Source organism: Pinus tabuliformis, chromosome 5_1 (genome assembly GCF_031772625.1).
Source record: "Pinus tabuliformis cultivar Carrire ecotype Pingquan chromosome 5_1, CPIR1, whole genome shotgun sequence".
Lineage (NCBI taxonomy): Eukaryota > Viridiplantae > Streptophyta > Pinopsida > Pinales > Pinaceae > Pinus > Pinus tabuliformis.
In genome coordinates, this window is record NC_142305.1 from 625,271,339 (window position 1) to 625,415,517 (window position 144,179).

General features: G+C 39.0%; 1 protein-coding gene, 1 long non-coding RNA gene and 1 pseudogene across 3 annotated transcripts; all 3 read left to right on the top strand.

Annotated features, from left to right (window-relative positions):
• Positions 1 to 14: 14 nt before the first annotated feature.
• Positions 15 to 929, top strand: LOC149166491 (allyl alcohol dehydrogenase-like protein). 2 transcript variants are annotated; one of them, XM_089431352.1, is made up of 2 exons: positions 15 to 165; positions 316 to 929. In XM_089431352.1, exon 2 carries the CDS (start codon positions 339 to 341, stop codon positions 642 to 644), a length of 306 nt encoding a protein of 101 aa, XP_089287478.1. In that variant the 5' UTR covers positions 15 to 165; positions 316 to 338; the 3' UTR covers positions 645 to 929. The 2 variants fall into 2 exon arrangements, with proteins under 2 accessions (XP_089287478.1, XP_089287480.1); XM_089431354.1 differs by having other exon boundaries at positions 36 to 179.
• Positions 930 to 18,078: 17,149 nt separating this feature from the next.
• Positions 18,079 to 103,982, top strand: LOC149166492 (uncharacterized). Its single transcript, XR_016260875.1, has 3 exons — positions 18,079 to 26,921; positions 27,138 to 27,262; positions 103,454 to 103,982. It is a non-coding gene; the product is annotated as an uncharacterized LOC149166492 (long non-coding RNA).
• Positions 103,983 to 114,733: 10,751 nt separating this feature from the next.
• Positions 114,734 to 119,965, top strand: LOC149166493 (ubiquitin C-terminal hydrolase 12 pseudogene; annotated as a pseudogene).
• Positions 119,966 to 144,179: the final 24,214 nt, after the last annotated feature.

Below are 144,179 nucleotides of genomic sequence, written 5' to 3' on the forward strand. Positions count from 1 at the left end.
CACTAATAATTACATTGTAAATATATTTTCATAACGGCACCAACGCGTCCACACACCCAATCGACCCAATTTTGACCTCGAACAAGGCATTACCCACTCGATCTAATTTTGATCCTTTAATACAGATGTGAAGGAGATTCCACCAAGACACCCACCTAATCTAGGGTAATTTGAACAAGGTCTCCTTTTTTGCGATCTTCCATAATTTTCAGATCTTTACTGCTTTTTGGTTCTGCTAAAAAATACTAGATATTATGCCATCTAAACTTATTTGTCCTTAAGTTAATCGCCGTCTCATTTGGGCCCTGCATCCAGATTCCTGAGCTCAGAAGAACAATATGGGTTTGCTATTCTGGAGGAGCAGCAAGAAGGCAGCTGAAGAAAAACCCAAAGAGTCTCCTTCGCTGTCAACTGCTTCAACCACACCATCTGCCGAACAGTCCACTGATTCGTACAATGGCGCTGTCATGGAGGTCCCAAGGCCCACAGAAACATCTGTCTTTGAATTTGGGTTAGCTGCCAAGTCAGAGGATGGAATCACATTAGCTGGTTATTGTCCAGTTTCCAATGATATTGAGCCCTGTCGATGGGAAATCCTCCCAACAGGGGATCCCGAGGCTCCCCAGTTTCGAGTAGTTTTCTGATACAGAGTGGATCTCCTTTGGTCTCTCGCTCGTTGGGTAATTGTATTTGTGTAGGGATATGCCAGCTAAGTTATGTTAAGCATACAAGACTAGGTTATGAATTATTATTCATCTCAATACTGTATCTGTTTCACTGTTTTCTGTCAAATTGGACAACCCATACGATAGTATACGTTGGACTGAATATTTATCTTATCTAGTTGGCTGAACAATTTGAATTATCCCAATGTTATAAAGGCATTTTTGACTGGTGCAATTATGATATATTTATTGGGGCTTTGATCATCTAAGAATTGTACCTGTGCCTGTCTCAGTGAAACAAATATAGTATAATATAGTATAACGTGATAGTTTGCAACAATAAACTACTGGGTTTTCTGTCTTTGGCTACTGTGGGGAATAATTCAATATTGTAAGTGGGGTTCCCTCTGTAAATGGATCCGTGTATTGAAGTATATAGCTGAATATGGTACTGTGAATGCGTGTGTGGAGTAGTAATCTGTCCCAATGCCAAGTTAAAATGCGCACTATTACATGTGAGTAGGACATGCCCTCTCTGCAGGGTACACAACTATGGACTAATGGGCCGCCCTTTTTTTTGTTGGTTCGAAGAATAAAAATGCTTTTATACTACAGTCGAAATATTACATGATAGAGCAAAAATTATTTTTATTGGTTGAGTTTTTTTCAGATGAATGCTGATTGAACATATTGCGAAGAAAGGTTATAGAATTAAGTTTTGATCGGGTGAAGAATGAACCGTTATATTAAATATGTAAATTGAGTATTAAGTCATGAATGCTGAGTGTATTTTATCATGAATCTGATGGATTAACACCTACAGTGAGTTTATGGTTTTGTAGATTATAAATAGGTGTCTGTGAAGGTGTAGCTTATAATCATGACTTTTTCTGTTCGAAACTCTAGCAGACGATGTTCTGGCTTCTAGGACAAGATCGTATCGATGGGTATTGGTTGACTGTGCACCTTATATGAATGATAATAGATTAAAATCACCTGAAGAACAATGCAGTAGTGTATGAGACCGTAGACTGTATCTTGCAGGGTGGATTAACGAGATAAATGTAACGTTAATATTTTATGGATATATTGGTTTGCAATTCCAAAGACATAATTTCTGTTTTGCATTATTTTTGATTTATAGAAATGTAACAAAAATGACAAATCCTTCTATTTTTTGCATTTTTCTTCCAAATGCTTGAAACCATCTTCTGCATACTAGGACACCATAGGGGTATTGTATTTACACTGACACATTTTTCTAACATACACAGTTTCTAAGATTGCAGTGCTCACATCTTTTGCTATCTATTTGAGGTTAAATTTAATATACTTCATTCGAAACAATCAATTAGTACAATGTGCCCCCTAGGTTCTATTTCCTCTTTTCTGTGGCATGGATTCCATTTTAGAGCATTGCATTTCTTGCTTAGTTAATGTGAACGCCAGATTTGCACTGACATATTTTTCTAGGGTAGATGGTTTCGATTTCAGTGCTTATGTCTTTTGTTAGCTTTTAGGGTCAGTCCAAAAGTGTTTTCACTTAGCTAGGAAAGTGCAAGCTCTCCTAGTCCCTTGGTGATACTTGATGGACATATAGATGGCTCAATTTGAGTGGATGCTTGATCTTTGATAGAGTGCTAGCATTGTGCAGATACCTAGGACATATGACGATAACCCATTGAGTGTTGCAACAAAATCTTGAACCTTAGTGCAAAACTACACTAGATGACTAAGACAGTGAGTAACATGGGAGAGCTACCACTATCACCTCAACAATTTCTCTCGTCGTTCCAGTGATGGATGCAATCCAACAAAAGGGAGGCTTCCCTAGTAGATCTCAGGGATCAAATTGCCCAGTCAAACCAAGTCAAAAGCTCCCTAAGACTTCTACTTTTATTTCCACCAATCTAGGAGATCAAACAATTAGACTTTATGGTGGATTTAAAAGTAATTTCTACATTTGAGTTCAAAGGATCCCATGGTTATTTTAGAGACTTAGGTCAACCAATATAAACTCAAGAAAGGTCCCCAAACACGCACAATCAAGAAATTACACCTTTCTGAAGTAAATTAGCATTAATAATCATAAATTGTAGTAATAGCCTAGTTTATAACAACAGCAAAACTAGCCCTAAAACCTAGGATAATAAACTGAAAAATTAAGGGCTATGACGAGAGTAAAGAAGTGATCAGATTACAACAATTTTGTGGTAAAAGAGCATGTAACAACATTAAAAGATAAAACCCTAAACTTCAGCCCTAAATTATAGCTGAAAAATACTCAAATGACACTTTTGGTTATTCCATATGTTTAAAATAATTTCTTACCCTAGGACAATAACATCCAAGCCAAACAATGCTGAAAATAAATGATTTGCTTCAATTAAACCTCAATTTACCCGAAAACAATAAAAATACTGATTTTTAAATTATAGGTAATTGTCACAAGAGAGAACTAGTGCCTTTCTCAATCTAGGGCTAATGGAGTCAAGGATCAACAAACTCGGGAGGAAAAGTCATGGATGTAGGTTCAAAGACTAAGGGAGACCCACTTATGCCTCTTAGAATCCTAAGGTGTCTTACAAATTTCAAATATAAATAAAGGAGTAAGCTCCATTTAGGTCACCTTAAAGAACTTGATGAAAAATCTTGTCTAAGCAGAATGATGAGATAAAAATATTGACGACACTTTGGTGAATACTTAATAACCATTATCCACAGACGTAAACAAGATAAGCTTACATTAATTAGCATTTATCCATCAAAGTTCACAATAGTCACCCATGAAAAGAGAATCCATCCATATCACAAGTTTCTCAAAGAAAGTCACTCAGCTAGCTCTCCACAGTGAACTAGAAAAAAAGATGCTAATCCAAGAGAAGTGATCTCTCCACAATGTGCAATGATCCAAATGAAGGATAACACTTCCGTATTTATACAAGGAAAACCAAGCGCTTGGCCTAATTAGGCTAATATCCACTAAGGTGGATAGGTCTCAAGCCAACCCCCAAAAGTGCCTCCAAAATGAAGATACAATGCCAAAACATGAAAAATGCCCTTCAAAAGGTCACACATGAGTGTAAAAGGCGAGATCATCTCCAATAAGGGGTGTAAATGCTCCAAAGGTCATCTCTTTCCCCCAAAAGGTACAATGCATCATCAAAAGTCATACCTCCTCATCAAAGGCATGCTACATCATCATAAGGTGCCATCTCATCATCACAAAGGGTGCAACGTCATCAGGGGGCTCTATGCTCTCTTCAAGTTACACATCAAGTTCATGCATGTAATGTCTTAGCTTAGCTTCAAGGGGTGATGCCCATGGTCCAATGATGATGGAATGTGTCAAGAAGCATGCCAAATCATCTCATGATTCAACACTCGTTAACAAGTTTCCAATGTCCATCAACAAGTCTCCAACACCCCCCCAAAAGGGTATGTGTCATCATCCATGAAGTATTGGAAGCATCATCAACGTTCTCCAAAGGACCATATATCATCATCAAGCATGGGCTCAAGGAATTCAACTAATGTGCATACAAGAATCATTGTAACATAAAATGTGGGTCATATCTAATGTAAAAGGAAAATAAGTGAATCACATTAGGTATCTTCTTCAAACTTCACACTAGCTTATGACCTTATGTAAGTTTCCAAATTTAGGTATGGGAGAGCCATCAACTACCCCTATTAGGTGCTCCCAAATGACAGTGAAAGAAAAAGGGCCTAAGGAGGAACAATTCCTAGGTTGATCGTTCAAGTCGTAGGCATATGTGGTTAGTGAAATGATTAGGGGTGAACTTCATGAGAAGTGTCGTAGTCTTATACATGGCTTATGTAAGACCATCATTCATGAGCGCCTTTGTAGGTGGAGTGCTTGTGCTTGAGTTACCCTTTGTTTTAGCTTTTGTTTTTCTATCCCTTACTTACCCTTTTACTTTGTTTTGATTAGCTTGTTTGATAGGCTTCATTGATTTCATTTAAATCCACTTTTTGTTGAAAAATATGGTAGCCATGGTTGGTATTTTCATCTTGAAAAATAAATGGAAATTTGAATTTTTTAAGTTTGCTTCCAAATTTATTAGGTTGGCTGGGCCCCTAAGAGGCACCCATTCGACCCCCACTTGAAGGCTATATAAAGGAGATCATTTCTCCTCATTTGGACACATCAACTTGGTCTCATGCATCTCTGATCCAGTGAAATTACAGGAGGGCTGAAATTTTAGGCGGAGGTCGAAATTCTAGGCGGAGGTCGAAGTTTAAGGGAGGACCGAAATTTCAGGGACTTGGATTTTGACATGGCACTTCATCATGATTTTGGTTATTGGTTTGGTTATTATTCTGCTATTGTTATTTATGATGTATAGATGAATCTGGAAACTCTCTCTCTCTCATAAGGAAGAACTTTTCTGGGTTTTCCCCTTGTGGGTTTTGCCCTGGTTGTGTGCCTAATTTCTATGTCTCTTGTCTCTTTGTTTCATGGTTACTTTACTGCTCTTTCATGTTTATTAGTTGATGTTTTTCTTCTGTATAACTACCTAAATGATATTGAATTTAATGCTATGTGAAACTAATGTTTAATTGATCATTAAAGTAGTTACTAGGTGAAGAAAAACTTAATTCTAGCATGTGCCCTAGAAAATCAACATGGTATCAGAGCTTGGGTTCGATGAGCAGTTGAAAGTATTTGAAGCATCTACGGTTATCCTTCTATGGCTTGACTGAGTTCCCTTGGAATGTTTAAATTCTAAGTCTCTGTGGAATCCCTCTACAATAAGCCGAATCAAATGATCTATGTCGAAGGTCTGTTGAGAAGCACTGTGAGAAGAATTCCAAAATCCTAAGTAATGTAACAGTCCGAGCCTCTGAAGTTATGAACCCTGTAAAAGGACCGAAGTTTCTAACTATTGAAAAAGGCTCGATTTCTTGTGGTATGCAATTATGAGCTATTTATCTTCATTTTATATTCAAGAAATTTTGTGACATCTCTTTTGCATCTCATCTCTGTGGCATCTAATACGAGCCTTTGTGGCTTCTTTATTTAATCTCTGTAACACACATATGCAAGCCATATGACTCCCATTCTTTGTGGTATCTAAAGCAAGTGTTGAAGAGCCTAAAGCACTTATCATAGTGATAAGCGACACTCTTATAAATCCAGACTCTTAACTTTGTTTTGCGTGCTACCTATCTCTGTTGTTCAAGCATTCGGAGGTTCCTAATCTGTTGAAGGCTGAGCTATAATTTGTGGAGTTTATCCCGATCATGTGTCGAGACATAGTGTAAATTTAGTCTGAATCCTTGAAGCCTGTTCGATATCCCTGTTAAATAAAAATATGATGATGATTATGACCATGATCTCACATCTCTATGGATTGGACGAACTTCTGTGGATTGATCAGACTTGTGGATTTGACGAAATTTTGAGCTTATAAATGATGATCTATCTTTGTGGATTGAACAATTCTTTGTGATGCTAAGTCCTTAATTCAAGAAGCCTTAATCTTTGTTGGTCTGAAGAAGAGAAGATGAATCTCTGAAGACTATTCTCTGTAAATACGAAGAAATCCAACATTTATGATGAGAAAAGACTAATCTCTGTCAGTGACCTTGATCTCCATGATGGAAGAAAATCAGCTATGCGAAGTCCCTAATGCAAAGACAAACCTTAATCTCTGTGACAAGGAAGCTATGTGATATGAAGATCCTTGATCTCTGTGAAGTTAACCTTTGTTTAATGTAGAAAAAGCCTGTAAGTATACTCTCTGTTCTAAAGCAAAGAAGCCTGTGACTTTATTGATGCAAGATTGAAGGAGTGACTCCATTCTTATGGTAGTGATGAGAAATGACGACAATTATGTTGTCCTATAGAGTTTACAATGGTATTCAAGACAATAATGTATATATGGCAGAATAAACTTGATATGTCAAGTATGACGATGACAATTGTGACAGTATACAGTGACCTTGTCTCGTGATGAATGGTAGTCAATTTGATATAGTTATGTAACCCTATGTATGGTTGTGACCTTGATGGCAGTAAGAAATCTCTATCGATAACAAAAGATGATGTCTCTTTGTAAGTTTGCTCAAGAAGTTGTACCTCATATATATTAGTATTCAAAGCTAAAGAAGCCAACATAATAGCATATCTCTGTAAGTAGAGGTATTGTCTCCCACCATAAATGATTAAAGTATACAATTTTACATCAATTGATTACTTGCCATGAATTTTGCAAAGAAGCTCTTGAAAAATGAAAGCCATGGAAAGGTGTGACTATGAATAAAATTCATTGCTAAATCTCTGCTACTTGACAAGAAGGGTTTCTTATATTGTAAACCCTATCATGACAAAAGGACTGAAGGAGGAAGCCTAGGGCTTATGGAATCAAAGATTGTTTGTTGCTATTGAAAGAAGTAACCCTAGATAGAATTGACATCATGATGAAAGAAGGCAATGACATATACATATGTTGAGAATCCGAGGCTTTATAAATCTAAAAAAACATCAGGGTTTGATACTATAACCCTAGCTGTTCAAATTGCAAATCCTTGCCAAAAGTTGTTAACCCTACCTCGATATAAATGGTTGAGAAAACGTTGAGCTTATGAATTGATTGCTAAAAGATCTGATATCTTGATGTTGAGGCTGATTTGCAGGTTGGACTCTAAAAGGACTTAAGACCAAGAGGGAGTTGTCTTGATCTCAAAAGATATCTCGTGTTTCTTTTGTTATCTCAGTTAATACTGACATTGGACTGTCTATGATTTGTAAAACTCTAGGATGGGTATGGAGAAGAAAATCTAAGTCTAATGAGCCTAACCCTAATTTCTTATTGATGATATTGAGTACTCCATGATGATATGGATAATATGAGCCTCTTGATGATCTGTCCTTGTTGAAGTTGATTCCTTAATAATGACATGAACAAGTTTACCCCGTTGATAGTATGGACCATTATGATGATGATATATTTCTTGTTGCTGATGATGTGAACTCCTTGTTAGATTCTTTTGATAAGATCAATATATTACTCCTTGTTGCTGAATATGTGTATGCCATGATGTTGACAATGTGTACTCCTTGCAGACAATGATATATGACCCATTGATGATGTGGATGATGTGATTGAACTTGTTGATAATATGAACACCTTGGTGGATTCGTTAATCATATAGACTTCTTGATGATGTGGATGTGAACTCTTTATGATGTTGATGTAAACTCCTTGAAGACATGCATTATGTGATTAGACTCCTTGATGGTGATTTGAACTCCTTGATGCTTACTCGTTGATGATGATGTGGACTCATTGGTGACGTTGATGATGATGATAATGATGATGTGGACTCATTGATAATGATAATGAGGACTCGTTGATGACATGGACTCATTGATGATGAATTGGACTAGACTCCATTGATGATGATGATGATGATGTGGACACATTGTTGATGATACTGATGATAATGACATTGACTTATAGACAAGGTCAACTTCTCGATGATGATATGGTCAACTCCTTGATGATGACATGAACTCTGTGATGATACGATGATAATGTTGATATGGATTTCTTAACGATGACGATGATGATATGGACTTGGTGATAATGTAGACTTGATGATGATGATGATATGGACTCTTTAATGATGTGATGAAATTGACTCGATCTAAGAAGGCTAAGATCAAGAGGGAGTTGGCACACTCTTAAAAGATAAGTATTATCTTGATTGTTTCTATTGATTATTTCATTATAAGTCTGTTGGCTTGCTTGATTGTTTTTGTTCTTCCATGGTCTCCTAGTGAGGATTGCAGGTACATAATAAAGACTGCCAAGGTGTGGTAATCGTTGGAAAGGACGGAAGAACAATGTGACAAGAAGACTCGTGATAGGCCCTTTAATCAGAGGGAGTAGGCAAGATTAGCCTGATCGGATCACATTTCCATGAAAGTGGCTAGAAGTTTTGAAGATTGATGCTGATCTAGATATGCTAGAGATGAGCCCATATGAAGAGGACTTCTGTGTAAGAGGGAGTTGCTTTTGAGGCATGAGCTTGGAGATATTTTGACACCATGGATTGTGAATGATTTGAAGAAGTTGCAAGACTCTGATGTCAACTTGGTCGATTCTCTAATTGATCTATCTGCTGATGTCTGTTTCTGCTGAAGTTTATCGTATCTGCTAGATTCGATTATGATTTGCTAGATTCTACTATGGCTATTGATGCCCGCTTCTGTGAGAAGCCACTTATTATCTGTTGGACTCTACTATGGTTGCCGATGATTGCTTCTGTGAGAAGACATTGCTGAAGTCTATTATTGCCTGTTGATAGCTAATGATGTTTGCTTCTGAGAGAAGCCCCAGTTGAAGCTGAATGAACAAATTGAATACTGAAATGTTTGTTAAAGTATTGAGATCCACCATGGCTACATTTCTGATGTTGACCTGGTTGCTGATGTGAAGAAACTAGAATGACTGAGAATCTCCTTCAAGAGGGAGCATTGATACATATCATCATATTATGGACCATCTCCTATAGGCTGTGTGTCGTGAGACCTTGTGGTCCGAGAGATGTATTGTTGATTCCTCCTATATGCTGTATGCCGTGAGATCTTGTGGTCCAAGAGATGTATTGTTGATTCCTCCTGTAGGCTGTGTGCCGCGAGAGCTTGTGGTCCAGGAGATGTATTGTTGATTCCTCCTGTAGGTTGTGTGCTGTGAGACCTTGTGGTCTGGGGGATGTATTGTTGACCCCTCATGTAGGCTGTGTGCCGTGAGACCTTGTGGTCCAAGAGATGTATTGTTGAGCCCTCTTCTAGGCTGTGTGCCCTGAGACCTTGTGGTTCGGGAGATGTATTGTTGATTCCTCCTGTAGGCTGTGTGCAGTGAGACCTTGTGGTCTAGGAGATGTATTGTTGATTCCTCCCATAGGTTGGTGTAGTGAGACCTTGTGGCCCGGGAGATGTATTGTTGATTCCTCTTGTGGGTTGCCTGCCGTGAGACCTTGTGGCCCGGGAGATGTATTGTTGATTCCTCCTGTGGGCTGCATGCTGTGAGACCTTGTGGTCTGGGAGACGTATTGTTGACCCCTCTTGGTTGGGAAGATGTTTGAGATGGATGCTATGTTATTTTCCTTATGATGAGACTGATGATCTTTTCCTTAGGGTGTGGGCTGTGAGACCTATAATTGGTTGGGGAGATTGCTATTGACACAAAGAGAGATTTGTATTTGTGATCCCTTCCTTGGGCTGTGGGCCGTGAGACCTATGATTGGTCAGCAAGATTGATCTTGAGAGAGGGAATGAAAAGTACCTCCCTGGCTAAGAGGAAGCGTTGAAAATATGGTAGCCATGGTCGGTATTTTCATCTTGAAAAATAAATAGAAATTTGAATTTTTTAAGTTTGCCTCCAAATTTATTAGGTCGGTTGGGCTTCTAAGAGGCACCCATTCGACCCCCCACTTGAAGGCTATATGAAGGAGATCATTTCTCTTCATTTGGACACATCAACTTGGTCTCATGCATCTTTGATTTAGTGAAATTACAGAGGGGAAATTTTAGCAGGAGGTCGAAATTTCATGGACCTGGATTTTGACATGGCACTTCATCATGATTTTGGTTACTGGTTTGGTTTTTATTCCGCCATTGTTATTTATGATATATAAATGAATATGGAAACTCGCGCTCTCTCATAAGGAAGAACTTTTTTGGGTTTTCCCCTTGTGGGCTTTGCCCTAGCTGTGTGCCTAATTTTTGTGTCTCTTGTCTCTTTGTTCATGGTTCCTTTGTTGCTCTTTCATGTTTATTAGTTGATGTTTTTCTTCTATATAATTGCCTAAATGATATTGAATATAATGATATGTGTTGTCAGCCTCTGAAAAGAGAGTTCCAGTTGTGCAAACTTTGTTTTTTAAAACTCTAGCTGCGGTGACCTATTTTTAACTCTAGCCGAAATCCCTTTGTATTTCCAACTCTAGCTGTGTTTCCCCATTCCCTTTTGAAATATCTTAAAAGCATTCGTAAAACATACCGAAGGCCTTTTAAAGGCTGGGACCCACAAAACTTTATTGCTATCAACCCATTTTCCTTTGTCATACATCTCCACTCACCTCCCTTTTCCTTTTGCGATTACAATATCGCATATCGCAAAGTTTCCCGCTTACCGCAATAAAGTTTTGTCTCCCCTCGCCGATTGCGATAACTCCTCCCCCCCCGATTGCGATATTGCAATCGGGGATCGCACAAATCATAAATCCCTCCTCCGCCGATATCGCAAAGTTCTGTCTCCCCTCGCTGATTGCGATATCGCATAAGTCCCGTCATCTCTCTTCTGCTGATATTGCAAGTCCTCCCCGCCGATTGCGATATCGCGTAAGTCCCGTCACCACCCGTCTGCCGATATCGCAAGTTCATCCTGCTGATTGTGATATCGTAAATTCCGTCTCCCCTCGTTGATTGCGATACTTCTGTCCCCACCGATTGCGATAAGTCCTCCCCCGCTGATTGTGATATCGCAATCAGGGATCGCTCAAGTCACAAGTTCCTCCTCTGCTGAAGCCCCTTCCGACTTGCGATTGTGATGGATGCGATATTTTATATATTGCAGTTTGTTACAGTTTCGGGTCCAGCCTGTCAGAAAAACATTATGGAATATGGTAAAAAGCCCTCCCCTGTGTTGCGATTGCGATACCAACAGGCCCGGATCAACGACCCAGATCAACGAACATTAAAATGTCTATTTCGCTTCCGCTCAGTGGGACGATGAGGGTATTTTTCGGCGTATAGGTCGGCAGCTGAGGTATTAAATGAAGGCATGGAGCAGTTGGAGAGCGATATGGGCTAATCCTGTGGAAACCTCCGCAACAAGAAACCCAGGACAACAATGGCCTCAGAAATGAATTCGACTGTTTCGCTGCATGTCTTCGGAGAGTAAATGAAGGTATGGGGACTCAGGAAGATTAATGGCTCAGCATGGGGCTCCACTCAAATACACAGCAAAGGACTGTCAGGACATTCTCCACTTCTAGTCGGTAACAGGCAACTCACAGTCGACCCACTCCCTGCTCTGGAGAACGAGCGATTCAGGCAGTTAAGGCGAAAGCGACAGAAACTGGAGCAACAAGAGGGATACATTGTGGTAGAGATGTGGCCTGGTCAGGGGCCTTCACAGGAACCGCAAGACGATATTTTCCTCCACCATCTTTCAGTTTCCTCTTTTCTATTTTTTTGTAATTTCTGTTTGTTTCAAGAAAGGAATCCAAACCTTGGAAATCATTTTGGGCAGTAGAGCTATCGCAGGCTTACACAGCTAGTCAATCTGACAGCTGGCCCTGGGTTGAGATATTTTGTAAATGTTGATTCAAAACCCCCCCCCCCCCTTCTGTATAAATAAGGGGGAGAAACACTTAAAGGAGGTTCCAGAATTCTGCACCTAGAGTGGTCCTAATTCTTGGGTTCCATTTTGGTTCTAATTGCTTGTTCATGAGGGATCAGAGCGACGCATGCTGAATGTAATGGATTGGTTATTTGGACCCTTCAAGTATTAGTGATACTCCCTGGTGATTCCAAACAGATCAATGCGCAGTATGTTTCCTCTTTTGTTCATCACTGCATGTATGTTTTTCTCCATTTGAAATAGTGTAATCAAGTTGTTGGTTTCTATTTGATTCGTGGATTTATCTAGGCTGCTAAATAAGTGAACAGTCTCCGTGTTTAAAACATAGTTACTTCTGTTAGTCTATTACGTGCAGTGCCTGCGTAAAAGACAGATTTACTTCCGTTATTCGATTAACCTGCAGTACCTATGTGAGCCGAGATTTACTCATGCTGTTTGGAGATAAAGGTATCCATGATCTATTTGGCATGAAACCTGCATTAGCACTCCACTGTTTCTACCATTCCACCTCTTCAATCTTCCATACCTCTGCCAAGACATTGTTGCTTAGGATTCTGTTACAGCGCTATGCATCAGATCCCTTCCTTTCTCTCCTCCTCGTCACCTTTACTACAACTGCAATATTAAGCTGCCTGTTGTTGTGTGTCGGCCACCAGAACCAAACATTTCTCTCTGAGGTTGGCCCAATTTATCCCTTGAACATTTGGATCCATGCATGGCTTGTGTTTCCCTTAATGAAGGCCTATTGAACCAAACCCCCCTTTATTATCTTTTCAAACTTCATGACAATTGGAGTGCAACCAAGAGCCCCCACTGATAATCTTCCATGCACTTCTCTCTTTAAGATGTCCTAGGCACTGGTTTGCAATCAAGCCAGAGGTTGTCTCTAGGAAGCTTTCTATGTCTCCCGAAGCACTCGTGCTGTGGGTGCCATTAGAAGCGACAACAATATGTGAAACTAATGTTTAATTGATCATTGAAGTAGTTATCAGGAGAAGAAAAACCTAATTCTAGCACGTGCCCTAGAAAATCAACACTTTTTAGTATGGGCAATTCATTGGTCATAGGGTTTGGGATGTTTTTTAAGTCCTTTTCACTATGATAGGCATGATATGCATGGGACTATGGGTGATGGCTTCATATAAGGGGGTAGTGCTCAAACTATCTTGGCTTTTGACTTTATATTCATCCCTTGCCTTTACTTTTGCATTTGCTCTTTTATGCTTTCTTGTAGTAGCATCAACCTTTGGATGTTTCCAAGTTCCTTCTTGTCACAAGTTGAGGCAAACACAAGGAAACAACACAAACGATTGACAACAACCAACCCAAAAGTAGTGATAAGGGAGAAAAAGTGAGTGGAAAGTGTCATTATAGAAGGACATGGACACACTATCTCTATCAAGGCCTCCTATTCATGGCTCTCCTAAATAGTGAAAGATAAACTCTAGGTGGTCACACTGCACTAAAAGGAATTGATGACCACTAAGGTGAAATAAGGCAACAAGCATAACTTCCATGCATCATGATCCATTATTTGAATATTGTAAACATTTTGCATGAAACAATGGTTATTGTGCCTTATGTGTGTACGTGTCAAACCACTATAATTAGATGTGTGTTGATTATGTGAGTGAGTTGAGCATGATATATTAGAGATATTTAAGGGGTTGTTGTCTGAGGAACATGTGAGGTTGCTAGTTGGAAATCTGCATCATAGGAGATTTTTTTTTTTCACATTCTTACCCATGTATGTAGATGGGTAATAGGGTGTGCACAATAGGGGGGTTGGCTACTTAATTATGAGGGGTATCGCCCTTGGAGGATATGCTCTAGGAACTTGGAGGAGGGCCCTTGGCCCCAAGAGCATAGGAAAATGTGACATACACCTTCGTAGTTGGATACTTGACTTGAGGATCCTTGGGTTGAGGAGCATGCTTCATAGAGGCTGGTTGTGGACCTAGACACATATGTTGAGGTGAAGCATTAGAACGAGTGAATACCTTGGCCCATTAGTTGGGGAGTGATGTGCACGAGAGCACATGTAGTACACAACTAGAGGAGCAATACCTTGCATGAGGAAACTTGGAGAACAAGCCGCCATATAAGAGGGAGCATTGGGCTAACAACTTGTTGGATAATGCACCATCTTGGGCGAATTTTTTTGGGCTTGAGGGGCATCATGCTTTGATGGCACATCGCTTTAAGGTTGGGTAAAACCCTAATGTGACGCTTGTCATCCTTGTACTGTAGAGCGCTCCATGTGGGGTTTCCTTATTGACTTAGGTATTGTGTTACTTGTGTGGACTTAGTTCATGTTTGATGTTGCGCTTAGTGATGATAATATCGCCGAGATATCGACGATTTTTAGAGATATTGCGACATTTTTCGGCAAACCAAAATATCACTGAGAAAATATCACTATATTTCCTCTCTCGAAAATATTGTGATATTTCTGAGAAATCGCTGATATCTTGGCAAAAAATTGTGTGACAATAGGAAAGGGATATTTCTCTTTTTTTTCCCTCATTTCGGTTTCAAGTGTTGGAGAAGGAAGGGGAAGAGCTTTGTGGTGGTTGTCAAGGAGGGATTGAGGATCAAACAACCATTTTCACCACCAACCAAGAATTTTTTGTGGATCAAAGATTGAAGAACAACGAGACAAACTTCATTTCTTCCATTAACAGATATGTTCCTAAAAACCCCTATGTTAATGATTTTTTCATAGATTTAGGGTTATGCTTGCTTGTCTCTTTGCCTACCAACATTTTGATTCTTTTTTTTCCCATTTGCTATGATATTCATGCCCATGAGCCAATGCGAGGGTTTTCTCCATATTTGGACAACAAACTCCATTTCTTTTTTCAACTTTCTTATGCACCCTCTTATTGCCATTTTTCATTGAATTCACATTGCAAATAATGTAGCAAAAAAAAATATTTTTTAAATGAGGTGGTTATTACTTATTATTTTTTGTGCATGGGCATTTAAACTTTAAACTTTAATCATCAATGCCATTTTTTTATTTTGTTTAATCTGTGCCCTAGATTTGAATTAGCTCACTACAAATATGCCAAAAGCCTTGGACCCATTTTGGGAGTATGGGGAGCTTGATGGTGGGACAAATCGGGCATATCTATCATGCAAATTGTGTTGGACCAGGATGACAAGAGGGGTTATGTGATTGAAACACCATCTGGCTAGACTCCTTGGACATGATGTTGGGCTTGTAAAGTTTCTAGTGTGGAGCTTATACAAAAGCTCTTGAAGCAATTGATGAAAAAGATAGAAAGAAGGAAGAGGCAGAAAAAAAAAAGGCTGAACGTGTAGGTAGATCTTTTGGGATATCTTCTTCTAATTTTGAGGTGGAGGGTAGTGGGAGCAGCTCTACAGTGTCACCTGCTATTGCTAGTTCTAATGTTACTGGGAGTGCGAGGTCATCATTTTTTTTTTCCACGAACAGGACATGGAGCACAACCTTCCATAAAATCAATTGTTAAAAAAGGGAGAAGCAAGAAGCAGATAGAGTTATGGGGAGGTGTCTTTTTTGGAGCGACTTACCTCTCAGCATCACCAAATCCATTTTGGCAGTTAATGTGTGACGCTATTGCTGTTGTGGGCCCAAGGTTCAAAAGTGCTACATATGAGAAGTTGCAGGGGCCAATCCTACATGCAGAAAAACATGACATCAACTCTAAATTGGTGGAGTTGACACAGACATGGGAAGTGTCTTGACTCTTGATGCATAGTGATGTTTGATGGTTGGACAGATAGGAAGGGTAGGACCCTTCTAAATTTCTTGGCACATTGTCCTAAAGGTACCATGTTTATTAAATGATTAAATCAGTGGATGCATCAACACATATAAAAGATGCAGCAATGATATGTGAGTTGTTAGATGGGTTTATCCGGGAGATTGGTGTGCAGAATGTGGTGCAAGTCATAACAGATAATGCAACTAATTATGTGTCTGTCGACAGGATGCTTATGGAGAGGCACCGCACATTGTTTTGGACTCCGTGTGCGACACATTGTATCAATTTGCTGCTTGATATGGGGAAACTCTCCTTCATCAAGGAGGTGATTGATATGGCTAGGAGTGTTCCCAAGTTTATTTATAACCATGCTTTTGTTCTTAGCCTCATGAGGAGATACACTAGAAACAAGGAGTTGCGGCGTCCTACAATCACACGTTTTGTCACCAACTTTATTACTCTTCAGTCTTTGCTTCTATGCCAGTTTGAGTTGAAGCAAGTGTTTGTTTCTGATGAGTGGCGTGATTGTAGATATAACAGGAGACAAGACGAGAGAGCCATTGCAAAAATTGTGTACACTGACACATTTTGGCAGGGAGTAGAAGAAGTGTGCTTAGTTAGTGAACCTATAGTAATGATTCCGAGATTGGTAGATGTGGACAAGCTTGCAATGGCTTATTTGTATGAGGCCATGGATAGGGCCAAGGAGGCCATTCGTTCTTATTATGTAGACAAGGGTTCTACTGGGCTTGATAGGCATATGATGTTATGGGATGTGATTGATAGTCGATGGACAGGGATGCTTCATCGACCCATTCATGCAACAATACTCTTCCTCAACCCCGCATTTTCATACAAATTCGCCTTTGATTTTGATGGCGAGCTGATGGAAGGGCTCCGTTCCTGCATTCAGAGGATGGTACCTAATCCTGAGCTTCGTAGCAAAATCAATCATGAGATACAGTTTTATCGGGATTGTGTTGGTCTATTTGGCTTTGATGATGCTATTAGGGAAATGACCCTCTTCATGCCACATAAGTGACAAGTCATCACACATTAGAATTTTCAATTTTCAATTTACTTATATTTATAAAATTAGATTTATAAAATTCAATTATGTAACTTTTATTTGAAAGTTTAATTATGTTTTAAGTTTCTAAATTTTTTATTTCTTTATTTTGTTGTAGATATTTGGTGGCGAAGCTATGGTGCAAGGGCACCAAATTTGCAGAAATTGGCCATAAGAATCCTGAGTCAAACATGTAGCTCTTCAGGGTGTGAGCACAATTGGAGTGTATTTGAGAAAATACACTAAAAAAAGTGCAACATGTATAACTTTGAGCTTCAACCTTCATTTGAGCAATTACATTTATTCTAATTTAAATTTTTTAATTTATGACCCTCAAGTGTCAAGGGCTCAAGAGTCAAGAGTCGAGACTCATTAGTTTTTTTGACAATCTTACAGGTTGGAGTTCTCACGCCTCAATGATTTAGTGTATGTGCATTACAATATCCGACTTCGAGTGAAGCAAATAGAAGCACCAATGGATCCAGATGCCATTTCCTTAGACAATATTGATGTATTGTCTTAGTGGAGGGTGGAGTCTGAGGTGCCCATCTTGGAGGAGTCACCTTCATGGTTAGAACCAGATGATCCATTAGAACAGGGGCAACAAGAGGAGGAGGACTTGGGGGAGGAGCAACACGAGGAGGAGGAGAAGGAGGAAGAGGAAGAGGAGGAGGAGGAGGACACTGTGGGAGCATCAACATCAACATCATCTGCTATAGATATAGAAGAGAACAACTCCATACCTAGCACTCATTATTTGACATTAGGTGCAGGGGTAGGGCCTTCCACTGCTAGGGGTAGGCCTGGTAAACATCCCAACATGTTTTCCCATAAAAAGGGGAGAGGGCACTGATTTCAGATAGATAGCTGCTAGTTTTATTTGTTTTGCTACATATAATTCATGATGATGAGATACTTTTATATATGTGATGTTATTTTGTATTGGTTCTCCACATTTGAGTCCTTGATTGGACAATTATCAGGGATCAACAGGATTTGGTATCGCCTTTGATGTATCATTTATTTTTATATCATATATATCAATGCTTTCTTCATATTTATGTGCCAATGTGTTTATTTCATGTTGTTATTGCTTTATATGTTTAAAAATCTGAAAAAATAAATATATTATGCATTTTTTATGCTTGCCGATATTTTGCCGATACCAATATTATCAACACTACTTGCGCTCACCCATTTTATATTGAGGGAGGAGAGAGCCGATTATTATTCATTATTCTATCTTTGTAACTGCCTTGGCGAAGTCTTGTAGTGACAAAGACCCAGGGTTTATGATGTAAACTTTATAGGAGACATGAAGATGGATGTTAGTGCTTGAAGATGTTCTTGGATTCCTTGCTTGTATGATGCAAGGGGGCATTAAGGCTTGTGCTTATCATAGAGAAGAACATCAGTGTTAGAGGACTTGAAGACCTTGATAAAAGCTTTGCTTGTTGGTTTGAGTTGCTCACATAATGTCTTATCTTGTAAAGAACGTGGCTTTTGTTGTGACGTAAGAGAAGGTAGTGCTAGGGTTCCAACCGCAAAGAAGACAAGAAGAAGAGAGCTAGCGCGTTGGGTGATATTGTAACCCTGTTCTTATGTGATGCATGAAGGTTAGGGTAAGGTCATTGATTCCTAGATGAGTAGCCTTGTTTGTTGAGTGGAGAATTCTTGAGTTTGGTGTGATACCTTGCTTGGAAGAACACTTGCATATTTTACTCTTCATGTTCCATGAAGGTCATGGTGCTTGTGCTGATGCAAGAGTTGAAGTTCTAGGGTTTGAGGACTTGAATTCTAGGATGATCACGAAGACTAGCTAGTTAGCATTAGAGTTGCCTTGTAAGCCTTGAACTTGTGTGATGCAAATTAGCAGGGTTTGTAAATTCAAAGGAAGTCAAAAGCACTAGTGTGGATCTAAAGCATGGTGAAATGCTTTACTTGGAGGACTGGGAGCTTGATGTGATGCCATGCTTGATGGAGTTTGGTGACATGCCTTGCCTTGTCTTGAGCTTGGTGATGCCATGCTTGGTGTCTTGTGATGTGAGGATGTTCTTGGAGGTACACTTGTGTGATGCAATTGATCGAGCAACCAATTTTGGTTGGGAAGGATTCCTAACTTGGAGGAGTTGGAGGTTTGGGTTTGATAGTTGGTGTGATGCTAGCTTGTTGTAGTTGTTGAAATATGTAACTAGGTTTGGTCTTCATAATGACATATGTAGTCAAGATTTTATGTATTTGATGTAAAGAGAAAAATAAAATTATTATTGTTATTCTTGAGGCATGGATTTCATGCTCAAGGGAAATTTATTTTTAGGTCAAGCACCCATTGAGTGCTTCTAGGGCTTGTCATTGAGTCATTGTTATGTATGGAAGACCCATTTGGGCATTTTACATATTGTAAAGAAATTTTTATTTGAGTCAAAATAGAGTCAAAGATCCTCCAGGACCTTGTCATAGTGCTACAAACAAGTTGGCCTTCAAAAGGAGCAAGTTGGCCTATCTAGAAGGACAAGTCAGCCTATTAGGGGGCTCAAGGAAGCCTATATATAGGAGCATTTGGTCTCATTCAAGAAGCGCATCTATCCAACAACAAAGAAGTTCGATCAAGGTAAGAAGGAGACCTAAAGAAGAGCGAGAAAATGAAGGAGAGTTAAGCACAAGAAAGTCGAAATTTATGATCTGTTTTGGGCCTCATCTCCTCACACGTGCGAGATCTAGGGTATCACTTTGTTGTAGTAAATTTGAGTTGCCAAAGAAGCCGAATTTCAATGATAAGAAGTCAAGTTTGCTAGCCGAATAATCAAGGAAGAAAGGGTTGTCCAAGCGAAGAAGAGAAGAGAACAAAATCACTATAATTCTCTCACACGTGCCACCTAGGGTTTCTGTAGTAGGGGCCGAAATCTGCAGGTCGAAATTGCAGTCAAAGTTGCCCATATGAAATCTTGGTCAAAGGTGTAGTGTGGAAGCTACTGGAAGGCAAGTTTGACTTGGGTTGAGAAAGTGCTTCAAGGAGAAAGTTTGATTTGGTTTTGGAGGGGTCTTGGTCAAGGGTCATAGGTCTTGGAATTCGTTAATTGAAGTTCTATAAGAAGAGAATAATGCTTGTGGGTTTTCCTCTCAACAGGAGAGGCTTTGGCCTTGACTGATCGTCTATATCTTGTGTCCTTTTGTCTCCTTGTTCTTCATTGTTTTGGTAGCTATTTGACGACAAGAACACTAATTATAATCAAGAGAAAGAAGAAGTTAATCAAGTTAAGTAATATACCTCACAAACTGTTATCGAAGTAAGAGAAATCACCTAATCTAGCTGTCCCTAGATTTCTCATCATGGTATCAAAGCTAAGGTGACAAGACAAGGAAAGACAACTTGAAGAAGGACCATCAAAAGGATATCAAGAAAGGTGAAGGCATTAAAGAGGAAATCGAGCCATCAAGAAGGGATTCATAAGGGCCGAGCAATCTAAGGAGTATCAAGGAAGAAACTAAGGAATATGATAAAAGACCTCAAAACCATAGCTCATCCAAAGAAGGGTTCCACAATTGGAGCGTTCTTGGGAAGCTCAAACATTTTACAATAATCATCTCAAGGACCCCACCTCCACTCAAAGAAAGAAGGACTACACATTGAAGCATCTTGAAGTCTCTACATCAAAGAAGAAGCATTGCCATCATCATTAGAATCAAGGTGATCTCCCTCTCTTTGAAGAAAGGATCACATCTCAAGAATATTTGAAGAAGGACATCTCTAGAAGAAGCATTGTCATTTTCAAGGAAACAAACATCATTATCAAAATTAAGAAGGCATCAAGTTGAAGATATCACCATCAAAGGAGCATCTTCACTCGACAAGTAAGTATCCTTATATCTATGACTAAATCTTCTATCAAAATGACTTCATTCTGCAAGGAGAGCTTTAAATTGGTTGGGTCATCAAATTTCCTTGCATGGAAGAAGAGGACATATTTGATCCTCATAGAAAATGAAGTCATTAGACATGTTAAGGTTTCAATCATTGAACCACCAAAAGAAGAAGCTCAAGCTCTAACAAAGTATATTGAGGGGGAGATAAGGGCTCAAGGAATCCTTATAGAATCAATCAAGGATTCTCTCATCCCTTATGTAGCAAAATTGGAGAAGTCAAAAGACATCTATGATACGCTGGTAGAATTTTTCTTCGTAAGCATTGCAGGAGAAGTAATATCTTTGAGAACTGAGCTATATAAGATGAAGGTATCAAAGGAAGAAGGGGTAACCTCATACCTTATGAGGGTGTCACAAATATGAGACCAATTGCAAGAGTTGGGGGAAATAATGTCTGACAAAGAGATGACCACCGTGGTGCTCAATGCACTACCTGATGAATGGGGCAACTTTGTATCAAGCATCTATGGAAAGAAGGAAGCCACCCTATTCAGTGAACTCTAGTCATTGTGTAAGATTGAAGAAACTAGGTTGAAGGCAAAAAGTAATGTAGGACCAAGCGAACAAGTTCAAGCATTTGCTGCCATGGCTAGGAGAAAAGGAAAGTTTGGGAAGTTTGGTCCTCAGAAAAAGAAGAAGATCGATATGTCAAAGATCCAATGCTATGGCTGTTAGGAATATGGGCATTTCAAGAGAGATTGTCCGAAACTCAAGAAGGACAACAAGAAAAGGAAAGAAAGGAATGAAGCCCATGTCACCGAAGAAGTGGAAGAACTTGAGAAGAAGAAATCAAAGGAGGAGGAAGTGAAAGATCTCTACTATGACTGAGATAATCTCCTTCACTTAGTTCTTTTCAGTTTTTGTGAAAGATAGCTATCATGGTAGAAAGCATTGTAAGTATGATAGGATGCATCATATTAGGAGATGGCATCATATTAGAAGCATACGATTGAAGCAAGAGCTCATTATAGAAGCTTGAAATGATAACTGAAGTAGAAGTCTACATGGATGTAGCAATCATCATAGAAAGGAAGTAGCTCTTGGTAACCTCATTGAAAGCATAAGTAGTATATATGGTTGAAAGAAAGTCATCTAACATGATAAGATAAAAATAATTCATCATACATCATCATCATTAGAAAGGAGCATTTGCAGGATGAGGATAATCAAGATCCTCCGTTGGAATCTTCATTAGAAGTTTCACCTCTACTTGTAAGAAGCAAGTGTCTCGCTGGTGATTCCACCTTGTGTGGGATCCATTGTTTAGAAGGATGATGGTATGCTGACAAAGGATTGCAACATGTCAAAATGGTTGAAGAACTTTCAAGCAAGGAAAGGAAGCTGCCAAAGGAAGTCTAGATGACCAAAAGGAGAAAAGAGGTATGTATATATTTTACAAATTAAGTCATGTCAAAATATAGTTGCATATAGCAAGAAGAAGGATCTCTTCCTTTGGTAAGATGCATGAAGGCATATGTCTTAAGCTAGTTCACATATTTACAAGATGAAATCAACATAATATGTCCTCATATGGAATATGAGGTGGTTGACAAAGATGAAGGAACTATGTATAGAAGTTCCTAGGAAGCAATATGTGAAGAAAGGAAGAAGAGTTCGTGAAAGATGCAACTATAGTCACATAAGATAAGTGATCAACATCCTATGACTAAAAGAATTGGCTATGACATCTCCATAGAGAAGGTATGAAGACTCTGATGAAGTTTGTAAAAGAAGGAGACCCTTGACATTGAATGTCTTGGAGATGTGTTTATGAATATATAGGATGTTGACGTTGTAAGCAAACAAATGTCATGATGAAAGACCATCATAAAAGGTAACTTTGATTCGATGTTCATTTTTTATTTTTGAACAACATCTAGTTGGGTTGAAACAAGGCTACCGAAGGAGAGTTATAGATGTCACCTACAACTCGTACTCATGGGAATGGATGGAAGATCCTGAAAGAAACATGACTTGGAAGAGGTAGCTATATGAAGAAAAGCCAGATGTGGATTAGAAGATCACTTTCCAATGAAGAGAAGGATGACATGACTAATGGTTCAACCCTATGGTTCGTTGAAGGAAAGTGATGAATGGCCGATGCCCTACGAAGAAAAACCTAGAAGATGAAGGCTTTTGAATCATAAAGATGAAATTCATGACATCGAAAGGAGAAGCCCTATGAGCAGCTGAAAGTACCATGATCTCCACCAAAAAGCAGAAAGCTGTTATTGGTAACAAGTCCCTAATTAAGAGGGAGCTTGGACAAGTCCCTGGATAAGAGGGAGCTTGGGTATATTCCTTTTATAGGAACTTGGAAGGAGTATATGTTCCCTAGTTGAGAGGGAGAGATAGACACATCATTCTTGTCTTCATGTTGTGAAGAAAGAATGGAGGATTGGATAAGCATCTGAGATTGATTTTGATACTCTTTGAGGATGTAGTAGGGCATTCAATAGGCAAGAGTAGTCGAAGTGGAAATTCCTTGAGGATGTGCTATTCCAAGATAGGAATTGTCCTAAAAGGACATACCCTGTGAACACCCGGGTGGGGTATGTGCCTTGAGAGACAATGATGATGGTGTCTATCAATCATTGGTCTCGCCAGCATTGTGCTCTAATCTTGTGGACAGATAGAGTTGTTAGCTAAGGCCTTGCTATGTGACAATGTTGGATGCTCTAGCATAAGCTGATAAGATAGCTTATGAGATGGCTTACCAATTTGACTCATCTTATGAGAATTCTTTAGTTTGAGAATGTCCAAGTACCTTGCATGGATTATGAATACCTCCATAGTTAAGAGGGAGTGTTGAAATATGTAACTAGGTTTGGTCTTCATAATGACATATGTAATAATGATTTTATGTATTTGATGTAAAGAAAAAAATAAAATTATTATTGTTATTTTTGAGGCATGGGTTTCATGCTCAAGGGAAATTTATTTTTAGGTCAAGCACCCATTGAGTGCTTCTAGGGCTTGTCATTGAGTCATTGTCATGTATGGAAGACCCATTTGGGCAAGTTACATATTGTAAAGAAAATTTTATTCGAGTCAAAATAGAGTCAAAGACCCTCCAAGACCTTGTCATAGTGCTACAAACAAGTCGGCCTATCTAGAAGGACAAGTCGGCTTATTAGGGTACTCAAGGAAGCGTATATATAGGAGCACTTGACCTCATTCAAGAAGAGCGTCTATCCAGCGACGAAGAAGTTCGATCAAGATAAGAAGGAGACCTGAAAAAGAGCGAGAAAAGGAAGTAGTGTTAAGCACAAGAAAGTCGAAATTTCTGATTTGTTTTGGGCCTCATCACCTCACACGTGCAAGATCTAGGTTATCACTTTGCTGCAGTAAATCCGAGTTGCTAAAGAAGTCAAATTTTAGTGACAAGAAGACAAGTTTGCTGGCCGAATAATCAAGGAAGAAAGGGCTGTCCAAGCGAAGAAGAGAAGAGAACAAAATCACCATAATTCTCTCACACATACCACCTAGGGTTTCTGTAGCAGGGGTTGAACACTGCTGGTTGAAATTGCAGTCAAAGTTGCAGGTCTAAAATCTTGGTCAAAGGTGAAGTGGAAGCTGCTGGAAGGCAAGTTTGACTTGGGATGAGAAAGTGCTTCAAGGAGAAAGTTTGACTTGGTCTTGGAGGGGTCTTGGTCAAGGGTCATAGGTCTTGGAATTCGTCAATTGAAGTTCTATAAGAAGAGAAAAATTCTTGTGGGTTTTCCTCTCAACAGGAGAGGTTTTGGCCTTGGCCGATTTCCTATGTCTTGTGTCCTTTTGTCTCATTGTTCTTCATTGTTTTGGTAGCTGTTTGATGATAAGAATGCTAATTATAATCAAGAGAAAGAAGAAGTTAATCAAGTTAAGTAATATACTTCACAAGCAGTTATCAAAGTAAGAGAAATCACCTAATCTAGCTGCCCCTATAGTTCTCAACACTAGTTACGTTAGCTAGGTTTGGAGAGCATTGTGAAAAATTTCTGGTTTGTGATAAGTTAGTAGACTGTATGTACAAGCTTATCACAAGCTGTTGATATGTATTTGTACTTCATTCTTATGTTAATATGAAGTGTACACCATTGTCCTAAGTTTCTGTACTTGCAGATTTGATTTATAGCTTATTTCTCATGATGATTTGAATATTTAGTAACTTAGTAGTGCTGGTTTAATACAAGTGTAGGCAGATTTACTTGGATGAATTGACAAACAAAGAGAAGCTAACTGGGCAGATTTGTAGCAGGTAAAATTCTGCTGTAATAAGATTGAATTCAGATCTAGTTTGTGATTGGCAATGCGCCCTTGAAGTCTGGGAATCATCTTATAAGATTTTACATGATTTGATGTTTGTTTCCTTGAGCTGCCTAGTTGATTGATTGATTGAAAAGTGATTGATATGCTGTTGTAATTGATAAATTAGAATTAGCCCTAAGGCTGAAAGTTCATTAAGAAAAAGATCCAAAAAACGAATGTAGGGTTAAAATTTGAGTTTGAAAAAATTGGTCAGAATTCTTAGTAAGCACTCAACTCTTGGATTTCTAACATCATTGCTATTTATTTGTAATTAAATTTCACATGCTTCATTCTAAATAAGGGATTAAGTGCCATGTTCCCCCTATGTTGTTCAATTTCCCAGTTTTCTGCCAAGAAAGGCCTATGTTTGGCTTTGCTCATTTAATCTAACTTTACATATAATTTCTGATATTGCTTCCAGGCTTCGCCGTGCCTTGAAGGCTTTATTGAATGCATCCAGATATAAAACTCTATTTTCATGATCTCAAATCTTCTATTTCATAACCACCAAGGAAATATGCACCCAACAAGCAGCTTGCAAATAAAGGATTAGTAATTTGGCAAAAATGTAATGTCCCCAAATTTTAGATTACTTGGTGAAGGTGGTTAGGAGGATTTTCCAGAGCTTGTGTCAACTTCGGTCATAGGTGTGGGATTACTCCATTCGGGCCCAAAAAGGGTTTTAGAGGAGTTTTATGGGTCCGACTGGGACTGCTTACCATAATTCATCATCGGGATCAATTCCACACGGTTTGCTCTTGGTTCTGTTGCATTCCGACAATTTCCATAAAACAGAGTTATTAACAACTTTAATTAATTATGCTTAAGGTGTTGTTTTGGGCCGATTACTTGGAGAAACACCTTAGTGTAATAGCTTGTTGGAATCAAGGTGAAAAGGTCTACAGAGTAGGATGATAAAAAAGGGGCTTTGGGTGGCCAATGTGACCACGGAGGCAAATTAAACATTTTTTGGCATTAAAAGTGACTTTATTTAGTTTATAAAAGTCACTTTATTTATTAAAGAAAGAAAAGTGCTTTTAAATATTTAATTGGATGGAAAAGGTAAGTGAGTTATAAAAAAAGAAATTAGGGGGTCTCTCCTCATTCTTTCACTTGCATTTTGAGAAAATGAGTTCTTGGAGAGTTTTAGAGAAGAAACTTAGGGTTTGGAAAACCCTAGCTGCTATTACTGGTTTCGGTATTGAAATTATACACCCTAACTGGTTTAAAAACTGGAATCACACATATTTCACAATTGGAATTCAAGGGAGAAGATGATTTGCGAGAGACATTGAGGTAGAAAAGTGTTATTGGTTGATTTTATTGTCTTATTTGGTATTTTCCATCTCATCTTTTTAGGTTGAAGAGGAAACTATGGAGAGCCAAGTTCCCAAGATCAAATATTGCCAAGTCTTGCTCAGAAACAGAAAAAGAGATTCAAACCAGTGATTGAGGAACCATCTATTCAATGTCCAAGTGTGCTGAAGGTTGGGTCTTGAAGTTGGGCCGAGTTCTTTCTTTCTATGGTACGAGTCAGCATTTTGGTGGGTTATTCTTTGCTAAACCTTTCATGGGCCAAAAACTACTGGAGATGCAAATATATTAATCACATTTTTCCTGTACGTGATGCTGAGATTAGATGCTGGAGTTTTCATTGTTTGTGAGTTGATATGATGCTGTAAAGTGGATGAGTTCCTGCAGGCAGCATATACATCTCACACCAGGGTGGGTCTCCTGCTGGAAAAGACCACGTATTATCTCCTCGTTGATGTAAGAGTGGATTGCGTATTATTGAAGACATTTCCTGGCTGGTATGAAGGTACTTTGTGGACAGAATATATGTTATGGTCTCTGCTAAAGTTTATACAGTCTAGCTAGAATTGTTCTGGTCCTGTACACTCATTTATAGCTCTTACATCTTCTATTATCCACTGGTATTTCGAATCCCAGTCCCTTTTTGTTGCTGAAATGCATATATCAGACTTTTTATTTTCAACTCTGGTTTACAGTCACTGAGTGGTCGCTACATCCACAGGTAATAATCCGGGCAGACCCATCTGAAGGGATCTACCCATAGGCTTATCTAGTTGGGCTTAACCCCAAGGGCGTCGAGGAGATTTGACCCCGTGATCTCCCAATTGGCAAGGTACTTAGCAACAGGTACTCGACCAATTGAGCTATCCCTTGGGGTTATGTATATATCAGACTTGTGTATGCTTTTAAAATTAATATGAAGTGGGTGTCAATGGTTCTTAAATATTCCTCTTTGGTATGTTTATTACTGTTCATGTTGTTTTTATTCTAAATTGCAAAAGAGAGACCTAAAGCAACCAGGTTCCCTGCTTCTCCTCTATTGTATCAGCCCTTTGTTTAGTCTCATAATAAATGGCATTCACCAAATAATTCTGAACTGAATATGTTGATGGAGAGGCAAATTTTGTTATGGAATGGTGTCTATTGAATGATATTTGTATGGCTGAGTTTAATGTGTGAATACATCACTGTGTGAGACATTTATGAGTATATGCATCTGATTTTAAAGGCCTATCTGAATTAAAAACAAGAAAAATCCACCTACAGCAGTACTTCTACAAACTATTTGACAAAAGTCTTCACTGGGAAACCTATATTAAACTCAGAAAACACAGTGGTAGTCCTGGTCATTTTCAAGAGGGGATTTTACAAAAAACCGGCCATGTAAAATACTGAGCATATACCTTTGAGTAAACCAATGAAATTTCAATTTCTTAAACTATTCACAATTTTGCAAAAAATCTCGCATGTCATCTAATTTAGGCCATTCTGCAAAAACCCATGTTGCAGATTCTTAAAATTCCTCTCCAGTTGCGCAGAAATAGCACCCAAAATGCACTGCCTCTATATTACTGCGAAATTTGTTCATGTGTTGACCATCTCTGAAGTTAATAATTTTGGAAATGAATACACTTCTTTCTCCTCGGTGTCATTTAAATATCCTTATCACTGGCATCTTTATTTTTATTTGCTCTGATCATTCAACAGCTCCATGATTCCTCTGCAACATCCATTTTGATGATGGAACACATATATGCTTGTATTACAGTCGAATGGAAAATGATCTTCCATGTCAGACATTTTTCTCCCAATTTTGCAGTGCCCAAATCTGTAATCGTATCATATTTAATTGGACAACCACCTTCCATCATTAAACCTTTGCAATGCTAACATCTCAAGGCAATTTCAATAAATATAGTATCAATTGATGCATAAAATCTGATTGTGGTGGTTTGAAAGATGAAATTTGTTGGCATGATATCTTCAGCTCTGGATTTGTTTCACCATCATATATTGTCCAAGCTCTTTTGAGAATAACAAATGAGATTGCATGTGTTTGTGTTTATCTGCCCTATCATTTTGAGTACTGGCTGCAAATTCAGCCTTAAGCATTAAGTGGATCCAATTTACCACAATCCACATAACCACTGCCAAGGTTGTTCAGGGCTTGTTCTTTATGAAGCCCATCGGAGGAGCATTTCAAAGGCTCTTCAAGAATCACTATAATATTAACAGAGGATGTAGTGTCTAAGCTTGTGTCCCCCAGAGCACGAGCTTCTAGAAAAGGTGCCTCAAAGATCTTTGAATAGTGATATATTCTTCTGTCTTCTTTAATTCCTCTTCACGATAACCAGTGTCATATAAATCCACCCTTCATATGCTAGTCTTTTATGCTCATTGCTAGCACGCCAACTGCAAACTACACATTGCAGCCTAAGGACAATTTAACCTGATAATTCCTTTTCGCTAGCAGCAGTAGGGTCTGTAGTAGAGCGGTAAGTTGCCTTGAGTTGATCACTGAACTCATTGTCTAGGTCACTGTCACATTTGGATTTATTAAAACTAGTTTTTGCATTATAAACTATAGGATCATAATCTGTTGAAGGAGATACAAGCCTTTGAAGTCATGCGAGGTTCTTTCAACATGCTTTCTCACTGTACTTCCTGCATTTGTGCATTTATAGTTACTTTCTGCGCACACTTGCGCCACCGACACCCATCATCAAAGATATCAATATCACTGGTTGTTTGACAATCCTTTCATTTTTGCCAGATGTTGATATTCAGTGTACAGAGAGAGGCGTAATGCGTGACTGACAATTCATAGTTAATGGAGAAGCAAAATAGGTGTACCCTACAAACCCCGTGAATAACTACAGCTTGATAGTGTGAAGACAACCCAAACTGTAATGTCCCAAATGGAACAATTTAGGGTTTTCTTGAAATTCCAACTCAGAAATACTTCAGAAATTTAAGCCGTCAATACCATAAACAATTTGCACAAATTAAACCACAAAATAATACGGCAAAAACAGGAAATAGAATCTGTAACTGGATAATAGACAATATAAACATGCAGAAGATCTCAGCCTTATTTTATTAATATGTAAATAAGTTAGTCCAAGAGCAAGAATATCGCTGAGATGATGGCCCCAAATATATCTACAATAATGCCGCAATCGGCCTCCAAAACAAACTGAAAATCAAGAATCTGCAACCTGTGAACCTTGAATGGATCCACCAAGGGAAGAGATGGGTGCATGCCCACTCTCACTGAATCACCTGAAAGTTTCCGTCCTGGGGCTACTGCTGAAGTAGAGAACCGGATTCTCAAAACCTCACCACAAAGGGTTCTCAAAATCTCACCACAAAGACAATACACAAATCCAAGATGTCTCCAAATGACCTTCTCCTCCTCTTTTATAGATCTCATGGATAGATTTCCAAGCCTTTAGAAGCATCTTATTTTATTATTAAACTAGAAGCTCCTCCATTGACATCATCTTAAGTGACCCTTTTATTTTATTTGACTGAAGTCACTTTTGGCCCATTTCCCCTAATTAATTATTTTTCCTTAATTAAATGACTAATTAAAGTCATTTTTAACTAAGAAAACTGGTAAATCGTCCACCATACTCTTTCCGGTCACTGGAAGTCACTTCTCTGCATCCCATCCTGTAGATCTTCTCGTTCCGGTTCCAACGAGCTATTACACTGAGGTGTTCCATCAATTAATCTCCCCGGAATGCCACCTCGAGCATAATTAATTAAGTTATGCCAATAATAACCTCGAAATAGGAATTATCGGAAAGTCACGAAACCAAAAACAAGATGTGCGAAATTGCTCATGAAGATGAATATGCCAAGCGAATGCCATTGGACCCCATAAGAACTCCTCAAAACTCCATCGAGACCCCCTGATGACATAAACCTGCTCCATTGACCTAACCATGACCTGCCCTGGAAATCCACTCTGGCTGTACAATGGAGGAAAATACAAACGGGGACATTTCAGTCCTCCCGCCCCAAGAGTGCTTGCCCTTAAGCAATCGAAATATGTGAACCAATTTGGTGGCTCAACACCACTGAGACCCAATGCCAGGATCCCATACAAACCATTGGGTGATGCTCTGCTCCTGTGTCAACCCACCATGAACGAACCCCTCAATGCCCGAATCCCAAACCAATCTTCGATTGAACCGGCCATCAACAAATCCTCCTGAATCGCAATGCCACGAAGGAGCATCAATGCTCCACGACTCCTGCTGTGCTATACCACCAACCATGAATGTTGCTCCATCCACCGCGTACCAACTCTTGACCTCTCTCTAGTCCAACCCCTGACTCAATCTAATGCTAATCCTGCTCTCCTGATGCCGGGAAGGAATGCTGAAGAGCCGTCGACCTGTATCCCACTGCCAATTGGAGCATGTAGTCTCTGACATGTTTGGGGGTCTCCGCTCTACTATGCCCCTGACTAAGGATATCACACCATCAATAGGATACCAACTCATGATCTCTCACCAATCCAACCTGTGGGAAGGATCAGATGCATAGGCATCTGTATAGGTGATAAGTCCCTTATGCTGCACCGTTCCCCACTCATGCAACCTCGTTTGGTCAGTCAACAACATCCATCGAGAAAGCCCTACCTCTCTCCCTGTAATGGGTACAAGTAGCCAAACTATGGTGCAAGCCCTATCTATGTACCACTGGAGAGGGTTGCTCTTGGGAAGTCTTGCAGCTCTGCCAATGACCTGTGCATCTACCCGCACCTCATCAGTGGGTCGGCCCAAAGATGGATGCACCACTATCTCCAATAGCTCCTGCTGTCTACTAGCCTCCTGCCAAACTACCCTGTCAATCTCCAACACCTCCTGAGGACAAGTGTCTACAAATACTGCCTCCCTGCAAGCTGTCTTTACAATTGTCTGCTCGTCATCAATGGCTGACCCCAAGGATGGCTGCTTATCCTCCACCATCACAGGCTCAACATGAACCTCCAACTGGCTCTCCCCAAAAAGCTCATCATGCACACTATGCATATCATCCTCCTGAGCTGACTCATGCTTCACCATATGCTGCTTATGTTGAATCATCACTGGTGACTCATCATCTTGAATGTCTCTCACAAGGTCCATTGGTGGCTCATCATACATACCCGAATATAAATCTGGGCTGTAATCAACATCTCTACAGGTTTGCTCAAGTTCCCCTATGTGCTCACCATGCTGGATCGCCACTCATAGCTCACCTCCCCGATCTCCTCTCCGCACGGGAATAATCTGTTGCTCATTAAACCAATCCACTAGAGAGTTATGCATACCATGGTTGTTGACATCATCCCCACATGCTTGCTGATGCTCTTCAGAAGAATCCTCATTTGAATGGACATAATGAGTCTCCCCCTGCTCTACCTCTATCATTTCTCCCTTAGCTTTACACTTGTGATCTAGTGTCCACGCTCCCTGACATGTAAAACAAATCCACTCTCTTCTCATTTGATTTCTGCTCTTCTCTGGGGGTTCTGGAGACTGCTCTTTCTTTGGATCCTCATCTTTTCCAGATCTGAACCCTCCAAAAATTCTCCTTATCAAATTTCTTCTAAAAAGAAGGTCAACGTTAAGGGCTGCAAGTTGCCTTAGTGACTCATCCATGAGCCAATATTTGAAAATTTCAAGCTCCATATAAAATTCCCACTTGATATTTTCAGAGTTCTCTGAGAGTATATGGGTTTTTCTACAAATGGTTTTGCCAACAGTGTATATGATACGTAATTTAATTTCAAATCAGCAACTCAGATATTACTTCATTCTCAACATTAACATAAATCACTGACATACTTATTGCTTTGATGACAAGCTGGTTTATACATAGAATTAATTTACTTAACCAAGGAAATATATAGTAATTAGGGATTACAGAGAAACCTGGTTTGAATGACAATGAAGTAGCCTTCAAGTGATACTCAGTTGCTTTGTATGTCTTTAGAGAAAATGTCCACAAGAAAAGGATCTCCCGTGGTACTCTCTATCTTAGCTCACTGCTACAACTACAAATACGCACCAAGAGATTACTAAGAAAGTAATAAATTTGTGTCCCCTGACACATGCACAACAACAACTTTGTCCCAGATTTGAAAGTGATAACTCGTCCACCAAGAAATCATGGCTCAGTCAACTAGTGAACTCAACCTCCACTGCAGGTGCCTTTATTTGGTGTCATGCGCACAACTTAGGGCACCATCAAGTCTGCTTCAATACCTTGCTATGGTTGTTGTATGCTATAGGACTGCCTTTATATGTGGTTAAGCCACTCATGCATCTAGCAAGAAGGAAATGACCCTAAGCAAATTTGCATACACAGAAAATGATAATACCAGCACCCACGTCCTATAAAGAATAACCTTCAACAAAATAGTAGCTTAAATGTGCCAAGCCCGTATCAGTTGAAACTTTGATCTAGCACGTCCAACAAGCAATGATCAATCACCGCCTTTATTCTGCCCAAGAGCACGCCCATAAAATGATCCCTTTAGCTGAGAAATTCAACCTATGAGTTGAATTCTCTTCCAGAAGCGGTCTCCTGACAATATTATGATACCAGCAACATGTATATCTCAGGTAGTCACACGAAATAATGACATCGATAGCTAAACCTTCGAATGGATAACACCTCACTGCGTTTTGCTACAGGCGTCATACAATTTGCTTGACCAACCATACCACTGGTAATAACTCGTCCCTACAGGGATTAAATAGAGCCCACGCTGCAGGAATAGTGGAACTTCAACAATAATACTTTTACGTTACATCACTGTCCACAATAAAGATTACTCTGACCAACTTTACATCTTTCAGTCATGCACGAAGGTACATGTGAAATTCCAACTTAGGAAATTTCCTCAATTTTATTGTAATTCTCGCAGAGTATACTTTAATGTCTGGCCAGCAACGCACTTGGGTGACTGTCCACTAAATTTTGGTGTCTATCCTTGCTGGTCTGGTCCGTCAGCTGCTCAGATAATACGTCCCTTTTTCCTTATAGGCAAAGATGTTTCGATCCAACACCACACTTATCGATTGCCCTGCGGACAACGTTGCCAATGAGTTGACGCATTATGAACTCAACCACCTCAAATCATTTTTGATCTTCAGGATTATGATCACAACCTTCTTGATCGATTCTAATTAGGCCTTCATGGAATCAGAGAGTGCAATACTCTCTGAGAATGTAGTGCTCGAAGTCGGCCCCCAATGAAACACCAATTTGACCACGAATTTGTTCAGACTGCCGTCAATACTCCATCTAGTGACAACGTTCTCGGGCTCGTTCGTTCAATTGATCCACTGTGGTCTGGAAATTTCGTGTTGAAACAAACTCGGCAAATCGCTCACCTGCTCTATGTGATCACTACTTCGAGAATCGACCTGATTTGCTTGTCACAAATATGGATTTGGTCATTACCGCAGTTTTGGATTCCCACGAGCACCCGATTAATCAACCTCGTCATGGTAAACATGATCATGGTAGACGATTGCTTTTATGCGGGCCCTGTAAATCACTGTGGCGGCTGGGATTGATGTGTGGCCCACCTATGGGACGTGAGGCACCCAACCTCTTGGAAACACGTCAAGTGTCATTGTCCCGTATCTTCCCCCATGGCATTCGATCCATTTTACACCAGCACCAGATCACGACTATTTTCCTCGATTTGAGATAGTGGCTTCATTCAAAAATTTGACCTTGTACACAATGCAAATGCAGCGTCACCAAAATAAGGCTCCTTCCAAAATTATAACAAAACCCACAAATCTGCTGGCAGTGGTGAAATTTGTCGACACGATTATGGAATTTTTGTGGCGGCCCACTAAAAGTTAGTCTCGGCTCCTTAAAAAAAATCGCTTGTGGCCCCTTTTTCTTTTTCAATAACTTGGGCCACCAATATACTTGGTCTAAGAATATTTACAACCCCTAGAAAATATTTTTGATGGCCCCATGAAAATAATAACTTTGTCCCTCTTTTGAGGAAATGCTCCAGGCCTCAAGAGAGAAATGACACTCAACTTTGGTAATGAAGTTAGCTGACCCCGATCCCAAAAATTAGTTGAACTATGCTCTCGGTCCTCTTAGATCAATAATACTTGGACTGTAGTGAAATGACTTTCGATCCTCTTGCTAGATAGGAATTGGGTTTTCAGAAAAATAATTTGAGCCCATACAAAAATCAAGTAAACCTTTTGAGGAATAACCAGATCTGAGGCAATTTGATACTTAGCTCCCAATTGGGTCTACAAATAAAAAAAATCAACAACAATATTTTGGCCCTCTGATCGTAGATTTGGCCTTCTCAGAATTTGACTCCAACCAGATAACTCGATCTGCATAAAACCCTCAAGGTGAGCCAAGATCAAGGTTCTGATACCACTGTAATGTCCCAAATGGAACAATTTGGGGTTTTCTTGAAATTCCAACTCAGAAATACTTCAGAAATTTAGGCCGTCAATACCATAAGCAATTTGCACAAATTAAATGTTGAAATTTGGTACCAGAGGACAAGTGGTTCCCTAAGGCTTTGATCTTTGGCCTAGGGAAAAGTGTCCAAAAGAATTTAATTTTTCTCCTAAAGTGACTTTGTAATTTTTTTTATAAAGTTAAATTTAATTTAAAAGTGACTTTAAGTGATAAAGTTACTAAGTCTAATTTTAAAGTGACTTTTATAAAGTCAATGAAAAATTAGAAAGGAAAAGTGACTTTGGAAATAAATGACTAAGTGGGTCTTTATTAAAGTGGGGTGAATTAAAAAATAAAAAGTGAGATTTAAATGAGCATTTAATCTCAGCTTTAGATCTCAATCTATTTCAGCCATTGGATTTAGAGATCACCCAAAAGTCACTTGGAGTTAGAGTAAAGGAGGAAAAGGAGGAAAAGGTCATTCATTCTTTCATGAGCAGATTGGGAGAAAGAGAGCAAGAGAGATTTCTGGACAGGGAGGAGAATGAGACAACAGCTTGGCACACATTCCAAGGCAGCAGTTGAGCAGATTTGTACAGCTGATTCAGCACACAGTGAAAGGCAGATTTTGGCACGATTTTTGAGGAGTGGTTTGCACAAAAATCGAGGAGCAGTTTGCTGGTTTTTCTGCACGCAAAACGAGGGCCGTACAGCAGCATTTAATGCAGGAAGTGGGCACGAAAATCGAGGAGGCCGTACAACATTTATTGCTGTCCTGTTCGCTGTAATTTCCAGTTTGCTGTGAGGCATGGGAAAATAGATAAGTTGTAAATTTGCTTGCTGATTTTTTGCTGAATATTTCTCACTGTAAAAAGGCAATTTTTCAGAAATAAAGAAGAGCTCTCAAACTGGTTTTCCCCAAGAGTTGTAGGGGGTTTTTCCAGGGTCACATTGACAAAAAATCTCAGTGTTTAAATGTGTTTTAATGGCTGTTTATTACTGTTGATTTTTATTTCTGCAATTTCCAGCATTCTGTAAAATTTCCAGAATTTGTGTTTTCAGCAAATTTATTTTTTCCAGCTTGTTAAATGTATGGTTATGGGAAAGGGCATTTAACTATATGGGAAAAATAAGGAAAAACTGAAAACTGGGGTGGGAAATGAGAAATTTCTACATGGTATCAGAGCTTGAGTGCTGAAGGGCAGTGTGGGACAGCAAAAGGAAAAATTACAGCTGCTGATTTTTCACTCAGAAAATTTCAGTAAGCTGATTTTTTCATAAACAACAGCTTTATCTTTACTACAACAGTGCTATCTTTCAGTTTTAGGACAGCAGGATGTCATTGGGATTGAGGGTGGAGGATAGGCTGGATGGGCATACAAATTACAGCGTTTGGAAGGAGAGAATGCAGAGTATCTTTGAGGAGGCAGAAGTCTGGGATATCATGGTGTATACCACATAGAACCCTGTTGTTGTGCCTACTGATGCTACTAAGTTGGCTGAGTATAATAAGAACAATAAGGGTAAGAGGTTGATTCTAGACGGAATCAAAGACCATTGCATTCCTCATGTGAGAGGAAAGAGCAATGCCCATGAGATGTGGACAGCATTGTCCAATCTCTACCAGAGTACCAATGAGAACCGGAAGATGGTCCTGAAGGAGAAGCTGAAGAACATTAAGATGGGTAATGATAGTGCGACTGGATATCTCACAAAGATTACTAATGTGAGAGATGAGTTGGCAGCGATTGGAGAGGCCATTCCACCCACTGAGTTGGTGTGGATTGCAGTGAATGGCCTCCCCCGTTCATGGTTGAACTTTGCTGATGGGGTTTGTGCACGTGAGACCCTTCCCACATGGGAGAGGTTTTGGGATGATTGCATTCAGACAGAGATCAGGAAAGGTCAGCTTGGGGCAGCCAAGCCAGTTGAGCAGGATGAGGATGTAGCACTGGTGGCAGGAGGCAAGAAAGGCAAAGGGAAGAAGCAGGCTTCCACAAGCAGTGGTGGGGGCAAAGGCAAAGGTAAAGGTAATCAGGGTAACACACAGAAGGACTATTCCAAGGTGAAGCGTTGGAATTGTCAAAAGATGGGACACTATGCAGTTGTGTGTCCGGAGAAGAAGAAGAAGGGGAAGAACTAGGACGTGGCAGCTTCAGCAGAGATTGAGGACTTTGCAGGTCGTTTTGACTGGGAGTTTGCGTTCACTACGTGTGAGTCCTCTAGTGCAGGATCACCTGCCACACAGGTTCAGAGGGAGCATGCTTTTCCCTCGATTAGCGGAGCATCTTCAGGTATCTGGTATGTGGACATTGGGGCTTCACGTCACATGACAGGAGTCCGTGAGTACTTCTCAGAGCTTTCAGAGAGTGGCACTGATATAGAGGTAGTACTTAGTGATGACAGAGTTGTTAGAGCAGTCGGGGTGGGGACACTGACATTTCAGAGGGAGTCCAAACCTCCATTGAAAGTGTCAGATGTTCTTTATGTGCCAGGGATGAGGAAGAACCTCATATCCGTCTCAGCTTTGGAGGACAGAGGATATGAGGTACTGTTCAGGGGAGGACAAGTGTTGATGTATCCCAGGGGCACTCCAGCTGATTCAGCTAGAGTGATAGGTGTACGCCATGCAAAGGTGTACAAGTTTGCATTCCAGCCCCTTTTGGCATTGAGCAGTAGTACCGACAACAGAGCTAGCAGTTTTGAGCTGTGTGAGATTTGGCACCGCAGGATGGGACATATGTATCATGGAGCCTTGAGGACATTGCGGGAGATCACTACAGGTGTGCCAGATTTCAGTACTGATCACTTTGACAATTGCAGAGGTTGTGCGATGGGCAAGTTTGCCAACTCCCCTTTTCCCAGCAGTGACATCAGAGCGACTGGGATACTTGATTTGATTCATTCTGATGTGAGCGGTCGGATGTCTCATGTTTCCTTGAGTGGATATGAGTACTATGTTTTATTCATTGATGATCACTCCAGGAGGACTTGGATTTATTTCTTGAAGACCAAGAGTGAGGTCTTCAAGCGGTTTCAGGAGTTCAGATCTCTTGTGGAGACATAAACAGGTCGGAAGATCAAGTCCTTGAGGTCGGACAATGGAGGAGAGTACACCCTTGGAGAGTTTGTTGACTATTGTGCGGAGGCAGGCATTAGGAGGGAGTTCACTGTTCCTTACAACCCCCAGCAGAACGGGGTTGTGGAGAGGAAGAACAGATCCATCATAGGGGCTGCCAAAGCCATGTTACATGATCAGGGGTTGCCATTGTTCTTGTGGGCAGAGGCCTGCAACACAACTGTTTACTTGCAGAACAGGAGTTCGCATCGTGCCTTGGGGCACATGACTCCGGAGGAGGCTTTCTCTGGGAAGAAGCCTGATATTGGTCATCTTCATATCTTTGGATGCATTACATACTCCTATATACCCAAGGAGAAGAGGAACAAACTAGAGCCCACCGTAGAGAAGGGTATCTTTGTGGGCTACAGTGAGACCTCAAAGGCCTTTCGGATTTACATTCCTGCACAGAGGAGAGTTGTTGTCAGACGGGATGTGAAGTTCGAGGAGGACAGGGCCTTTAGGAGGTCACGGGAGTTAGAGTATCTGGATCAGCCAGACCCTCAGCAGCAGTTGAGTCAGTCGCAGGGATCCAGTGGGCAGGGATCAGGAGGATCCGGAGGTACATCTATGAGGATGTAAGGTCCGTCAGTGAGCAGTGGCTCGCCGAGCCAGAGGGGTGGTCCTCCGGGCAGCATGCAGAGCAGTTCACAGAGCAGTTCACTAGGGAGTCCACTGATGGACAATTCACACGGTACCTCAGCTTCTACAGGTTCAGGTGCAGGCAGGAGGACAGCAGACAGACAGTCAGGAGTTCAGGCTCCTGATGATGATGAGGAGGAGGAGTTTCATTCTCCGGTGGGAGAAGTGTGCTCAGGGAAGAGAAAGCCCAAGTGGCTTCAGGACACCTTGAGAGATGCCACATCTGTTGCTGAACCGAAGAGGCCGGTCAGAGAGAGTAGACCACCTAAGAGGTTTTGTAGCTATATGGCGATGGTTACCAGCATCCTTGACGAGCCTTCTAGCTATGAGGAGGCAGCTAGCTAGCAGGTCTGGAGAGAGGCCATGCAGGAAGAGTATTCTTCTATCATGAAGAATGATGTTTGGGAGGTGGTGCCGAGGCCTGAGGGCAAATCCGTGGTTACTTCCAGATGGCTTTACAAGGTAAAGCATGCTGCAGATGGCAGCATTGAGAAATTCAAAGCAAGGTTTGTGGCTAGAGGGTTCTCCCAGGTAGAGGGAGTTGATTATGGTCTGGACTACAGGCAGGGAGATGGAGTGAGATTGGCAGGATACACTGATTCTGATTGGGCAGGTTGTGCTTCTGATAGGAAGAGCACTTCAGGGTGTTGTTTTGGGTTGGGTTCAGCAGTAGTGTCATGGTTCAGCCGGAAGCAGCAGTCAGTAGCACTGAGTTCAGCGGAAGCAGAGTATATGGCAGTCAGTCTAGCTAGTTGTGAGGCTATCTGGCTTCGCAAGATGTTGTTTGGCTTATTTGGTCAGCCGTTGAGACCTTCAGCGATTTATTGTGATAATCAAAGTTGCATTAAACTAACGGAGAACTCAGTATTTCATGACAGGTCAAAGCATATCGGGATCAGATATCATTTCATCAGAGACTATGTTCAAAAGGGAGCTGTGAAGCTTGAGTATATTTCTACTGATGAGCAGGTTGCAGATATTCTTACCAAAGCCTTACCACGGGGCAAGCATGTCTACTTCAGAGACAAGATGGGTGTGGTGAGGAACACCTTCCTCGGTAAGAGGGAGTGTTGAAATTTGGTACCACAGGACAGGTGATTCCCTAAGGCTTTGATCTTTGGCCTAGGGAAAAGTGTCCAAAAGAATTTAATTTTTCTCCTAAAGTGACTTTGTAATTTTTTTTATAAAGTTAAATCTAATTTAAAAGTGACTTTAAGTGATAAAGTTACTAAGTCTAATTTTAAAGTGACTTTTATAAAGTCAATGAAAAATTAGAAAGGAAAAGTGACTTTGGAAATAAATGACTAAGTGGGTCTTTATTAAAGTGGGGTGAATTAAAAAATAAAAAGTGAGATTTAAATGAGCATTTAATCTCAGCTTTAGATCTCAATCTATTTCAGCCATTGGATTTAGGGATCACCCAAAAGTCACTTGGATCATCCAAAAGTCACTTGGGGTTAGATTAAAGGAGGAAAATGAGGAAAAGGTCATTCATTCTTTCATGAGCAGATTGGGAGAAAGAGAGCAAGAGAGCAAGGGAGATTTCTGGACAGGGAGGAGGAGACAGCAGCTTGGCACACATTCCAAGGCAGCAGTTGAGCAGATTTGTACAGCTGATTCAACACACAGTGAAAGACAGATTTTGGCACGATTTTCGAGGAGTGGTTTGCACAAAAATCGAGGAGCAGTTTGCTGGTTTTTCTGCATGCAAAACAAGGGCCGTACAGCAGCATTTAATGTAGGAAGTGGGCATGAAAATCGAGGAGGCCGTACAACATTTATTGCTGTCCTGTTTGCTGTAATTTCCAGTTTGCTGTGAGGCATGGGAAAAGAGATAAGTTGTAAATTTGCTTGCGGATTTTTTGCTGAATATTTCTCACTGTAAAAAGGCAATTTTTAGAAATAAAGAAGAGCTCTCAAATTGGTTTTCTCCAAGAGTTGTAGGGGGTTTTTCCAGGGTCACATTGACAAAAAATCTCAGTGTTTAAATGTGTTTTAATGGCTGTTTATTACTGCTGATTTTTATTTCTGCAATTTCCAACATTCTGTAAAATTTCCAGAATTTGTGTTTTCAGCAAATTTATTTTTTCCAGCTTGTTAAATGTATGGTTATGGGAAAGGGCATTTAACTATATGGGAGAAATAAGGAGAAACTGAAAACCGGGGTGGGAAATGAGAAATTTCTACATTAAACCACAAAATTTACGGCAAAAACTGGAAATAGAATCTGCAACTAGATAATAGACAATATAAACATGTAGAATATGTAAATAAGCTAGTACAAGAGCAAGAATATGGCTGAGATGATGGCCCCAAATATATCTACAATAATGCCGCAATTGGCCTTCAAAACAAATTGAAAATCAATAATTTGCAACCTGTGAATCCTGGATGGATCCACCAAGGGAAGAGATGGGTGCACGCCCACTCTCACTAAATCACCCAAGGGTTTCCGTCCTGGGGCTATAGTTGAAGTAGAGAAACGGGTTCTCAAAACCTCACCACAAAGACAATACACAAATCCAGGATGTCTCCAAATGACCTTCTCCTCCTCTTTTATAGATCTCATGGATAGATCTCCAAGCCTCTATGAGCATCTTATTTTATTATTTTATTATTATTCTCGAAGCTCCTCCATTGACTTTATCTTAAGTGACCCTTTTATTTTATTTTATTTACTTAAGTCACTTTTCGCCCATTTCCCCTAATTAATTATTTTTCCTTAATTAAATGACTAATTAAAGTCATTTTTAACTAAGGAAAATGGTAAATCGCCCACCATACTCTATTCATGTTAATTTTAGGCAACAATGGTATGTTCTATGCTTTAGAGCAATTTTACTTCAATTTATTTATTAAGATTAGTAATCACATCATCATGATAGTAAAATGCAGATAGAACATAAACATAAACAGTAGAAGACAAGCCAAGACAAGAGGACACAAGATGTGGCACCAACTAAGGACAAACCCCAATGTGGTGAAACCCTTTATCAAATCTTCTTTTAGTCTTCAATAGTTCAGCAGAGAGAGATAATGCAATTTACAAATCTGATAATTTATAATAGCAGCAAAAGAGCCCTAACTAGAAAAGTCAACGCTGGTCAACAGGGTAGATTTGACCCTCAACAAATCGGTCAACTTCAGCCTCCAAACAGCGAGATAAAACAACCCTCAAAACAGTCAAATTCAGCCCAGTCAAAGTCTGGTCAAACAGCCCACCTGCGGTCAGCCCTAGATGCAGTCAATGCTGGTCAATAGTCAACATTTAGCCTTGATTTCTGTGCCCAGAAATGTGCCCTGCCCAAACAGAGTTAGCCCTCACAAAAACGCAGTCAAAGGAGGTCAACGCATGCTGGTCAACGCCTGGTCAAACTATCCAGAAATACGGTCTCCTAAAATTTCGGCCTCCTGAAATTTCACTCTCCTTAAATTTTAGCCCTCTGAAATTTCGCGCTCCTCAAATTTTGGCCTCCTGGAATTTCGAACGTGTGTAGAGAGAGGCCCAGAAATCTGTACCCAATCAATGAGGAGAGAGAGAGAGAAGTGTGAAGATGAGTGTCCAAATGAGGCTAAGTCACCTTCTATTTATATGCAACGTTGAGGATGAATAGACGTGACAGTTGGGCTTCTGAGCCTACATAAGTTTGCTGGCCGACCTTGAAAATTTGACCATAATCAAAATAAATTCATAACTTCATTTGTACATGTCAGAATCGGATGATCTTTAGATCAATCCTACACCTCTCAGAGAGAGGAATCCAAGAAAAATATCAGCTGTCATAAATAAGATGACCCATGTGGAGTTTGGTCCTAGTTGCCAATTTTAACACTCCCTCTCAACTAGGGAGAACTGCATCTGCTAATCCATCTGCCAATCCGTACTATCTTTGCCATCAATGCACTGCTCTGCTTTGCTGAACTATGAAGAAGAAGAAGTGATTGATAATGTATCATACCATTTTCTATTGACCCGAAGTCAGTCCCAATCAAAGGAGAGTGTGTCATACCACTCTTACTGACCCGAAGTCAGTTCCAATCAAAAGAGAGTGTCTCATACCACTCTTACTGACCTAAAGTCAGTTCCAATTGATCCCATATCAATATCGATCATCCTAGCATAGGGAGTACGGTAGTACACGATGCGTCCATCGGTAGTACTATGGTCCTTATCCTCATTTCCCTACTCATTAGCCAGATGAGCGGTACTTCCCAGGAGTCCCAGACTGCCTGGGTAGGATGCCTCAGCAGGACAAGGATGAACCACTCATCCTGCCTACATGTCGCCAAGGGGTATCGCAGGGGAAGGATGAATCACTCAACCTGTACACAACAAACCACTGGGGAAGGCTAAACCATTCACCCTATGGTTGCTCATTGCCCTAAGAAGTACCCCAAGCCCCCCGGAGCTCCCAAAGCTCAATGTCCATCTCATACAGGACCCTCATAAGAGGGTCTTTCAACGACTCCAAGTCATTCTCGGAAGGCCAAGAACTTGACCTTCCCCAGGGACTTTGTTAGAATATCGACGACCTGCTCATTAGTCCCAATGTGGTGGAGCCTTATTTCTCTTCGTTGTACCATAACCTGGATAAAGTGGTACCTGATATCTATATGCTTGGAGCGATCATGAAACACGACATTCTTTGATAATTAGATCCCATTCTGGTTGTCGTAGAGGATCACAGTGTTATCCAGAACATGTCCAGATAACTCACTGAAGAGCTTCCTCAACTAGACAGCTTCACAGGAGGCCATACTAGCAGCTATGTGTTCGGCCTCGGTGGTTCTCAAGGCATGAAAACTGGTGGAGAGGCTAAAGCACATGAGATCTCCAAGACCCAGAAATGGTTTGAACAGATTCTAACCAGTTTGGGAGATATTAAAATAATTAATATTTTTAATGGAGTTCCTAAGTCTAAACTTAGGACAAATAAAATATTAATGGGTATTAATATAAAACTGTGTTACAAAGTTCCAAAAGTCGTGGATCAAGCCAAATCTAATCTTAGCCGTTGATTAGAGATTTAATCTTGGCCATTGATGGACCAACGAGGAAAGTATAAGAGGAGGCTTGAGGGTCAGTTGGAGAACACACTAAGAGAGATCAAGAACTCGATTTTCTGGGGCAAGGTTTACTGAGGAAATTGAGTGAAGTGATCTGAGTTGCAGCTGAGGGGCAGTGAATACATAGTAGAGAAGCAGAGTTAGTACTGGGAGGATCAACGCAGAAGCCGGGAGAGGTTGACGCAGAGCTAGTTAGAGGCCGTGCAGAAGTAGCCAGAGGCCACGCAGAGGCAACTAGGAGCTGCGCAGAGCCAGTGAGGGCCAACGTGTGAGACGCAGAGGCTCCAGAGGCTGATGCAAAGCCCCGAGAGGCTGACGCTGGGCTAGATACGCTGACACTGGGCCAGAGAGGTTAACGCAGGCCTTAGAGGTAGCGCAGGGAGATTTTTGTAGGACAGATTGGAGCTAGAGAGTTGGATAGGGTGAGACAGTCCCTATTAGAGTGATGCAGAGCAACAGAAACTGCATTGTTGCTGTGGGATCGTCTGGTGATTTATCCAGAATATCTGTCTCCGACTAAGAGTTACTACTGCCATGGGCATTCTCTGTTGGGTGAGCCATTTCTGGCACCCAAGTTGTATTTTGAAACCGCATAATAATAAAACCCTCTGAATAGCTGCACCGGTTTTCCCGCATTGGGTTTTTCTGGGGACATTGGTCCAAAAACAATGGTGTCACTTGTGTAGAAATTTCTGATTTCCCACCCCGGTTTTCAGTTTCTCCTTATTTCTCCCATATAGTTAAATGCCCTTTCCCATAACCATACATTCAACAAGCTGGAAAAAATAAATATTGCTGAAAACACAAATTCTGGAAATTTTACAGAATGCTGGAAATTGCAGAAATAAAAATAGCAGTAATAAACAGCCATTAAAACACATTTAAACACAGAGATTTTTGGTCAACTTGACCCTGGAAAAACCCCCTACAACTCTTGGGGAAAACCAGTTTGAGAGCTCTTCTTTATTTCTGGAAAATGCCTTTTTACAGTAGGAGAAATGTTCAGCAAAAAATCAACAAACAGACTTTTACAACTTATCTCAGCCTTGCTGAAACACCGTTGCTGTTACACCGTTGCTGTTGCTGTTACTCCGCTTTCAACTTTGTTGTGACACCGCTTGCAGCTTTGCTGTTACTCTGCGTGCAGCGTTGCTGTTACTCTGCGTTCAGCTTTGCTGTAACTCTGCGTGCAGCTTTGCTGTTACTCTGCGTTCAGCTTTGCTGTAACTCTGCGTGCAGCTTTGCTGTAACTCTGCGTTCAACTTTGCTGTAACTCTGCGTGCAGCTTTGCTGTAACTCTGCGTTCAGCTTTGCTGTAACTCTGCGTGCAGCTTTGCTGTTACTCTGCGTTCAGCTTTGCTGTAACTCCGCTTGCAGCTTTGCTGTTACACCGCTTTCAGCTTTGCTGTTACACCGCCCAGAAATCTCCCTTGCTCTCTTGCTCTCCTTCTCTCAATCTGCTCATGAAAGAATGAATGATCTTTTTCCTCCTTTTCCTCCCTTAACCCAACCCTAAATGACTTTTGGGTGATCCCTAAATCCAATGGCTGAAATAGATTTAGATCAATGGCTGAGATTAAATGCTCATTTAAATCTCACTTTCTATTTTTTAATTCACCCCACTTTAATAAAGACCCACTTAGTCATTTATTTCCAAAGTCACTTTTCTTTTCTAATTTTTCATTGACTTTATAAAGTCACTTTAAAATTAGACTTAGTAACTTTATCACTTAAAGTCACTTTCAAATTAGATTTAACTTTATAAAAATTATAAAGTTACTTTAGGAGAAAAATTAAATTCTTTTGGACACTTTTCCCTAGGCCAAAGATCAAAGCCTTAGGGAACCACCTGTCCTTCGGTACCAAATTTCAACACTCCCTCTTACCGAGGAAGGTGTTCCTCACCACACCCATCTTGTCTCTGAAGTAGACATGCTTGCCCCGTGGTAAGGCTTTGGTAAGAATATCTGCAACCTGCTCATCAGTGGAAATATACTCAAGCTTCACAGCTCCCTTCTGAACATGGTCTCTGATGAAATGATATCTGATCCCGATATGCTTTGACCTGTCATGAAATACTGGATTCTCCGTGAGTTTAATGCAACTCTGATTGTCACAGTAAATCACTGAAGGTCTCAACGGCTGACCAAATAAGCCAAACAACATCTTGCGAAGCCAGATGGCCTCACAACTAGCTAGACTGGCTGCCATATACTCTGCTTCCGCTGAACTCAGTGCTACTGACTGCTGCTTCCGGCTGAACCATGACACTATTGCTGAACCCAACCCAAAACAACACCCTGAAGTGCTCTTCCTATCAGAAGCACAACCTGCCCAATCAGAATCAGTGTATCCTGCCAATCTCACTCCATCTCCCTGCCTGTAGTCCAGACCATAATCCACTGTCCCCTGCAAGTACCGCAAAATGTGTTTTGCAGCCACCCAGTGAACCTTCCTAGGCTCACACATAAACTGACTCATCGTGTTGACTGCAAAACAGATATCTGGTCTGGTGTTGACCAAATACATCAAGGAACCAATCAGCTGCCTGTACAATGTGGGATCCACCAACTCGGAATCCGAAGCATGAAGCTTCTTCCAGTTGGTGATCATCGGTGTCGACATGGGTCTACAATCCTCCATGTGGAATCTGCTAAGGATGTCCACAATATACTTCCCCTGCCCCAAGAAGAAATGCCCCTCCTCCTGCCACACCTCCAAACCCAAAAAGTAATGCATCAAGCCGATGTCCTTCATCTCAAACTCTGCCGCAAGATCTCTCTTGCAGTGCTCTATGAGTCTCTCTGCACCTGTAATGATCAAGTCATCCACATACAGCACCAGAATGAGAGGCTCCTCACCAATCACAATAAAGTAAAGGTTCGGATCTGCCTCACTCTTTGTGAAACCCATCCCCTGCAAGTATGCATCTATCTTGGAGTACCAAGCTCTGGGAGCTTGCTTCAGGCCATAAAGGGCCTTCTTCAATCTGCACACATGGGACTCCTTCCCATGCACCTCAAAGCCCTGTGGCTGCTCAATGTACACCTCCTCCTGTATGAAGCCATTGAGAAATGCGGTCTTCACATCCATCTGGTGGATCTTCCAACCCATCTCTGCTGCTATCGATATAATGGAGCGGATCGAAGTATATCGAGCCACGGGAGCGAAGGTCTCCTCATAATCAACTCCCTCTACCTGGGAAAACCCTCTAGCCACAAACCTTGCTTTGAATTTCTCAATGCTGCCATCTGCAGCATGCTTTACCTTGTAAAGCCATCTGGAAGTAACCACGGATTTGCCCTCAGGCCTCGGCACCACCTCCCAAACATCATTCTTCATGATAGAAGAATACTCCTCCTGCATGGCCTCTCTCCAGACCTGCTGGCTAGCTGCCTCCTCATAGCTAGAAGGCTCAGAGTCAAGGATGTTGGTAACCATCGCCATATAGCTACAAAACCTCTCAGGTGGTCTACTCTCTCTGACCGGCCTCTTCGGCTCAGCAACAGATGTGGCATCTCTCAAGGTGTCCTTAAGCCACTTGGGCTTCCTCTTCCCTGAGCATGCTTCTCCCATAGGAGAATGAAACTCCTCCTCCTCATCCCCATCAGTAGCCTGAACTCCTGACTGTCTGTCTGCTGTCCTCCTGCCTGCACCTGAACCTGTAGAAGCTGAGGTACCGTGTGAACTGTCCATCAGTGGACTCCCTAGTGAACTGCTCTGCATGCTGCCCGGAGCACCACCCCTCTGGCTCGGCGAGCCACTGCTCACTGATGGACCTGACATCCTCATAGATGTACCTCCGGATCCTCCTGATCCCTGCCCACTGGATCCCTGCGACTGACTCAACTGCTGCTGAGGGTCTGGCTGATCCAGATACTCTAACTCCCGTGACCTCCTAAAGGCCCTGTCCTCCTCGAACTTCACATCCCGTCTGACAACAACTCTCCTCTGTGCAGGAATGTAAATCCGAAAGGCCTTTGAGGTCTCACTGTAGCCCACAAAGATACCCTTCTCTGCGGTGGGCTCTAGTTTGGTCCTCTTCTCCTTGGGTATATAGGAGTATGTAATGCATCCAAAGATATGAAGATGACCAAGATCAGGCTTCTTCCCAGAGAAAGCCTCCTCCGGAGTCATGTGCCCCAAGGCACGATGCGGACTCCTGTTCTGCAAGTAAACAGCTGTGTTGCAGGCCTCTGCCCACAAGAACAATGGCAACCCCTGATCATGTAACATGGCTTTGGCAGCCCCTATGATGGATCTGTTCTTCCTCTCCGCAACCCCGTTCTGCTGGGGGTTGTAAGGAACAGTGAACTCCCTCCTAATGCCTGCCTCTGCACAATAGTCAACAAACTCTCCAAGGGTGTACTCTCCTCCATTGTCCGACCTCAGGGACTTGATTTTTCGACCTGTCTGAGTCTCCACAAGAGCTCTGAACTCCTGAAACCGCTTGAAGACCTCACTCTTGGTCTTCAAGAAATAAATCCAGGTCCTCCTGGAGTGATCATCAATGAATAAGACATAGTACTCATATCCACTCAAGGAAACATGAGACATCCGACCGCTCACATCGGAATGAATCAAATCAAGTATCCCCGTCGCTCTGCTGTCACTGCTGGGAAAAGGGGATTTGGCAAACTTGCCCATCGCACAACCTCTGCAAGTATCATGGTGATCAGTACTGAAATCTGGCACACCTGTAGTGATCTCCCGCAATGTCCTCAAGGCTCCATGTGACATGTGCCCCATCCTGCGGTGCCAAATCTCACACAGCTCAGAACTGCTAGTTCTGCTGTCGGTACTACAACTCAATGCCAAAGGGGGCTGGAATGCAAACTTGTACACCTTTGCATGGCGTACACCTATCACTCTAGCTGAATCAGCTGGAGAGCCCCTGGGATACATCAACACCTGTCCTTCCCTGAACAGTACCTCATATCCTCTGTCCTCCAAAGCTGAGACGGATATGAGGTTCTTCCTCATCCCTGGCACATAAAGAACCTCTGACACCTTCAAGGGAGGTTTGGACTCCCTCTGAAATGTCACTGTCCCCACCCCGACTGCTCTAACAACTCTGTCATCACCGAGTACTACCTCAATATCAGTGCCACTCTCTGAAAGCTCTGAGAAGTACTCCCGGACTCCTGTCATGTGACGTGAAGCCCCACTGTCCACATACCAGATACCTGTAGATGCTCCGCTAATCGAGGGAAAAGCATGCTCCCTCTGAACCTGTGTGGCAAGTGATCCTGCACTAGAGGACTCACATGTAGTGAACGCAAACTCCCGATCAAAACGACCTGCAAAGTCCTCAATCTCTGCTGAAGCTGCCACGTCCTGGTTCTTCCCCTTCTTCTTCTTCTTCTCCGGACACACAACTGCATAGTGTCCCATCTTCTGACAATTCCAACACTTCACTTTGGAATAGTCCTTCTGTGTGTTCCCCTGTTTACCTTTACCTTTGCCTTTGCCTCCACCACCGCTTGTGGAAGCCTGCTTCTTCCCTTTGCCTTTCTTGCCTCCTGCCATCAGTGCTACGTCCTCATCCTGCTCAACTGGCTTGGCTGCCCCAAGCTGTCCTTTCCTGATCTCTGTCTGAATACAATCATCCCAAAACCTCTCCCATGTGGGAAGGGTCTCACGTGCACAAACCCCATCAGCAAAGTTCAACCATGAACGGGGGAGGCCATTCACTGCAATACGCACCAACTCAGTGGATGGAATGGCCTCTCCAATCGCTGCCAACTCATCTCTCACATTGGTAATCTTTGTGAGATATCCAGCTGCACTATCATTCCCCATCTTAATGTTCTTCAGTTTCTCCTTCAGGACCATCTTCCGGTTCTCATTGGTACTCTGGTAGAGATTGGACAATGCTGTCCACATCTCATGGGCATTGCTCTTTCCTCTCACATGAGGAATGCAATGATCTTTGATTCCGTCTAGAATCAGCCTCTTACCCTTGTTGTTCTTTTTATTATAAGCTGCCAACTGAGTAGCATCAGTAGGCACAACAACCGGGTGCTGTGCTGTATGCACCATGATATCCCAGACTTCTGCCTCCTCAAAGATACTCTGCATTCTCTCCTTCCAAACGCTGTAATTTGTATGCCCATCCAACCTATCCTCCACCCTCAATCCCAATGACATCTTGCTGTCTTAAAACTGAAAAATAGCACTGCTGTGGTAAAGATAAACCTGCTGTTTATGAAAAATCAGCTTGCTGGAATTTTCTGAGTGAAAAATCAGCAGCTGTATTTTTTCTCTTTTGCTGTCCCAAACTGCCCTTCAGCACTCAAGCTCTGATACCATGTAGAAATTTCTGATTTCCCACCCCGGTTTTCAGTTTCTCCTTATTTCTCCCATATAGTTAAATGCCCTTTCCCATAACCATACATTCAACAAGCTGGAAAAAATAAATATTGCTGAAAACACAAATTCTGGAAATTTTACAGAATGCTGGAAATTGCAGAAATAAAAATCAGCAGTAATAAACAGCCATTAAAACACATTTAAACACAGAGATTTTTGGTCAACTTGACCCTGGAAAAACCCCCTACAACTCTTGGGGAAAACCAGTTTGAGAGCTCTTCTTTATTTCTGGAAAATGCCTTTTTACAGTAGGAGAAATGTTCAGCAAAAAATCAACAAACAGACTTTTACAACTTATCTCAGCCTTGCTGAAACACCGTTGCTGTTACACCGTTGCTGTGGCTGTTACTCCTCTTTCAACTTTGCTGTGACACCGCTTGCAGCTTTGCTGTTACTCTGCGTGCAGCGTTGCTGTTACTCTGCGTTCAGCTTTGCTGTAACTCTGCGTGCAGCTTTGCTGTAACTCTGCGTTCAGCTTTGCTGTAACTCTGCGTGCAGCTTTGCTGTAACTCTGCGTTCAGCTTTGCTGTAACTCTGCGTGCAGCTTTGCTGTAACTCTGCGTGCAGCTTTGCTGTAACTCTGCGTTCAGCTTTGCTGTAACTCTGCGTGCAGCTTTGCTGTTACTCTGCGTTCAGCTTTGCTGTAACTCCGCTTGCAGCTTTGCTGTTACACCGCTTTCAGCTTTGCTGTTACACCGCCCAGAAATCTCCCTTGCTCTCTTGCTCTCCTTCTCTCAATCTGCTCATGAAAGAATGAATGATCTTTTTCCTCCTTTTCCTCCCTTAACCCAACCCTAAATGACTTTTGGGTGATCCCTAAATCCAATGGCTGAAATAGATTTAGATCAATGGCTGAGATTAAATGCTCATTTAAATCTCACTTTCTATTTTTTAATTCACCCCACTTTAATAAAGACCCACTTAGTCATTTATTTCCAAAGTCACTTTTTCCTTTCTAATTTTTCATTGACTTTATAAAGTCACTTTAAAATTAGACTTAGTAACTTTATCACTTAAAGTCACTTTCAAATTAGATTTAACTTTATAAAAATTATAAAGTTACTTTAGGAGAAAAATTAAATTCTTTTGGACACTTTTCCCTAGGCCAAAGATCAAAGCCTTAGGGAACCACCTGTCCTTCGGTACCAAATTTCAACAACTTGTGTGCTTGTTTCTTTCAGTTGATGATCTGTATTTGTTGATACTGTACTTGTATTTATTTTCAGTATTTACATGTTAAATAACTTGTTAAGTAACTGAACAAGTAGGAAGAAATAAATCAGATAGTATAGGAAGAATTTCTAACGGTTAGACTTAGAAATTCCAACAATACCAAGCCTGAGGTGCTTGCTTCAATCCATAGAGAGATTTCTTCAATCTGCATACATGAGATTCCCGATCATGAACCTCAAACCCCTCCGGTTGTTCCGCATAGATTTCCTCTTTGATTGAACCATGCAAGAAAGCAGTCTTGACAACCATCTGATGTAGGTTCCATCCTTGCGAGGTAGCAAGGGCTATGATCGAGCGGATGGTGGTGTATCGGGCAACAGGTGCAAATATCTCATCGTAATCTACACCTTCCTTTTGAGAGAAGCCTCGAGCAACAAAGCAAGCCTTGAACTTTTCTGCATTTCCATTAGCTCCATGCTTGATTTTGTAGAGCCACTTAGAGGTGACAACCGATATGTCTTGGGGTCTAGGGTCCACATCCCATACATCATTCTTCATAATTGACTCGTATTCTTCATTCATAGCATCCTTCCATACTTTATGCTTCACGACTTCTTCGAATGATGAAGGCTCATTTTGAATGATAGTGCTCATGGCAATATTTGCAGCGTCAGCCCATAGGAACTTCAGAAGGCCTTGATCATGAGGCATGTCACAAACTGCTTCTACAATAGAGCGATTCTTCCTTTCAGCCACAGAATTCTACTCAAGAGTCTATGGCGTTGCAGTCTTCCTCTTAATGCCAGCTTCTCTGCAATAATCTTGGAATTCATTGGATTCGTACTCGGTCCGATTATCAGTCCTCAATATCTTGATTTTCTTCTCAGATTGGTTTTCGATCAAGGTTTTGAAGTGTCAGAACCAGGGGAACACTTCACCATTCTTCTTCAAGAAGTAGATCCAGGTCTTGCGAGAATAATCATCCATAAATGTGAGATAATATAAGTATCCTCCCAAAGAGTTTACGGGCATCATACCAAATATGTCGGAGTGGATCAATTGCAATATATCTGTGGTCTTGGTTTTACTTGAGGGGAATGGTCCCCTTGTAAGTTTTCCTTCGGCACATCCCGGACATACACCTTCATGCTCTACTTTGAACTCGAGCATACCTGTCACCATATGTCTCACATCGGTTAGGGCCTTATAATGAAGATGGGCAAACCTTCGATGCCATAGTTCAGATTGTAGAGACGTGTCGCAAGACATGGCTCCCAATGGACTTCCTTCAACTTGATACAAAGTGTCAACTGTGAAGCCAAGAGTAAAAGCATCTTTAAAATTTCTTTTCCAAACACATACCTTTCCATCGATGAATGCCACCTTGAATCCTTTGTCCTCCATGGCTGAAATGGACACCAGGTTCTTCTTGAGATCAGGTACATATAGTACTTCTTGCAAATGAATAGTGTTACCTTGATTCAATTGAAGGGTAACATTCCCTACTCCTTTCACGAGATAGGTGGTATCGTCTCCAAGGATGATATCCAAGTTTGTCTCATTTTATATCAGATTAGAGAGGGCTTCCTTGTATTCGGTGAATTGCCTTGAGGCACCATTATCAATCAACCAATTTCCCAAAGTGTCTGGAGGAGAGGCAGTGAAGAGGGCCGATATAAGATAGTACTCTTTTTGCTTATTGTTAACAACATTCGGTTCTTCATACCTGGAGTTCCTTGATTTCTTGGAGGGTCGACCATTTCCTTGATGTCCTGCATTCCTTTTTCCTTTGCCATTGGACCCGCCATTCCTTTGATTGTTGTTGTTGAAGTTGCCCCTGGAATGATTGTGATCATCATCATGCAATGTGTCCCTTCTATTTGGACACTCCCTTGCATAGTGGCCAAACTTATTGCAAACAAAGCACCTGCCCTTCCTCCCTCCCTTAGATCCAGGCTTTCCATGGAAATGACCTTTAGACCCTACATTATTTCTCCTTTTGGCATGAGCGGAGAATGCAGTGGGGTTGCTTCTATTAGAAGGCATTTCTTGCTCCACCATTCTTGTTTCTTCTTGAACGCATCTCAACATCAATTCTTCAAACCCTGGAATTCTATTATTGTTGAGGGCGGTGGTTCTAAATACATACCACTCAGGTGGGAGTTCTCCAAGGGTGGTGAGAGTAAGTTCCTTGTAAGGAATGACTTCTCCAATCGAGAGTAGATCATTCTTGATCTCAGTAATCCTCAATAAATAGGATTGAATATCCTCGTCCTTGCTCTTCTTAATATCCTTCAACTTATTCCTGAGAAATAACATTTGATTAGCATTACTAACCTTGAACATGCCGACCAACCTGTCGTAGATCTCCTTGGACGTCTTCAATTCAGAGATTTAGGCCACTAGATGTTCGTCAGTGGAATCCCTGATAATCTTCTTTGCTTTGACTTCAACCCTATTGTACTTGGTCTTCGCAGCAACCAGGGCATTTGAAGGAGGTTCAGGGATTTTACCTTGCACATAGTCCATCACTTCTTTTTCTTCCAAGGTCAAATCAAGAGACATTTTCCATCCATGATAGTCAGATTTATAATGGAGGTTGTCTTTATCCTTTGAACCTTTTGTCATTGTCCAACTGTCTTTGGTGATAGCTCTTTCACTCTTGCTTGGGCTTTGTCTTCACCTCAGCTCTGATACCATGTTAATTTTAGGCAACAATGGTATGTTCTATGCTTTAGAGCAAGTTTACTTCAATTTCTTTATTAGCCCAGTACCAATATTCAGATTAGCAATCACATCAACATGATAGTAAAATGCAGGTAAAACATAAACATGAACAGTAGAAGACAAGCCAAGACAAGAGGACACAAGATGTGGCAATGTTACTAGACTTGGAATCGGCAACAAATCGGCGAGGCAAAAGAGCGAAGAGTTTTAATCGGATCGGGAAAAAATCGGCAAAAAATCGTTGAATTCATTAAATAAAAATATACACATATATTGAATTAAAAAAACCATTTTTCATTAATATTGGGTAAAGGCATGTCCAAATAATGCATAATATCAATAGATGTCCAAAATATCATGAATAAATAAGTATCTCATATATGTTATGAGTCCAAACATGATCCAAAGCACTGAGTCTTGAGTCCTTAGAAGCATATGCTTCTAAAAGTTGACAAAAAACTGCATACTAATCAGAAAAAATCAGCAACTAAGAGTCTAAGACTCTTAAGAGTGGGAACTAGAAGCGATTCCTTCCACTCCTTCGCTTGCTTGAATCTCAAAGTTCTCCAAGTCATGAAGGCTTAAAAGAGGAGGCTCATCTAATTGAACCCAGTCTGCCGCATTTGTAGCTTGCAAATCTATCTCTTCAAGGTCGATTGGTGAATGATCCATACCTGTCATTATCATGAGACATTGAAATGTGAATTAAAGTTTCACTTTGAAGTTTGAAGTTTGAACTTTAAAGTACGAACTAGATTATGAAACCTTCAAATTCAAGCTCTCGAATCTCACCTTGTATTTGTTTGTTGCGAAGTCGTAGATTGTAATGGACAAATACAAGGTCATTCAAGCATTTTTGTGTCAATCGATTGTGCTTCTTAGAATGTCTTTTCTCAAACATGCTCCAGTTGCGTTCACAACCTGAAGCACTGCATGCTTGGTTTAAGATTCGAATGGCAAATCTCTTCAAATCTGGCGTATCACTACCAAAATTTTGCCACCAAAGACCTAGCAAGTGGTAAGGGTTTGTGAGTAGAAGACTAGAAGTACTAAATTAGTAAATAGTAAAAACTTAAAAAGAAAAGAAAATTTAATAAAACATTTAACATACAAAATAAAGTTTAAACAAATTTAATGAATTGATGAAGCCTTCAAGCTGGGTACCTGGCAACATCTTAGACCTTTGTCTTATAGCACTGGTATAGGCAAACAATTTAGATGGTGCCCTATAATCTTGTAGTTGGGAAAAGACACGACTTTGTTGTTCTGGATCAGGGAAGCACCTTTCCATGCATGTCATAAGTCCTCTGCTAACCTCCCCATCCTCATTAAATTTGCTCTTATCATAAAAATATTGTGGGTTTAAGAAGTACTCAGCAGCATGTAAGGGGGAATGCAATTGCCTATCCCAACGTGCATCTATAATGTCCCAAAGAGGCATATACTTTGTCTCATCATCCCCATATCTTCTTTTGATGGCCTCCTTTGCGAGATCCATCGCCTCATAAATGTAACCCATAGCGGGTTTGTGACCATCAACCATCCTGAAAGTTCAAGCATTCAAATTTAAAGAAATATGAAACATTGTAAATAAAAAGAAGATTGAAATGAAATTTAAAAAATGAAAAAGTTAAAAGACTTGAAGTACCTGAGAACTCTAACAAGGGACTCCGTCACAGCAATAATCTCTTCGGCATCTCTCCAGAAGCCATCATCAAACACAAGTGCAGCAATTTCGATGCCTTCAGGGGTCTTGGAATGTTTAGATCCCATCCACTCAGGTCCCAAGAACATCCTCTTCAACATCCTCTTCAGATTTATCTTTTGCTCAACCACAGATTGCAAAGATATGAAATTTGTTGCAAATCTAGTCACTGCAGGTCGAACAATTTCTTTACCTTCAGTGTATATTATCATAGTGTTTAGGACAATAGTGTGGTTTTATAGGTATTTGGTTATGGATTTTGCCTTCTCCACAACCTCATGTATCCAATGAAGCTTACCAATGTCCTCAAGCATTAAATCTATGCAATGGGCAGCACAAGAGGTCCAAAAAATAGTGGGGTGCCTCATCTCAAAAAGTCTACCAGCAGCCATATAATTAGCTACATTATCGATGACAATTTGTACAACATGTTCTTCTCCCACTTCTTGAACGACTTCCTCCATCATTTCACAGATAAGTTGGGCAATCTTAACCTTGTCTGAAGCATCCACTGATTTGAGAAACATTGTGCCTGCGGGACAAGATACAAGGAAATTTATTAAAGTTCTATTCCTCTGATCTTTTTATCCATCACTCATGATGGTGCACCCTGTTTCTACCCATGATGAACGAAACTCAGCTAGCACAAGCATGACATCTTCAACACTCTCTAACAACATATCTATCCTAAGGCTCTCTGATGTAGGGGCTTTGAACCTTGGACCTGCAACAGCAATTGCATCAATCATAGCTTGCCAATAAGGACTTCTGGCACATTGGAAAGGTATGTCAGAATAGTACCAAAAGTTAGCAATGGTCTTCCTTGCCTGACTATAGATATTTTTTTTTCCAACCAGTGCCATCCAAGGTAGGTTGGGAACCGGGTTTTGTGCGGGGAGCAAAAAAGGTGTTTATGTTTCCACCTCCAGTGTTGAAGGAAGGAGTCGAAGGACTCGCATGGCTTTGAGTTTGACTTGGCCTTGGAGGCATGTGTGGAAAACTTGGGAACGACATTGAGGATTCAACAAAGTGAGGTGACATGGGGCTAGTGGTAGAAAAAGTATCAACTCCAAGAGTTCCTATTTCAGTATTTTGCTTTGCTTTCTTGGCATTATGCTGATCTAACATCTCAAGGGCCAACGCTGCTTGGTATTTGACATTATCGTCAACCTTGCCGCAAATACCTATATCATGGCCAGGTATTTGTGCAAGGTGGAACTTGAATCTATAAATGCCTCCACTACATTCCTTTTTGCAAAATTTACAATGGAGCTTGGATTTTCCGGGAATCTTGTCACAATAAGCCCAAGCAAAGTCCATCTCTCTCGGCATTGTTGTTGCTTTGAACTTGTGTTTAATTTGTGGCTTCTGTTAAGATTTGGAGTTGTGGCTTCTATTTAATTTGTGGCTCCTGTGAAAGACAACAAAAAATCAAATTTAAAAATGATCCAAAAATTTAAAATATGCTAGAAATTTAAAAAATTAAATGAAGACAGATGTCAGTAAAGTTGTAAACATATAGAAATGTTGCCTTTCAATAAAACCAGAAAACATGCAGAACCCTGGTTTTATTCAATGGAGCACAACATAGCTCTAAAAATTGGCACAAAAGCACACCAAGAAAGTGCCATCATCTGTCATCTATGCATATGAAGATTGCTGCAAGATCACTTAGATCTCTGCCATGTATCAAATATATGTGTCAAATCACTGTCAAGTCTATAACTTTGATCTATGTTGTGCTTGGATTATTTCTCTCTCTAGTGTACCTGTGCTGGGGTTTATTTTTCTCTGTAGGGCTGCACCTCTTTTGGCTGCCCTACTGTTGTTTAACTCTTTCTTCTTTGCAGAATTTGGGTTGGTTTTGGTTCTGTTTGATTCTCTTGAAAACACTTGTGAATCTCAGATTCTCAACACTTATGAGTATTTTAGCCTTTAGGTCATCCTTGCATGCTTTCCTACTTTCTTCACTTTTTTCGAAAACTTTTATCCTTTATGACTTCCTTGCATCGTCATGTTATGTTTGTAACTTTGCTTATTAATATTTCCAGAAAGATTTTCTCGACTCCTAAGTGAAACACTGAGGCAAATCAAAACTGTGTATGAACTTTGAAGTTCAAAATACTTGGATATCACTCTCGGGGTAAATAATTGTTTCTGTATATATGACGTTTGAATTTTGAAAGAGCTTTTCTCAATGCATTCTCACGCCCGTCACAGTTCATGGTCACTTATAATTTTACATCCTAAAGCACATTAAAAATTAAATGGGGAACATTGATGTTTTAGCCATATTAAATTTTAATCAACAACTTCAAAACTATGCTAAGTCTCCTTTCATGTTTTAACAAATCTACCACTCGGTCATACTTCTAGACTCTATATGTTAAGTTTATTAGTATTATCAACCGATGACGATAACTAAAATTTTTGACAAGACAATTATTGAACCCAACAGATAGAAATGTCGTGAATGAAATAAAATCTAAGAGCCATACAATGTTGTTGCTATGTAAAAGTGATAAATCTTTAAGTGAATGAATTATGATATTATGTTTTGAACTGCTGGGAAGTTACAATGTCATGATCAGTAGCATCTCGTGAAGAACTGTTGGTGGAAGCAACTCTTAAATGCAGACATCAGCACTGAAATGTGCATGGTTGAGTACATAAACAAGTGCGAAAAGTGCTGATACTGATTGACAGCCAGTAATTTTTAAAGCTCCAACAAGGAACAACAGTAAAGTGCATATAGAGTCAAAATCACAATGTCACTGCATTAAGGCTGTTACAGTTATATACATGTGACAGTGCTATATTTAAATTTTATAAATGTGACAGTTGCTATATTTAAATTTTATAAATGTGACAGTGCAGGCATTATTGTTGTATGCCATAAAATAAAATAAAAACAGCCCCGCTTAACATTGTTACCTCAAGGCTTAAGGCTCACGCAGGTTACCTCTACGTGACTATGTGAATAAAATCGGGGCTATCTACGCAGGTTACCTCAAGGCTGAAGGCTCACGCAGGTATATGAATATCCCAGGCTTCAGCAATCCGGCTCTGCGGCGGTGTCGACTGAGGACTTTGCGGACTCGAGACTATGATTCATAATGAAACATTGAAACAGCTAACCGATAAAGTTATAAACGCGTTACGCTACAATCCGAAACCCAAAACCCGATAAACCAAAACGCAAAATTGGCGGGACTCGCAAAAAAACGCAGAATCAGAATAATCGCCATACTCGCAAGTCAAACTCGCGTTCACCACGAGTCAAACTCGGTCAACACGATTTGACTCGCAAAGATTTAGGTCGGATCGTTTCATGGCCGAGCCGAGTTCGAATCGCGATTTTGCCGATTAATCGCCGATTCTTGTTTCACTGAGATGTGGCACCAGCTAGGTACAAACCCCAATGTGGGGAAACCCTTGATCAAATCTTCTTTTAGTCTTCAATAGTTCAGCATAGAGAGATAGTACAATTTACAAATTTGATAATTTATAACAACAACAAAAGAGCCCTAACCAGAAAAGTCAACACTGGTCAACAAGGCAGATTTGACCCTCAACAAATCGGTCAACTTCAGCCTCCAAACAGCAAGATAAAACAACCCTCAAAATAGTGAAGTTCAGCCCAATCAAAGTCTGGTCAAATAGCCCACCTGCGGTTAGCCCTAGATGCAGTCAATGCTGGTCAACAATCAACATTTAGCCTTGATTTCTGTGCCCAGAAATGTGGCCTGCCCAAACAGAGTTAGCCCTCACAAAAACGCAGTCAAAGGAGGTCAACGCATGCTGGTCAATGCTTGGTCAAACTGTCTAGAATTTCGGTCTCTTGAAATTTCGGATGTGTGGAGAGAGAGAGGCCCAGAAATTCGTACTCAATCAATGAGGAGAGAGAGAGAAGTGTGAAGATTAGTGTCCAAATGAGGCTAAGTCACCTTCTATTTATATGCAACGTTGAGGATGAATAGACGTAACTGTTGGGCTTCTGAGCCCACATAAGTTTGCTGGCAGACCTTGACAATTTGACCATAATCAAAATAAATTCATAACTTCATTTGTACATGTCATAATCACATGATATTTAGACCAATCGTACACCTCTCGGAGAGAGGAATCCAAGAAAAATATCAACTGCCATAAATTAGATGACCCATGTGGAGTTTGGCCATAGTTGCCAATTTTTACACTTCGGCCACTGGAAGTCACTTCTCAACGTTCCATCCTGTAGATCTTCTCGTTTTGGTTCCAACGATCTATTACACTAAGGTGTTCCATCAATTTATCTCCTCGGAATGCCACCTCGAGCATAATTAATTAAGTTATGCCAATAATAACCCTGTTTTACGGGAATTATTGGAAAGTCACAGAACCAAAAACAAGATGTGCGGAACTGCTCATGATGATGAATATGCCAAGCGAATGCCATCGGACCCCATAAAAGCTCCTCAAAACACCATCGGGACCCCTGATGACATAGTCCTACTCCATTGACCTGACCATCACCTGCCCTGGAAATCCACTCTGGCTTTACCGTGGAGGAAAATACAAATGGGGACATTACACAAGCCACCTAATTCACATACTAGCAGAATGCGGAGGGGATCCTAACAGTTTTGGAAACCAGTGAGGGTGGGCTCCACTATTTCCCCGTGTGTGCCACGTATTCAAAAGTTGTTTCAACAAAACAACGAATCACAAACCACCCCGCCCCGCCCCCCCTCTGTTAAACATTGAGCATGTGGGGGGGGAGTCTACTTTTAATGATAGCCATTGATCATTTGGATGGGGTTACCAATCAAGAGAAATCTGCATGCGGTTAATGCTAAGCATCAAGTTTACTTCTATGTTTTCAAAGTAATGTTTAATGCTTTTATAAGCTTCAATTCGTGGAGTGGTATCCATGAGTATTGATGTAGTCATCATTTGACAAACAAACCATCACTTAATGAGACCATATTCGATTACTTTTGGGTTCTTCCTTTCCATGATTGCCACACATGAGTTGGTGGTGCCCAAATCAATATGAATTACATCACTCTAAGCAAGCTTTGAGAATTCCACTTTCTAGCACTAGTAACTTCACCTTTTTGCAGCAGCGAATGATGAAAATTGATCTTGTAAACCGGATAACTAGTTTCTCTGCTATACAACAAACCTTCGCATTATCAAGGAAATGCTTTGTCATGGAGATGGCAATTTCATGATTGCTGGGCCTAAACTTTTCACCTACAAAACAACCATATCATCATCTCTTAACCCTTCCGGACCTTCAAAGAAACCAAGAAGGTTTTTTTCTTGCAAGGCTGCCGACCAAATCTTCATACTTTTGTAGTATAGGGCCAAAAAACTTGAGAAAGTTTCCAATGAAAGCTTTGAGAGATGGAATAGTTTTCGGAATGCAAGGATGCTTGAGCCACAAAAATAAGCAGATAAAGCTCAAAATTTTTAGTGTCTCATTTTGCTAAGAATATGTTACAACACCCCTTGCCTCGGGGGACGTACCCCCATGGAACAATATAAACAATTTGTATAATGCTTTAACACCGAAAGAGATGGGTTGCAAACATAACCTCCATAAGCAAAAGCAAAAACAATAGCTAGCCAAAAATAAGGAACGCTAGTTGAAATAAGCCAAAACACTTGCTGCCCTGCATCTACATAAGATAATTTTGTGAATGTCTAACAAGTGACCATAAATAGGTCAAAAGCACTACGAGGTACATCAAAAACAATACATAGTGGGAGTGAGAATGCAACTCCTATAAAAGCATATCTATCCTTTGATGTCAAAGAATTAGAATCCAAAATCTTTGTTTTATCTTAAACGTTTGTTGGACAACAAATCATGGGGTGGAGCTCCTTGGCGTTCGGGCGCTTAGTCACCCCTGTTGGGGAAATGTTTCCACATGCACTTCCCTAAGTTTTCCCCAAAGGGGGACGTAAGGAAATGTTTCCCCAGATGCCCCCCACCCTCGGTGTGTGGGAAACATGGTGGATGCATCCCAGCGGAACACTACTATTAATGTAAACAATTTGTATAACGCCTTAACTCGAAAAGAGGTGGGTTGCAAACATAACCTCCATAAGCAAAAGCAAAAGCAATAGCTAGCTATAAATAAAGAATGTTCACTGACATAAGCCAAAACTCTTGCATCCACATACATAAGATAATTTGTTGAATGCCAATTAGTGACCATAAATAGGTCAAAGGCACTATTAGGTACATCAAAAACAATATGTGGTGGGAGTGAGAATGCAACTCCTATAAAAGCATATCCTGTTGGAAATACTGAGAGGGGGGTGAATCAATGTTTCTTACCAATCAACATTTTTTAATTTTTTTTCGAAGCGTTGATTAATCTTCAACAATATTATTGCATCGAGAGGCGCTCTACAACCTAGTACATGAGGGAGATGTCACATAACGTTACGTTAAAAAAATTAATATATATATATATATATATATATATATATATATATGTCGACTAATATATGTATATGCAAGAGATGTTGTGTGTAACATTATTTAAAAAAAGTTAATAATGTTATTTCAAAAATCAATGTGGACCATAAATAACATACTTCAATTTACACCTTTATTTTACATCAGACTTTATGTAATGAGAAAAAGTAATTGAAAAAAGAAAAAAAATTAGTACGAGGGATTCCTTCATTGAGCCGGGATATAATACATACAGTATGTGAGAAATGTATAACACAATGTAAACATTTTGACTTGGTCAAAATAAAATTAAAATTAAAATATGGTAGAGATGTGTAACGTAACATAATGTAAACATTTTAACTCGGTGAACATAAAATAGAAATAACAAAATAACAAATAAAAATAACCCTATAAAAATTAAGTAAAAATAAAAAATAAAAATGGCCCATGGTATTGACCCATGGTTTTAAGAATCCATGGTATTAATGCGGAATATAACCTATTTGAGGGGGAAATTAAACTAGCCTAGATCCATCTTAGTTTGATGTTATATTTAGATACATAATTCGCTGTAGAAAATGATGGCATTGAATCCATGTATCCTGCAAAGGTAAAAAAAAATATTGATAGCTGGGCAATTGTCTGCATATGTTCGGAGGTGGGGGGAATATTAGGAAAAATGTAATTATTACATTTTATCTAATATTTTTCCTATCTCCATCCATTTTTTACTAGGTTATTGTGGGTAAAATAATATTATAATATTACATTTTACCCAATATTTTCCCTCAAGCTCAACTATAAAATTAGCAGGGGTGGGGAAATATTGAGTAAATTGTAATATTTAGGTTGAGGTGTGATTGGGTGGGGTTGGTAATAAATATTGGGTAACATATAATATTGTAATATTATATTTTATCCAAGATTTCCCCTCACCCAATTCACTTTTTATTAAAAAATTTCTTTATATTTGAGGTTCATAAGTAAACTTAACTCCTATATAAACATTTGATCCCAATATGGTAGAGATGTTATAATGTTTCACATTTTGACTTGGTAAAAAAAAAAAAAAAAAACATAAAATTAATAATAATATTTATATTTATAATTATATTAATTATAATTAATAATTAAACGAGCCTAGATCCATCTTAACTCTGGATCTACCAAGTGTTGAAAGGGATCAAATCTCTTGAGATGCAAACCTCTTTTAAATTGAAAAGAAATTTGATCCCTCTCGGCGCTTGGTAGATCCAGAGTTAAGATGGATCTAGGCTGACTATTATTCAATATCAAATAGAAAAACTAGTAAACAACACCATACAATAATGCAAAAAGATAGAAACAATAGACACAAGATTTTTAGGTCGAAAACCCCCTCTAGGTTAAAAACCATCGAATGCTTCTTAGTAATTGTCTTCTCCTTTTTTAAAAGAAAATAATTACATCAAGTTTTCAGCTACAACTGAAGGAGGCTCCAACCCTCTGGTTTACAGGCACCGACCTGAAGGATGCACCAACGCCCTGGTTTACAGGCACCAACTTGAAGAATGCACCAATGCCTTGGTTTGAAAGGATGCACCAATGCCTTGCTGTAGGCTTTGGCCTACTGTAGCACCACCCTGAAGTGTTCTCAGGCACCAACCTGAAGGTGACTCCAATCGCCTGCCTTGCACCACCCTAAAGAGCCGACAGACCATGTTTCACAATTTTCACGCTGGATCCCTGTGCTCTGAATCAATATAAGAAAGCTGTAATGAAGATAATGCTACTCTGTATACTCTGTCAAATTCTAGTAGCCATTGACCACTGCCAAATCAAGCCACTAATCAATTGCACATCAAATTCTGTTTATCAATGATGTCACATCAGCTGTTAACTGACCAACCTAACCACTGCTCATCTTTGCTCAAACTGCTACCACTGACCACTGCACATCACTGCTCAAATTGATCACTGCATGTTACTGTCGAAACTGACCACTGACCACTACACGTCACTGCACTACACTGCTCACGAATGAATAATTGTTCAAGAGTTCATAAAGTTGGCTACCAAACATCACTGTATCAAACTGCCTGTACTGCTGCAAGTGCCGAACACAAGTGTCTGATATCAACACAATCCAAGAGGCCTTAGGTCATCCCTATGACTTGCTCTCAAATACTGCCCGAGTAGGGCTACTAGCATATGTCTTTTCACTACAACCGCTGATCACAAGTCATACACTGTTGTCCATGACTTATGTCAATAAGCTGTATAACAAGGTGATATTGTCCTCAAAGACCTGTTGCCTTGTAAGGTCATTGTTATGTCATTTACAACTAAGACAATACAACGTCTAGGTCATCACTATAACACATCTATTACAAATCCCTAGGTCATCACAGTCACAAGTCTATGTCTAGCATTACAAGGTTGTATGTCATGTTAGTGTGTCAATGTGTCAAATCACAATCATAATAGTTCTATTGATATAGTCAACCATATGTCATAGACAGCCAATTCAAATCACTGCTAAGTCATGTCAAGTCAAAGTCAAGTCTCTATCTTATATCAGGTCACTGTGTCAAGTCAACTATTTATCATATAAAACACTGTTGTCCTTCTAAGCTCACTATAGATGCACACTATCATAGATAATTCACAAGGTGCATATTTATGTCTTATTATTGAATCAACCATCAATTATATGTCAGGTTATCATGTGTCAAGTCCTTCTCAAGTATGTATGTATGTATGTCAATACGCCACTGTTAACATGTCAAGATTGTCAAAGCTACTGTAGATCGTTACTAGTCAAAATTCATCATGTGAGGTTGTATGTCAAGCCAATAACTATATATGAGACATAAGTACTCACTGTCAGTTTAGTATCAATATGGTCACCAACCAACACTGTCAATTAAAATTATGTCTATGTTCAGCACTTCTTACACAGGTCCAAAACCTGGGATTTATGGACAGGCCTATAGGAGTTCTTGGGTCCTAAAACACCATAAGGATGACTTCAAGCTTCACTTCTGTTATCAAGTCATGCATCTCATCAAGTCACTATTAAGTCCATTTATAGGTGAAGTCACTAAGATGTTTCACTTGTGTGTCATACATCACTACCATTGTTATATCATTCACTCTTGTCAAACTTAGTTATCATGTAGGTGTGAAGGTCACTGTATACTGTTATTATGTAGATGAGAAGTCAATCATTGGGTTAGTGCATTTGATCCTTGAAGTTCACTAATACATAATGAGATTGCGGTGAGAATTAGTCATATATTGACAACTGTAGGTGAACAAACTTCCTATACACTGCTTCTTACTTCGTTGAGTACCTTCAGTTCTCAAGAGGAGACTGCAAACTTTAATCAGAGAAGGATTAAACAACCTTTCTACTTCAGATCCAGGGTCTGCCAAATACAATTCTCCTTCAAACAAGGTTTACATACTTTTGAACTGTTTCATCTAATGTAGGACAGCACACTTGTATGAAAATACTCTACGATTCAAAAGGATATCCTAAGGCCTATATGCTCAGATTATAGTCCTGAAAATAATGTGCCCTAGACCAGACTTGAATTACTCTTATTCTTACAAGCCTATACTTAAATGAACCCCAAAATCCAAGGTGAAATTATCATAGAATAAAAAACACATATCTGAATGCTTTTTAGGTCTGCAAGAGGGCCAAAAACTATACTCGAGAGCTACCCAACGAAATGATTGGTGTGGTTAGTGAGTGAGGCCGCAGGGATGAGGGCTTCTTGATGCCCTAACAGAGTCTTAGAGGCATCAGAGATGAGCACTGAATTTTGCTTTCCTTTAGGTTAAATGCTCAAGGAGGGTCGAGGCTGCTTTGAGTGCTGAAGCTAGGCAAAAACATAGAATATGTATGTTCAGAGGAACCGCAGGCATGAAAGGTCTAGTCTTCAAAAGGAATAATGTTTCTTGACAGTTGAGTGCACAAAAAATGCTCAGAATGGAGGCTGAGACACAAGGTTCATCTACCCAAGAACTTCGCTTGTCCTGCAATCAAATGTAGCCTTAACAAAAACAAAAAAAATAGTCCTTACCTCAGAGATCTTCGCTGCCTCCTTAGGAAGTTCGAACCCTTCTATTTGCCTCAGAAATCTTCAGATAAGCTGAAAAGTTCAGAGCATTCTTTTATGAAGATATGTTGAGTTTTAATATAATTTGGGAGAGGATTAAGTTTCCTTTTATAGACTTGGATAGGGGTTCCTAGAAACTACCCGTTGGAGGAAGGGAGAGGTTCCATGAGTGTTAATTTTTTTTTTTGAGAGATATATGCCTTATGGTCTAAGATAGGAAGGCGGCTGGCCTCGAGGGAGATACATATATATGTTTCTTCACTATTTAAATGGTTAAGTGCACTTGCTAAGGGTGAAGGATGATATAATCCCTCATAATAAATCCACTAATAATAGTAATTAACCTTATGCTAGGCACTTAATAATTATTAAACAACAAATGTGTGCTATAACACCACCCCATGGGGCTTTAGCCCACCAACTGGGTTCCCCAACTTCAACCTTGAATACCTCTCAAACTGTGAAGAACTACGTGGCGTGCCACATACCACTGGAAACATCCTTTCGAGGAAAATCCAATGACGTGGATCTTCAAACCAAACTCAATGATTTTCCACTTCAATAACCCTCGACAAGGTCACATTATTTCCACAGTCTAGGGAATCCAAACCCTAGGACCTGGGTTTTCAACCATCCAACAATGGAGCTTCCAACTTGATGTAATCTAGACAATTATAAGAAGCGTTCATCGACCGTTTTACATCAATGGATGGTGTTTTAATCAAAGTCAAACCTAGTCAAGTTCCTGGAGTTGACATCAATGAAAACACCATCCAACGTATCTATCCTTTGATGTCAAAGAACTAGGATCCAAAATCTATCCTCAAGGAAACAAAAAGATATAAAGCTAGGGGTTCCATAGAAGAGAGAAACCCTTCGAAGAACTTGAAAGAAATGTCTTGTTTGGAGGCACCTAGAGGAGCCACCTCTTGCTAATGATGATGAGGGGGGAAGCTGCTAACCTTTGAATTTGTATTTATAATCAATGGATCTCTCCTACCATCTAAGGCCGACGTGAAGAAATCCTTGATGGATAATTGTCCTAATGCACTGGACAATCTTGAAGTATTGGAAGATTTGATACAACATGTTGCATAGAAGAGACTGCTTTTTATTGAGATGGAGGGGGCTTGTTGTGAACGAAAGAACTGTCTTGAGTTTAGACCTCACACTGTTGCAAAGGTCTCATGGGTGGAGGTCGAGGGTATCCCCAAGGTCTCATGAATTTTAAAATAGAGGTGGTGACACTGCTCTTTGCCTATCTTTTGGTGGTGGTGTGAGCACTAGGTAGAAGTAGGTAATCATCCTGGTAGTGTTTGGTGGTGTGGGTGGTCGAAGCATAAATGATCGTAACTTAGAAACCTCTCTCATGTATAAACAAAGCATTGCTGGTCTAGGTATTTGAAGAAGATTGAGAGGGAGTTTTGGAACTCCCTAGAAAGGTGGTGGAATAGACCTCAAATCTCATAATAGACACGGGTTCAAAAAAATAAATGCTCCTTTGTCTTAATCTCTTATAGGTAGCAGAGTCTACAAGTCCTATTCACTTGTGAAATATGGTGATTGGCTTCCATCGAAAGTTGATGAGAACTAACTTTGATTTGGTTGAGAGGGATCCTCAGGGCATGCATCCAATGGCAAAGAGTATAGGCTGGTTTGATAATGAGGCCATCTCTCATCTCTAGGAAATGCTTTGCATAGAAGGCCATCTTGGGCTTGAGCTCATGGGGTGGAGCTACGCAAGTGACCTGAATATATCGTTTGGTGGATGCCCTCTCCAAAGGCCATGTCTAGGTTTTGCTTGTTGGATAGGAGATGGCCATGGGTATTCAAGCAATATCTAAATGTGGGGAGCCCACCCATCGAGATGCCTACTAACTGCAATAGGTATGTAACCTCAAGAAACCCATAATGGTCGTATTAGGAGGATACAATAGAGGCAATGGCCATGGTCTCTGAGGAGTGATAGGCAAGGTAAGGGTATTGATCTCTATCAGTAGTAGAATTGATGAAGCTTTTGACATGATGAAGGAGGGAAACCAGTGCCAAGATCACCGAAATTCATAACGGATGACTTGCAAAGTTAGCTTAGACAATGTGCTTGAGAATAGTCCTCTTGGAATGGATGATGCGACAAAGCAATAGAACTTGAACACTCTATATCTTGATGTATATAATATCCCAATCTAGATTTTGCAGTGTCTTCAAAATTTTCATTGAGACATTTTAATAAACACTTTGAAAATATGAGGCGACAAATGAATTTCTGCTAATTATCAAGGTAAGGACATTTCGTCAAACATATTGCATACAATTTATCATGAAACCCTTGTTTGACAGTAAGCACAAGAAATCTTCCAAAGTAGCAACACAACTCAGCCTTGTTATATTAAATATGAATATGAAAATACATGCCAAATGTGATTTGAGAACCTGTTAAAGCACCAACAAGATGGAACAAATGGCTGAATATATATATGGTTGATAATGGCCTCTCCAATGAACTCATCGATGCACTAATGTGAAACCTGAATGGCTCCACCTTTAGACCAGTTAGGGTAGATAGTTTCACTACCAAAACTAGTATTGATTGGCTAGGGTGGATAGTTTCACCACCGAACCAATCTAAAATCAACTAGGGTGGATATCTCACCACCGAAGACTAATCCTCACTAGGGTTCACACCCTTGCACTAAGCTACGAGAGCTCTCAAATCAAATAGGAGACAAGTAACCAATTTCTGTTCATGAGAGAGCTCTAGTCTTCCCTTTAAAGTCACGAGCTATCAGAATATGATAGGCGAATACCATGGGTCATTCGAAATATCTGTTGAAATTTCTACAAGATGTATAGTAGAATATGATTTTCTGCTAGATAATTGCTTCCTAATGATTTCCAACTAGTATTTATCCATTACTATCATTGAATAATTACACTTTAGAAAATCTCAACAGCAAATGCAATGAAAATAGTAAAGATCATAGAAAGGCAACCATGCACAATAAAGACAACAAATTTTACCTTGGGAAACCCAACTTTGGGAGAAAAACCCTACAACTTTTCTTAAGAGAACTTATTCTTCAACAAGGTTTACAAAATCAACAATTTTGTCTAGAAATTTGTGTCAATAATCTAAGTCAATTACTAGTCAAACTTGGTCAAACTCATACTAGTCAACCCTGGGCAACTTTGTTAGAAATCACTTCTGAACTCGTCGGTTAAACTGGTCAAACTGTATGGTTAGAATGCAGTCAAGGTTTGCAGTCAATTATGGCCTTGCGGTTAGCTACAACCTTGTGGTCAATTGCGGTCAACAATCTTGTGGTCTGAGTTAACGCCTAGTCAAAAATTTGGTCAAACAACAATTCAAAAGCTTGGTCAATGACCAATCAACTCGGGCAAATGGATCCTCCTTCTCCACACTTGCGATTGTCCAAGAATGCTAATCAAAGAGAAGAAAAATTGCTCTTCATTTTGTGGAATTGAGATATCACAATGTCTATTTATACAAGTCAAATGGGTGTGATAACCCAAGGGACACACTCCATAGATTGGGCCGACTTGTCTTCCTGGGCCGACATGTCACTCCAAAAATAATTTTAATTTTAATTTTTTATAATTCTTCTAGTCCGACTTGGAGATCTTTTAGGCATATAGGAATACCTCTCGTTGCTACACAAAAATGAACATGGGTAGATACCATGGGTGATTATCATGGGTCCCCTTTTTTGCCCCTTTGATGACCACTTAGAAAGGGACATGACAACATTGTCTTTTATTAGACATGGTTCCTAAACCTTGGAGTTGTATGAAACCATGAGTTTGATAAGGCTGTCCAGAAGCTCCATATTGGACTGAATGTCCTAAAAGGGATGTTGAAAACACTAACATTATAGAAGGGCTCTGGAGCCGTATACCTTGTTGAGGCTGGAGAGTAAGTCTCAAAATAAATTGGAACCTTGAAAGCTAAACACTCAAGTACATGTAAGTGGTGGTGACTCAATCTCCCCACTTTGAAAGTAAAAATGGAAATCAAATAGGACACTCTTTGAGCCATTGAAAATTAACCTTGGTTTTACTAAGGTTGACTATCAACCATCAAAGGCTACAAAACTTGGCTAAGGCATCTAGCTTTATCTAGAGACAGTTTCGAGTAGAAGCTATGGGAGGACCATATTGTTAATGAAGAGTAGAATGGATATGAAGACATTGTGAAAGAGGCATGCATCCTTAGGCTGAATGTGCTCTCGTAGAAAGGATTCTAGCTCATTTATGTATATCTTGAACAAAGTGGGTGAGAGGCTTCACCTCAATGTTGTTCCTATAAAAATTTGACAAACCACGCACTGTGTGAAGGTGGCCTATTACAGATTCATAAAGATTCATAATAACAGTGAGGGGAGTATTTCAGATGCCACTATCTCCAAGTCTTTGGAATAAGGCCTCCTTTGGAACTGAGTCAAACGCCTTTCAAAAATTGACAAAACAACATAACGCTTTTTAAGGGTGGTGTCTTGCCCAGTGTTTTAAAATTCGGTCTTGGAATGGTTGAGCCTCAACTTGGATTCTGACTTATACTCGGCTATGACTCGGATTGATTTGAATTTAATGACTAAATTTATTTAAAAAATACATAAAATTTAAAAATATCAAGGAAAGAAATATTTTAAGATTCCAAACCTTTAGAGACAAAATATACAAAGTTTGCTTATGTATATACCATGTAAGGTGAATATATAAAAATGGCATTGAGTGCAATACATTTATGAAAAGAATATATTATCAATCAGGCTTTAAATGGCCGCCCCTAAAGTCCAAAAATTAACATGATACAAGCTACTAGCCTACCACATGTCTATGATAAACTTGATTAGTCATTGAACTCATCACCACCATTGGAAATGCGATCCTTGACATCAACGTTTGGCTTTGAGTCCTTGGACTCCTTAGGGACATTTGTAACTATAACAATAGTACTAGTAAAAGCACGGGTTGCATGCAGTGTTCCACGGGGATGATCCCCTAGGGCGGGGCACACTCTCCCCACACTTCCCACGTTCCCAGGACATGGGGATGCATCGGAAAACGTTTCCCCATGTCCCCTCTTTGGGCAAAACTTGGGGAAACACTTCCCCAATGTGGGGGGCGTGTTTCCGCATAAGGGGTGCTTGTGCCTAGAAATAATAATTTATGAGTGGGGAAGCCTAATATTCAACGATAGGGCCCTACTAATGCTATGTAATTAATGGTAGTGTTAAATTCTTAATGTAAAGGTGACATTCTCCTTTATCTTTCATTTTTATCCTTTATAAATTATATCCTTTATGAAATATAAAGGAAATGAAATGAAAGATAAAGGAGAATGTCACTTTTACTTAATTTTTTAACATTATCATTAATTGTTTCAAGATATTTGAGAGTGGTTTCAACCTCATTGGATTTCATATGGGGAAAGTAAAATTTTAAATCCCACTCAATATCCAACAGACTCAAAAGTTTTTAGCATTTGAAGGTTGGGGGGATTTCAATGTTTCCATTGGATTCTTTCACGTATGAGGGTATAGAACTAGCATTTAATCAAGAGAACCAAGCCCTCTATGTACCTCGATGTTGGTGGCATTGGTTGCTAAACTCCTCGATCATGACTAGTAAAAATGTGGCCATCACTCATACAAAATCTCAATTTGACATGTTAAGCTTTTTCTATCTTATTTTAATGCTTAGAAATTGATATTGATGATGAGGATCCCAATATAGGCAATAATTTTGATGATATGTAGGTATTTGTTGTAGCATGAATTTTTTTGGACTGTAGAAGCCATCTAGAACCTCTTTGTTGATATATTTTTGATTCAAAGATGGATCTCGATACTAATTTTGGTTATATGCACTCTTTTTATATATATGATAAAATTTTCATATATATATATATATAATTATATTTAATATTGTTTTTTTCAAAATTCGAATATTTATGTATTTTTTGGTCGATTGTTTTTTTGGTTTGGTTCCTTGTTTTGGGGTTGACCGGTCCAGTTCTGATAACCTTGGTTCATTGTCCATTGTTCATTTTTAGTTCTAACTCCTGAGTCTTGACTCTAGATATTTATGACCTTAGATTCAGTGTTGCACATATTGCGATATTATCGCCAAACCGCCCCTCGCCAATATTTTTTCCACAACTTATTGCGATAATTTCCCTGTTTTGAAATTATTGGAATAATTTTGAAATTGTTGCCTTGTTTGTTAAATTCAACTTATTACCATTTTAATTTTTTTTAACACTAATTTTTTAAAAGTGATTTAGGGGATTGAGCTATGAGGATACTCTTCCTATTTCCATCAGGCAAACAAGGAAAAATCTATTGTTTTCATTTCCCAAGATTCATCTCATGAGATACGTACCCTAATAGTTAATGGTAATGTTAAATTCTTAAAGTAAAGGTGACATTTTCCTTTATCTTTCATTTTCATCCTTTTAATTAAATTTTTAACATTACCATTAATTGACTTAGTATGTTTGAGAGTGGTTTTGACATCATTGGATTTCATATGGAGAAAGTAGAATTTTAGATCCCACTCAAAATCTAGCAAACTTAACGGTTTTTAGGATTTCAGGATTGGCGGGATTGCAATGCTTCTACTGGATTCCGTGATGTATGAGGGAATGGAACTAATATTTAATCAAGATCACCAAGCTCTCTATGTACCTCGATGTTGGTGGTGTTGACGATTGAGCTCTTGCGTCATGACCCTAGTAAAAATGTATACTTCACTCAAGCAAAATTATTGATTAGGATGTTAAGCTTTTTCTATCATAATTTAATGTTTAGTGGGTGATCTTGATGAATATTATCCCAATATTGGCAATGTTTTGGATGTTATGTAATTATTTGTTTAGCAGGATTTTCTTTGGATTTTGGAGGCCATTTAGAGCCTCTCTATTGATCTATTTTGATTCAGAGATGGATTGCACTCGGTGATATTTTGGTTATATGCACCCTTGTTATTTACATGAGAAAGTTTGCGTATTTGTGTATAATAATTTGGAATCATGTGGATGCACATGAATTGTAGTTTCTTTTCAAAATTTGAATATTTTATGTATTTTTTGGTCGACCAATCTTTTGTTCTAGTTCTAATAACATTGATGAGGATGAATTGACTATTTTCCATCAAGCAAACAAGGGGAAAGCTGTTGTTTTCATTTCTATGATTCATCTTATGAGATACATGTTGGAAACACTGATAGGGGGGTGAATCGATATTTCTTTTCAGTTGTTATTTTAACCAGTTAAGATGAATAATGATAGAATAATAATTTTATTAATCAATGATGAGGATTCCAATCTTCTTTACAATAAATCCAATACAATAATGTGTAGGGCTCCAACCCTAGATGAAGACACCAATCTTCAATCTCCTAGGCCCCAAAATGTATTTTTGCCAAGCACCGACTTGGACTTTCTAAGGCTCCAACCTTGTCAACTTTGAGGCACCAACCTCTAGGGCTCCAACCCTATCTCTGGTATAGGCTCCAACCTGGTCTTTTGAGGACTCCTATCCTCTAGGGCTCCAACCCTCAGCTGTAATTCGTCAAGATAAGTTTGATGATTCTTTATGGCTCCCAATATCTTCTGCAATGAGCCCTGTCTATCTTTAGCAATGCCTCCACTTAATCTCCACGTCACTTCATCAATGACAACCTTGCTTTATCATGAAGGTGTCTCTGCAGCTCTTCATGATACCCAAACAAAATCTCCAAGGTTACTCCATGAGGACTTCAACAAAGCATAATGTCTCCAAGTCTTATGTTCTTCAAGTATTCCCTGCAAATTCAAGCACAAATCCAAACTTGTTGTTCTTCAAATCCGAGGTTCTAATCATAGAATATTGTCCTCTGTTCCAGACTGTAATATCACTAGTTCGAGCTTATTTCTCACAGGTCCAAGGTAGTGACTGTACCTATCATAGGAGACAATCTTAGTTTCTCCACAGGTGGCTGATCCTATTCTCCAAACCGAGCTTCAATAGCCTTCACACAGGTATAGACTTTTGCAATCGAGTTTAGGCAGACTATCCCACTGTTTCCAAACATAGATTTGAACTCAGGTTCCCTTCCACAGGTATTTGAACTGAGACTTAAATCCACTAGTCCAAGGTCATCGAAATCCGAGCTTTTCACAAATCCGAGACAAAGATATAGAACTGGTCCGAGCTACTAAACTAGCCTCCACAGGGCTGTCCTTCAGGTCGAGGTCTACTCTTCTTCCGAGCTACAAAAGATCCAGGCCTTTCTTAAATTTGCTGTAGCTCTGAGCCTCTCACAGATGTCTGTTCTACTTATTCCGACCCTTCCAAATGTGATTGTCCATAGAACTGGGCTTCACCGGAAATGTCCCACAGAAATCGAGTTTAGGCTTCTGTGATCCATATCAAGTTAGAGAAAGATTTCGGCGAAAATCACATGGAATCTCATTTGTCGACGCGTTTCGAACCAACTAGTGTGGTTCATCGTTAGGACAAGATGAAGAAACAGATCTAGCTCCTCATGTTAAATAGTCTGAGCAGAGCCTCCAACAGCTAGCAAATCTAACGGCTAGTTTGACTTAAGGACAAGGGTCAAAATTAATATAATATTTTAATTCGTAAAATAAATAAATTAAGGTAAATGGTACGAGACCTAAAAATTAAAAACTATAAGTTAATTAATAATTAGTTAAAATATAATTTACAAGTATTAGGAATAAAAGTTAATAATTAAAAATTCTAATTTAATTCATAATTAAAAGGAAAATTAGTTAATTAAATGACCTAATGGATGAATAAAAATTATATGAGACCTAATAAATAAAATTTTTATAAGTTATAAGTTAATTAAAATAGAAGAAAGTAATTAATAATTTAAAAGGAAAATAAGTAAATTAAAGGATATATAAAATAATTTTATATAAAAGTATTATTAAAAATATGTAATTAAGGTAAATGGTACGAGACCTAATAAATCAAAAATAAAAATGACCTTGGAAGGCCTAAAAAGTATAAATAATTTTATTTAAAAGTAAATAAAAAGGTACTAAAGAAAATCAAAGTTAATAATTAAAAATTATAATGATTAGAAGGAAAATTAGTTAATCAAATGACCTAAAATTTTTTATAATCGGTATGAGACCTCATAAATTTTTTTATAAGTTAATTAATAATTTAACAAGGAAATTGGTTATCTAAAAGTATTATTGTAAGTTAATTAAAAATTATAAGTTAGTTAATAATTTAAAAGGAAAATTAGTAAAATTAAATGCTGTTGTAATAGAGGGGGAGTAATATATAAATTAATAAAGTATTAATAAAATGAATGTTAAATAATAAAATGTAATTAGAAAAGGATCAAAAGACTTTATAATAAAGGAAAAGTTAAAAGAATAGAGTAATGCATAAATTAATTTTATTTAAAAACAAAGGATGATAAGCAGTAAAGAATTAGAAAAATTAGTTAAAAAAAAATAAAAAATAAAAATAAAATAAACTAAAATAAAATAATAATAATAATAATAATAGATAAATAAGTGAAAAATAAAGATAAAAGACATCGAAAACCAAAGGGACGAAAAAAAATGACTAGGAAGAGAGGGCTGGGACCCAACACCTACTGACTTTCCAACCATCATCTCTATTGAGATTGCTTGGTCTCTTTTCGATCTCAAGCGCTTCCCTGAATTTTCGATGGTGGAAATGCGAAACCTTAGCAATAACACTGGCTTCTTCAAAACAAACATGATGATTGGTTTTCTCAGCATGTTCAGCCTCTTACAACTTTATCTGCTTTAGATATCTAGTGATCCTTCTCGGCCTCTAAGTCTCCTTTCCTTTACTCTTTCAAGTTCACGAGTTGTGAACTCTATCTACCTCTCTATGATAGATGACCCAGATTGATACTTCATAATGAAGTATTTGACTGGTTTTTATATGAGTTTCACCAATGAACGAAAATACACGTTTATTAGAGGAGAGGCTGATTTGTGCATGAGGTGGCATATTAAAAGTATATCGGAAGGGGTCTTTGTTAATAATCAACCAAATATAACATAGTTTCATTGTTTATAGAAACTATATTATAATAGCAACATAGGAGGGGCTATAGCTTTTTAAACAATGCGAAACCATATTACAATGGATGCTGGGAGGTCCCACATGCCACATCATCACTTTACTCTCGCATATTGCAACTACATGGATATCAAAGATTTTAAAGTTGTGCACATGCCAAAGTTCTGATGTCAACAATGCCGATATTCCTATAACACATATTGTCCCTACTTGCTCTGACCTTCGACGCAATGGACGCTATATTACATTAAACGTGTTATGATAGAGAAATCGGGTCCACAACCATATCGCAATCGGAGGTTTTAACATGACATGCCTGCAAAACTTGCGATAGGAAAGTTCCGATGCATAGACGCGATATTACATTTAAAAACATTATAATAAGGCCAGTTGGGCCCGCAACCATATCGACAATCAAAGCTTTGCTCTCATCGAAAGATCTTATCGGAGGTGTCATTTCAAAAATGCGATAAAGTGGCGGATGCGATTGAACAATTAAATTCGTTATTAGATCACGTCGAGTTCGCATATCGAAAGTTGGAGCAAATCACATATCCAAGATCAGAGTTTTTTGGGTGGAGACACATAACAAAAAGTCGATATGATTTCTCTGATTTGGTTCTAGATATTTCGCTGATATCATTTCTCTTTGCTCCTCCGATATCACTGTTTCTACCCTTTGGCTCTTTCTCTTGGGCATATGCTTTGGATCTGCTCTTCCTTGGCTTGTCATTCATGTTCTTGACTTTCGATGGCTTCTCTTTGAACTGCTTCTCTTCAATTTTCTCCTCCTTGGCTTGTCGTTCTTGCTCTTGACTTTCGATGGCTCCGATGGCTTCCGATGGATTTCCTCCTACTCCTTGGGTCCGATGCTTCTATTCTATCTGTATATATATTCAATCCATATGGCCATCAATGACAACACTGACATCTCAACAATCTCCCCCTTTGTCATTGATGACAATATACTCTTTTTCCTGGAAACTCTCCTTTCTGTAATCTCTCCCCCTTTGGCATCAATGGAAAATGGGGTGCCCAAGTACTCCCCCTATCAAGTTGCTCCTTGTCTTGTCATTTCCCCTGTCATGGTGCTCTTTCTTATCATGTTGCTTCTTCCATTGTTGCTTAGATAGTAGCTTGTACAACTCCCCCTGAACTTGTGCTCCCTTTTCTGTCATCATCATATTGCTCAGTCACCTCTGTCATTCTGTTCTATAGTTCTCCAATGGTGCTATACTGATCTGGGTCTGTTTTACTTCATCCGTCAAGTATTATAATATTTGTTTGTATATTCTTCTTATTCAACTGATGTCTGCTTCCACAAATGTCATTTCCAGATTTTAGCTCTGTTTAGAATCTTTTGAGATCAGTTTCATTTTCTGTCTTTACCAAGCATCTATCAGTCCGATCTCAGAAACTCATAATTTTCCAACTTTAGTGACTGTCTACAATTCAATTGTAGATGATCAATCGGCGCCCTATGCCTGCATAAACTCTTCTAGCTTTTTGTTTGCTTCAGGCACGATAAATTGCTGTAAGTGGAAGGTATCTTCAATCAATGGATGATTTTCTTCAATGGAGTTACTTCCGGGAGATTATCTATCGGGAGATATGCCTCATAGCACAATTGTCCATATGTGACTCATAGGGCTCTTCACAGATAGCTTTTGCAAGAATCACAAGCTCCCCCTACCTGTATGGATGGTATCTTCTTGGCAAAATCTCATTATTAAAATTTGTCAAAGATGTATTCATCAGATCAACATGTGTTGTTGGCTTGAGTATTTAAGAGGATTTATGATCCAAACTACTTCTTTCTCCAAACTTGTGTGACTTTCTTTTCTGGTTTAGTAGTTATGCTTTGAAGTTTGAGCTTGTTCAGGAACCCCAGAAAAGTTATAATCACGAGCCACATGTCCAATGTTATGACATTTGAAGCACTCAGTCATAAACACGAAAGAGAGCATAGTTTCTTTTTGTAAATCTTGTTTTGGAGAACCGATAGGGATCTTCATAGGCTCTATAGTGTTTAGCCATGTGTCCAAAATTTGAGCAGGAATAACAATAACCATGAAATAAATTTTGGTACCTGGGAAATGATGATTGCCTTGATGCACTTCTGAAAGCATTCTGCCTCAGAATTCTTTGATGATATCCATTTCCTCTTACATCCAACACTTTCTACACAGTTTTGTCTCGATGCACTTCTAAATCTATTCTTTCTTGGAAGCCTTTGATCAGATTTATTGCCTCTTGCAGTATTGACACCATCTTCACATCTTCTTGGAGCAAGGTTTCTTCCAATGTCATCTTGACTCTTCTCTTTGCCTTTGCTGGAACTGAGGACATCAATGTTTCTTCCAGGTTTCTCCACATCTCTGCTGTTTGAAGCAATAAGAGTTGCTTCACTTCTGTTTGAGGATTCACCTGTATAACTGAGACCTGTTTTATCAAATGGAGATCTCTAATGGCTGAGCAAGTCATCCAAGGCTTGAGAACTTTTCAAGCTTTTGTTCAGCAATTCAACTTCTTTCCTTAGTGAAACAATCTCTTCTTCCAATTTTCCACAATCATCATTTTTCTTAGCTAGTTGTTTCTCAATTTCTTCCTTGACTCGTGTTGCTTCATTAGCTTCTACTTTAAGGGAGATGATATCTGATTTCATCCTGAAGATTTCTTCATTCTCCTTTGCTAGACTGATCTCCATTTCTTCCTTCATCCTTGTTGTTTCACATGCTTCATTCTTGAGAAAGTTGATATCTGATTTCAGTTTGAATATCTCTTCATCCTTTTCTTCTAGTTGGCATATCATGGTGTTTCTTTCCTTTCTTGCATCATCAACTTGTCCTTCTATGAGTGCCCAAGCTTCCATCACCTTCTTACCTCCTTGTACTTATTTCTTTGTTTCTTTTAGTTGAGATCTAAGGGAGGAGACCTCTTCCTTGTATTGATCAATTTCTGCTTCAAGTTTGTTCAAGGTGGCTTGACAAAGATTCTTCCCTTTTCTTTGCCTTACCCAAGTGATTTGTCATGGATATGACTTCTTCATGATGCTTTCTCTTGTTTTGATGAAATTCCTCCTTAAGCTTGGTGAGCTTCTCATCTCTTTCTTGAACTTGAAGCTTGGATAGGTTAACTTCCTTCCTTGTCTTGTCAAGGTCATGGTCACCATCTTGTGATTGCTTCTTGAGCTCCTCATTCTCCTTTTTCAAATTGCTCATCTCTTCTAGGGCAGCTACAAGCTTCGCCATGAGATCTTCTTCAAAGTCATCTTTACTCTCTTCATCTTCCAGGGCTTTCTTGGCCTTGACGTCTTCACTCATGTTTTCAGCTTCCTTAATGGATTATGGATTTCCTTCTTGCTTTCCATCATCTTCTTGACTAACAGTCATGGTCAATGTTCCTTTTGAGTGAAGATCATGAAGTTTGTTCCACATACCTTTTGCCGATGAACATTTCTCCACTTTGGTTTTTATAGCATCTGGTAGCCCATTTAAGGTTGCTTTCACTTCTTTTGTATTATTTTCCTCGGATTCTCCTTCGATCATGCTGTCAATAATCACTGATTCCCATACTTCAATGCCTTGAGCCATTAATAAATTTCTCATTCGTACCTTCCATACATCAAAGTTTCCATTGAACAATGGAACTTTCCCAATATGATTGTCTTCAGTTTTAATAGTTGAGGAAGAGACATCTTTAGAAAGATTGGAGGCTTTCTTCCTTGGCTTTGCCATTTGTGTTCTGAGGATCAACCTTCGAGCTGTTAGGCCTTGAGAGAAGCTATTGGCTCTAATACCAATTGTTGGAAATACTGAGAGGGGGGTGAATCAATTTTTCTTTTCAATTGTTATTTTTACCAGTTAAGATCATTTATAATTAGAACACAAAATGAGCAATGATAGAATAATAATTTTATTAATCAATGACGAGGACTCCAATCCTCTTTACAATAAATCCAATACAATAATGTGTAGGGCTCCAACCCTAGATGAAGACACCAATCTTCAATCTCCCAGGCTCCAACCTGTATTTTTGCCAAGCACCGACTTGGAATTTCCAAGGCTCCAACCTTGTCAACTTTGAGGCACCAACCTCTAGGGCTCCAACCCTATCTCTGGTATAGGCTCCAACTTGGTCTTTTGAGGACTCCTGTCCTCTAGGGCTCCAACCCTCAATTGTAATTCCAATTCGTCAAGATAAGTTTGATGATTCTTTACAGCTCCCAATATCTTCTGCAACGAGCCCTGTCTACCTTCAACAATGCCTCCACTTAATCTCCATGTCACTTCATCAATGACAACCTTGCTTTATCATGAAGGTGTCTTCGCAACTCTTCATGATACCCAAACAAAATCTCCAAGGTTACTCCATGAGGACTTCAACAAAGTGTAATGTCTCCAAGTCTTATATTCTTATTCCCCGCAAATTCAAGCACAAATCTAAACTTGCTATTCTTCAAATTCGAGGTTCTAATCATAGAATACTATCCTTTGTTCCAGACTGTAATATCACTGGTCCGAGCTTATTTCTCACAGGTCCAAGGTAGTGATTGTACCTATCACAGGAGAGAGTCTTAGTTTCTCCACAGGTGGCTGACCATATTCTCCAAACCGAGCTTCAATAACCTTCACACAGGTATAGACTTTTGCAACCAAGTTTAGGCAGACTATCCCACTGTTTCCAAACATAGATCTAACTCAGGTTCCCTTCCACAGGTATTCGAACTGAGACTTAGCTCCACTATTCTGAGGTCATCAAAATCCGAGCTTTACACAAATCCAAGACAAAGATATTGAACTGATCTGAGCTACTAAATGAACCTTGATAGGACTGTCCTTCAGGTCGAGGTCCGCACTTCTTCTGAGCTACAAAAGATCCTGGCCTGCGCAAATTCGCTGTAGCTCTAAGCTTCTCACAAATGTCTGTTCTACTTAGTCCAACCCTTTCAAATGTGATTGTCCATAGAACTGGGCTTCACCGTAAATGTCCCACAGATTCGAGCTCTTATGGCTTCATCTGCTTAAAATATCTAGTGATCCTTCTCGGCCTCTAAGTCTCCTTTCCTTTACTCTTTCAAGTTCACGAGTTGTGAACTGTATCTTGTTGAGAAATCTAGGGCATTAGCATTAGGTGATTTCTCTTCCATTAGTGACTGCTTGTGAATGATTTTTACTTGTTTAGGGTCTTCTTCATGTTAGATTATTAGTGTTCTTCTTCATCAAACAGTAACCAATGCGTGAACATAAATAGACAAGATACACAACATGTAGTCTATGAGCCAGGGCCAAAACCTCTCACTCTTTGAGAGGAAAACCCGTGCAAATTCTTCTTATAGAGATTCCAATTGACGAATACCAAGACCAAGACCCTTGACCTATTAGCCACTCTAAGACCGAGACATTAATTCTCTTGACTGTCTTCTTTTTCTTCTTGACTCTTCTTTTGCTTCGACCTTCATTTTATCAAAACTTAGTTACCATTGCGATCTCATCATTGTCTTCACATCGAATCAAGATCTTCTTCTCAATGATAGTTATCTATTGCACAGATATGTATCCATTACTTTTAACTGTATTCCTATTGTATAGAACCCTTATCTCAACAATACTGTAATCATCAAATCTGATATAGTTCCTACCATTGTGAGGACCGAATCATAATCCCTGAGATAGTAACAAATATGTGGTTACCTTCATAGCACTGAAATGTATGACTGTGATGTAATCCGAACTGTCTTATCTTCTTTACTGCCAATGTAATACGAATTGTCGAGGGATCCGAATTCCCTAGTTACCCAACCTCTGTCTTGAGTTCTGTTCTCTCACCCAAATCACAGAAATACTTGACTTTTGTTCACTGTTCTTTATCACCGAAACTTCAGAGGAGTTCGAACTATAAGTATGATAATGTGAGGTGTCTTCACACCTATTTATAGTGGTTGGTCCCTTGTATTAAGCCGACATGACCTTTTGAATAGATGTGACTCCAAATACGCTGAGCCACCATGAGATTCTTATGCATATTGAGGCCGACATCAAGAGGTGGATTAGTGCTTGTCGTTGGAGGGCTATCTTGATATTTTATAGAATCATATACATTGTTATATCCCAAGAAGGGTTCTTCATACATGACATAGACTCTTTGACTTTTAATGAGCAATCCTAAGGCTCTCAATGGGAGCCATCTAAAATAAAATCACTTGCTCATGAAACCCATGAAGCAAGGCTTACAATAATAATTTTATTTTCTTCATTACATCATTTACAAAAGTCACAATTACATGTCATTATGAAGACCAAACCTAGTTACACTTTTCAACACTCCCTCTTAACTAGGGAGGTATTCATAATGGTACTTGGTCATTCTCAATCTGAAGAACTTCTCATAAGAAGAACCAGATTGGTACCCCATTTGTAGCATCATATCAACCAACATTGTCACATAGCAAGGCCTTGACTAACAACTCTATCTACATGATCAGAGCACAATGCTAGCGAGACCAATGATCCATAGACACCATAATCATTGTCTCTCAAGGTACATACTCCACTCGGGTGTTCACAGAGTATGACCTTCTTTGGACTATTCTTATCTTGGATAGCCAGTCCTAAAAGAATATCGGCCCACGACTACTCTTATATTGCTTCCCTATCTCATCCTCAAAGAGCATTGGATGCCAGAGGATTACCCAATCCTCAATTCTGTCTTCCCAGATGAAGACTAAAATGATGTGTTTATCTCTCCCTCTCAATTAGGGAGGTCATATCAAATTCCAATAACAGAATGTACTCATTCCTATGGAAGGAATGTACCTAAGCTCCCTCTTGACTTAGAAATTTCCAAGTTTCTTCCGAGTAAGAAACTTGCTTCCAGGCTCCCTCTTAATTAGGAACCTACAACAACTCCTCGGCCAACTGCTTGAAGAGCTCCTTCCTTCGATGTCATGAATTTCTTTGTCCAGGAGTCTTCATCTTTGTGGCTTCTTCATAGGGCACAAACCATCCATCACTTTCATCCATGGGTCAGTCATGTCATTATTCCTTTCATCAAAAAGTGATCTATTCGTCTTCATCTGTTCTTGCTTCATGTCATGCTGCCTTCTTCATGCCATATTTTCTGGAAGGATCTTACATCCTTCTATATGGTTCTCTTGGAAGTCATCCACAGTTCTTCCCTTTGGCAGTCTTGCATAAGCCCATCCAGATATTTGTTCAAAAATAAGAAATAAACACTTAAATCAAAATTACCTTTGGGATGGTCTTTCATCATGACATCTTCCAGTTTGTATCAACATCCTGCATACAAGTTGACATATCTCCCAAAGATATCCATTGTCAAGGGTCTCCATCTTTTCCAAACTTCCATTAGAGTCGACATATCTTTCTGGGAGATTCTCTTGATCTTTCGATGTTGATTTCCTTTACCATGGTTGCATATCTCACGATCTCTTCCTTCATTTCTTCACACATTTCATTTTATTCCTAGGAGTTTCCAATCAGAGTTCCTTAATTGTAGTCACCACCTCATACTTCATATGAGGACATATTGTGTTGATTTCATCTACTGTGAACCATACCTTTCGACATCCTTTCGTAGGAGGAGATTCCTTTCTTTTTGATCACGCTTCTCAGGATAGAGCAGTGATCCAAGTTACCTGCAACCATACAACATGGCTTTATAAAATCAAATATAAGAATACATATCTCCTTTACCTTTAGGTCATCTAGGCTTCTTTCAACAGCTTCCTTGTTTGACAAGATATTCAACCCCTTGATCTACTTCATCTCTCATGTCATCATACCATCATCCCATGAATTCCTCAAGTTGGAGTTTCTGATGAAACACTTGCTTCCACTCTAGATCGGTGAATCCTTCGATGAGGATTCCATCAGAGAATCTTGAGGATCTGGCATACCCTTATTGAGCAGATGTTTCCTTTTTGATTGATGTATGATGAGACTTGCCCTGGATGTATTCTTCCTTTGATCTTTCAATGATGTCACCAAGAGCTATATCCTTCAAAGTTGACTATCAGACATCTTTAGTATTTCTTATGGTGATGTCATGAGCTCTTACTTCTAATACTTTTCTTCTTCCTTGGACTTCCTTCTTTCAGCTTCCTTGACTTCTTCGATGAAATGGACTTACATCGTCTCCATTCTTATTTTTATTGTCCTTCTTAAGCTAAGGACAATCTTTCTTGTAATGTTCATAGCATTGAATCTTAGCTATGTTCTTCTTTGTTTTCGACAAAATGTCTTAATCCTTTCATTTAATCCTTCAACACTTTTTCCCTCAATCTATCTTCTTCTATCTTGCATAGAAACTACAATTTGTTGAATGGGATAGCCTTCTATCCTCATAGACATTGTTACCTTGTTCACCAATTAGTGCTTTTAGAATAATGAGGATTATCTCTCCCATATCTTGCAATTGAGATCTTATGAAGATAACCCTTTATCCTTTGATTCCTTCAATTTGAGTAGATCAGATCTGAGTGATGTGGCCCTCGCATCTTCAGAGAATAGCTCTACTAGTCTATCATATATATCTCTTTGATGTCTCCAATACTGCTATATGAGGGGACCTTTCATAAGAATCCCTTTCCATGTATTCAGAGGAGAGCTTTCCATTGATACGTTCAATGACTTCACTTTCTTGGAGGATTATGCCTATCCTTAATTTCCATGCAAGGAAGTTCGATGACCCAACCAACTTATAGATCTCCTTGCAAAACGAAGTCATTTTACCAAATTTGATTATAGAATGAAAGGTACTTACTTGACAAGTGAAGATGAAATCTTCAACTTGATCACTTTGATGGTGGTTGAAGAAGATGTATTAGTACACCTTTTGGATTTTCTTTTTCCAAATGAAAAAACCCTTCTTCCATAGAGGAGACTGCTCCTTTTATGATGTCAACGTCTTTAGATCTAGCTTCCTTTGTTGATGGTGATAGATGAGGATGTTTTGCTGCTTCCTCGGATGATCTTCTACAAGGATAAGGAGGGGACCCTTGTTGCAATGATAGGGAGCTTGCCTTATAGCTTTGAAGATGATGATAATACCTTCTCGTCTCCAAGATACTTCGACTTCTCTTGTAGTGCAGATCAAAAATGCTTCTAGGATTTCGACTCTCTCCAAGATGATGTGATCTTCGACTTTAAAGTACTTCGAGCTACCTTTGCTTTGTAGATAACTTGATGAGGGTCTTTGTGGTCTTTTGATTATGACTATAGGATCCAACACTTTTGCTGGAGTAGGCTTCTAGCTGCTTTCATGTGTAGATCTATTTGCCTTGAGTAGGAATAAGGCTTTGGCCTTGATTGATAATCCCAAGACTTTTCCTGAAGTAAACCTTCTTCAATAACCTAGGGTTTGATTCTTCAATGTAGATCTCGACTTTACTTTGATATTCTTCAATCTTGCTTTGATGTCTTTCTTGAAACTCGGTCCTTGAGTGTCTCTTGATTGCTTGCCCTTTTCTTGAATTTGGCACCTAAGCTTTGATACCACGTTGAGAAATCTAGGGCATTAGCATTAGGTGATTTCTCTTCCATCAGTGACTGCTTGTGAATGCTTTTTACCTGTTTAGTTTAGATCTTCTTCATGTTAGATTATTAGTGTTCTTCTTCATCAAACAGTAACCAATGCATGAACATAAATAGACAAGATACACAACATGTAGGCTATGAGCCAAGGTCAAAACCTCTCACTCTTGAGAGGAAAACCTGCACAAATTCTTCTTATAGAGATTCCAATTGACGAATACCAAGACCCAAGACCCTTGACCTATTAGCCACTCCAAGACCAATACACTAATTCTCTTGAATGTCTTCTTCTTCTTCTTGACTCTTCTTTCGCTTCGACCTTTGTTGCATCAAGACTTAGTTACTGTTGTGATCTCATCACTGTCTTCACATCGAATCAAGATCTTCTCAGTGATAGTCATATTTTGCACAGAGATGTATCCATTACTTCTAACTATATTCCTATTGTATAGAACCCTTATCACAACAATATTATAATCATCAAATCTGAGATAGTTCCTACCACTGTGAGGACCGAATCATAATCCCTGAGATAGTAACAAATTTGTGGTTACCTTCATAGCACTAAAATGTATGACTATGATGCAATCCAAACTGTCTTATCTTCTTTATTGCCATTGTAATACGAACTGTAGAGGGATCCAAATTCCCTAGTTACCCAACCTCTGTCTCGAGTTCTGTTCTCTCACCCAAATCACAGAAATACCCGACTTTTGTTCACTGTTCTTTATCACTGAAACTTCAGAGGAGTCCGAACTGTAACTATGATAATGCGAGGTGTCTTCACACCTATTTATAGTGGTTGGTCCCATGTATTAAGCTGACATGACCTTTCGAATAGATGTGACTCCAAATAAGTTGAGTCGACATGATATTCTTATGCATATTGAGGCCGACGTCAAGAGGTGGATTAGTGCTTTTTGTTGGAGGGCTATCTTGATATTTTATAGAATCATATACATTGTTATATCCCAAGAAGGGTTCTTCATACATGACATAGTCTCTTTGACTTTTAATGACCAATCCTAAGGCTCTCAATGGGAGCCATCTCAAATAAAATCACTTGCTCATGAAACCCATGAAGCAAGGCTTACAATAATAATTTTATTTTTTTCATTACATCATTTACAAAATTCACAATTACATGTCATTATGAAGACCGAACCTAGTTATACTTTTAAACATATATTCCTCTCTGTGATAGATGACTGAAATTGATACTTGATAATGAAGTATTTGACTTGCATTTATATGAGTTTCGCCAATAAACTAAAATACATGCTTATTAGAGGAGAGACGGACTTGTGCATGAGGTGGCACATTAAAAGTATATCGGAAGGGGTCTTTGTTAATAATCAACCAAATATAACATAGTTTCATTGTTTACAAAAACTATATTATAATAGTAACATAGGAGGGGCTATAGCTTTTTAAACAATGCGAAACCATATTACAATGGATGGCGGGAGGTCCCACATGCCACCTCATCTCTTTATTCCCGCATATTGCAACTACACGGATATTGAAGATTTTTAAGTTGTGCACATGTCAAAGTTCCGATGTCAACAATGCCGATATTCCTATAACACATATCGTACCTACTTGCTCTGGCCTCTGACGCAGTGGACATAATATTACATTAAACGTGTTATGATAGAGCAATTGGGTCCGCAACCATATCACAATCAGAATTTTTAACATGACATGCCTACAAAACTTGCGATAGGAAAGTTTCGATGCATGGACGCGACATTATATTTTAAAACGTTATAATAAGGCCAGTCGGGTTCGCAACCATATCGACAATCACAACTTTGCTCTCATTGGAAGATCTTATCGGAGGCGTCATTTCAAAACTGCGATAAAGTGGCGGATGCGAATGAACAATTAAATTCGTTATTAGATCATGTCAGGTCTGCATATAAGAAGTTGAAGCAAATCGCATATCTGAGATCAAAGTTTCTTGGGTGGAGACACATAACAAAATTCCGATATGATTCCTCCGATTTGGTTCTGGATATTTCATCAATGTCGTTTGTCTTTGCTCCTCCGATATCACTGTTTCTACTCTTTGGCTCTTTCTCTTGGGCATATGCGGTCTTCTCTTTAGATATGCTCTTCCTTGGCTTGTCGCTCATGTTCTTGACTTCCGATGGCTTCTATTTGAACTGCTTCTCTTGGATCTGCTCCTCCTTGGCTTGTCGTTCATACTCTTGACTTCCGATGGCTTTCCTTTGGCTCTCGATGGCTTCTCTTTGATGGCCCCAATGGATTCCGATGGCTTTCCTCCTCTTGCTCCTTGAGGTTGCTCCTTGGGTTCGATGCTTCTATTCTGTCTGTATATATATTCAATCTATATGGCCATCAATGACAACACTGACATCTCAACAATACATTTATTTTTGTTTGGATATGATTTTGTATCATTCTATTAGATCTTATGACTCAAGACAAATATCATATTTCAATATCGACATCTGATGTATCTACTATCCCTTGACATCTTATATATATATCGATTTTATTTTCATATTTATGTAGAAATGTGTTTGTAACTTTGTATGATGTTGATGCTATTCTAGAAGTTAAAATTTTGATTTTTTTTTTTGATTATTTTTGTGTTTTTTAAAGTTTCCCGATAATTTCCGATATTTTCCCCGATATTTCCAATAATTAAAATTTTGGACCCCCAGCAATAAATTGTTGATAACAGTAAATGTAACATTGCCTCAGAAGACTCATCACTCTTACTATTTTTAAGTTTGAGTTATTTTAGTATCTACTATTTTGCTTAGCACTATTCAGTGCTAGAATAATGAATGATGAATTTTAATCATTATACATTCTAGAATGATGAATGATGGATTTAAATTGATGTATACAATATTTTATTATATCTATTTCATTGAATCATTTATGATGTATGAATCGATGTATTCCATTATTGAATTTGAATTTGAATCATGTTTATAATACACACACACACACACTCCAACGTCCCCCTGCCCTCCAATGAATTTACATAAAATTTGGGGCTACTCTTGCATGCCCCCCTTGTGTGTTTCCCTATGCTTGCATCCCTATCTTGGAAACTTGTTGGAACATTAGTTGCATGGCCTACCTCAGGTGGTGTCATTGCCTACCATGTCTGGATCCACACTTACATTGCCTACTGCTAGTGCATCCACATGCAAATCCCTAAATCCATATGTTGTGAGATTGTGACAAGTGAACTTGGTTCGACTTGAATGAGCTAGACTAGTCTGTGTACTTCTCAGTCAGTTTGGTACCAAATTGGTCCCCTGAACTATTTTGGAGACTGAGTCAGTTTGACATGTGGTCAACTCAATCAAGTCCAAGTTTCAGTTGATCAAGTTTTAAAACACTGGTCTTGCCTCTATGATGGTTATGAGTGAGAATGTGGTCAATGGTTTGGTACCGAGGTAGAAAACTTGCCTAGACCTTAGCCCAAAAATATCCCTCATCAAGTATCTCTATTATCTCTAATGGAGGATAGTGGCATATAGGTTGGAGAAAGTGTGGCCCATTGTGATAGTGCCATCATTATTGGAATCATCACTAGACCTCGATTTCTGGATAGTATGGTGGGACCATGCATGTGGAAATCTAGAGCAACCTGTGGTTAAATAGTTTAGTGATGTATTGGACCAATGGTTGAATGCAATGTTTGGGAAACTTTGTCTAGAAACCCTCCTCATCTATTGCTTTGTTGGTGTTAATCTCTTGTATCACTTGTTGTATATTCAAGCCCCATAACATATCATAAGAAGAGGGGGCATAGGTGATTGGGATAGGGGGTTGTTTGGGGACGTCATATACTGTGCTCTTATGGGTAAGCATGGACTTGGGGTCAAGGTTGAGAGGTAAACTAGAATGATGGGGAAGGTGGTGTGTTAAAAGGTTATCGGAGAATGATGAGGTGTTGTAGGCAATTCTCATATCTGTTGAATGAGAAGGAGACGTTTCTTGAATTGGAGGAAATGGAGTTTGGGGAAAGAGGTAGGATCATGTAAGACAACGTTGCGGAGTTGAGTATGGTATGATTTGCATTCTTCGTCTTACAACCTATTCATTGGGTTGGATCCAAGTTATGGGAAGTGACAGGGGGCTTTGGTAATGCGGGGTTAGTGATTAAGTGTTGATTCCTAAATAGTCAAAGAGAGGAGGGCATATTTGGAGGTAGTGGCATATAGGTTGGAGAAAGTGTGGCCCATTGTGATAGTGCTATCATTATTCGAATCATCACTAGACCTCGATTTTTGGATAGCATGGTGGGAGCATGCATGTGGAAATCTAGAGCAACCTGTGGTTAAATGGATTAGTGATGTATTGGACCAATGTTTGAATGCCATGTTTGGGGAAACTTTGTCTAGAAACCCTCCTCATCTATTGCTTTGTTGGTGTTAATCTCTTGTATCACTTGTTGTATATTCAAGCCCCATAACATATCATAAGAAGAGGGGGCGTAGGTGATTTGGATAGGGGGTTGTCTGGGGATGCCATAAATTGTGGTCTTATGGGTAACCATGGACTTGGGGTCAAGGTTGAGAGGTAAACTAGAATGATGGGGAAGGTGGTGTGTTAAAAGGTTATCAGAGAATGATGAGGTGCTGTAGGCAATTATCATATTTGTTGAATGAGAAGGAGACATTTCTTGAATTGGAGGAAATAACAATAGGATATTTGGAGTTTGGGGAAAGAGGTAGGATCATGTAAGACAACGTTGCAGAGTTGAGTATGGTATGATTTGCATTCTTCGTCTTACAACCTATTCATTGGGTTGGATCCAAGTTATGGGAAGTGACAGGGGGCTTTGGTAGTGCAGGGTCAGTGATTAAGTGTTGATTCCTAAATAGTCAAAGAGAGGAGGGCATATTTGGAGGAGGTCAACTCAAGTGATGAGAAATGGGAGAGGGGAGAAGTGTTTAGTGGAGATGGGTAGAATAGGTGTCAATGTCCCCAATTCAGGTAATGAGAAATGGGAGAGGGTGGGGGGAGACATCTAGTGGATATGGGTAGAATAGTTTTTGACGTCCTTATCTCAAGTGAAGAGAAATGGGAGAGGATGGGGAGCATCTGGTGGAGATGGGTTGAGAACTTCTCGAAGTTTTTCCATCAACTCTGATCTCATTGATGGTTGAACCTGTCAAAATTGCAATGATATTACTATTAGCATTCTTCACAAACACTACATTGCTTGAAGATTCTTAAATGGTCTTTGTGAAAATTCCTAGATCTAACAATCTCAAGAATCCTACTGCAACCAGCTGAATCTGCTTCACCTAGATCGTAAATTACATTACAAACTTATTTCAGATTTCTTCATGAAACATTGAAGTAAATCACTGAAGTAGCCTACACCAAATTAAATATGATTATGAAACATAAAAACTGAGCAAGGAAAATAGAAACGCATAGGACACCATTATTTTTGGACAATAGTCCTCGGAAAAACCCAATGCGGGAAAACCGGTGCAACAACTTTGAGGGTTTTATTATTATGCAGGAGAAAATCTGAGTACAATTCTAGGATGCTCAACTAGCAATCCGATACAGAGAGAATATTGAACAAAAGACTGGTGAAATGATCTCACCCTGTCACTGGAGAATTAGTGATTGATCCCGCTGAATTAGAGGCTCTGCGTCACCCTCTGCGTGGCCTCTGCGCAGAACTGCATCACTCTCGATAGTTTCTGTATCACCCTAGCTGGGTATTACATTGCCCCTCTTTCGGATCCTTTGTTGGCTGAGAAAATCGAACTTCTGCCTTCATGACTCACCTTGGCTTCCGACAACTGAATTTCGACTTCCCTTAGCTGGAAACTCGACTTCCCCTCAAGGACTGCGCTGCCTCTGTGTCAGTATTGCATGGGCCAACGTCAACCTTCCTCTGGATGTCTTTCTGTTCTCCCTCTACCTCATACTCTCCGAAAATTCCTACTTCCAGATTCTCATTGCCCCTCTGTTGCAAGAAATCTCTTCAATCGATTTTTCCTCCTAAGAAATTCTCACTTCAGAAAATCGATTTCCTTGATCTCTCAATCTATCTTCCAAATGACCCTCAAGCCCCTTCTTATATCTTCCTGTTGGACAACCAACGACCTAGATTAAATCTTAATCAAAGGTTCAGATCGTTTTGGCTTGATCCATGTCTTTTTCTAGAAGTTTCACCCATGACTAGATTAATACCCATTAATATTTTAATTTTCCTAAGTTTAGACTTAGGAACCCCATTAAAAATATTAATTATTTTAATAAAATCACTTATGGGTGGAATTTCCCAAAACACTTTCTGTGTTCTTCGGAATGCATGTGCCCAAGCTTTCTTGCAAAACTTGAGGCCTAGAGCACATCTAATGCTACCCCAAATCAACACTCCCTCTTAGCGAGGAATGTGCTCTGTCAATACACTGCTACTGCATACTGCTCTGACTCTGAAGCATCATCCTCTGCGCTACTGATGTCTGACATCCTGTCCACCAACTATTGCGCTTCTGGTGCTACTGTACTGTTGGCTTTGACACTGCCACTGCCAATGCCACATCTGTACATCAATTCCCTCTCAAACGCTGCATTTGCTATGTTGCTAGTACTGCCACTGCTAACACTGTATCCGTACTGCAACTTAGTTATTAAGAGAAGCAACTGAAAACACCCAAGACTTGACAAGTATCCAGTGGATTCAACTTGGTGTTGAAAGTTTGACTGCTGCTAGTCCCACGCTGTCTTCTGAAACCAATGCGTTGCTGAAGCTTTGCACTGTGCCTCCATGCACTGCTGCCTCTTTGCTCTGCGCTGCTCACATTCTGATGCTACTAACTACTGCATCTGTCGAATCAACACTCCATGGCACCAACTGAAAACTCCACTATCTCGCTACTACTGATCATGGGCTCCTGTAGTAAGGTCTTGATCCAAGAGTTGGGCTCCTCAATGGTCCTGCCCAATTGTAGCTCTATTGAACTACAATTCTATATTAGCCCACCTCCCTCTTGGAGGTATCTTGGCTGTCATGGCGAACTCCTCTTGTTCAATGTTTGCGGCTGCAACCTTAGGATCATGCTTCTCATCCTTGTCCTTTTTCTTCAAAGGACAATGGGATGCATAGTGGCCCATCTTGCCAGATCTGAAACATTTCACCTTGGAGACATCCTTCTTTCGTCTCTGTTGGCCCTGCTGTCCCTTCGATGCAAGGGCTGCGTTATCATCCTCCTCTACTTTGGGCTTCGACCCATTGCTGCTGCTGCTTCCGTCAAGTTTGACCTTGATCAAGTCTCTCCTCAACTCTTCTTGTTTCAGAGTTGCCCACATCTCGTCCCAATTTAGCAATGCTGCTTTGCCCAAGATACTCTGGACAAAGACTTGCCATTCATCCGAGACGGAATTTAGAGCCAGTCTCACTAACTCCGAATCCTGAGGTGTGTGCCCCGCAACCGACAACTCAATACGGGTCTCCTTCAGTTTTGTGAGGAATGGATCCACATGTTCTCCCTTCTATATCTGAGAAAATCTCAGCTTCTGCTCTAAGTACATCTTCCGCTGCTCGGAAGATTCCTGATACAAAGTGGCCAAGGCATCCCACATTCCTTAGCAGTGCCTTTACTAGCAATGTGGCACACTACGTGATCCTTGACTCCATCCAGGATCATCCTCTTGGCCTTTTCCATCTCAGTTCTATACTTCTTCAATGGATCTGCATTCGTAGGGACAACTACCACACTATCAACATACGTCTTGAGGGCATGCTCATCTAGAAGGAAAGACATTCTAGCCTTCCAGATGACGTAGTTGGAAGCCCTGTCCAACCTGTCCTGATCCTTCAAGCCATTGGTTGCCATATCCTTTGAAACTATCGACTAGCTCCCTCTTTCTCCCTACTGCGTAGCTCCTAGGCTGGCTTACGCACTACCTGATGGGGATGGTAAGCTGTTGCTCCTCTTCTGCTCAACAAATGAGAATTGTTGATTTCCTCGACAAGAAATCACTAAGGAAGTATTCCCTCACTATGCGATCTGCTTCTTCCTTCCGATGGCTTTTTTGCCCAGCACTCATCTTGCAAAAAACTGCGTCCCTCTAGCTCTGCACTGATACTCTATGTGGCTCCTTCTGCCTTGACAATTTCTTGATTCGATAGTCTTACCTCTTTGTCGGCTCACTCAGAGACAGATACCCACGAAAATATAACCCTCCTGGCTAGAACTGCGCAATTCCTCAGGGGATTCGAACAACTACTTGTTGTAGCAGTGGGCCTTGCTTCAGTGCTAGATCTGCTCTTCTTGTTTCACATCAACAACTCCGATACCATGTGAAAATTCCTAGATCTAACAATCTCAGGTTTCCTACTGCAACCAACTGAATCTACTTCACCTAGATCGTAAATTACATTACAAACTTATTTTAGATTTCTTCATGAAACATTGAAGTCAATTACTGAAGGAGCATACACCAAATTAAATATGATTCTGAAACATAGAAACCAAGCAAGGAAAATAGAAACACATAGGACACCGTTATTTTTGGACAACAGTCCCCGGAAAAACCCGATGAGGGAAAACCGATGCAACAACTTTGAGGGTTTTATTATTATGCAAGAGAAAATCTGAGTACAATTCTAGGATGCTCAACTAACAATCCGATACAGAGAGAATACTGAGCAAAACACTATCGAAATGATCTCACCCTGTCACTGGAGAATCAATGACTGATCCTGCTGAACTGGAGGCTTTGCGTCACCCTCTGCGTGGCCTCTGCGCAGGACTGCGTCACTCTTGATAGTTTCTGCATCACCCTAGTTGGGTATTATGCTACCTCTCTTCCGGATCCTCTACTGGCTGAGAAAATCGAACTTTTGCCTTTCGGACTCACACCACGGATTTCGGCAACTGAATTTCGATTTCCCTTAGCAAGAAACTCGACTTCCCCTCAAGGACTGCGCTACCTCTGTGTCAGTGCTGCATGGGCCAGCGTCAACGTTCCTCTAGACGTCTTTCTGTTCTCTTTCTTCCTCGTACTCTCCGGAAATTCCTTCTTCCAGATTCTCACTGCCCCTCTGCTACAAGAAATCTCTTCAATTGATTTTTCCTCCTAAGAACTTCTCACTTCAGAAAATCGATTTCCTTGATCTCTCAATGTATCTTCCAAATGACCCTCAAGCCCCTTCTTATATCTTCTTGTTGGACAACCAACGACCTAGATTAAATTTTAATCAAAGGCTTATATCATTTTGGTTTGATCTGTGTCTTTTTCTAGAAGTTTCACCCATGATTAGATTAATACCCATTAATATTTTAATTTTCTTAAGTTTAGACTTAGGAACCCCATTAAAAATATTAATTATTTTAACAAAATCACTTATGGGTGGAATTTCCCAAATTGCTTTCTGGGTTCTTTGGAATGCATGTGCCCAAGCCTACCTGCAAAATTTGAGGCCTAGAGCACATCCGATGCTACCCCAAATCAACAGTCCTTAACAGCCAGGAATCATATCTAATCCTTTGTTAAAGAAAAATAACCACAAATTTACCTTTTTTAGAAGAGCAGCTAGACCTTCAGGCAATGCTTGCAACTCTGCCTTAGAACTTCCTATATCCAATAGCTGTATGCACACTTTATGCGCTCTTAATTCTTGTAAATGGGACTTAAATTTGCTGGGATCATCTTTGCAAGCCAAAAAGCAGCATCATCTTTCTATAACTCCTCTCCATAATCACCTACCTTTGAAGCCAAAAACCAGTGCTTAATCAAATGCAAAGCTGATTTATGAGATAGGTTGTTTCCAGCAGCATCTCTTACATTCTTAATCAAAGAAAACTCTGTCAATCTTCAGTTCAATCTCTTGTAGAAAAAGATTCGTGACTCTTCCCATTTTATAACTTTTTGCACAACCCATTTTGCTGCCATTCTGAAGGTTGTGTCTTGCAACTCGGCATATCTGATGGCAATCTGCTTATAAAAAGGAAGCAACTGTTTTTCCCGAGCTTTGATTTACTGCTGTATTACTTCAGCCCTGGGATGATCATCCTTGGCTTCCTGCAACTTCATCTTAAGTGAAATGAGATTCGGATCAAGCCTATGCATGCATTCAAGGAGATCTTTTTTATGGAATTTGATTTCAATCATTCCCTCTGATTCTAGTACACCACATTTTGCTGTTGTTTCTGCACACATTTCAACTTCATCAGAATTAATCTTGCTATCAACTACCACTCATGCTCCTCCCCGCAGTTACCCTGTTTTTGGTACGTAAACAAACACAGGTTGCGTGTATGTGCGGAGATTCTCCACAATGGTAGATCCAGCCTGGAGAATTCCTTCAAAGTTCAAAAAGATCCTTTTGACTGCCAGAGAACCCTCCTCCAGTTTGCCAAGATAAGCAGAGGAAGCTCTTCCTTGTTAAAATCTAGCAAAGCTTGTGCCATTTTACATGCTGAATCTGGAAACCAGACCTGGCCTGCGGGAATTACCTGCATCACTGTTTGGGTCTCAACAGCAATAACACCCACAGGGATGCCCCCAAGCTGCGCTCGCCCATCAACCATTTTTTTTTGCCCACCATTCTAATGTCTCTGTGAATCTCTCTTTGTCAAAGAGGCCACCGAGCCACCTGCCATTATTTTCTACACCACGAATAGCTGCACAAGGATCACATGAATTCTCTGGAGCATATTCAACTGGTCTATCTGGAGGATCCAGAGGCTTCACAATAGGAAGAGGACCGCCTATATATGGAGGAATATAGCTAAGCCACTTCAATATGGCTGAGACACCTCAATCATTAGATACAGTTAGATGAACAACAGCATTTGTTGCCATGAGTTTTGGGCCTCTAATTGCATATGAGAGTTATACACTTCCCGTCCAAGAAGCTTATTTATAGCTGAGTATCCAGTGAGAATTATAGGTTGATCAAGCGCTGAATGCAGTAAATTCCTAACCTTGCAAGGTCTGCACCAATACCAACTGTTCTGCCTGTTACATGTCAATGCAAAAGTTTCCTGATATGCCCTTGAATAAGCTCCTGCAATTGCCCTACTGCCTGATAAATTCTCCATATCTTGTCCATCTTACCAATGATGTCATCTATAATCCGTCTGAATTCACCAGATTCTAGCTTTAGCTCATGTGCTATTGCAGACAGACCAATGAGCTTATAGTCTTTTGGACTGAGATAACGATACTGAAACCCACGGTCCAGAGACAACTCATCAAACCATCCAACTTTAAAGCAAGCTCTGACTTCTATTGCTACTCCAATTCTTGCAGCAGAGTTTGCAGCCAAAAAAATGAAAGGCAATTTCTTTTGACAAGCAAGATCAGTGACAGAAGCAAAAAAGGCATCTTCTCTTGTACCAAAAGAACCTGCATTATGTGTAACATCATTTGCCACCACTAAAATATTCTGTCCACTAGGGTGTTGAATAGTGTTGTCATTGATGCCAACATCGGTCTTTGAATGCTCTAAATACTCATCTATGGATTGCGTTGATTGGAAGTTCCAATGTTAGGAAAGGAAAAGAAGGAAGCAAGCCCCTGCAGTGTGGTCATGACGCCCTGCCTTTGATGGAGAAAATGACAGGGAAAATCAATGTCTTTGCAAACTAGACCATCTTCATTTGATTCTCCTCGTCGTGCCAATTCCAATAGTAGGTGGCATGTCTCATAACTCCTCACGGTTGAGGAGATATGATTGCTCAAAGTTTGTGCCCCGAAAGCGTGGCCAAGGTCCCCAAATTTGAATGATTGAAGGCGGCTTAATGTTTGGTTAATTAATGGCGTTTATTCTTAAAGAAATTTTGTTAAAATTGTGTTGGGCTTGTCGAGGAATATCCTAATCAAATTCGGCTTATGTTCAAGTTTTTCTATTGAGAAAAATGTCTCAAATAATTGGAGGATAAGTCGGCCTTAAATATTGGCTCCAAAAGTTTCAAATTTTAAAACTCAAATGTTGAATTATGTAAAGTTGGCTCCATGAAATAAGGCCATGTTGGCCCCTCTAGAAACCCCCTCCATCACTATAAGTATAAGCGTGGACTTCTCCACAGAAGTATCAATCAATTTCACATACATCCGTCTTTGATTCGAGGCATTGTTTTGTCACACTAAATCGAAGGAGTAGGCTGAGTTTTGGAGAGTGTTTTGGGAATATAAAGTTTATTTTTCCTTATTGGTTCTTCGCTGGGCTATTGAGCATCTTCTGAGGCAGATCTGTAGTATTTTCTGAGGCCTAGTCTCAGACCCTTCTATGGCAATGTTCTGAGGCCTACTCGGCCCTGTTTGGGAAACCCTTGCAGCTCCCAAAGTGGACATCTGTGGGTGATTTTGGAGCAGTTTTGTGGGATATTTCGCATAAATTCTAAGGCTGTTTTCTTGCATCTTCTCACACATTTTTGAGCTTAGATTTTCACTTGTCATAAGACTGTATTGCGGGCCTTTCTAAAGCCCCTTCCTGAGGCATCTCGTCGCTTTTCTAAGGAAAATCTTAAAGTCTGATTGAGCTCAGTCTGAGGCTCTTATGCACGGAACAAAGGTCACCATTCGGCCTTGTAGTAGGAGTACATTTACAGAAGCTATAAGTCATATTCTTGAAGCATAATCTAAGCCTAATCTAAGGCCTATATTCAGGAGTTTATCTGTGGTTGGGTCCAATGCTTGAGGGAGCACATGTCTATGTTTTAAAACCCTTCTGAGGCAGAGCATCACTGCATCATTTCATTTGTTGAATGAGAGACTGGAGTAAGGCCACTTGAAGGAAAATTACAGATGTGTTACAACTTACAAGGCTCACGAGCCCTAATCTCAGCCTCCCTATGACACTGCTTTGCATTCAATTCTGAGGTGATTTAGGGCAGTCTAAGCCCCAATTCTGTGATTCTATCTCAAGACATTTGCAGTGAAACCTAAGGCTTTCCTTTGGGCTTATCTAGGGCTGAGCCAAGATTTATCAATTGTACCAGATCTTAAAGGATTCACAGAGTTATGTCTAGAACCTTCTGAGGCTGCATCAAGTTCTGAGCAAGGGCTTATTCAATAACTAACAGAAGTCTATAAAGGAACAATTGTCATAATCATTCATCATTGTTTTGAAGGGCTGATTGTCAGTATAATTTGAAGCTGTTGTAAAAGGTTTCCTGTTGATCACGGTTGAAGGATTTAGTAATCTGGGCAAGGCTTCCTCAAGAGCAGTCTGACAGATACTAAATCAGTCTACTTTATGATTGGTGTTCTAACTACGCTATGAAATCTCAAGTACAAATAGTAGAATGCGAAGACCAATTGTATATTCCTGTACGTGCATGATCAAATGTATGCCTATGAATGCTGGGTCTGATACGTATTGAGGGTGGTGTCCTAGAGCTATGACATTGTACAGCCTCTGTATTGCTTAGTGAATATATATGATATTGTATGCTACTGCCATAAAAGAATAGAGGTTGCGAAATATGCTAAACACGCTAAACACAATTGGACAGAGTTTTAAATATAAATATGCTGCAGAGGGCTGAATTTCAGTGTCCAGTATTGCTGCTTACAGCTTTGACAACCAGAGTTCATATATTGCTAATAAGTCTTGAAATGTCATAGTGTGGCTCCTAGGGTTTAATAAAGTTGATGAGTTTGGCAGAGTTGTTTTGTGAGCAGCCTGTCCAAGCTGATGTATTTGGCAGAGGTGTTGATTATGTCTTAAGGGAAGGCTTTGTCAATGAGCTTGAGATTATGCCAATTGTTTACTACTAGGGTTTTCTGTACATACTGATTATGTATTGTATTGTAATGTTGAAGAGGATGTGGTTGGTCTGCGATGTTTGGCCAGAATGGTTTGTTGCTTGAAAGAGCCTGTTAGAGTTTGATTTGCTGCTAGGGTTTCAGGCACGAGACTTGCATATGCTATTGCTGAGTGTGCTTGTGTATCAAAGGTTGCTGCTATGAGATGATATGTTGATGAGCTAGAATGATTGATGCTGCCAGGGTATGCAAATGATAATGGTTTTGCTGCTAAGGCTTGATATTGAAGTCTAATATTGAGAGTCAATGCACTGCTGTGTTCACAACTAAATATTGTGCAGAAGCCAGGCATGCTGATTGAATGATAGTTTGATAGTATTAATGATCAAAGTATGTATGCTGTCTACTACCAGAGTTTGAGATACTGCTAGGGTTTGACATGTTGAGCAGATGACTTGATGTGCTTGGATAGTGATTGGAGCAGTGGCTGTATTGTATAATGATCAAGTGCTGGACAATGCATTTATCATAATCAATCTTATTATATTCAGAGTGGCAGGGTGGTGCAAGGCACAGAGTGGAGTCTCCTTCAGGTTGGACACTGAGAACACTTCAGGGTGGCAGGGTGGTGCAAGGCAGAGAGTGGAGTCTCCTTTAGGTTGGAGCCTGAGAACACTTCAAGGTGGCAGGGTCGTGCTAGGGCAGGTTGGAGCTTGTGTTGGGTGTTGGAGCATCCTTTCAGTGGGAGATGGTAAATCAGGTCATTGGAGCGTCCTTCCAGTTGGAGCTGGTAAATCAGGGGGTTGGAGCCTTCTTCCAGTTGTTGTTGGAGAATCTTGGAAGTTGGAGCTTCTTGTTGGTGTAATAATTAAATACCTATATGAAAAGTGTTTTGTGGTTTTTCTTCCGAAAGGGTTTCCACCTAAAATCTTGTGCACTGGCTTTGATGTTGTGCACTGTTGAATGGTGTTGCTGATTTATGTTTTGATCTACTGCTAATGATAATTAATGCTTTGTGAAGTTAAAATTAACTAATTCAAGTGAAATATTGATTCACCCCCCTCGGTATTTTCAACATAGGGAACTGGAGTGCTTATCTCAATGCACCAAGCTACCATCCCTACATCATTTGTTGCAACAGTTTGCTCTGCAGTGACTAGTGGATTTTCCCAAGTGCCCTGCTTCTCAGAAAATATGAGCTCCCAAGCTTTGAATTCAACTTTATCATTGCTTGTATCTCCATTCTGAAGGCCAAATGTCCAAATGCGCTGCAATGATGTCTCAAAAACCTACAATAAAAAAACTTCACTGTATAAGGAAAATTTATTTTACATGACATCACATAACAACAGATAACATAAGAAATATTATAATCATGTGCTGCAACATCACGAACGAGTGAATTTAACAAAAAAATTCAAGTGTATGTTCCTGAAAAATTATTGGAGATATCTGGGGATAATTTCGTTCAACATGTTTATACAAAATTTGAATCTAACAGCAGTACACATGAGAGACAATCTTGACCTTGCAAGAGGAGAAAAAGGGATCATGCCAGAACACATACAAGTTCGGCTCTCTAGGAGAGAGAGGCCAGGGTCTCTCATTATGGACATCTGGAATGAGATTTTAGGTTGTAAAATGTGTATAGAAGTGGTCTCTGAGACTGGCAGATATCATTCTCCAAAATCACGGGCCTTATTTTCATTTATCAAAGTAAATGTTGAAGGATAAGACATAATGAGGCATACAAACTGTTTACCAATGCAAAATCATAACACTATGTTGTATTATTCCTCCTTGCAATAAGATGCTTCCGTTCAATAATGTCCAGGGATTGGTATCGTGCTGCCACAGGAACCCCATCCAGAGGCCCAGTCACAGACAATGGGGACTGGTACACAACTTCTTGTTTGTTTGGATCCTGCACCTCTTGGTATATCTGCATTAAAAAATAAACTCTTCAAATCTGGACTATCATCATTCAAAAATTCAAACTGAAAATTTCAAAGAAATTAATCCAACACCAATTCTTGTTGTTCAAGGTCTTATTCCATATTAGAAATAGTATGAAACAAACTGTTAATTGCGCATTTTAGAATTTTTAGATGAAGTGCATGGGCCCATATTCCAAGTGGAAAGTGATAATGAGAACTAAAAAAAACTGTGACGTATTGGTGTGCTAAAATGAAGTTTCAATTAGACCCAGAGTGATTGAATGCAGATATGCCATCTTTGATGAAGTTACCGTTCATGGTTTGCTAGGATCTTTCCCATGGCTTCTTACAAATTATTCTCTGGCAGATGATTCCCAACATGTTCAATGGATCTTTATCCTCGACTTTCTGATGTTGGTCCTCCTCTTAACCGTTCGATTGTTTCTTCATGCACTCTTCCATTGTTGACTAGGCAGATAAATGATGATGACAAGGACCTTATTTATGACTTGCCTGGCTCCAATCTTGTGAAAGTTTATTCTCCTACATTATATACTGCTTCCAATACTCTTCTAGTAGCTGAGTATTCCATGATGATGAAGAAGTTCTTCATCAATCCATCTAATCCAGCTCCTCTTCTTTGTCCAGGTTAATGCCTATGCCGAAGTGGCCCATGCCCCCTTTTAGATGAAGTCAATTTCATTGCACTAGAAGGTGGATTGGAGCATCATTGGAAGTCTTCTCCACCTTGGGCCCTTTTAACCAAGGTTGATGATATGCTCACTAAAACGAAGCTTTGATATGCTCACTAAAATGAAGCATTGTCCACCATTCACACTCCGCTGCATGTTTAATGCTGCCTAAGATCTTATGGGAGATCTCTGTGAGAGACATGGCTTTCATGGAGATGATATGTAACATCTTCTCTTGGCAGCCCTTGTTACACATTAAGGGGGGATGTTGAAAATAGGGGTGTGATCTTTACCTTGGCCACGTCCAACCTTATATCATATATTTATTATATTTGCAGGCTTGGCTAAGGTTGATCTTTTATATGTAGGTTCAAAAGTCCCATTCGGGAAAGCATCAACTCTTCAGTTGTGTGCAAATTGTCAAATACCCAACTCTCATTTGTATTTTATCATTCAAGTGATTCATTCATTCTTAATAAAGTAATTTTCTTAAGGGCATCATCAAGTGTTGCACTCGCTCTTGTTGTTGGGTTGCTTTCTCTCTCTAGCAAACTTGTTCCTGGGTTTTCTCTCTCTAGGGTTGCACTCTTGCCTGATTTCTCTGTGAGCGTTGTGGTGCCCTAGTGCTCTTTTTTTGTTATCTTTATTGCAGATTTAGGGTTTGTGTTTGGTTCCATTCTATTGTCTTACCATCTCTTGTGATTCTCAACAGTCTGTTGGGTTATTCTATTTCCCGATCCTCTGTGAAGAGGCTTATTTTTGCCTTATTTAGATTTTAATCCTAACAGCAGATTCACACTGACGTTTTTCTAGCAGAGAGTTTCTAAGATTTCAGTGCTCATGTCTTTTGCTATTTGTTTGTCTATAAATTTAACATGCTTCATTTAAAAACAGGAGTTAAGTCCAAGGTGTCCCCTTTGTTGTTAGATTTCATTGTTCTTTGTTGCATGTGTTTTATTTTAGCAAACACCTATTTTTGAGCTCGCTCATTTAATCCAAACACCAGATTCACTTTGAGGGATTTTGTAGGATAGTCAGTTTCTATGATTTCAGTCTAATGTCTTTTGCAATTTATTTTGTGGTTAAATTTAGCATGTTTTATTCGAAACAAGGAATTTATTCCAATGTTCCACCATGCAGCACTGGAATTTTGCGTTCAATTTTGAACATTTTTTTACAGGTGGCCTTGGAGAGGAGACTGTCAGGGCTGACGTGAAGCAAAATTGTCAACCCATAGCTTTTAGGGGTTGGGTAACAAGCTGCCTGTCATTTTTGGAATTTTGCGTTCAATTTTCAATTTGAACGTTTTTTTACAGGTGGTCTTGGAGAGGAGACTGTCAGGGCTGACGTGAAGCAAAATTGTCAACCCATAGCTTTTAGGGGTTATGTAACAAGCTGCCTGTCATTTTTGCCTAATAGTGTGCCATGTTTTACCATTCTCCCTATAGGAAGATTCTGTGTTATATATATATATATATATATGAAAAACACCAGTTGGGTGGTAAGTTGATGGGAAAGAGGAGATAAGATATTGGGGTAAGGAAGGGATTGCTCAAACTTTGAGTCTGTTTTGTTCCATTTGACAGGATCTGAAAAATACTAAGAGTAAAATTTGTATACTTTTTGGGTGGAAAGCTTGGGCGAAATCAACTGTTGCATGGTGATCTGAAGACAACAAAATCACAGGTGATTTCCTAAGAATTGTTATTATTGTACGTTATTATTATCACTGATTTTTATAGTGAGATTAATTGCTGTGTTTAATCTATAAAGAGAAAGTTGAATTCTTCATTCATGCAATCTTGTTTCCTTGTGTGTAACCATTTGCAACTTTTGCAATGCTTAACAGCACTTGTGGATGGTTTGGGTGTCTTTCTTTGCATTGATTTTGCTCCGCCAACCTTCAAACTTTTCTCTCAGAATATTGTGCAATCCCAACCTAATCTTCAATCTTGATATCTGATGTGTGTGCTAGATCTGCAATCTTGATATCTGATGTGTGTGCTAGATCTGCAATCTTGATATCTGATACCTCTCATGGATTATTGCTGATTTTATGGAAGTAATTGTAATTTTGACCCCCATTGAAGTTTTATTTTTTCCATTTTTTTTTGATGGGTAATGACAAGGTTTGAGGGAGAAATTTATGTTCCCAGTTGGCAGGCACAGGTTGAGAGGGGAGGAGGGAACAATGATACTTTCTCATGAGTTATATTAAAATTATGCTCTTCTGTCGCCTTAGGCTGAAGCTATGCCGTTCCTTTGATGGAAACAATAAAAATAATGGCTACAATGTTCTTTCTCAAAACATGTTATGTTTTGCATAATATTTCCCCCACACCCCCGCTGTCATTTGCATCCTCAATTCTACTATAATCTGCATTGGCTCTCTATGGGCAGCTGGCTTTGAAGGATTTGCAGTACTGCCAAAATCACAGATTCCGTCTCTTCGAGTGTTTGGAATAAAAAAGACTTGGGCTCTACTGTAGTCAAGGTTGCCCCTCCTTGTCATGTGTTACTCGAATGATCAGATCCAATGTTGTGTCTTAGAAAGTTATATTGTTAAGTTTTGGTATGTTCTATGCTAGAGCAATTTATTTAAATTTTCACAGTTAGCAATCACATCAGCATTACGATAAACTGCAGATAGAACATAAATATAAAACGCAGAAGACAAGCCAAGACAAGAGGACACAAGATGTGGCGCGAGCCAGGAACAAACCCCACAATGTGTGGGGAAACCCTTTGATCAAATCTTCTTTTATCTTCAAAGTTCAGCAGAGAGAGAGAGAGTACATTTACAACAGAAGTCAACACTTTGACTTATCTAGATCTAGCATAGATCATTTCGTATAACGATGACATCAGTTGAAGACATTCTGCTTCAACTGATTCTCCAAGGTGACGGCTTCACCTATTGTAGTGCTGCCTTTCGTCCATTTGCTGCACCTTACCGTGTAGCACCATCATGCTGCATCATGCATCATCATGCAGCTCATGATCACTATGTTGCCCATACATCATGTTGTCCATGATCTCATACATCATGCTGCCCATGCATCATGTTGCCCATGATCTCATCTATCATGCTGCCCATGATTATTATGTTTCATGCTGCCCATGATCTCATCTGTCATGCTGCCCATGATCATTGTTACAGGTATGAGAAACACTGAAACTTATTGAGATGACACCCAACGTAATCCTCATTACTGTTGTTTACAGCGTCCTCATCACACCTCCTAGGTTAGGTTACAACTGTACCTCAGAGACTTCTGGGACTGATAACCAAAGTGACCTTGCTGCTGCCTTAATTTATTCAAGAATAGCAGATCAGGCCGGTTTGTGTGTTACCATTCATTGACTGCGTTGTACAGCATATAAGGTCTCCTCCATTTGCTGCGTATATGTATCTTCATGACCTGTGCATATATATACTGCGTATGCTGTGCGTATATATCTTCTGCGTAAGGTCTCCATCTATTAATTTCATAAGGACTCCCAGCTGTTCATGCATATATTGCTTCATGACCTGTGCATATATATATATATTGCTGCGTATGCTGTCTCAATGACCAGCGTATAAAGTCTTGATGTTACTGCGGCTACATCTTCCATGATCAGCGTATATGTTGTCACCTGCGTGTATATATGTTGCCATGCTGTAATATATCATTGCCATACTGTAATATATCATTTCCACGCTGTAATATGTCTTTGCCACACTTTAATATATTATTTCCACGACCTGTGCATCCAGTGTATTAGGCCTCTCCTACCAGCGTATAAAGTCTCCACCAATTGCTGTGGATATGAGTCTTCTTTTATAGCGTGTAAATGTCTTCCATGACCTGCGGCTAAGTGTCTCCATTACTGCGTTGGATTAGGGCATCATCTAAGGGCATCCTTCATTAGTGTTTCTCCTTCTCCAAAAACCCAAGACGTGGAGAGGAGATCACATGAAGAATGTGTGTTATAATGACTCCAAATCCTCTCTTATTTATACCAAAAACGTAGAGGTTGAATAGACACGTCAGTTGGGCTTCTAGAGCCTACGTAAGAGCTGGTCGGCTTGATAATAATTACATAAACAAAATAAATTCATATCTCCATAAATACTTATCGGAATCGGATGATCTTTGGATCAATCCTACACCTCTCGACGAGAGGGATCCAACAAAAATATTAGCTGCCATAAATAAGCTGACCCACATGGAGTTTGGCCCTAGTTGCCAATTTAACACTCCCTCTCAACTAGGGAGAACTCCATCCGCTGATCCATATGTACGACTGTACTATCTCTGCCATTAGTGCCTTGCACTACTCTGCCTAGCTCTGCTGGCTCTGCTCTGCTCTGCTCAGCACTGCTGGCTCTGCTAGCTCTGCTCTGCTGGCTCTGCTAGCTCTGCTCTGCTCTGCTAGCTTTGCTCTGCTGGCTCTGCTCTGCTCTGCTCATCTCCGCTGAACTATGAAGAAGAAGAATTGATCGAGAATGAGTCATATCATTCTCCACTGACCTGAAGTCAGTCTCAGAGTGCATACCACTGGTCCCAGACCAGTCTCAACTGACCTGAAGTCAGCTTCATAGTAAGTACCACTCCTACCACTGGTCCCAGACCAGTATCGCAGTCTCAGAGAGTGTACCACTGGTCCCAGACCAGTCTCAACCAACCCGAAGTCAACGTCATAGTATGTACCACTCTCACTGGTCCCAGACCAGTACTGCACTGACACGAAGTCAGTCTCGGAGTATGTACCACTGGTCCCAGATCAGTCTCAGCCGACCCGAAGTCAGCGTCATAGCATGTACAACTCCTACCACTGGTCCCAGACCAGTATCATTGATCCCAGATCAATGGAGGACATCCTAGCATAGGGAGTACGGTAGATACAACGATGTGTCCATCGGTATTACTATGGTCCCTAACTTCATTTCCCTGCTCATTGATCAGATGAGAGGTACTTCCCATGAGTCCCAGACTGCATGGGTAGGAAGCCTCGACAGGAGAACTTAATCAATCCTGTCCTCACAGGAGAACACATCAATCCTGCTACAATCGCCATGGAGAACACATCAATCCAGGCTGCCATGGAGAACACATCAATCCAGGCCTCACAGGAGAACACATCAATCCTGCTACAATCGCCATGGAGAACACATCAATCCAGGCCTCACAGGAGAACACATCAATCCTGCTACAATCGCCATGGAGAACACATCAATCCAGGCCTCACAGGAGAACTAATCATCCTGCTACACAAGAGAGCGAATCATCTTGTCCCATAAGAGAGCGAATCATCTTGTCCCACAAGAGAGCAAATCATCTTGTTTCAGTGCGCACCACCAGGGGAGGGTGAGTCACCCTGTGGTCGTATGTTGCTCCAATAGAACTGTAAGCCCCCCAAAGCTCCTAGAGCTCAATGTATGCAGCATGCAGGACCCTTTTACAAAGGTCTCTCGACGACTCCAAGTTGTTCGGGAAAATCACAAATTTGATCTTTCCTCAGGGCTCTGTCCTGTACATCATCTCAGTGTGATGGAGCCTCCTTGATCATCAACTTACCATATTCCAGATAAGGCAGTAATTGATGTCTATCTGTTGGAGTAATTGTCAAAAACGGGATTCCTCAATAATCGAATCCCATCTCTGGTTGTCACAGAGATTCACAGTGGTATTCATCATGTGTACAAACAGCTTACTGAAGAGCTTCAGCAACCAGACTGCCTCACAGAAGGCCATACTATCAGCAATGTATTCTGCCTTGGTGGTGCTCAGAGTCACCGACTTCTGCTTCCTGCTCATCCAGGATATCAAGGCAGATTCCAAACAGCACTGAGAAGTGCTCTAGTGATCCTCCATACTTCCTGCCCACTCATCATTCGAATAATCATGTGGTTTCATATTTTCGGCAGTGTATCTCAATTCATGAGAGATTGTGCCCTAAAGATATCTTAGAAGATTCTTGGCACCAATCAAGTGAGGCTCAACCAAATATGAGCTCACCATGCTAACTGCAACACAGATGTCCGGACGGAGGTTCTCCAAGAACATCAACGCGAATGAGTTTATGAAACTCAGAGGCATTTCCCAAATCTGGTCCGACATCATTACCATATAACTTCTGAAAGTTAAGATCCTCGAGGCAGTCACAAGCTTGCAACTTATCTTCCCACATTCAGAATCCAACTCCCTCTGTCTCCTATAAATGAGAGAGTCTGCACCTGTTAGACATAGGTGCTGGTACGAGAGGTTTATCATCCACAACCTTCGAGTAATGGTTTGGATCGGTTTCACTCCTAGTGAATCTCAGCTGCATTAGACAGCTATCAATCCTCTCATATTATGCCTGAGGTGTTTTTCTTCAAGCCATAGAGGGCTTTCTTCCACCTGTATACATGAGATTCCTTGATCATGATTCTCAAACTCCTCGGGTTGTTCCAAACCTGTGAACCTGCTGCATGAGGGGAATGGTACCCTTATAATATTTTTCTTTTGGTACATTTCAGACACGTACCTTCATGCTTCCTTTTTGAATTCAGGCATCCTAGTCACCATCTGACTCACAGACCTCCAGTGCTGAGTCAATGGACATGGTCCCTAGTGGACTTCCTGCAACTTGATACAACCCTGAACTCAAAAACATCTTTAAAAGATCTATTTTCAAACACGTACCTTTTCATCGATAAGTGCCACCCTGTAACCTTTGACTTCCATTTCCGAGATGGACATCAGGTTCGATCAGGTACATAAAAGAGATTTTGGGGTTCCTTGCTTTCGTGGAAGAGTCGACCATTTCCTTGATGACCTGCATTACCAGTCATTCTTTTGATCATAGAAGATGTCCTAGGAATGATTGTTATCTTCATCAAGAGATGTGTCTCTGCCATTCGGACACTCCTTCGCATAACGGCCGAACTTATTTCAACAAGGCATCCGCCTTTCCTTCCACCCTTAGATCCGAACTTCTCAATGAAGTGATCTTAAGATGGACCATAAGAATCTTCCGTTGTGCCATTCTGATAACATTCTCTGCTTTGAATTCACCCTAGGTGAATTATGAGGAACCCATTGATCCTTTTGTCTTGTCCCAACTGTCTTCACTGATTGCTCTTTCACTCTTGCTTGGGCATTGTCTTCACCTCAGCTCTGATACCATGTTAAGTTTTGGTATGTTCTATGCTAGAGCAATTTATTTAAATTTTCACAGTTAGCAATCACATCAGCATTACGATAAACTGCAGATAGAACATAAATATAAAACGCAGAAGACAAGCCAAGACAAGAGGACACAAGATGTGGCGCGAGCCAAGGACAAACCCCACAATGTGTGGGGAAACCCTTTGATCAAATCTTCTTTTATCTTCAAAGTTCAGCAGAGAGAGAGAGAGTACATTTACAACAGAAGTCAACACTTTGACTTATCTAGATCTAGCATAGATCATTTCGTATAACGATGACATCAGTTGAAGACATTCTGCTTCAACTGATTCTCCAAGGTGACGGCTTCACCTATTGTAGTGCTGCCTTTCGTCCATTTGCTGCACCTTACCGTGTAGCACCATCATGCTGCATCATGCATCATCATGCAGCTCATGATCACTATGTTGCCCATACATCATGTTGTCCATGATCTCATACATCATGCTGCCCATGCATCATGTTGCCCATGATCTCATCTATCATGCTGCCCATGATTATTATGTTTCATGCTGCCCATGATCTCATCTGTCATGCTGCCCATGATCATTGTTACAGGTATGAGAAACACTGAAACTTATTGAGATGACACCCAACGTAATCCTCATTACTGTTGTTTACAGCGTCCTCATCACACCTCCTAGGTTAGGTTACAACTGTACCTCAGAGACATCTGGGACTGATAACCAAAGTGACCTTGCTGCTGCCTTAATTTATTCAAGAATAGCAGATCAGACCGGTTTGTGTGTTACCATTCATTGACTGCGTTGTACAGCATATAAGATCTCCTTCATTTGCTGCGTATATGTATCTTCATGACCTGTGCATATATATATATATATATATATATATATATATATATATTGCTGCGTATGCTGTGCGTATATATCTTCTGCGTAAGGTCTCCATCTATTAATTTCATAAGGACTCCCAGCTGTTCATGCATATATTGCTTCATGACCTGTGCATATATATATATATATTGCTGCGTATGCTGTCTCAATGACCAGCGTATAAAGTCTTGATGTTACTGCGGCTACATCTTCCATGATCAGCGTATATGTTGTCACCTGCGTGTATATATGTTGCCATGCTGTAATATATCATTGCCATACTGTAATATATCATTTCCACGCTGTAATATGTCTTTGCCACGCTTTAATATATTATTTCCACGACCTGTGCATCCAGTGTATTAGGCCTCTCCTACCAGCGTATAAAGTCTCCACCAATTGCTGTGGATATGAGTCTTCTTTTATAGCGTGTAAATGTCTTCCATGACCTGCGGCTAAGTGTCTCCATTACTGCGTTGGATTAGGGCATCATCTAAGGGCATCCTTCATTAGTGTTTCTCCTTCTCCAAAAACCCAAGACGTGGAGAGGAGATCACATGAAGAATGTGTGTTATAATGACTCCAAATCCTCTCTTATTTATACCAAAAACGTAGAGGTTGAATAGACACGTCGGTTGGGCTTCTAGAGCCTACGTAAGAGCTGGTCGGCTTGATAATAATTACATAAACAAAATAAATTCATATCTCCATAAATACTTATCGGAATCGGATGATCTTTGGATCAATCCTACACCTCTCGACGAGAGGGATCCAACAAAAATATTAGCTGCCATAAATAAGCTGACCCACATGGAGTTTGGCCCTAGTTGCCAATTTAACATATATCCATGCCATGAGATTAATAGTTCTCTTCTTCTGCATGAGGATAAAAGGCTAAAGTTCAGTGTCAGGTTAAGTGAGCTTCCACAGGTGCTCAACTCAGCTCAGTTGTCATTTCACATCACCATCATTTAGAGTGTGAAATTCTAACCGAATCCAATTGTAGGTCTCGCCTAGTTGCAATAATGGGGCTCAGTTCATCTCTGTTTTTCCATTTTCATGTCATCAATTGTGAGGTTATCTATTAATTTCTGGCCATCCTTTCTGGGCACAGGTCTTGGGGGTGAACTGTCTGCATAATCAAGGGATTTTTAGTTTTTAGTACAAATAATGGATTAATATCACTGATATGGGATTTCAGAGTTTTAGGGTCATGGATAATATTTGAAGCTTTATTGTAGATTTATGGATTGTATTACTTTGTCTTGGAAAATATTTATCATTCTCTAATTTTTAGAAGACAATGACACTTAAATTTCTATGGATGTAAATTGAAAGGTAGTTAAAGTATTTTACAGTTATGAATTTTGTGTTTGATTGTTAAGGGTGAAGGCCAAATTCCAGCTCTACCCTATGTTGTTCTATTTCCTCATTCTCTATACCATGCATTCTATATTAGTGAAGCAATGCCTAGTTTAGGTCTTTCCCATATCCTAATGAGCAAAAGACACGCAGAAATCTTGCCAATCTTTTTGATACTGACATGCTTGTATTTTGTAAAAGCATAATTGGCATGGATTAGCAGACATTTTATTTAGTTGTGGTGGTTGGATGCTATATTGGCATTGTTGTATTTAGGGAAGCCTTTCAAGCATAGAGAACTGTAATGTTCCCAAGGGATTAATTGGCCCAAGGGACGAAGTAGCCTATTGATCCCCATAGGCTGTAGTCCTTGATAAAGGGGAAAACCCCAAAATACCCAATGTTTGGGGCAGTCGGGGAAAAAAGCCCAAAGTTGGGGTTTGATGTAAACCTCACTCAATTAATTGAGGAGGAAAATCCCCTCAAGGAAATCTATAAAGACAAGAGGGTTGAATTCATTTGAGTCATCAATTGGATTGGATTATTTATCTTTGTTTTTCTTTGAGCTTGAGGTTCTGAGGGTTTTAAGACCCCATTTTTCCTTGGATTAGTTTCGGTGGAGGTGATCCCACTCTACCTAGTTACTTTTCTTTGTTCTGGCCACAGGTAATTTAATTATTTGAAGGAGCAGTGAAGCATCTCGTGGGAAAAATTTGTGGAAAAGCCAAATAAACCACCTTGAAGCTGGCCATAGTTCTCTGAGGATAAATTTACTAAGGCCAAATCCTTCCAAGGTCATCCTGTAACAGAGGAAATCCCCCATCTGAAGAAGGCTGAAATACTATTGGGGTTGATCATCATTTTCTGAACCCTTTTTCTGAGATGACGCAAGCTTGTCCGTGGTATAAAGTAACCATTCGCCAAAGTAGTTCGTGACCATTCGCTGAAACAAGACAATCAAATATTATTCTGAGTGGACGCAAGCTTGTTTGTGGCATAAAGTAACCATTCGCTGAAGTAGATCGTAAACCTTCCGAGGTAGTTGTTAGGTGTTTTCCCTGGACAATATTTTGGAAGTTGCTCGATTATTCTCTGTGGCAGCATTGGACAATCCTTGGGGAAATTCAAAGTAATTCTGGGACCCATTAACCACAAGACCTGCGCTTAATGACATATGAAACAATCCCTCCCTCCCTTGAAGCAATTCTAAAGCAGATTTAGTTATATCCTAAGGCAAACAGAGCATACGAACCCCTTCCTGTAGTATTTCTGGAGTAGTGACGTCCTGAATGCAGTGAGGCAAGTGCGGTTCTGCTACAAGAATCTATTTTAGAGTTTAGATAGTCGGATCTATTCCTCAGATAGTAGAATTAGCAATTTGATTCCAGTTCATGCACTGTTAGTAGGGTTTCAAGCAAGTATTGGATCCGATACATATTTGTTAAAGTGATGGTTGAATATTGGTTGCTGAATCGTCATTCTTTAGATTGTGAATTTTGAAGTTACTGTCCACTATTGTTACTGAAATAAATTGTGAATTTTATGAGAAAAGTGTTGGACATTGGGTTCAGTGCTCCTCGTGTGTTTCGCGACATGGACTAACCGCCTCTCGTGGATCCTAACTCTTGTGATTGTAGTGGAGACTAACACCTGCGGGTTTTGGTCTAACAACAATTGTGATTCCAACAAGTGGTATCAGAGCAACAAGTCTCGAGTTCGAAACTCACCTGGCTCGTGCTGGGGGGGAGATTGTTGGACATTGGGTTCAGCGCTTCTCATGTGTTTCGCGACATGGACTAACCGCCTCTTGTGGATCCTAACTCTGTCGATTGTAGCGGAGACTAACACCTGTGCGTTTTGGTCTAATGATGATCGTGATTCCAACAAATATCTTGCTGTTGTATGAATGCATTAAGTTCGGTTGGAAACCCTAGGAAAAATAAGAAAACTCTAGGAAGAAAATCACCCTAAATCACTACTGTGGTATTAGAGTTGGCTCACCTTGCCAACCTATGACCGATTGGGTTGATGTCACAGAGCCAGGGTTTTCAGGTAAGACTCAATGGAGAACGTGTTGGAGAATATATCTAGGTTCTATCTTCATAATTATTATTGTATTTGTATCATCTTGTATCTTATGAAAAAACAAAAGAAGAAAATGAACTTATTATTATTATTTCATTAGTTAAGCATGTTCTTCATGCTTCTAGGGTTTATTGAGTCAAAAAAATATTTGTCATGAGTCAATCTATTGTATTGGAGTCAAGTCCCATTTGGACTTTTGCTAGAAAAAGGAAAAAGAATTTTATTTGAGTCAAAAGAGTCAGTTTTATCTCCACAAGACCAAGTCGGACCTGGAAGGGACAATTTGACCTCCTGGATGTGTATATATAGAGAGCTGTTCGACTTCATTTGGTCATCACTTGGAAACTTCTATTTTTGTGCAAGAAAGAGCAAGAAGGCAAGCAAAAATCAAAGAAGAGAGAGCAAGAGTCAAAGGAGAGAGAGCGAAGATCTAGAAAGAAGAAAAATCGAACTTTTTGTCTATCTTTGTTCGCACGTGCAAAGTACTGGGGCAACTCTGCGAACTACATCGTCTAAATTCTGTTTTTGTGAAGGTGTTGGGGCAACTCTACGAATTTGCAGGTCTGAAGTTCTGATCTAAAGATCTTTGGCCTTCGTTGACTTGATTGGACTTGACTTGATTGAGGAAGGCTTGAAGGAGGGTTGACTCTAGTCTTGTGGAAGGTCTTGTCTTGTTTTTTGGTCCTGGATTTCTCACTTTGGTCTAATTCTATAAGAAGAGAAGTTGACTGGGTTTTCCCCCTTGTGGGGTTTTTCCCTGGCTTGGACCCTATATCTTGTGTTCATTGTCTTTTTGTGATCTTCATGGTTTATTTTTTGGTAATTGTTTGATGAAAAGAACATAATAAAAGTAATAAGATGCCAACATATATTCACAAGGAATTATCAAGTAAGAGAAATCAACCCTGATTTGTTGCCCTAGTGATTTCTCAACATAACAGAGAGTTTTGGGAAAAATTGTGGCAGCAACACAAACAGGGGATGTCTCAGATTCTTCCCCCACTTGGAATCAATGCAGAAAGCAATCACCATGTCCCTGTTCAATTTATTGCCCCCAGGAAAACTAGCATTGGGATCAATTTGCATGGATTAGATATTGCAAAAGATTCCAAGGGTCAAACACACGTGGACCCCAAGACTGACCAAGCACCTGAAGTGAAGGATAAGGGCACACAACATAAGTATTTAATGATTTTTGGGCTAGCTACAGGAAAGACAGATCAAGTGACATTGATGTGGAACCCAAGGCAGAAAAACAAGGTACAAGAGATACTGAAGTTGGGGCAAAGGCATGCCCAAATGATTGGACATGGCTATATCCTCCTAAAAGGAAGGAAAAAACTCAATCCAAAGAACCTATAAGCAACCCCAAGCCCTCACCTTACCATTTTGATTGGCTATATCATCTAAAGGGGGATACAAGAAACCAATCTCTTAAATTTGATGGTTTTGATAGCATATCAACGGTACCTGTTGGGCAGAGCACGATGGCCAATACATTGGAACCAACACAAAGCGAGTTAGTGAGCACAATAGAGAGAATCAACCCACGAAGGAGCCCCCACTTTACAAATTCACTTGGATGATTGAGCATGTCTCCAGATTGAATATTAAGAAGTGTTACTGAGATGTTTTCATAATGAGGGGTTATAAATGGAGTGTGTTGATATTCTCCAAAGGAAACAATGCCGACCACTTGTCCCTCTGTTTAGATGTGGCAGATTCCGCTACATTACCTTATGGTTGGAGCAAATATGCTTTCTTCAGTACGACTATTGTCAATAAGATTTATCACTAGTTCACCATCAAGAAAGAAACACAACACCAGTTCAATGCCTTGGAGAGCGATTGAGGATTTGCATCGTTCATGTCACTACTTGAAGTTTACGACCCCACAAAAGTATATTTGGTGGATGATACTTTGATTGTGGAAGCCGAAGTCAGTGCATGAAGGGTACTTGATTATTGGTCATATTATTCTAAAAAGCAAATGGGTTTTGTTGGGCTGAAGAATTGAGGGGCAACATGCTACATGAATTCTTTGCTCCAAACATTATATCATATTCCTTACTTCAGAAAAGGCTGTCTATCATATGCCCACCAATGAAAATGATATACCGTCAAAAAGCATTCCATTGGCTCTATAGAGCATGTTTTATAAAGTGTAGTAAAGTGACACCAGTGTTTCAACGAAAGACTTGACAAAATCATTTCGATGGGACATGTATGATTCTTTCATGCAACATGTTGTGCAGGAGTTAAAAACTTAAATCGAGTGCTTTGCGAGAAGTTGGAAGATAAAATGAAGGGCACAATTGTTGAGGATATAATAAAGCATCTATTTGAAGGACATCATATGAACTACATTGAGTGCATATATGTGGATTATAAAACTACAAGGAATGAATCATTCTATGATCTACAACTTGATGTTAAAGGTTGTCAAGATGTCTATGCTTCATTTGATAAGTATGTTGAAGTTGACAAATTGGTGATAACAAATATAATGCATAGTAGTATGGACTACAAGATGCAAGAAAAGGTGTTCTTTTCCTTGATTTTCCTCTTGTACTACAACTTCAGTTGAAGCAATTTGAATATGATTTCATGCGAGATACAATGGTTAAGATAAATGATCGATATGAATTTCCACTTCAACTTGACTTGGATGGAGACAGTGGCAAATATATTTCTCTAGATGCAGATAAAAGTGTGTACAATTTATATACTCTTCATAGTGTTTTGGTTCACAGTGGAGGTGTGCATGGTAGTCATTATTACGCTTTCATTAGACCAACTCTCTCAGACCAGTGGTACAAGTTTGATGAAGAAAGAGTCACAAAGGAAGAAGTAGAGAGAGTATTGGAGAAACATTATGGTGGTAAAGAGGAGTTTCCTCAGCTAAATCCACACCTCGTCAATAGTCTAGGATTCATCGACACCATTTAAATTTACCAAATACTCTAATGCTTATATGCTTGTGTATATAAGAGAAAGTGATAGGGATGAGATTATCTGCAATGTTGATGATATAGTGGAGCCCCTGTGGGTAAGGTTGATGAAAGAACAAGGGAAGGAGAAGAAACGAAAAGAGAAGACAAAAACACATCTTTATACTATTATTAAAGTGGCATGGGATGAAGATCTTGTAGATCAAATTGGTAAGGACATGTATTTTGAACTTGTCGATCATAATAAGAGCCGGATGTTTTTTGTCTTTTTCAAGGAATAAGTTGGCATTCCAGTGCAATTTCAGCGGTTTGGGCTATGGGATAAGCGGCAAAACCATACATACCGTCCTAATAGGCCCTTAATATGCCGACTATCTGAGAAAGATTTCAAACAGGGCACACATTGCAACCTCAAACAGGACACACACTGCAGAATTGAGATTGTTTTCAGAAGCCAAATATGGTATGGATTTTCAATTACTCCCACCTCTTGCATTAAGCAAAGGCAATTTTATTCCATTGCTCTGTGCCGAGGAAGAGACAAACTTGCAGAATCAAATTTCTGAGAAGTTGATACCACCAACTGCAGATAATACTGACCATCTGGAATGAGATACGATGGCCATTGTGGTTTCATTTGAAACTGGGAATGTGGGGGGAAAGCTTGGCAGTGACTATTGCATGATGATTTTCCCTGCCAATCTTATGGCCATTGGGATGCAAAATGAAAATGGGGGTGCTGATTGCTGATATGACAGCAGTAAGGAGGCAAGGAAGCCTGCTATTCTTAAAATTTAAAGTAGAAATTAGGCAACATCCAGACATGCCACTGCTTGAGGACAAGCAATGTCAGGAAAGGGTGACTGTAATGTTCCCAAGGGACAAAGTAGCCTATCGATCCCCATAGGCTATAGTCCTTGATAAAGGGGAAAACCCCAAAATATCCAATGTTTGGGGCAACAGGGGCAAAAATGCCCAAAGTTGGGGTTTGATGTAAACCTCACTCAATTAATTAAGGAGAAAAATCCCCTCAAGGAAATCTCTAAATACAAGAGGGTTGGATTCATTTGAGGCATCAATTCGATTGAATTATTTGTCTCTGGCCACAGGTAATTTAACTATCTGAAGGAGCAAAAAAGTATCTTGTGAGAAAATTCTGTGGAAAAGCCAAATAAACCACCTTGAAGTTGGCTGAATTTCTCTGAGGATAAATTTACTAAGGCCAAATCCTTCCAAGGTCATCCTGTAGCAGAGGAAATTGCCCATCTGAAGCAGGCCGAAATACTATTGGGGTTGTGCGTCATTTTCTGAACCCTTTTTCTGAGGTAAAACAAGCTTTTCCGTGGCATAAAGTAACCATTTGCTGAAGTAGTTCGTGACCATTCACTGAAGCAAGACAGCCGAATATTATTCTGAAGTGACGCAAGCTTGTCTGTGGCATAAAGTAACCATTCGCTGAAGTAGATTGTAAACCTTCTGAGGAAGTCATTGGGTTTTTCTCCTCGTCAGTATTTATGAAGTTGCTCGATTATCCTCTGTGGCAGCATTGGACATTCCTTTGAGCAGTTTGAAGTAATTCTGTGGCCCATTAACCACAGGACTTGCGCTGAATGATATCTGAAACAGTCCGTCGCTCCCTTGAAGCAATTTTGAAGCAGAATTAATTATGTCCTGAAGGCTGTTCACTATTGTTACTGAAATAAATTGTGAATTTTATGAGAAAAGCTTGCTGGTGTATGAATGCATTAAGTTTGGTTGGAAATGTTAGGCAAAATAAGAAAACCCTAGGAAGAAAATTTCCCTAGATCACTACAAGAACTAAAAGTTTGCACATATATAGTTATGTCATTTTCTGCTATAGTATTGTTAATCATTGGTCAGTTGAGATACTTATCAGTGGCTATTTATTTGCTAGCAGTAGATAGCTTCCGTTGTCACATATTTATTTATGGCATTACCAAAATTTATCTATTCATGTTGGAGTGCAGCCAGTCCATATGTATATGCACTGGTATTACATCTATTTCTGTTAGGAATATCTTTGTCATTTCCCAAATTCCTTAAATCTTGTGTCATTACTGAAACCCTACCGTTTTTGAAAACCACATCTGTTTCTCATTCCAGAAGACATAGCATTTCCATTAAGTTTTTTTTGAAAGTGTTTCTTTTAAATTCGGCAGAAGCATTACAACTGGCCCAAAGAGGTTGGTCACCATAAGTAGCCTGCTTGCACAAGTGAATGAGCTTTCAGACGGTGAACCATTAAAAAAAGAACTTCCGTTGTGGTAAGCTGCCACTACTGTGTGATACTATTCCGTTAAAGTTATGCAAGACTTATACCTTGCCCCAACTTCTTATTCATGCCTTGAGAGGAAATGAATCTTGGTGGTTGGCCTGACATGCCTATTCTGACAGGGGGATACTATTCCACACCCAGGACTTGCACCCGTCCCAACCGGCTTTTTTTTTTAAGCTGTGGTTCACGGTCACTGAGTGGCCGCTACATCCACGGTAGAGAAGCGGGGCAGTTCCACCCGAAGGGATCTGCCCGTCGGCCATAACAGGCCTAACCCCGAGGGCCTCGAGGAGATTTGACCCTGTGACCTCCCAACTGGGAAAGTGCTTAGCAACGGGAACTCGACCATTTGAGCTATCCCTTGGGGCTGTCTTCTGTCCCAAACGGCTTATTCATGTCTTGGGAGTAATTAAACCTTGGTGGGTGGCCTGGCATGCCACTGCCTTGACAACTGGGTGCTTAACCATGACCTTATTGATTTCCAAGGAATATCAGGGTTGCATGGTTGAAAGATTCAGGTCTTTGTCCTTTTGTAAGAGCCATTCACAAATTTTGGCACGTGGATTATGTATTTAATATTGTAGTGTGCAGGGCGTAACAGTCTAGCAAATTTAAGCTTTTTTGTCTTTCTTTATTGTGTTGTACTGACTGTATCCTGATTAAACCGAAGAATCAAGCCTCACCTAAACTGTGTGTTGTTTTTCTTTGTGAGTTTGCTGTTACATACATTAATGAACAGAGGCTTGATTTAGCTTTGGTCATATTTGTATTGAGTGGATAAGCTTACAGGTACTGGACCCTATTTTCCAGAATTATTAGGAGGATTTTGATACGAGTATGCTAATGCGCTGTATCATTTATCATTGCTATTCCGTAAGCACAAGCATAAACAATGTGGTTTGCTCAAGTCAAGGATGAATATTCTTTAATTGATCCGATTTAACAAAAGCAGTTTGTCATTGAGTTGTTCACAACTAAATATTATTCACTGTTTTATCTTGTATGGAGTACACTGAAAGTTCATGAATTCATATAGCCTTTGGCTCCATTCTTTTTGCTTTCCTTATTGAACTGGGATTCCTTGTTTGAAGTTGTTTTCTTTAAATCATCATAGTAGAGCATTTTCTGAAATATATGGTGCTGCAGTAACTGGTATGGGCATTGTGGGTTGTATTGAACTCGAGCACTTTGCTTGAGAAAAGTAATATAGCATTTTTATATTTGAAAGTTTACTGCATGTTTTGAGTTTCCAATGTAAATATGTTTACTAAAGTACTGGGAGGACATGCTGCACCTTTGCAGCATGTAAGTAATCTTTTCTTATTGAAATGCCCAGAATATTTCTTTTATTGTTGAATATCAAGTATTTACTATGTAGAATGCACATTTTTCATAATAGGCATTTGAAAATGTTAAGAGCCTATGACTTACCTCCGTACTACATCTTCCTTTTCTTTTTAGGTTGTGCACCTTGTCACCATATATTCTTTTCAACCTTGTCTTTTAATAATTTCTACTTTTAGAAAATGGAGTACAAAATGCGACTAATAGGTCTAGGTCGGACACTTTCTTGCCGCCATATATTCTTTTCAACCCTCTTTTCTAATAATTTATATTTATAAAAAATGAGGTACAAAATATGGTATAGACTACAGAATCAGTTGCATCATATAGTGTCCCCGAGATATGGTTTGATAGAACAAATTTTATAATAATTTTTCTAATTTATCATTTTTTTCACAACTTGCAAAATCTCAAAACTAGAATATTTCTTATGTAAAAAAGTCCCATGGGAAAATCCCCATCTTCACCAATGACCATCTTGTATCAATTCAAGTTGCCATCCCTCTATCAAAATCACAAGTCTCTTACTCTTGACCCATGTAAAAAATCCCCATCTTCACAAATGACCATCTTGCATCAATTTGAGTTGCGATCCCTCAATCACAAATCTCTTATTCTTAATCCATCCTCCTTTTTAAGAATCTAATTTCTCTAATTGATCTTCATTTTGCCATGCCTCCTTTTCAAGAGGAAATATGATGTCTTGCACGAGGATGAAACCTAAAAGATTACCTTCTCCCTTGCCCTTTAATTATTCTTTACACTTCTAAAATGATAGACTTCGAAATCATTACCTACCCACATGTATGAGTAACCTTAGAATAAATTTTCTTCTATGATGTAATTTGTCAGCGAACAACCCTACCATGATCCACATATAGCTAGCCTCAGACGACTCTCATCTACTCTCTGGTCAATGCATCCATTCATCTAGTTTAGATGAAGGTGGGTCATCTATTGTGAGGTACATTAGCAATGTTTGTATTCAATTGCTTTCATGTAATGTTTAAAGATATTCTAGTATGAATTATAAGTTGAATTGAATGATAGAATGCTATTGGTTGTATACTCGTTCCCTTGCTTCATCTTGGTGGTTATTGCTTCACCCTAGTCTAGTGGGACCTTCCTTGGTGTATTTATTTCACAACCTAGGAGGGGCACAAATAGGAGGCTTTGATGATGATAACATTCCATCTGATTCATACTTGGCACTTGTCATCATCCCCCCTACTTTGTTATCCCATCTTTTGATTGATTGTTGTCTGTCGCTTGTGCTGGTTTCTTGTTGACCTTCTCTTATGAAAAGAAGGGGTTGTATATACTTGAGGTTGATACAACTATAAGAAAAGAAAAATCATAAGCCAAATATCAAAACACAAAAGAATGGAAAAGGATGTGAAGCAAGAAAAAACCAAATTGTAGCTTGAGCTCTACTCCCACTTATATAGGCACTCATCCCCAAGAGTATCCATGCATATAAGACCTATCAAAGTAAAAGGAACTCTCTAAGAACATATTGGCCTCGATGAAGCAACAAACGACTCATCACTAAAAGGCGTTATCTCATTATTATATGATAATTAATGGAGCTTGTTAAACATTTATGTAAAGAAAGAAGAAGGCACATATTGGGGCTTGGAAAAACAAAGGTGAGGGAAGGTAACTTAAGCAACTACGTGCCCCCCCTATAAAGGCATTCATGGAAAATTGTTTGATATAACCTGGCAAGACTATGACACCACTCGTAAAGTAAATCCTAGTCCATAACATCTATTAGATACACTTATCTTTTGAAAGGGTGGGCATAGGAACCATTCTCCCCTTAGGGTTGGAATCTCCTAATAAGGCCATGTGATAACCCTCCCATACTTGAGAATGGTAACTTCTGTACAATTATAAGCTAGTCAGACATTTGAAGATGATGCTTGTGTGAAGTACTTTGATGGCTTGAACATTGAATATGGCCCACTCAAATACTTTTATGGTTCTTGCACCCATGATATTGATCTCACTCAATTGTTTGAGTATGTGCTAGATATTGCTCCCATGTATAACCAACATCACTTGAGGGACTATATGATGCTTCCCCAACATTTTAGAAAGGAATTTCCATCCATTTTGATGATGACATAGGGTACCTGGACAAACGACGTTTAGCACTTCTTGAGGAGCATTGACCTTAGGATGACTTGACATAGTTGATGATACTCTTTCCCAACTCCAAGGCCTTGGATGTTGTTTATGAGAGCTATGATGTTGCCTTGAGAGTAGATGTACCATTGGAGATGGTAGGACACTCCTCAGCTAACATTGCACCTATTTGATAGATGTTGCCTTGCCCTTAACAATGGTCAATGATGTTGGAAAATGTAACTAGTTTCGGTCTTCATAATTGTCTTTTGTAGTTATGTCATTATGTATATTTTGTGTATTGAACAAAAGAAGAAAGAAAATATTGTTTTTCGAGCATGGGTTTCATGCTCCATTTAAATAGTCAACTAGGTCAAGCATGCATTTCATGTGAAAATTTCTACACTGAAATTCCACTGCAACAATTGATTTATTTCACCTACTTATTCTTCACAACAAGTTATTTACGAAATCCCTTCCACAAATATTAAAATAAATTCTATTGCAGTTATCACATAATTACACAAAGAAAATAGATGCACAAGAGCCAATCACATCAACATAGTGGTTTTTGGACAATTATCCCCGGAAAAACCCAACGCGGGAAAAATGGTGCAGCAGATGAGGGTTTTATTAATCTTCAGCAACAATCAGTTTTACAAGGAATGATTTTACAAAGAAACTGAAAGAAAACACCTGAGGCTTTCCCTTTCTAACTTTCTGACACTTTGGAGACCCTTCTCTCACTCTTGCGTCACCTTTGCGTCACTCTGAGTGGCTCAACGTGGCTCTGAGTGGCTCTGCGTCCCTATGCGTCAGCGTGCGTGAGGGCTACGTCTCTCCTCTGGACTGCGTCTTTCTTTGCGCTATCTCTCATTGTCCCCATGTCACCTCCTCCACAGTCACAGACTGCTGCTGATGCCCTCTTCTTCCTCCACCCTGCAACTCTCCGTTTGAAATCGATCTCCTTCTCTTGAGAATCGATTCTCCTTGAGATACTGAGTATCTGCAGGTGTATCTCCAAATGATCCTCAAGTCTTTCTTATACTTTTCTTGTTGATGAATCAGCGACCGAGATTAAGTCTCTAATCAACGATTAAGATTAAGATAGACTTGATCCTCGTCTCCTAGAAGTTTCTCACCCTTATCTTTATTAATACCCATTAATATTTTTATTTTCCTAAGTTTAGACTTAAACCTAGGAACCCATTAAAAATATTGATTATTTTAATAACTCTTCATCCGGGTGGAAATTCTCCAAACGATTTCTAGGTCTTGGAAATCTCATGTGCCTTAGCCTCTCCCCCAATTTTCATGGCTAGAGCACATTCGATGCTACAAAAAATCAACATTTCATGGTCCTAGGGTTTATCAAGTCAAGATATATTTGTCATGAGTCAAAAGAGTTATTGTTATATGTAAAAGACCCATTTAGGCAATTTATATTAAGAAATAAACATTATTTTTGAATTTATAAAGTCAATTTGGACTCCCAAGACCAAGTTGACCTATAAGAGGCCTTGAGAAGGGTATAAAAGGGAAGGAACTTCGTCTCATTTGGATACCAAGAAAAAGGAAGTTCGATTTGCACCTAGACAAGAAGAAATCTAGAGCAAAGGACAAGGAAACAAGAAGAAGACTAAGCAAACGAAGAAGATCTGAAATCTGATCTATCTTTGCTCACATGTGTAGAAGTTTAGGGTATTTGTGCAAGCTGCAGGATCGAGAGTTGGTAGTCGAAGTTGCAGACCTGAATTCAGGGCCAAAACTTTAATTAGAGCAAACTTTATAGAGGCTGACCTTCGTTGACTTTGGAAGACTTTGTCCTGCGTGGAGATCTTTTGGAGGGCTGACTTGGGGCTTGAGGAGGTCTTGTACTTGGTCATTTGGTCTTGGAAATCTCATTTTTATCTAATTCTATAAGAAGAGGATTGTTTGGGTTTTCCCCAATTGTGGGGCTTTTCCTTGACGTGGAGCCTATATTTTGTGTTCTTTGTGTTTTTGTGATTTTCATGTTCTGATAATTGCTTGATGAAGAAGTAAAACAAAATAATAAAATGCCAGCAAATATCACAAGTAATTATCTAGGAAGGAGAATAAACATTAAACTACAACTACCTTGATTTTCCAACATGGTATCAGAGCGAAGGTTGGTAAAAAGAGGCTTGAAGGTCACTATTGTGGGCATAGTTGATACCTCTACAGAAGGTTCCTTCATCAAAGACTATGATAAGGTAGTTATGTTTAAGTATGGTATTGAAAGAACAAAATCCTAAATCATGAAGGACGGTTAGAAGATATGTAAGGTATGTGAAGTCACTACACTCATATGCATATACAAACATGTGAGGTTCTCTTGTCTTAATACATAGTTCTATGATCAAAGTATAATGGAAATACAAGTTGTGTAGTGCAAGGAGTAATACATCTTTTGTAAGGACACAAATCAAGTTCTTCCTCTTGACATGAATCCGAGTTCTGTTGATACAAGTGATCAAAACTAAGATATAAGAAGTTATAATGTGTTTGATTCTAGCTCCTACAATATGTGAATGCAAACAAAACGACAAAACAACAAAATGATAATCTGGTTAGTCTCGCTAAAATTTTGCAATAACAATAATACAATGACATTCAATTAAAGTGGCATGGTCTCATATGGTAGATTGGTAACCCTATCTCTACAATGATATCTGTTGTCTCTCCTAAAGAGCATGCATGACTATGACATGAGTTACTCTAATGATGTATGCCATCTTTTCCAAAAAATTGACAACAATTCAAGTTCTTTCTAAGATGTAGTCCATGTAAACACTGATTTTGAATGTCAAGATGGGCTGTTAAGGAAGCCATACTCTTAACTATCCAAAGTGCAATACCATCAAAGATATTTCTCCGAATTGGCCGTAGATTTGAAGGACTCTAGCTAAGGAAAGGAGGAGCTTTGTTTTGTGTCTTCTTGAGATTGATTTTAGGGTTGAGTTTGAAAAGGAGCAAACTGAAGCTTTGGAGAAGAAATTTGGGAATTCTTGTGCAATGCTAAAGGTATTCTCTTCCTCTATTTTGGGCCGCAAACCTTTGAGTAGATTGCAGGTGGACAACTTACCTTTTGGGAAGGCCGAGAGGCCTAGAAAGAGGCTTAATCTAAGTTGCAAACACAGTGAAGGACAATGAAGATGATTGGAGGAGAAAGAAGGTCTTAAGGGAAGTTTTGGAGCAAATTTTATGGCTATTGTTGTGCCCTAACTAGAGCTCAGATTTGCACAGAACCTGAGAACGAGGAGCAATTGTAGTTGCAGGAACAAGGTATGTTTACCCATTTTGAATTAATGTTTCGTCACTGGATGGTTTGTCCTAGTTTACGATAGTTTGTGTTGGACATCTTGAGGCTGTTGGAGGGCAACAAGTAGTTGTTCAAAGGAGCCCAAATTACAGACCTGTGGAAGATTATAGGTCTACTAGGAGAGGTTGGGATTTGAGCTTCAGGGACTGATCTTTGAAGGACATTTGGCCAAGGTCTAGAAGGTTGGAAAGAAGATTCTCACAGTCTAGAAGGGACAAAACTTCCATGTAATTGCAGATTGAAAGAAGGGTTTGTTTTGGAGGACATGTTATCTAGTAGGATTTCCAAAACTAGGTCACATCTCTGTATGGAAAACACACAGGAAGAAGGTCCTCGGTGAGGGGTTTTTGTTTTGCTTTGCAAGTACAAAGAAGCCATAGACAAGGCTGAATGATGTAGGCTCAGATTGATAATTATTTAGAGGCAAACTTGAAGAAGATTTTTGTACAATGAATAAAAGAGTTGGTTCACTATTGTATGGGTAGATTTATGAAAACCCTAAGGATAGTGAAGTAGTGGACATTCACTATCAAATGGGTTGTGCTTGCAAGACCTCATGTTAGTAATCTTGAAGAAGCTAGGTCACTTTTGAAAGGAAGTTTGATTGGCGCCCTAAGGACTGTCGATTTGAAGCAAAAATAGAATAGTTAAAGGGCTATGTTTAGAGATCATAAAGGACAGGTAATAAGGTTTATATGAAGATCCTAAGAGTTGGTTATTTTGGAAAGATGAGAATAGTAACTAGAGGGTTGAATTATTTGTGACTATGAAGCTGTGTTGACTTATCACTGATTGGAAAGGTCAACCAATTTGTTCAAAACAATGGATTGGCTAACTTTGTGATAATCAGTTTGTTGAAGAAACTGTGTAATGGACTATCTTCAAGGCAGAAAGCAATGCAAGTAGTGGTGGACATAGTTGAGAATGTAGTACGTGAAGACCTCAAGTACAAAATCATAAACTGTTAGGAGGGAGATTTGGAGCCCTAATTCAAGAAGTTGCAAGATGAGCAAACTCAGTGATAATAGGGCTAGTTAAGGAAGCTACAATTATAACATGTATCTGATGTCAGGGAAGTATGAGTACTTTTGACACAAGCTGAGGCTTATTGATGAATTCTCCCTATTTGAGAGGGAGTGAGCATGAATTTCTCCTCTTAGGTTGAGAGAGAGTAAGGATGGACACTGGTTCTCCTCGTGTCATGTATTGGGCCAGGGCTAACCACCGTAAGTCTAGTGCATGCATCACAGATAGGGGGAATGATGGATTGAATTAACAAGGTTCTTCTTGTGTCAAGGACTATGATAGGTTAGGACTGATATCCTAAGTCAAGTACATGGACATGGATAAGGAGAATGTTGGATTGGATAAGCATCTTGGACAAACATTCTTGAGTCATGTACTGTGATGTATTAGGATGGAGCTCCTAATTCAAGTACATTGACTTGGCTAAAGAATGGTTTGATGGACAAACATTTCCTTGAGGGAATTGGTCCGGTAGAAGACATATTCCGGGTATCCTAGGTGGAGTATGTACCTTGGTGAGGCGGTGTGGTGTCCCATGGAATGCCTCCCAACATTGTGCTCTGATCTTGTGGAGAGATAGAGTGTACTTGTCAAGGCCTTGGTAATGTGACAATGCTAGCTATGATGATAATATAATTGTTGACGCTTATAAATCTGAATCCCTTCTTATGAGAATATTTCAACTTGAGATAAACCCGTTGGACAATTATGAATACCTCCCTCGTTAAGAGGGAGTGTTGGAAAATGTAACTAGTTTCAATCTTCATAATTGTCTTTGTACTTATGTCATTACGTAAATTTTATGTATAATCAAAAGAAGAAAGAAAGTATTTCTTTTCAAGCATGGGTTTCATGCCCCATTTAAATGGTCAACTAGGCCATGTTGGAAATGTAACTAGTTTCTGTCTTCATAATTGTTGTTGTACTCATTTCAATATGTATCCTATGTAACAAACAAAAGAAGAAAAAGAAAAGTTATCATTTTAAATGCATGGGTTTCATGCTCATTTTTTATTGTCTTATAGGTAAAAGCATGTTCTTCATGTTCTTCATGCTGCTAGGGTTTGTTAGGTCTTAAGATTTATTGTCATGAGTCAAAGGAGTCAATATCATGTTTATAAGACCCTTTCGGGCAAAATGTAATTGGAAAATAATTATTTTCGAGTCTAGAAAGTCCTGGGAACTCCAAAAGTACAAGTCGGCCCTGGCAACTTCAAATCAGCCTAAAGGAGGGAATTCGACCCCTTGGAAAGGCTATACAAAGGAGTAGTTCGACCTCATTTGAGACACACTCATTTCACAAGTTTGATCTCATAAGAAGTTCTATCTGTAGTTGGGAGAAGCAGAAAAGGAGCGAAGGTTTAGAAGGCAAGAGGAATATAAGGAAGAAGCGAAATCCTCGTTTTTGGGCTCTATGTCTCTCATACGTGCAAAATTATAGGGTTTCTGATGCTGCAGGAGGAGGCTGAAGTTGTAGCTTCGAGTTGCAGTAGGATGAAGTGCAATATCTTATAGTTGGAAGGAAGAATACTCTATTTAGATCTCGTTGACCTTGGGATGAGCTATCTTGATCTAGTAAGGTCTTAGGAGGAAGCTAGATTAGGATTTTTGCGACAGCTACGAGGCCGAAATTACAGGGTTGAAGTACCATAACGAGTTGTAGTATTGAAGTTGACAGGTCAAAGTTGCAGTGTGGAGCTGGTTGGTGCAAGATTAAGGAAGGACTTGTTGGAAGGGTTGAATTGGTACTTGGAGAAGGACTTGGTCTAGGTTTGAGTCTTTATGGTTTCATTTGAAGCAGATTCTATAAGAAGAGAAGAGTTTTCCGAGATTTCCCCTTGGAGGGGTTTTGCCTTGGCTGAGAGCCTAATTTATGTGTCCTTTATTGTTACAATTTCCTTCTTGATATTTGTTTGATGAAAAGATATAACTAAAGAACTGAAGAAGATTAACCACAAGCAAATATTAAGGTTAAGGAAAATTGATATAATAAGTTGTGACATTGCATTTTTTCCAACATGTCAATCATGCATTTTATCCTCCTAGGGTTTGTCAAGTCCATAGATCTTTGTCATGAGTCAAAGAGTTATTGTCACATGTAAAAGACCCATTTGGGCAATTTATATTAAGAAAAACATTATTTTGAATTTATGAAGTCAGTTTGGACTCCTAAGACCAAATCGGGCCTCCTAGTGAAAGTTGGCCTATAAGAGGCCTTGAGAAAGGCTATAAAAGGGAAGGAACTTCATCTCATTTGGATACCAAGAAAAAGGAAGATTGATTTGCACATAGGCAAGAAGAAATCTAGAGCAAAGGATAAGGAAACAAGACGAAAGACCAAGCAAACTAAGAAGAACTAAAATTTGACCTATCTTTGCTCACACGTGTGAAAGTTTAGGGTTTTTGTGCACACTGCAAGACCAAGAGTTGTAGGTCGAATTTGCAGACTTGAATTGAAGGACAAAACTTTAATTGGAGCTGAATTTGAAGAGGTTGACCTTCGTTGATTTTGTCTTGCTTGGAGAAGATCTTTTGGAGCGCTGACTTGGGGCTTGAGGAGGTCTTGGACTTGGTCATTGGGTCTTGGAAATTTAATTAGATCTGATTCTATAAGAAGAGGATTGTTTGGGTTTTCTCCAATTGTGGGGTTTTTCCCTAGCGTGGAGCCTATATCTTGTGTTCTTTGTGTTTTTGTGATCTTCATGTTTTGATAATTACTTGATGAAGAAGTAAAAAATAAAAATAAAATGCCAACAAATATCACAAGTAATTATCTAGTAAGGAGAATAAACATTAAACTACAACTACCTCGATTTTCCAACAAATGATAATGATGACATGGGACCCCTTTGAAGGGGAATGTACACTGTTTATCACAATGACATGCTTTATTTGATGCTTTGGATGATGATGTGTTTGCCTTTATTGATGGCGTTAGGATTGAGGATACTTTGCTTGATGATGTGGCATCCTTATGATGAGGATACATGACTTTTGGGATGAGATGCTCCCTTGGAGCCATTAATTGCATATTTCATGAAGAGTCACACCTTTTGGAGGATAATGTCACACGCGTGGTTTAATTGAGGCATAATTTTATGTTATTTCATTGATTGAGCTATCTTTGGGGGTTGGCTTGTGACCTATCCAACTTGTATCATAGATTTTGGATTATTTTAGGGCCATTAGTCTAAATTTAGGAAAAGCGACCTAGCTACCCTCATATAAATAAGGGAGATCATTGTCACACTTGGAGATATTTTTTACTAGCTATTTGTCTCTTCTCTTGTGCACAATGGAGCACTAGCGAAGCAAATTTCTCTTAGATGATTTTTTATGGATGGTTCTCTTTCTCAGTCGCTTATTAGTGATCTTTGATGATATGTTCTATGAAATTGTGAGTTTATCTTGTTTTAATATTTTTCTTGTTGATGAATTAGGGTTAGTATAATATTTACCAAGGTTTTGTTGATGTTTTATGGCTCTTAAATTTTTGCGTAGAAGAAATTTGAATTTCCCAAAAGATATAATGATGCTAGGGTTAAAGAATTGAAGGGAATTAGTTTATTCCCCTTGATTTCTTTGAATTCACATCCATCTCTTTTCTCCCGAGGATATTTACTCCTAGATTCCATTACCTCTAGATTGAGAAAGACATTAGTCTTATCTCTTGTGCCAATCTTTTAAACTCTATATTTATTTTATTTGTTCCATGGAAAATTAGAGTTTATTTACAACAAAACCATAACTATTAACCGTTATTTGTCTTGGATGTCATTGTTGTAGGGTTAGGATTTGTTTGCAATTGATTAGAAAAGCAAAATTATCATTTTACATGCAATTTTCAGCCATAATTTAGGGTTGATGTCTAAGGTTAATTGTGTTGTTATACATATTTGTACCACACAAAATTTGTTTTAATATATTCTCTTGTTTACTTTTTAGTTAGTCCTAATTTTACACTTCTTTATCATAAAATCTTGGATTTTTCCTTATTGCGGTTATAAACTATTTGATTGCTGCAATTTCTAGTTTAAAACCCTAGTTTATGACTACCATGCATAATTGATTGATTGTAAGTGCTTGGGAACTTATTAAATCCTCTATTCGTTGATCTAAGCCTTTATGTTGAGCCCTGAGAACCCTTGAACTCACATTCTTGGAATTATACTTTAATCCCCCCTAAAACCTTAATTTTTATATCCTTATTTTGAGGTGAAACCTTCTTGTAGAACCCTTAGGGGGCATAAATCAAATTGGGTTACTTGATCTTTAAGATCTACTAGGGAAGCTTCCCTTACGTTGGATTGTGTCCATCACTAAGATGTGGGGAGTTGTTGCTAAGGTGACCATGACATCACCCTCATTATTGTGCTCAATCTAGGTCACTCACTGAGGCTTTGCACTAAGGTGTTTTGCAGTGACAGGGACTAAGAGAGCAAACCAATTTTGAAACAAAATAATAGAAATGATGACTCAAGTTCAACCAACTTACTAGTGGAATTTAACAAAACTAACAATTGTCTTGTCTACTTTCCTTATTAGTATTTTAGTAACTTGTTTCCTTCCTCTTGATCTCATTATAATTGTGAGCTTAAGTGAACTCAAGTATTTTGTATTCCAAACCTAAACCCTTACTCAAATATAGAACTCAAAGTGTTTTATATTCCAAAACCCTTAGCTCAAATAAATATATATATATATATATATATATATATATATATATATATATATTAAAAGTAATATTATAAAAATAAAAATGCTAAAACACAGGAGAAAACCACAAGTTTTTTTTTTCCTCCAAACTTTGGTCTTAGAATATTCAACGCTTATACAACCACCATTAAAATAAAGAAGAATAAGACTCACCAACGTTGAATAAATCACACTCACGGGGAACCTATGTGCATTCCATGGTTAGGTATCGCTCTTGCATCAAGGGCTTGGGTATACTTTTTAAATTAGATTTAGTTGTTTTTCTTCCATCTAAATTTGTTGATGACTCTTTTTAATAAGAAATGAAGATTGGGAGAGCTCTAGGGAGCTATGCACATGTTGCTATTTTGAAACATTTGGACTCATTCAAAATATTACTTAATGGTTTTGTAAAAGTCTGGGTTATTGAACTTAACATGCTTGCTTTGAATTGTTGCTCCATTTCTCCTATATTTTGATTTCTCCTCTTTTTTTATAACATTGTCTAGATATGTAGCAAACTACCATATTATTTTGTAACTCGATGGAATTCAACAATAAAAAATCTCCATTTTAGCCATAAGCACAATGCTTTTGCAATTTTTTGACATTAGAGATGGATTCATGGTTTACATTACCATTTGGGCACATTAGTATTGCCATTTCAACAATCCAAATTTAAAATTCCAAAATTAAACAAATTCCTACTCCATTTGTGAAAAACCCATTGAAAAGTAGCTTTGTTTGCTACATGATTAACGTTTTTCTTCTCATTTTTAGCCTAATTTGACATTTTTTAATTTCTTAATGCTTTCAAACCCTCATTTGTTGATGTCATTGTGCGGTTCATCTCTTTAGGTTCGTTTGGGATAATTCTCCATGAAGTGATCAAACAAATAGTGCAAATTACATCTAAATTCCATGGTTTTAAAATCCAAAATGTGCTTCTACCTAGTCCTTCAAAGTTTAATGTTATTATTAAATTTAGCAAACCCAATGCATGTCTTTTTTTCACAAGGATTTTGGTAGAGGTAACCATGTCTTCTTCCACACTTTATTATCACGACCAAGATATTTTCTAGGTGTTTTCCAATCCCTTAAATTTGTTCCATAATGAATGGGAAGATTTGGTAATGCTTTCCATTTTGGTGGATGGGGGTGACATTATGACTATATTGTATTCTAGAAACTACTATTTCATGAATAAGCTTGTGAACTTGAAGAATAAGGGTCCATTTTCAAGGACCTATTTCCCTTTGATTTGTAAGACACAAGAAACAAAACTTGATTATAGAATCTCACTAGAGACAATTCGCCTCAAGGAAGATTGGCCCATTTCTTCTACTACAATACTTAGCTAGAGGTAATTCAACTTATATATGATATTTTTATCTTTACGATTTAAGACGATATTTTTGATCCCTTTCAGAGTTCACCTATACAATTTCTTGAGGTTCTCTTTATATATATATATATATATATATATTGGTTGGTAGTTTGTTAGTTCTCTATGGCAATGCACTTAGTGGACGCTTTGCCCCTTCTTCTTGTGTGGGGCCAAGTTTATTGTCATTGTTGCATTTATACAAGAGATACAAGATGTACTTGATAGTTTGCTACTTCTCTATGGCAATCCACTTATTGGAAGGTTTGCCCCTTATCCTTGTGTGGGGACCAAATTTATTGTCATTGTTGCATTTATACAAGAACTTCAAGATGTACTTGTGCTCGCCCTTTACATAAATTGGCTTCCAATGGTAAGAAAATAGCGCAATTAGTTTTCAAGTAAAGTAAAATCATAGGGTAAGTATTTTGTATTTTCATTAGTAGGGACATGCATGGTGAGACCCTCCTTGAAGTAAAATAATTTAGAGTAGTTGTAGCTTGAAATAGAGCACATCGTAATGAAACCCTTGATAGAAAGGAGGTTATTTTTTCTCTTTTTTTGTGTCATTGTGCAAACCTATTTTGTTTGGGTGACAATTGTTATCTTACTATCCCAAAATTGTTGTAACAATCTCACAAAGAAGATAAAGGACAATCTCTCGAAGTATGTTATGAGATATAACTAATTGAAATATTGACATTGCAAAAATACCTTGCACACACAAAGGACAAACATAAGAAGAAGTAGCATTACATTGGTTTGGGGAGAAAGATAGGTTCTAAGGTGTAATGAGGTAAAAGGGAATCCATTTTCAACTCTTAGTGATGATGCTTAAACATAGTAGCATCCCCATTTTTGTTAAAAATGTAGGTCTCATCATCATAAAGAGCCTAATAGATTTTATAGTGGAGAAAGTCATTGTAAGTAATCACATGTATGTATGATTTATTAACTATTCATCTTCTTTCTTAGGGATTTTAGGGAAAACTATTCTCTTATCCTTATTTGTAATATGATTTGAGGTCCCTTTTATCATGAGGTGTGTTGTCATGAATTTAAGTGTGGTATAAGAGTTCCCCTAGTTAAACTCCCATAATTATTCACAATTCTCTCCTTTAATATAGTATCTTTTTTTGTTTTAGTGGGAATTCATCTTTTTATGGACAATAAACATAGAAATAAGCCTCATATCACCAAGGGAAGAATGGGTTGATGATACGATGTCAATTCCATTACACTGATCAATTGAAGGCTACGTCAACAATATTATGTTCAAAGGCTACAATCATTCAATATCCACATTTGGCAAACTCCATATAGAGAAGCAACATGCCCACCAAGTTTTAAACATGGGTTGTTGATATAACAAATAAACCAAGTTGTCACTAGATCACAACTTGATAAATACTATGTAAGCAACGTTTGTGCTATTGACAACATTATAAAAAGGCCTAGAAAGATAAGTCATCCTTGTCTCAAACGATGTTCTTATGAAACTAAATATCTTTAATTATTTTAAGCAATTATCCATGAACCCTTAATGCATCTAAGGATTTGGTTTTGTCCAACTTTCCCCAAAATTGAAGACTTTTTAGGACATTTTCCAAAAATTTCCAGTCTCCCCCATTAAAAGTATTTACCATATTGACTTTGTCGAACATAATATTTATTGGCATTTCTAGTAGTTAGGATAACTTAAGCTAAACCTACATAATTAATTAATAGTGTATCTTTTACTAGTCCATCTCATACGTAAGTGAGTTCGTGATGTATAATTTCTTTAACTAAGTGGTTATATATGGATGGACATGATCTAGTATGTTGTATTACATAAAGAGATTGGTCATGAGTTTGGGTTCTATCCATGAGATCATGACTTTAGAGTACTTGGGAGCCCTTGTCAATATGCTCTTTTCCCTGGATTTTTCCATGGTTGTTAAAATATCTTTTTTAATTGTTTTTCACATGCACATAATAATGGAGTTGTCTTTAGTGCGACTTTTTGGACTTTCGGGTGGAAAATTTTGAGGTGAAATCTTGATTTGTGTTATTTAAACTAGTTTTTTGACTGTATATATGGATTCAACACCCCAGAAAAGCTCTAGGGCACTTCGATTGCACAAGATTACCCATCAAGCTTGTGATTTCAATAAATTCTTGCTGGATTTTAGAGAAATTACACTGGAAAAACCAACCATAAAAGCTTCCAAAAAGTCGCACTAAAGACAACTCCCATAATAATTCACTCATGTACTCATCGACCCTATATTGATAGGGCATATCCGAGGGTAGTTAGGCCCTAAATTATTTGCAATTTTCAGCAGTGTTTATAACTTGTTGATGTATTGTATATATTTCTTTCGTGCTTTTGGACTTAACAGTATACCCTGCATGGTAAATTATGTACAAATCTATATATTTTTGCATGGCTACGACCATTAGTTTTTGATATTTACTTGAAGGCTACGACCAACATATTGCATATGCCATTGATGTTATATACCTAGGGGGGGATAATATGGGGTACCAAGGGAGGTACCCAAGGTAATAATGTAATAATGGGATGGGCCATAGTAATAAATAAGGTGGTTAACCCATATCATGTAAGGGACCACAAGTAGTTAATAATAATGTAATGGGCCCATGGTATTAGTTTGATGGTATGAGGGAACCATGGTAATGATCCATGGTATTGTATGTATGAGGCTTATATAGAGGCTAGAGACTCCACATGGAGAGATAGTCAAGGATTATTGTATGAACAGGCATATGGCTTGTGGAGTGTTCTCTTTTCTTAAGGAGTGAATGTATGGTGTTGCCCTTCCTTAAGGGTTTGATATCAATAAAGAATCATTTCATATTATTTCTGGGTTTATTTGCATTGTCTTATATTTTCATATCTGATCTATAATATTCTTGGGTTAGATCTATAACAATTGACATCTACTACATGTAATTTTTCAAATTAATAAAAAGTTACGATTTTTCCTCTAGGAAAAAAAAATAATTCGCTCATGTAATTTACTATGTAAGGATAACGATGCTCTAAAGTTTTCATTAATATTGATTGATATCACTGTAATAGAGAAAATATCAATTCTAATCATCTATAAAGAATTAATCTACAATAGAAAGAATATCAACATTACTCGTCCATAAGAAATTAAGTCAAGTCGCATTTTCAAGGTGAGGAAAATAACATGCAAAAACTAAAATATAAACACTAATGGGCAAAAAAATAACACACAAAAACTAAAACACACTTAAAACGAGAAATTATGGACATCCTCAAATGAATAAAGTTGAGTTAAAGCTTTCAACTATTTATTCGTACTAAACCAATCAACGATAGTGGTAGTCCTCTAGGGATTTGATTGATGGTATACAGATATAATGGTGTACAACAAGGTAGTAGATACTAATTTGGGTTGAGTTGACATTTTGTTTTAGATGAAGTGGAACTTGCTCAAAGAACACATAAATAGGCTCTCTTTTCTCCTTATGGGAATCACGGTCACACATATGCATGAACGTCTTTCTTGGACTTTTAAAAAGAAGTTGCATATTGTGTATTCATTACTTTTCTTCACCTTATATTACAATCTATACATGTGGTTATTATTGTGAGCTATAAGATCTAAGTTTGTAATAAAGTTACTTTATGATTTATGGACATCTTTAAATGAATAAAGTTGTGTTAAGTTTTTAATTAAGTATTAGAGAAAATTTCAGCTTAAAAGTGGTCTCCTAAGAAAAAATTAAAAAACTAATAAAAAATGTTATGTAGATATTTTTTTCATATTATTTTACTTTTATTTATGGTCCACAATATTTATTAGCACGAGATTTAATAATTTTTTTAATATATTATTTCTAATTTTCTACTTTTATCAAAATCCCTCAATATATAACACTTTCATTATAATAATTGTATATATATATATATATATATTATATTTAAATTTAACTATCCAAATTTATATTTTATATTTAACTGTCTATATATATTTTAATTTAACTATTTTTATGATGTTTTATTAAGGACATGTCTATTGAAGCCACAATTCTTCCTGGAATATATATTTTTGGCCGGTAATTTGTCCTTTCTAGAATATTTTTTTAACTAATTAACTATTTAATTATTTTATATTTAATTATATTTAACTATATATTCCATATTTTTGACTGAGGTAATTTGTCTTTTTGAAATATATATTTTTAACTAATTTTTAACTATTTAGATTTACTTTATATTTAACTATATATTTTATATTTTTGGCCAAAATTTATTTATTTTTCCTGTTTGGAATAGGTTTTTTTAACTATTTAACTATTTTATATTTTAATTTTAATTTTAATTTATTTTTAACTATTTTGTATTTTATATTTTAGACTTAACTACTTTTTAAGTATTTTATATTTAACTATAATTATATTTTATTTTTAACTATTTAACTATAATTGTTTATATTTATATTTTGTATTTAACTGTCTATATATTATTTATATTTAACAAATTTTTTTTTTTTTTTGTGTTTTTTTGGGTATGGTTATTAATGTCAAATGGACCCTCATTTTACTTTATATTTTTTCACTAATATAGGGATTTGCATTGCATTAATAATTTTTTGGATATTTTATTTCATATGGGTAACGTAGGTAAATAACATTAATAAAATATTTCACGAATACCCAAATTAATAATAAAATATTTCACTGATACCCAAATTAATAATAAAATATTTTACGGATACCCAAGTTAAACAATTTAAAATTATTTAGGACATGTACTTGTTTTAAAATTTAATTTTTTTGATGGATTTACATATTATGACATGGAAATTACGTGAAAATTTCATGGACATTTTTAGGCTGAAATTTCCTCTAATCATACTAAACTAATCAACAATAGTGGTAGTCATTCGGGGATATGATTGATAGTATCAAAATGTAATGATATATGATAGGGTAGACGATACTAGTTTGGGTTGAGTTGTTGACATTGTGGTTGAGATGAAGTGGAAATCACTCAAAGAACACACAATAGATGGTCTTCTCTTCTTATGGGGCTCATGGTCACGTGTATGCCATGAGTATCTTTGTTGGGATTTTGAAAAGGGAATGTTGCATATTGTATATTTGTTGCTTATCTTCACCTTAGATCACAATCTATACATGTGGTTCTTTTTGTTACGATATAAGGTCTATGTTTGTAATAAACTCATTTTACAATTTTAACCTTTCATTTATGCTTTTGGTCACTTTTTGTGTAGGGTAGTGTATCCCACATTTGTAAGTAGAAGTGACTTGCTTAGTAATCATTCATATTCAATGAGGTAAATTCGATTGTAATAAGTACATAAATTATTCATAATATGAAAGTGTGTGATTGTGCAATCACCCTATGCTCCTCAATGATGTAAACCTCTCTAGGGATTTGACACTAAGTAAAATATAGTTTGTTTATGTAAAATATGATATTAGAGTGCAAAGTCATATCAAGAGTCTTGGGCCTTTGAAAGACAATTTTAACCTTTTCAACTTCAATGTTACCTAAAGGAGAATTGAGCTACTAGCAAATTGGGCTCATGACCAAAGATTATTGAAGCTACTGCTGCATGTAAAGATCTGTCAAAGTAAAACCACAAATGGAAAGAATCGGCCCACAAATTAGATAAGCTACATTTTTCTAATACAAATGTTAAAGAATAAAGGTCATATTTTCTTTATCAAAGACTCTAGACAATAAGGAAATCAACTAATTGCTAGGGGTAGAAGTTATTGTATATTAATTTGTCACCATATGACCACTACGTGAATTTAATTTAGACGTCATATGCTTTGTGCATTCGTCATACCTCTAGTTATTCACTCCATTTGAAGTTGAGCCATTAAGAAGAGAATTCAAAGGCCATATAATTGATTTACCAACACATTTCACATGTCTTTACAATGATTCAATAATTTCAACCCACCGTACAACTTTTGTACTCTTTAATTTTTTGTCTATATAGTAAAATGCAATCATCATTATCTATATAATTTCATGTAGATTATTCCATACAACGGAAATTAAATGTCATGTGCTTTCTATAGCTTGTACACCTTTTAGGAGTCATACCTTTGATCTTGTTGTACTATTGGAGAAACTTCACTAGTTTTTCCTCATATTTTCCTAGATCTTGCTAGATCTGTATGATTCATGTCAAATTTGATGTCCAACATTAATTTCAATAACAATGATTAACAATATCCAATAGAAATATGATTTTATTTTTTGATTTTATCTTTCTAGTAGTGTTTGTAAGTTGATTGTATAACAACTAATTTGACTAGTTTGGATAAGAATGTTCCCATGGTTGACACAAGTTCATGTTTTCATTGAGAATCTAATAAAAAAATATTTTGGTTTCCATTTCCACACTTGGAAAGTGAAAATATAGATGCAACTAATAACCAAGAACACGTGGAAAATAATAAAAGGGACAGAGTGATCACATACAAATCAAAATAAATGGTTTGAATAACAAAGAAACCGAAGCCATTATTGGTATTCCCCTATGAGATCCAAAGTTACATCACATAGGCCTAGAAAAATCACTCAAGGAAATTTGGGATAACTTGAAATTGCTATTTGGAGAAAAATGATAAATGCAAAGTTTTCTTTAAAGCTTTAGTTGTTCAAATTCAAGATATTCCTTGAAGTCACTATGTTTAACCACATAAGCAATGATTTGAATTGGATCCTCTCCAAACATTGTAAGTAGCACCTAGTTGCTTTCCCTTTGTAAACATGTTCTTTTTTCAATTTAACTTTTTCTTTTTGGCAAAAATTGGAAGTGGAAACAAATCATTGTTGTGGTTGGCCTTCCAAAGATAACCCATTAAAATTGAAGGCTATAGTGAATAAGGACATCAATGGGGGAATGCAAGGAGAATTGGGGAAATTTTGTAGAGATGAGAGCTCGAAGAGTGCAACCTGCTTGAAGATTAGTGGATGCAAGAGTCAAGTAGTTTGTTTATGATGAGTGAAGGCATATTTGACCCATGACCATCTACTTTTTCTTTAGTGAGTCATAATGCATGAGAACTCTGGGCTCACATAGCTCCACCTTTGTCATGAATTTCTCAATCTTGGTAAATCTCCACTAGATCTTATTCACCTATGTGGGATCTAGGGTAAAAGTATTTGTTATTTTGGGTGCATTTAATCACTATTGAGTATATGGTGTTCTTGACAGTGTTGGAAGTTTTCAACAGTAAGGGTGGCTCCCTGGTATGAAATCCCAATTAGACTTCACACTGTTTGGGTTATGAGTCCCATTCGGAATATGGGCTTGGACACCATTATGATGATCTTAGGTATATGCCTTGGTTGCAATAAAAAACACAAGAGATCATACACATATATTTGAGGTCAACAAGTGAGTAAGCTTTGTGAGACACCAATTGTAATGTATAGGAGGTACTTCCATAGAAGGGAAAGAAAGAGTGAGCCTCTAGAAGAAAAGTAATAGTACCATACTAAAAAAGACACACAAGAGCAAGGAAAGACTCATTAGTTAACTTGCAAAATAGTGCACAAGATAAAAACGATCATGAAATCAAATAATAATGCACATTCAACAAGATATATATTAAAGCCAATGAAATAATTAATTTCCTTTAGTATGTATGGACATAAATATATATTGCAAACCTTAAAAGAATCGACTTACAACGTTCACGATACATCCATGAAAGTGCGCTAGCTCTAAGAGCTTCTGATGATTAAGTGAAAGTTCTTAGTACATGATTACAATGATGAAACACTAGCCTCAATAGTGGAACATGAAGCTACCACTTGCTTCTCTAAATAATTATATTCTCTCCTATGCTAAACTACGGAAGCCAAGGCTCGCTCTCCAAAAGTCCAAGCCATTTTATTGCGTTATGAGGGTTTCTTTATAACATGTGAGGTGACATTTCACCTCCCCTTGTGACTCTTGGACTCCCTCATGACTCTTGAGCTTCCATTTTCCTTTTGAGTTCCTCCTTAACCTTTGAGCTACCTAATGACTCTTCATATTCCCAATGTGACTCTTGAAGTTCCACTTACACATTTTACATTTTCTTATTATTTTCAAAATACAAAAATACATATGACAAAATATGGATATAGCCATAAGACAAAATAATACATCATGCTTAAAATTATGGAAATTGTAACTCGATGACGATAACATGTAACCCTGTTGTAAAATATTGGTGCCAAGATTTGTACTCTGTTGCTATATGCTCAACCTTCAATGGTGTGTCAAGATTATATCTGATTTTACCCTTTAGTGCATTAGGATATATGGTCTTGGAATCTGTTTGAACGTTGCTCAACAACATGATTAACTTCATGTGTAACTTAGTTGGCTTGGTCACATACTACATAAGATTCTTTGGTCACCTCGAGCTCATCCTAAGTGGTCTCCTATTTGATAGTTCAAGAAATGTTCTATCTCTTGCTTGATAATGCTCCTGCCCTTTACTTCTGTAAACGTGCCAATGGAAGGTATCATGTGCATCCTTACCAAAGCGTCCAATCCATGATACAATTGTGAATATGTTGTTATGGTGTTGATAACAAAAGTATGGAGTTCCTCATAAATCTGTATAAACGTCATGATTTCTGCCGTATCCATTTCAACATCCTATCTGCTTTTCCCGACCAACACCATAGGTGTACTAAGATATTTGGTGCCCCAGTCTTGGATCACATCTATGGCTATATAGGTTGTTTTCAAGACCTTTGCCATCTTTTGTGATCCTTTCTGTGCTTCATGCATGAGCGCCAGTGCCTCATGGAGAGTGAACATCTCATCATATAAATACTTCATAGTGTCTTCTAGTGGCTTGATTTCTTCAAATATTGTTGCTTTGAATTCCTTTTTGCTAGCACTTGTGGAAGACACTCTTTGATTCCTGGCCATGAGATGATCAAAATGTTGACTCACATTAGCCAATTCCTTAGCTAATTTTTCATTTTATCACATCAAGAAATTAGTTTTCTCCTTAGTGGCTTTTGTAAAGGATGCATTCGTTGTTGCGACTGCTCTTGGATTATTCCTAGTGTTTGGCATAATCACCCTTTCTGTGTTGATGGAAACATAATGATGACAGTCATTCGGAAAATACCTTCTTCTTTCTTGTACTATTCTTCTCTTCAACTCATTGAAGGTGAAGTTTGAAATTTCCTTGACCCTCTCAGCTGGTGGAGGAATTATTCCCATTTCGCTGAATTGGAGATGGTCACCAGTGAGAGGAGGTGGGGGATGATAACTTATTTGTTCTACAATTGGCATAATATCTGATTCTTGATTGTCCTCCTCTTGTTCATCATCCACCCTTTGGGATTGCAAATCTTCCTCTTGTTTCCTTCTACTTTCTTCTTCTTCTAACAATTTTTTTCGTTCTTCTTCTTCCCTCTTCCTCTACAAAGTTTCTTCCCACTGTTTCTTCTTAGCTTATTATTCTTTCTTCCTTTTCATCTCTGCCTTTCTTTTATGCATATCTTCTCTTTTCTTCCTTTTCTATTCTTCTTTATGTTTCCTTTCTTCTTCCTGCTAGCGTTCCTCTTCTTGTTTATGCTCCTCTTCTCTCTTCATCCATGCTTCTTCTAATTCCTTTGTTTTCCTTTCTACTTCAATTTCACCTTTGGTGTTTGGATTTGCTTTAAATTTTCCATTCCTCTCTTCTTCAAGATCATGCATGATCTTCCTCTTTGGATTGACAACACTATCTTAAGCAGGCATTTCCTATTGGTTCCCTTCTTGAACAATGTCTTGTGTATGAGTTGTGTTAGAATGGCTCACCTCATCACCTGACCTAGTTGCTTTGGAAGCATTGTATCAATTCTTTATGGTTTCCTCATCTTCTAGAGAAATAGAAACATACGGCCATGAAAAATGCAGCTTAGCACAATGTTGTTTGCATACTCCCCTCGGGTCATATATATGGAAACTCATTTCACCAAACCTAAGGAGCCTAAATTCTACAACTTCTACTTCCGTTTCCTTCAGACTCTTCAGCTCATAAGACCTCACTTGCAGGGGAAGGAGAGGCCATGGTGACTTCTTCTTCTGCAATAGCTGTGACAGTCCTGAGCAAATCTGATATCCAATCTCATGTATGACCACCTTATCAGTCACATACTTCAGTAAAAGGTGTGGTGGCTTTTGGGATCCGAATACTCTGATAGAGGTTCCTGGAGAAGAAGCATACCAATCTGCGACTTCAATAGTCGCTTCTTTAGCTTGATTGGTCATGCAGGAAGCCTAAAATTCATAGATCATATGATAAAGCACAACAACACAATGCTCAACTAATTCTTCATATACTCCCTTTAACCGAATTCTAAAAGTAGCTTGCAATATATGTTGACAGAGCGGCTATTGAGTCCACTTCCACTCTAGACCTGTAAACTCATTTCTAGCACAAATTCCATCAAGTAGGTATGTAGACATAAAGAACCGATTTTTCCCGCATTGTGCATCCTCCTTCGCCTTCGATACATTAATCTGCAGTTGTTGGCAAAGTATATCCAACCAATTGAAGATCTTCCCTTCTGTAACCACCAAATAAAGCATGTAAATCCATCTTTCTTCACAAAACTCGGTGCTTTCCCGTCCATACAGTATGAAACACATTGTCATGAGGCATTGGTAGACTTTATTTAATGATTTTATCCTGTAGATCTCCTCTGTCTTTTGGCGAAACTTAGATGGTTCCTACCACCATGATATGATCACATCCTTTGTATTCAAATGGGACCAAACTGCATAATACTTAGAATTCATATACTCTTTAGGCTTCAACAATTTGTAGTATGAATGAAGATCATGTGGATAATATGTTACGATATCTTTCCTGCTCACACTGCTTAGAATCATGTTCTTGGAGTCTAGACCTTCCAATATACATCCTATAGCTTTTGCACACGGTAGCACCAAATTTATGCAAGCAACTTTGTGGAGCCTGGATCTCTTAGCATTGATTTAAATTTCTCTGTCTTCTAGATCCTATGGGAACTATTTCTTATTGAAAGCATATTTTATGACCAACCATGATATAGTAGTATACTTATCCACAATATGCCAAGGTAGGTGCTCCTGATTTAGAACTTTCTCCAACACCTTCAACACTGCTTTCAGTGGCCTCCTTAGTTGGTGCTTGTCTTGTAACCAAAGGCATAGTGTTAGTGGAGGATGTGAGACTGATAATCTCTT

Bases quoted from the DNA above. Each gene is read 5' to 3' on its own strand.
- LOC149166491 (XM_089431352.1), top strand. From the start codon at position 339: ATGGGTTTGCTATTCTGGAGGAGCAGCAAGAAGGCAGCTGAAGAAAAA.